The 129,243-nt window shown below is 35.8% G+C and overlaps 2 protein-coding genes across 2 annotated transcripts; one reads left to right on the top strand and one right to left on the bottom strand.

Moving 5' to 3' along the window:
* Positions 1 to 17,679: 17,679 nt before the first annotated feature.
* LOC145694730 (RING-type E3 ubiquitin-protein ligase PPIL2) lies at positions 17,680 to 88,268 on the bottom strand. The gene is made up of 12 exons (XM_081771299.1): positions 88,133 to 88,268; positions 66,614 to 66,699; positions 63,180 to 63,399; positions 62,900 to 63,043; positions 59,367 to 59,532; positions 54,810 to 54,955; positions 53,400 to 53,523; positions 48,456 to 48,604; positions 42,285 to 42,436; positions 31,098 to 31,287; positions 18,991 to 19,133; positions 17,680 to 17,878 (listed from the first exon to the last, which is right to left on the bottom strand). Exons 2-12 carry the CDS (start codon positions 66,643 to 66,645, stop codon positions 17,794 to 17,796), a joined length of 1,551 nt encoding a protein of 516 aa, XP_081627425.1. The 5' UTR covers positions 66,646 to 66,699; positions 88,133 to 88,268; the 3' UTR covers positions 17,680 to 17,793.
* A 223-nt stretch (positions 88,269 to 88,491) lies between these two features.
* Positions 88,492 to 99,016, top strand: LOC145694731 (alpha-ketoglutarate-dependent dioxygenase alkB homolog 4). Its single transcript, XM_081771300.1, has 4 exons — positions 88,492 to 88,740; positions 91,680 to 91,805; positions 94,045 to 94,137; positions 96,588 to 99,016. The coding sequence occupies exons 1-4, from the start codon at positions 88,639 to 88,641 to the stop codon at positions 97,281 to 97,283; spliced, it is 1,017 nt and encodes a 338-aa protein (XP_081627426.1). The 5' UTR covers positions 88,492 to 88,638; the 3' UTR covers positions 97,284 to 99,016.
* Positions 99,017 to 129,243: the final 30,227 nt, after the last annotated feature.

Below are 129,243 nucleotides of genomic sequence, written 5' to 3' on the forward strand. Positions count from 1 at the left end.
TTGTTAGGATGTTTCCGAAAAATCTTTTCCTTCAAATACCCCCACAGAAAGTAATCACATGGGTTAAGATCAGGACTATGAGGTGGCCAAGATTGTCCAGCAGGAAACCGGTCTGGAAACCGATCAGAAATAACGCGCATGTGAAAAATTACGTGTAAGAAATCCAAGACAACATTCGCAATCTGCGGTTTGTCTCCATCTTGCATGAACCACTGCGTGTTGATGGGCAAAGCAGTAGCAAGCAACTGCGGGACAAAGTTATTTCGAGCATAGTCAAGTACCGCTCACTGTTTACTGTTTCTTCGAAGACGAATGGCCCAATCAGTCCATGGCTGGAAATTGCAACCCACACAGTAATGCTGGGAGCGTGGTGTTGTTTTTCACGAATCAACCATGAATTTTCATTGGCCCAAAAACGCACATTTTGTTTGTTGACCACTCCGTCCAAATGGAAATGCGCCTCGTCAGAAAACCAAACATTGTGGAGGATTTGTTGCTTACCCTCTGCCCATTGCGTGAACACTAATCTCTGCTGCTTGTGATCATTTGTAAGTCGTTGCACAACGGCCATCTTGTATGGATAAAAATGGAGGTCACTCTTCAGAATTCGTTGAATCGAACGTCTTGATATGCCAAGTTGCACTACTGCCTTTCTTGTCGACATCCCGGCATTCCTCTGCATTGCAACTCTAACAGCTTCAATATTCTGAAGCGAACACACAGGCTTCTGTCGAGGACGCTTCGGCTCCAATATTGTTCCTTCCTTCTGAAAGTTTTCATACAGTCTGTGGATGGTTTTGTTGGAGGGAGCCCATCGGGTATTAAACCTTTATCGAAACCGTCTTTGAGCAACAATAACACTTTTTGATTCATGGAACAAAAGAACGATTGTTGAACGCTGCTCTGTTGTCAAGTGTGCTCTTGTCAGTCATTTTGAAAACTAACCCTCTAGCGGCGGCAGGGTGAGTTAGGTGTCAATTTCTTCTTCAACTGTTTCTCCAAACTGTACTGCTACTGCTGTAAAAGTGTACATTGAGATTTCTTGTTCCCCTGAAGCAATAAAAGAAAAACAAATGGTGGATCATTTCGTGACCCACCCTGTAATTTCTAGTAGGTGTGGCATATGCTTTTCAATATCAATAACACAAGAAATGTCGGCCTCCTGGAAAACAATGCACCCATTCACTGTTCGAACATTGGCCAGACAGATGCACGACCCTGTGTATGAAATCCGTCATAGTTCGCGTCAATGATTTATCCAGAATTTTGAATTTAGGGGGGTGTTCAAAAAATCTGGGGGGTGCAATCTTGTATATTATTATTACTATTATTATTTATTTATTTATTTACAAATTTTAAAATTTGTTGGTGAAACGAACGAATGCATTGGATTTCCTTCCTCACCCAGAGACAATTAGCATCGACTTTCTCATGTTTGGTGTGACTTCGAGATTAAATCGTTGGCAATCCATTTATCAAACGTTGTTGTGACGACAACAGTCATGTAAAGGTTGATTTCCATTCAATCTTGCGTTGCGTGCTTTACTTGAAAATTTATCTTGTCGAAAGTGTTATTTATTCTATTGGCACTTAAAAACAAGAATTCAAAATCTCCAAAATAGCAAGATTTTTAATGGGTCTTCCCGTTCTGCCTGAAGGCCCTCCAGCACTTTGTAGAAAATATTTTAAATTATTTTATTTTTAGACATAACGGGAATTCCCGTTCTGCCTAATCTTTCGAGACGAGGAATTCTGTCCAGGGAGGGATTTCTTCAAGAAAATTTTTCTTTAGTAATTGTAAGAGATTCTGTAAGAAGAATAACTATTTCTTAAAGTTTTATCACAAATTTTAGATGTTTTTCTACTTGTTCTTAGAAAATGACTAGATACAGTTCTGTTATTAAGTATTATTCACATCTATTTCAGTAAAAATGAATGTGATTTAAAAAAAAAATGTTACCTACATAGAAATGGAAAATTGATTGACTCGGTTGCAAGAAAGCATTTGACATTGTAGCTGAAACGAAGATAAAATAAACTTACTTCGCTCTAATATCAAGTCATTTCACAACAAAATTTTATTCAGTTTTCCAGTAGTTCACCTCCAACATGCTAAGGCTCGCAGTCAGGGGCGGCTTTAGGATTTTAATTTTGGGTAAGTCCGCTCCCGCGCGTATGGGTACATATGCACATTTGATTGATTAATGACAATAGGAAATTACTTTTACAATAGTGGTCGATGGAAAATATATTTACTCTTTATTGTATCTTTTAGTGTTTAAATATTTTCCAATTTTTTGGGTAGGCCCGTGCCTACCCGGCCTACTCGCTAAAACCGCCACTGCTCGTAGTACGTGAAAGGTGCCACAGTTCATATCCTTAAGACATGTTTGGCCATATATTAAGCACACAATGCAAAGAGACGCGTAAGACGGCCCTTATCGCCGATTATCTGACCTTTTGATTTGATTGAAACTACAAAAAATACTCAAGTATTTCGATATTGATATTGATATTTTGTATTGCTGCTATGCATGGAGTACCCATCTGGCTGCAATTTTCCGCATGCCAAGATCTTGTGTTAGCATGCGGAACACTGATCCGGAAGAAATGTTCAGTTCTTGTGCTAATTCACTACAAGTCCAGCGCCGATCACCGTCAAGCAGTGTCCGTAGTCTTGCAAGATGAATTTCGTCCGTAGCCGTTCGCATATTCTCTCCATCGTGTCTGTTGACTGTCGTCCCGCCTGAAATGCTGCAACCCATCTCGCCACTGTCCGATACGGTAAAGTAGCTTCACCACATGGCTCTACGAATTCTCTGGGAATCGTCCTAGCATTTCGCTCTCGTGCCACCTGGAATTTCATAAACACGCGCTGTTCTGCACGCGTGAACATTGCGTTAGGACGGTATTTCACACAACAATCACTTTAATAATGTCAACTCGCCACACACAACGTAATATGGGACCGCAGCAGCGTTGAATTGACTCGTACCGGTACACATCCGCGGACACAATACGTTCGTCATTTGTCTCCTGCCCACACGACACTTCAATTGTAGCAGTGTTGACAGTTTGAGTTAAATGACCAACGTAAATATTAGGGATACGCTCACGCACACAAATAATCACCGCGGACGTATTTTCGATGTTATCCAAAATAGAAAGTCGCAAAAATACTTTTTAATGAAAACAACAGATTTTTTTGATTGTATAAACTTTTTTCTAGTAAATACCGGACTCAGTTATGTAGTTGTTTATCACAACTAACTAACTATATATGGAAGTGGCGGATCCAGGGGGCGATTTGGGCGATCGTCCCCCTTCCCCAGAAGAGGAAACTTTCTTATGTTATATATAAATAAAACATATCCCAGAGTTTTGAGCTCTTAAAAGTAGCAGTATTACAAACCACCGCCCCCCTCAGAAGTCCGTCCTGGATCCGCCTCTGCTATATGGCCTATGGCACCCGGAGGTTTAATGTCGCGTCCACAAAAGCTCTCCGCTGACTTCTATCCTTAGCCAAACCGTATAACTTGGTAAACCGGTAAACCGTATAAATTGTATTGTTCCCAGTGGCGAAGCGTAATCCCACAAGTAGGGTAGGCCAGATAAACTAATATTCCCGTTTATCTCCACTACAAATAGTTTGAAGTACAGTTCATATTTTCTTCTGTCTGGGATTTGCAGGGAAGATGAAGGGGATTTCCTCCTCACTTGCTGTTTTCATTTCCTGCACATTTGAAAATGGAGGAAGAGGGAAAGAAAGTACACTCTTACTACTAGCTGTCAAATTTCTTAAATAAGCGTTTGTTACTTGCATCTCCCACTTTAAAGCAAGTTCAATATCATTTAATTAATTTATCATGTGATAATGACTTCACTAGAAACGTTAATGCTCAGAAGGAACTTCATTTGAATCAACGCATGATATTTAATACTGTATTCTATGCAGTGGCATATTTAAGGGGGTGGCTTTAGGGCTTAAGCACTCACCGAAATTTTATCGCATTTTTTATTGTTTTATATATATTGTAGAATTTTCACATTTCCAGGAATACATTTAGCAAAGCCCCTCGAAACAAAATCGTAAACACACCACTAATTCTATGAAATGGAAAACTCAAATTACACACAAATATTATTATTTTGTCCTGTACGGTAACGTTTGGTAAATTTATATATATCTTTAATGTATCAGACTTATATTCTACAAGCTATTAAGGACCAGGCTCCATGAAGGAAAAAGAAAACAGCTTCACTAATAGAGTTATCACTAATAGAAATGCATAATTATACAGAGAAACTTCTTACTCTATGTTAAAGAAAGCATTTAATAACGTATTAGCACTCAAAGATGCCGTCAACGTTAAAACTAATTCCCAGAGGCGAGCCTTCGCACCTTCCCAACAATGCGTGCAATCCCCAGCAATAATAGCTTCGCTCCTTGAGCAGCATAGCCCGTAAGCCTGTCTAGCGAGCTGGTGAGGCTCAGACGGAAGGGCCTCCAAGTGTTTCCAACCTACTATTGTTTTTACCGAGAAAAAGAAATGTTGAAGTATTGGCTTTATTTTATAAGAAATCAAAGATAAAGAAAATATACGGTAGAAAACAGGGTAGACCCGGCCTCAGAGCCTCATAGTACGCTTCGCTACTGGTTGTTCCTAATTATGAAGTTTCCGCCATTCTCCATTCCCGTTCCTCTTGGGTCCCAATATTCGTCTCAGGATCTTGTTCTCAAATACTTTCAATCTATGTTCTTCTCTCAAGCGACCATATTTTGTAACCATACAGAACAACAGGCATGATTATCGTTTTATATATTTTAAGCTTCAAATTTCTCGACAGAATTCGCGATGACAAGAAATTTTGAACTGAATAATAACACGAATTCCATGCTTTTAGTCGATATTTAATTTCTTTGTGAATGTGGTTTTTCATTTGTTAATATTGATCCTAGATATTTGAAAGTGTCTACTTTATCAAAAGTATTATTTGATATTTTAACGCATCCATAATTTGCCGTATTACGATCACCACGAACTTCCATGTATTTAGTTTTCTCTGCATGTTCAATTTATTTATCATTGTAGGGACAAAAGAAGTCCCGACGAACTCATAACAATACTTTACGATTTCAATTTAAACGAGTCGCTTCATTACACTACTTTTTGTTTGGATTGGGGCCATGATTCATTCCTTTGTGTCACGTGACCCTTATCTGCAACTAACACAAGTTCTTGAGTAGGAGCAAGTGATGAACTTCGTTGTAGACACCCTTAAAAAAAAAAAAAAAAGTAAGGAAAATAACAAAATTATCTGTATTGGCAATTTTTCTACATAAGAATAATCTTTGACGTGCAAATTATTCGTCAATTACTGTGTATAAAATGGATTTATTAAAGGTATATTAGCATCCTCTTTCCAGTGACAGTATGTCTTGATCACTAAAAAACCAGAAACGGTATGTCTTCATCACTGAAAAACCAGAGGTGGTATGGCATACCACCGCATACCGTCTCACTTCGACCACCGCTTCTATTTCTTGATTTTTTCCTTGTGTGATTGAATATCTAAAAGGAAGAGTGAAAAGTAGCTGGATTTACGTAGTATTATTGCGCTAAGTATGGTATGACTGCTGCTGAAACATTTTCCAAAGTGTCTCTTTGCCAGGTTGTTTCATCGGGCGAGAAACTCACAGCCATACGCGAGCGTCGCTTTCAAGTGAGAACTCCACCGATTTGTTTCAACCGTGTTGAAACATATTTGTTGATGTCTCTCAGTAGCCTGTTTGACAGCGACAGAACATTTTTCTTCAGTTTTAAAAAATAAAATTATTTACACATTTTATTTTACCACTATTGCTATAACCAAGCTATTGCCGACCCTATTATTTTCATATTTTTGTATATGAAATTTATATTGATTCTTATTAATAAGGAATTTTTAAAACCATGCTATTTTAATTTGAAAGGGTAGACAGAGTCTCAATGTCTCATAGCACTCTACGCTACTGAAAACGAAGCCTGTGACGCGACGTTACCGTGTAGTATAGGGAGGCCCGTATTTATATATTGTGCGCTCCTGTGCTCTAAATAATTTGCCGCCCGCTCCCAGCAAACGACCAATATTAGAGTTGAATTAATAGTTTATGGAAACACTGAGAAATAGACAGTTTTAATCCAATTCAACTTCAAGGTCACAGTACACTTCCCAGCGAGGGGTGAGATTTTAAAATTATCAAAAACGACAGACATTAGTGTTGAATTAATAGTTTAAGAGGTCGCTGAGTTGAACGGTATCAGTTTTCATGATGTTCAAGTTCATCCTCATCCCTTGGGATGGGGGGTGGGCGAAGATGAGTTTTTAAAAATAATCAGATAAACCAGCTAATTAGTAACTACTGTAATTAGAGCGAATTAAACACAATATTTTACCGCACTTGAGCGGGACTCTATGAGTGCTAGTTTTAAATATTACTTTATTGTGAAACTTTAAAAAAAAATCCAAAATTTTGCCTCTCCTTAAATTCTGTTGCCCTGTGCTCGAGCACAGAATAGCACTTACCTAAATACGGGCCTAAATATAGGGATGTAGCCAAGCAGATGCACATCAGCACGAGCAGGTGACAGAAGGTATGGCAACATCGCAGCTTTTTCTTTTGCCTGCTAACAGCGTTTACATGGAACTTGGAGCGCCGGCTTCAAACCCCATAAACGCTGTCCCTTAGAATAGAATAGAAACACTATTGTATCGACTTTAGTTGGTTGGTGATGTCTCCGTGAAACAATAATGCTCTCTACAAGCACTTGTTTTTTCCCAATCACTTCTGTATTAGATCGACCTCAAATCGAAGCATTGTGGATATTTACATGGACGTCCACAAGGGAGGTTGTGATTCCTCCTTGGATTTTAAGTAATTCGATAATTTAATTAAGTTTCTTGGCAGGAGTAACATTATCTAAACTTAATTCTACAATTATTTAAAATTTCTTTTCGTTTCCAACTTCTGTTCAGGCTCGGACTGGCCAGGCCAGGAGGGCAGGGATCCCTGCCGTGGCCCTCTCGAAATAATATATGTAATGAATATTGGAAGAATAGAAAGTGAAGAAGAAAGATAAAACATGTCTGCTATGTTGAAGCACAGTTACTCGTAGTTTGTTCCGTTCCCAGAGTTCAGTGGCCCCCAGCATTGAATGTAGTCTTGGAGTCCCATTATTGGAATGCAACTAACAAGTCCTGTTTGGGGCCCTTTGTTTGTGGCCTAATAAGAATATATTTCAACAATATGAAGAATGGGCCTCCAACATCATATTGTCTCAATGTTTATTGGGGCCTCATGAATGCCGAAATGAGACTGACTTCTTTTATAAATTCTTCTGAGGCTCCTGTTAGTCGTTTGAGAAGTTATTGTAACACCATAAGGAAACGGAAACTTCTAAACTGTACAAGATAGAAAAAAAAAAAAAAAACAAACAAATTACACCACTAAATTCCTGAGCTCAAGCTAGTGTTAGTTGATGTGTCATACATCCCCTTCCCATTTAAAAAAAAAATGACTTGAATCCAAAATGGCGGATTTCAAGATGGCGGCCATGAATGACATATACTCCAAAAGTTGCGGCCCCTCATCAAACCTCTGTTCCCATCATCACTTTATACTTTTCCCGTCGATTTTCAAACTTATGCAAATGTCCAAGGACTTTTTACTCACCCTATATATATATATATATATATATATATATATATATATATATATATATATATATATATATATATATATATATATATATATATATATATATATAGGATACCTGTTTTATGGCAGTACGAGGTGGTCAGCAAAACATAAAAGACTTTTGTCTTTTTGTTGAAAACTACCGTGAACACTGGGATGATATTGTGCAAATCCCTCGGCAACTTCCTTTCGCGCTTTTTCCCTTCCCCTATCCTGAGCTGAGCTTTATATGCCAAAAGAATACTGTTTTCAGCTGAAGGTCATCATCACTCAACTTATTCTTGACTACTTCAATCCAAAGCAACAGGAATAATTCTTAAGCCTAGAAGACAACTAACATATTATTATTACTATTGAAAGTTAAGGTGCAACTTCTTTTTCTTCTTTTTTTTTTAAAAAAAAAGTAAAAAGGAATGAATTAATTTCCTATCGTTCACTACAGAGATATAATACCAAGGAATAGGGACGGCTCTTATGGATGAAAGGAAATACATGCCACTAGGAATGTGCACGAGACAAGAGTTAAGGCTGTGTTGTCTCGTCTCGTGCACAAATCTACATGTAATACGAATCGGATATTTTCATTGGAGTTAAATCTTAGATGAGATGGGATAGAATAAATTTGACACCTTACTTGTGACTGATTTGAGCTCTATGATATGGATGATAGCTAAGTCTTCTTTTAACCTTTAATTATTATATTATTTGATGAAAGTTATCGTTAGAGATCGTTTTGTTATCACAAGGGTTAGGATTTTTAGTGCGTACATTTCTCTTTCAGAGCCAAAATATGCACCCCGAAATTACCCGAAATGTCAAATGTTGCTTCCAGTTGGGAATAGCAATAATTGTCCAGCACGTTTTCCCCTTTTTGAGCTCTTTATTCCTTTAATCTACTCCCAATCCATTTTTATTCCCTTTTTTGTTTTTAAAATTTTATTCCAAATTTCCCGCTCTTCGTGGATCAACTATGTAGTTTTTTTTTCGAGAATTTTTATAAGATAAACAGTTTATACTTTCTCCGAATCCCAAATTTTACAGGTGCAATTTCCAAGGTGCACCAACTTATCCAATTAGAGAAGATCCATGAGTATAGACAGCACTGTTTTCTATCTACTGTTAAAAACGTTTGACAGTTGTTATAATAATAATAATAATAATAATAATAATAATAATAATAATAATAATAATAATAATAATAATAATAATAATAATAATAATAATAATAATAATAAACTTGAAACAACGCATAAATGGACAATGAAAACAGTGGACTATCTACTCTAGTCAGGCAACAGTTATATGATTTTCCCAAAGAAAAGCCTAAGACTTACCTCCAGAAGAATCTGAATTCTGTCAATTTGGGAACATCTATAGAATTCAATTTCAAGTGAATGCTAAGTTTGCTCAATTGGTTTATATCAATGGTGAAAACAGCTTTAACATATATGAAGACATTTTTGGCCTCATGTAAAGTCGTTTTGACGTATGATTAGCATCATACTAAAGGCCTGACTACTGCAGAAAATGTATGTTAGTCAAACTCTTTAGTATGGCACTGATCACGCGAAAGAACGACCATGCATAAGGCCCTTTATCTTCAAATGTCAATAGGCTTACATTTAACAACTTACAGATGCTTAATACTGTTAAGCTTTATGTTTTTTTTTTTTTTTTCTTTATACAGGGTGGTGCACAATCCGTTTACAACGCTTGGGAGGAGTATTACACATGAAAACAAGCAAAAAGTTTATGTGACACTTTGTTAAATTCGGTTTAATTTCCGAGTTACAAGCTGTCACAAATAGCAGCAAAGCGACATGTGACACCTTATTGCGTACAAAGGAAAGGTGCAACAGCAAGCGGTTCCAAACAGTTTAGAGAAAGTAAATGCCTAAATGACACAATGGCGTCAAAAGCAGGGCTGTAGGAACGCGAAGCAAGGAATTTCTCAAAGGGGAATTACTGATCTGGACAAATTGACGTGCGGAAAATGGATACAAGACGAGAAACGATGAGCCACGCATGTACGATACATAACCGAAACCACTGGGAGTGATCAGTGGCGCTACCGCAGGGGCCAAGGGGCACTTGCCCCTAACAGGAAACTTGTTCTCCGAAAGAAAGAAAAACATGTACAGGAGTAGATTGGTAATGCGAACAAGGTGTTACCCAACCATAACGCAGTCTTTTCCACCCCTAGACAACCACTGCCAATATCAATGAACGCTCGTGATTTTGCCGAAATCGTTTGTGAGTGAGGGTCATGAGAAAGTCGTTTCCTTAGTAGCAAAAAGTAGAAGTAGGGCGAGAAGGAATGAACATATCATAGGTAGGTAACAGGGTAGGGCAACATGTAAGGTCCTAGCAAATGATCACCTACTATGCCACATCATATGTTCACGGCGAATCTACGTTTATGATGTTTAACAACGACAGCGTACGGATTTTCTACATACCAGACATAGCTGTTATGCGAATTGAACACACCATCTCTGGTGAACATTGCCTCATCGGTCCGCAAAACTAATGTTGGGAACTGCAGGTTGGCATGCGTTTGTTGCTTACATACCATTGGCAAAATGACACATGCAAGGGAAAGTCCGTCTGTAGGCTATACACCTTCACCTTCATGCTCTCATTCACCTTCTGAAATTTGAATGGGTCCATTCCCACCTCCTGCAGAACCCGATGTACATTTGTAAGGTGAGTGTGTCGTGGGAGAGCAATGGTACGTGTGCTAGTCCCTTATTGCATCCAATACTACGTTCTTAAATTGCACAGTGCGGACAATTCGGGTCTTCCACGGTCCCCACTACCGGGTAGTAGAGATCCTGTTTCACCAGGCGACATCAAGTCTTTGAAAGAAAATATGTTATGGTAATTGCCTATTTGGAAACCGTACGTGATAGAGACGACGTGCTGCACGGCTATTTTAATGGGCCTTGCCATATACGAGATGCATATCAGCAAGCTCTTGGGTGGGGTAGTACGCCATTGTTTTGTTACACATTTGCTAAGGACAGAGAAACCCCACTTCCTCCTGTAGGTTTACTACTCTATTACTACACCTGTATGTCACACTCGGAAATCCATACAGTTGTTTTAACACGAGCAACTACCTGGAACACTACAATATGGCACTTGCAGTCCTTGACACAGTTCAACAATATACTCCAGACTATTATTCCAAGCTGGAACACGAAACACTGGCAGACAAACACTGGCTACGCTCTCTCGTATCAACAAGCTCTCATACGTAACACCTGACCTTACGTCAAGCGCCCCCACAGCGAATATGACGCGCGGACACCAACACGAAGCTTTGTCGAAATAGCGTTTGGCAGTTCGGATCATAAACTTTCCGAAGAACACGCAACAGTTTAGTACAGTATTTCGCATAAATGTTTTACAACAATTGCTGCGAAGCACTAAGTACGAACCATAATATTCGTAACGGGATGCAAGGGAGCCGTGCATCTCGGTAGTAGAGTGTTCAGTTTCACGTTTCGAAACACGACGAGTGTGTATGTATTTATACCTTTGATGCAGGTCCGTAGATCTGTTGTTAGAGCATGGGGTTGCATTCGGGAGGTCTGAAATTCCCGGTCCGAACATCCTGACTGGTGTTACTCAAAGTTTGTCCCATCAGGTGAATGCCAGGATGGTACCTATATTAAAATAGCCTTGCCAGCTACCTTTCCCCATCCTTTCCCACGACGTAGGACATAGATGTCAGTTAGTCTTAAAATAAAATTCTCGACCTATTGCTACATCCTGCCGGTGGGAACCAATTTACTCACGCAAACGAGGTAATTTCGACAATTTTCACAAGAATTTTTAAGCACTGATAGCGGTACTCGGAGGAGTGGGAGGGAAAACTGCGTTATGGTTGGGTAACACCTTGCTCGCATTACCAATCTACTCCTGTACACGTTTTTCTCTCTTGTGGAGAACAAGTTTCCTGTTGGTGGCAGGTGCCCCTTGGCCTCTGCGGTAGCGCCACTAATCACTCCCAGTAGTTTCGGCTATGTATCGTACATGCGCGGCTCACCGTTTCTCGTCTTCTGTATCCATTTTCCGCATGTCAATCTGTCCACGCCAATATCCCCTTTGAGAAATTCCTTGCGCCGCGTTCCTACAGCCCTGCTTTTGATACCATTGTGTCATTAGGCATTACTTTCTCTATAACTGTTTGGGGCTGCTTGCTATTGCACCTTTACTTTGTCCTCAATGAGGTGTCACACGTCGTTTTGCAGCCCTTTGCGACAGCTTGTAATTCGGAAATTAAGCCGAATTTAACAAAATGTCACATAAACTTTTTGTTTGTTTTTCATGTGTAATAGTCTCCTAAGCGTTGTAAACAGAATTTTGCACCACCCTGTATATATCAGATAGCGGTTAGGGAGCACGAAAGTTTCTTGGTTGCAGTAAGTGATCAGCCAATAAAGGCAGAGTGTTTATGATGATCATGATTATATGATTTTAAAATCTTGAAAGATTATCACCACAAAAACAAAAACTCTTTAATGATTTTTTTTTTTTACATAAAGCTAATGTATTTGATAATGATTATAATCGGTCTTATCGTGATATATATCTATACGTGGCTCTGCATATTTCTTGGTAAACCAGTCCTTCCCCCCCTCGAAGATTTCTGAACTAAAACTTCATATCTTTTCCATACGAGTAGATATTAGATATCTCAATCCAAAAAGTCTATTAATGAAGTGAAGTGTGAAAGAATTTGGAATTAGCTTATTATAAATAACTACAGTATATCGAAAGAGATTTGTTAAATACAAATTACGAAATAATTTGTAACTGTAGTTTTCCGTAAAAAAAAAAAAAAAAAAAAAAAAAAACGGGAGAACACGAGACAAGACTTAAAGATTTGTTGTCTCATCTAGTTAAAATGAAGCCTTGGCTCGCAAATATATATGAGTCTCGTCTCGTCTCGAATTTGCGGGTGAGACGAAAATACTACGAATCAAAATATGCAATTGGTATACTCTAAAATATGTATTTACTTGACATTTCGTGTACATGGATATTCAAGCGTCGAGATCAATTTATTTGGGGCATAACGTCCATCTCAGTACTGACGCTATGAGGCGTGGGCCATCAGCTTTATATGGAATCCGAACCACATGAGCTATTAGCGGGAATCGAACTTGGGTAGTATGCTAAGCGTATAGTGATGAAGCAGCTAAGTGCCGATATCGAATAAATAACACACCAAGTGCATTAAGAGTATGCATTACGCAAAAGCTGGAGACACTATCTGCAACCTAACAAGTGTATATGAATCGAGCTTATTTGGATAAAACAATCTGACACCAGCGTCTTTGTAGCAACTTGTGACTCGTGTATTCAAGCCTCAGGTGCTTATCAGCCCCATGTTTATTTTTATTTTTCAAAACAGTTCAGAAATGAAAGAATAATATTACAATATGTTTGTGTAATTTTCTAGAGAATTCAAAATATTACTTAGTGAACCAACTAAAGTTTTTGAAGTGGTGGAGGGTCTGAGAGGTTACATGTTCAATGGTATAAGTACAAATTTTATACAGAATATGAGCAATACAATACAAATATGAAACTCTACAGATCATTTTCTTCAGACAATAAACAACAGCGAGGTTGTCAGAGTAAATCAAGGGTTGGAATTCTGCAAACATAAGAATAGTCAAGGCGGCGGCCAGAAATTTCATGACAAAAATTGAATACTCAAGATGCCACGGTTTCTGCATTTTTGCCCTCTGAGACAATAACATCACAATCGGCTTGAACACTTATTCTTTCAAAATGGAAAGCACACCAACTACATAAACTATTCCAGTAAGTGGTATTTTCTAACTACAGGGTTTTCATAAAGTATGGACCGATCTAATTCGCTTATAATTTACATAAAAATGCTCATATTGAAATCAAATAAAGTGCAAACGGTAGCGGAAGGATTAAATTTTTACCTGTAATCTGCACCAGCTCAGTTCATTCACCGCCACACCTCCAACTGGGCGCCATTTACGTCCACACATTCGCGTAGGACCGTCTAGGAATCGACTTCTGTGGGCTGTTGATGATGCTTTCCCTTACCTTGCTTACTGTTGCAGGCGATGTTGGCGGTCTCCCACTTCGAGGACGGTCCAGGACGCTTCCTGTCTCCAAGAACTTAGCATGCCACTTTCGGATTGCACTCTCAGTCGGTGCCGGCTTTTTGAACTCTTTGGTGAACTTTCGACACACCAGAATTGGCCTTGCCCTCCCTCTCCCTCTCTCAACGTGTTCAGAGTTGCCGCTTCCGCTTATCTAACAGTGTTGCCAACTAAAAATCCTTCCGCTACCGTTTGCACTTTATTTGATTTCATTATGAGCATTTTTATGAAAATTATAAGCAAATTAAATCCGTCCAGACTTTATGAAAACCCTGTACTAAATAATTATTTAGATAAGTTTTAGGTATAATGTTTGCCTTTACTACACTTTCAGAAATGTGGAAAAGTGAGGTTGTTATTGATGAGCAACAAAACATGAAAATTTTACTGAACAAAATAAAGTATTGATCTCAAAAGTTGGGCAGCTCAAAGAGACTAAAATATTGCTTCGTCAAATGATGGTTCACTGTCCATCTTATGCAATTGTCAGTTGCTTCCGCCATAACGTGTGAGATCTGTTGCATGTCGAACAGAATGTTCCAAATTGCAAGCATTTTAGATTTTTATTTATTTTAATTCATATTATTTTCGTCTCGCCCGAAAATTTGCGATGAGGCGTTATAGGAATATATTTTCTCGATAGAACATTTTCTCCTGATATGGAGCGTGGCGATTTACGGATCAAAGACATGGATATTTAGGAAAGCTGAAATATCCAAGCTGGAAGTATTTGAAATGTGTTGTTGGCGCAGAATGCTACGCGTATCATGGACCGAAAGGAAAAGGAATGAAGATGTATTAAAGGAAGCTAATGAAGGACGACAGATCATGAAAATAATAAGAAAAAGAAGAAACAGCATGATTGGCCAACTTATTCGGCACTTCGATTGGATCACCGTATTGATAGAGGGAAGGGCAGAAGGAAAACCAGGAAGAGAAAGACCAAGGATACAATATCTAGATGCAGCTACGAAGAAGAGACCTTATCAAAGTATAAAACAGGTCTCTCAATTTCCATGTTGCTCGCCAACCTATGGTTAAGAAGAGAAAGAAGTATTCTATATCAATGTAGCTTGTACTGAACCAAAAAAAATTCTTAACGGAAATATGTTACGACACAATGGAATTTTCTTAAATCAAGTTTCACTTGATTTAACAGTTTACGAAGTGTTTGCCTAGGTCAGGGTTTCTCAATCTGGGGGTAGTGATCCAAAATAATTGTGATTAGGATCTAATAGAGGAAAAAATATTTTTAAAGATTATTTTGAATTTCTTATTTTCATAGAATTTATATTTCCATACTTTTGTCGAACTGTTCTTCCTATCCAAAGGTTACACACACATACACATACAACTATAAGCGATAAGCAGCAATAATCGAAAGGCTTATTACAAACCGGAAATTACTTATGAAAGTCATGGTGATAAGATGTGATAAAACGGGAGTCATGATATGAAATGGGCTAAAAAGCTTGGCCTAGGTAATTGGCCTCTTTATATTGTTAAATCGCTAAGAATAATAATAAAATCCTGATATTTTAACTGGTATCACCAGAAAGAAATGATGGTATGAAGGGAACCTAGCAAGCAAAAATGTAATGTTTAAACAACTGTGGTTACCATTGATTGTGTTATTTGAATACCCTCTTACCTTTATCGGAAATATCTAGTAACTGACTTTTTTTTTTTTTTTTTTTTTAAATATACGAATAAAGTTTCACACGGTATGTTTGACATTTATACCAAGCAACGTACAACTTATTATTTGTGAGTGTGTAACTTTTCTGACAGCATTTACATGAATAACAGTGCTACTATCTCGTTTTTATTTGTACTAGGAACATATTACACATAGGACACGAATGTTGTAGAAAATCCGTATGCTCAGTTCACTAGTTTCGTTGAGGATTAAAGAAAATATAATATATTGTTTGTTACTTGGTATAAATGTATACTGCGTAAAGTTTTGCTCATTGCAAAAAATAAACTAATACAAATGCACACTGTTAGTTACTAGACATTTCTCATATGGCTAGAAGGGTATTCAAATAACAGTCAAGTGGTAACATTATGAAGTTGTTTTAACAGTACAATTTGTATTACTTTTTAATGTGCAGATACATATATTTGGTCTAGGAATTAATTCGTGCGGGTGGACAAGAGATGGCGCAACGAACGGAGCGTCCCACAGTTCCGTGTATCCACACATGTGTTGCAAACCCCTGTCATCGCGTATCGTTCGTAGTATAGGGCAGTGGATTAAAGCGTCAACAACACCAGTTTGTAGTTAAGTGAACATGGTGCAATTTGTGTCTGATAAAGTGTTTTTGCGGGGTGTCCTGCTGCATTACTTTAACATGCAGAAAAGTGCGACTGAAAGTCATCGTATTTTGGTGGAAGTGTATGGTGACCATGCTCTAGCTGAGCGAACGTGTCAGAAGTGGTTTGCACGGTTTAGAAGTGGTGATTTCGGCTTGGCAGACCAAGAGCGAGCTGGACAGCCAAAAAAATTTCAAGACGAAGAATTGACAGCATTGCTCGAGCAGGATTCGTGTCAAACGCAGGAACAACTTGCAGCAGCATTAGGCGTTGATCAAACAACAGTCTCCAAACGCTTAAAAGCCATGGGAATGATTCAAAAGAAGTCACATTGGGTTCCACATGAATTGAACGACAGAGACGTTGAAAGACGAAAAACCATTTGCGAATTGCTGCTTCAACGACAGAGCAGAAGGGGGTTTCTGCATCGAATTATTACGGGTGATAAGTGGATCCATTACGAGAACCCTAAACGAAAAAAGGCCTGGGTGAAACCAGGTGAACCAGGTCCATCACAACCAAAACGAGATATTCACTGTGCAAAGGTTATGCTGTGCATATGGTGGGATATGAAAGGTGTGGTGTACTATGAGCTGCTGCAACCGGATGAAACTATGAATGGAGAACGTTATCGACGACAATTAATGCGTTTGAAGCAAGCTCTGGCCAGAACACGACCAGAATGGGAGAATAGACATGATAAACTTATTGTTCAACATGATAACGCTCGCCCACATGTCGCAAAACCGGTCAAAACCTATTTAGAAAATGTCGGATGGGAAGTTTTACCCCACCCGCCGTATTCACCAGACGTTGCTCCTTCGGACTACTACTTGTTCGATTGCATGAACAACGATTTGATTGGACAGCGGTTTACTTCTTCAGAAGATATCGAAACATGGGTCTCTGACTGGATCGCTTCCAAGGATGAGGACTTCTTTCGCCACGGAATCCGTACATTGCCTGACAGATGGGCGAAAGTGGTGGCTAGGGATGGACAATATTTTTCTTAAGGTATTTATGTATTTTGTGTTTGTACTACAGCTTCAATGTGTGCGTACCAACCGCACGAATTAATTCCTAGACCAAATATCATTTTTCATACTGTTTTTTTTTTTTTTTTTTTTTAATCGACCATGTCAGCAGTATACCAGATAAAAGACCTTTTTGTTATTTTTATTTTTCAGACAAGATATCTTTTTCATTTTTATTTAATCTACAATTCTAAATAATTACATGGAGACCTTTTACCCAATTCCTTTTTTTCTTTCTTTCTGTATGTGTATTTTCCACTTAAATTCCTACACTGAAATTTAACAAATATCTGAATGCAAATAAATTTGACAGGTTGTGTATAGTATGCAAACAATTGTCAACTGTTCTAATATTTCATTACACATGAAATTCTATTACACGGCAGGAAGGAAAAATAAGTACTGAACTATGGAAATGAAAATTCGCAGCTTTTTATGTTTAAAAAATGTATTGATCATAATATATACAATTAGAATGTTCATACATACATTAAACATTATGTATAGTGAAATATGATCTTATATACACACAAATTTCATCACTTTACCAACTACTAAAGTTGCCAAATACGTATCCTACGTCTTTTTTCTTCTTTCTTACTGGCTCTGAGGTCGATTCTTTATCAGGCCTGGAATTAAATTAAAGAACAATTTGTCAGTACGTGAAGAAGCTTATTACTGCACATTTCAAAAAAGGCAAACATATATTCATTCTTTCATTTAATTGAAACCTTTTCCTTCACTTCTCTGCGGTAGCGTTTTTCAGAATGACCGATGGAACTACATAACTGACTGACATCTTTTTAAGTCTTTCCCCCTCCAGCACTAATGTCAACGACGATTGCGAAGTAACACGAAAAACAATGTATTATTTCGTTTTTCATTTATCTGTGCTTACTCTCTAACCTTACTCACTCTACATAAAATTAAAAGCCTACTGATCTCATTCGCACCATGACTGAATGAAACCTATTCACTAACATATAAACATAACACTTCGTCATAATTTTAAACGCTGTAAGTATCATATCAAACTTACAAAACTGAAGCGAAAACAATTTCCCTCCAAGCATTTGATACATATTGAATAAACCTCTACAAGTATTCACTTCTATTACAATATAAACGTTTATATAGACTTTTTGTTGGTTCCATGATTTAAGTAAAACACAAATTTCACCATACAAAGAGTGACAAAATGCACGACTGGACAAAGAAACGAACTGGGCTCTCCGGCTTACAATCCCAATGCATTAACACTTACGCTATCCATGACATGTGCATACACAACAGAGTGCGTATTTTTACTCTGTACATCACTGAATTCGTACCTACAGAACAGCTCGTGTGATAAGAAATTGGTTATTTCCTCCATTTCTCGTATATAATGTTACGAATTACGAATACTATTGACTTTGGAGATGAAGTGTTACACGATATAGACTCTCTGAACACTCACATTTTAGTTTATAGTAGTTTCTGTAAAGATCTAGAAAATTATGCTATAAAATGGTAATAATAACCGTTGATTTTAGGAATATTTAAAGAAAAACAATGTATACATTGATGTATTAATAGACACAGACGGTGTTAGTGTTAATACTAGAGTCTGATTCCGGGCCACCACTTTAAACAATAAACAATACAAGTAGATTCAAGGCCAGTTTCATGTAAGAATAAGTTTACATATGTTAACACATAAATGTGGTGAAAAAAAATCTTTCAATAGGTTTCCACTTACTTAGATGCTTCTTCCATATTGATGTACTTTCCAACGCCCGACCTGTAGACTTTCAACTTTCCATCAGGATTTCTCTTTGGTTGTCGACTTGCAGCCAACTCCTCTGCCTTCCTTTTCGCTTCTTCCGCACGCTCTTTTTCCAACTAAAACAGATGAATAAAACAAACTTTAATGAAACATATTGATGGCAAATCATGATCACTAACTATTACATATCAACGACTGTTTCGTTCGTTCGTTCATTTATTAGTTTCCCCTATATACGAAATAAGACTTACAGTGACGTGGGATTCGAATCACATGAACTCCAACCGGGAATACAACCTGAGTCAAAACATAAGAACGTAACAAGGGAACTCAACGACTTGTCCTCTTACGGCAATAATTTGAAAAACTTCCTTTTCCGCTTCCCTTATCCTCTAATTGCCGCAAGAATTTGAAAAGCATTCAAAAGTGGAACGATTTTTATCAATATTCTCTCAACAACAAACATCACTGATCTTACTTATCGCTTCCAAATTAGGGAACTGCACACCTGCAATCAAACTGTTACTCTTAGCGTTGGAATTCAAATACAGTAAATGCCTTTTAAGTCTGCAACACATATAACTTCCATCTTCTTAATATGGTCACATAGATGTGGAACCACGTAGATATACAGAATGAATTGTCGGACTTGAGGCGCACTTGTAATTCCCAAACTGATGATAAAAAAAAAAAAAAAAAACTTTGTACTAAGCAAATATCGAAATGAGAGAAACTATGTCATTTCAAGCAATTTAATATCTCAAACCGTTCAGGAGATACGATAAATATTGGTAGTCTGCAACAGTACTTAAAATTATATAATTGCAAGAACTTCAAATACGATACCGTAATTACAACTACCAAAAACTATTACTATAATGTTGTAGAAGAAAAGGGAAGTTACTATCATTTTAAAAATTTACTACAAATACGTTATTTTCAGCAGTACAGCAATTGGTACTCTATTTTTCATATTCCGGAATGATTTGAGATATAAAATTGCAATAAACGGCATTATGATTTTTTGGTCTACTGGAAACCATTACCAAACCAACTCAGCAGTTTTTCAAAATAAAGTCTTTTTAAAAGTCAAATTTTCAAAACCCTATAGCTCTGTTTCTATTTATTTCAAATGCGTCACATCATGTTCATAGTATCCGATCCTAACCTATTTTTCATGTTCACTGCCCAGTCTAACTCAAAAAGAGACTGCGTTATTACTGTGCAGAGGCCTACAAAATTTGGATGTTCGTAATACTGTGGAAGAGTTAACAGTGTAGTTTTTCAGTTTTGTGATTATATTTTCGCTACTTTCTGGTAAATATTCACCGTACGTATAGCCATATGAAAGAGACAATGGATTATGCTTACTGTAAATTTCGTAATGTGTTTTGTTATTTTCGTAATATCCACATTTTCTATGTTACTTTTAAGCTTACTTTTTTGTCCTTGAAACTGTTGGACTTGAAATATAAGGCACTGCATGAACCGTACCCGAAAATTGCGATTATAATATGGTACTTTGTAATGAGAAAATTATCGTAGCCTCTATCCCCTATATATAAGATAGTGTATCAATATTGTTTGGTTGAGTATGTAGCTGCTCATAACGTTTAACCAAACATGTGATCTGATAATGTAAAGAAACATATAATGTGAACACATATCGTATTAAAGTTCACGAACCCGGAAACTATTTTCCACCAATGTAAGATATTTTATCTTCTGGAAAGCTAAGAAATGGTCTAAAAGAATACCGAAGTAATAGTAGGGGTGTATCAAGATAAATAAACATTTACATTTTTCTATGAAAACAATGCACGAGGTCTTTTGCATATCGATATGCGAGAAAAAATGCTGTTTTTGTTGCAATCAGAAATCACTTTGCTATCTTAAGTCTCCTCTGATGAGATGTGCAGTGCTAAAAGTATAAACGTTACATTGAGATTTAAGCATATAATTTTTCAAATTATTACCGTATTTGTTCGAATGTAAGAGCCACCATTTTTGACGAAATTGGCTTTCTTAAATCAGAATGCGTTTTAGATTCACGTGCACCGCCTCTATTACAAACGCCGATCTTGCATCTCTATAACAAACACAGTTATTGCAACCTTGCAGTATAAGTCAGACTACTACATTGACATTGTCGAAACAAACATACCTTTGCAATCACGTACTACCATGAGCAAAATAAATGACGCGTCTCTTTATTTTGAAGTTTTTTGAAAATATCTCCGTTTTCTTTATATGTTCGAAATTTCGGAAGGTTTCCCCAGCAGGACAGGTTAATAACAAACCCGTTTTTAATATTTGTGTTAGATATTAGCTTAAAATACAGAAATTAGAAGCAAAAAACATTAAATCGACAGAAATCTATAGAATTACCAACTCTGCTAAAGTGGGAAATTTTCAAGAACACGAGGGAATTCTGCATTTCAACACGAAGCAGCGACATCTATGTCATTGAGAGAAATGTGGATTAAATCTACAAACTAAACTTTTAACGAATATTTCTAGTATGTCTTATTATATGCATTATCTGCAAACTCCAAATATATGAATATATGCTAAGTATTAACATAAAGATAGAGCAAATAGTGGAAATTATCTATGGAAAAGGACGAATTGGTAGAACGATCGTAATGAAATATCGTCTTTACCGGAACAGGCTCAGTTCACGTAAAAAAACAAATAGCTCAGTTAGTTAAAGCAATGAGTCTGTATGCTGAAAGTAGCGGGTTCGATCCCATGGAAGTGCCGTTGTCATTTTTATCTCTACACTACGGTTATTTTATTTATTTTTTTATGTGGGAAAGAATTAAATTGTAACGTATGTGTAAAACTCATGACGATACCAAAAAAAGAAAAAAATGCCGTTGTCGCACTTGCATTAGCGTCCCTAATTTTGTTTGCAAACAGTTTCGTAATTATTTCCCCTGTGCTCACTGCTCACCATATGCTCGCTGGCGCATAACGAATGTTTCCCAGTAAATGTTAATTCTAATTTGGAGAATTTTATAAAGTTTCACAATATTTCTCACTAGATACTCTTCTATCTACGTGTTTGGATATTTTGATAACAGATGTCCCTATTAAATGTTTAATTTTCCCTAGATGTTTAATTACGGAAAAGTTTTACAATGTATTTGTATTGAATTGAAATTGTTTTGAATTTACTACATAAGGTAAGTAGACCGAAGGAGGAGAACTCAAGTAATTGATATTCTACGTAAAAGCAAACTATTGTAGCCTTCAGCACATAATCTTTACGTTAGAGAGTCAGACAGAGAAAAATCCTGGTTTTTCCTCCTCTATGACCACCCATCTTAAACCTCTACATATCATTGTTCGTCTCACAAAATTTCGGTGCTCCAAAAACATTCAAATAATAATAATAATAATAATAATAATAATAATAATAATAATAATAATAATAATAATAATAATAATAATAATAATCCTGAATATGCCATCCTTACATAATGTAAGGATATCTTAGTTTCCTAGTTTAAATCTTAAATATCTTAGTTTGAAATGCTTTCTTTACTACTTATTTGAGCAACCATGTAGGAGGGGGTACGACTTTTTATTTTGCCCCTCTCATTTCAGTACCCTTACAACAGAAAGTAATTTTTGATAAGCAGGACAGACAAAATGAATAAGAAATATATTTACAGCATCCTCTCCCCTTTCATGATTGGAATATCATGTAATATTTTTTATTCTACGAAAGATGGCCCTGTGCGGTTAGGGGTAGGTAACTAAAAAAATACCTAATATATAGCGCCCCTTGATTGTAATATTACCGCTTCTTTATTTGTACGAGGGAGCCCCTACACAATCAAGGGTGACAAAAAGAATAGGAAGAGTGTCTATTGATTCCAGTGGTGGATCCAGCACGAACTCCTGGGGGAGGGGAGGGGAAGTGAAACCTTCTTTTGATGATGTGAAGCTGTCACAAATTACCACTTAACTAAACTAAACAATAGTGGGGGGGAACCGGAACCCAGTCAGTTTAAATTGAGGTAAAAGTTTAATTTTTGGCTTCATATTAAAAGTTGTGGTTTCAAATGAGAATTTCAGTCCAAGTGGTCAATCATCAAATCTCGTGGGGCTCTTCAGTGTAGGCTAATACGGCCCCCTTATGAGAAAAGGCAAAATTATTAACATGTTTATAACTTTCGAATTTTTCGTCTATTTTAAAGAAATATTTTGCTTCGTATTAAAGTGTTGGTTCCAAATGACAAATTCAGTCCGAGTGGACAATGATCAAATCTCCGGGGGGGGGGGGGGGCTCTTCAGTATAGGGGGCTACGGCTCCCTTATAAGAAAAGGCAAAAATATGAAAATGCTTATAACTTCCGAATTTTCCGTCTATTTTAAAGAAATTATTGGCTTCATATTAAAGCCTTGGCTTCAAATGACAATTTCAGTCCGTGTGGACAATGATCAAATCTCGGAGGGCTCTTCGGTGTAGGGGTTTTGGCTTCTTTATGGGACAAGATTCACGTAGTTGATATTGCAAAATTGTTTTGTATATATAAGTGGAAACTTGCACCATTTGGTTAATTTTACCTCTTATGTTTTGCAGATTCATATTCCAAGCAATAGTTACTTCGCAGAGCTAAAAGAAGGCACTTACTAGTTTCATTAAAATGAAATGTCTTTTATGAGGAGTTCTCATGGAGCCGACGAACGAATAGGCACCCAAACGTTGGTTAAGTCGAACGGTTGAAACCCGTTGAGCTCGCTACAATTTATTATTATTATTATTATTATTATTATTATTATTATTATTATTATTATTATTATTAATAATAATAATAATAATAATAATAATAATAATAATAATAATAATAGAGCATTCACCTTTGGTGCATGGGGTCCGTGGCTCGATTCCACTTCGCGCCAAGTGAAATTTGAGGTGGACAAATACCGTGTGCATGGGTATGTGTTTTCTTGAGATTTTCCATTTTCCTCCCACTTTCTTCATTTCACCATTTCATTCATCATCATTCTCCCTTAGCGTAGGTGCACAATCGACCAACGTTAAACTAGATATTGCAATTTCAATAATAATAATAATAAAAATTAATTCAACTGAAAAGACTGTAATTTATGTGGACAGCAATTATCATAAATATGCAACCATTATAAAAACAATGCTTTGAGTAGAAAGATAATCCTTTCCAAGTGTTAACGAATGCGCACGAGATAAGACATGTCTCGAGAAAGAGACAAGACGCGCTTTGTGACATCCAAGATAATACGAGGCAAATGTTTTGGACACGAGATAGCTTGTAAAATGTCTCGTCTTGTCTGGAATGTCTCGAAAACAAAAGTCTAAGTTTTAATATTATCTTTCAAGATCTATTCTCTCAGAAGTAGTTCTCTGCCTTAAAATTAATAACGACATTTGTGATTTAAAAAAAGATAAACAATGCCTAAAGTTAATAGTTAACTTTTCGAAAAGAAGCTTCATTAAGGGTGAACCTGAAAGATGTCCACAAACTTCGGGAGGTGATTCGTGACATCAAAAGGAGACAAATGGTCCTCTTGCAGTTTTCGAATTCAGCTTCGTTTTCGAGATACAGGGTTGCCAACTGGTCGTGTTTGAGAAACTCACTGAGAATAAATTCAAGTCCAAGAATAAACTACTACTCATATATTTTTCAGGTCAATTGACTTATACCATGTTGTAAGGTCAAATATTTATTTATGAAGTGTGTACAAAATTCGCCAGGGTCTTTTCTGAGAAAATCGTCGAGAAAAAGTCACCTCCAAGAATAAACTACCCCTTGTAAATTTTTCTAAGAGAAATATCTGATACTGCAATATAGGGTTGTTAATTAAATATTGATTAATGAAAAATAAACAAAATTGTTAAAACCATTTTTGAGAAAATAGCGTTTTTCGATTTTCGGCTGTTTGTAAACCACACTTATTTTAGGTGGTAGGAAAAAATGGAAAAGCTCCTGTAAGAATACTAAGTAAACCCTAAGTTTAAAATTTGGTGTAGATAAGTTGAACGGTATGGCCTCTAGGCGAGTGCATAGAAAAGTGTGCCGAACGGACGGACCGGAAGGACGGGTGTCGAAAAGTCACATTTTCGGTATGTAGACGCCATGAAACATGTAAATCCGTTGAAATCTGAATTTGATATTATTTTCACAATCACTATATTTTCTTCTCTCTTTTGTCGCTCGAAAAAGAAAAGCCTAAGTTTACCACAAAAAGCTAGGGAGTTTCTCAAAAAATATTCAATTACAGGGCCACCGCACTAAACTTTTTCAATTCAATTTCTTAACTGTGTTAGGCCGCAGTTGTTACTGAAGTGTGCATTTGGATAATACGAATAAAATTATCGTATTATTCAAATACATCGAATGTCAGATTATCGAATAAAAAACTTCGATTGAAGAAAATCCACACTACAAAACTAACTCACACTTTGAGCACATTTTCATTAGACATATAATAGACCAATTAATGCAATCATTGTTTATGAAATATGAAAAAAATCAAATGAGTCACTTTGGGAAAGTCGTTCAAAAAGAACACGTCAAGAGTAACCTACCTCTTGTGAATTGTTTCGAACAATGAGTTAAGATATACTTTTGGTTATTAATGAAATATTTATTTGCGAAATTTGAACAAATCGCCTGTCGTTCGAGAAAATTGTCGGGGAAATAACCTTGACCCCAAAAAGAAACTATCCGTTGTAATTGTTTTTCATAGAAATGACTTATACTAAAATATAGGGTTATTAATGAAATACTTATTTATGAATTATCAATAAAATTGTCCGAGTAATTTTTGAGAAAATCGTGAGGGAAAAATAACTCCCCGAATAAACTATCTCTTGAGGATTCTTTCAGGGTAAGCGAGTTATTCCATATTACTAGGTTTTTAATGAAATATTTATTTCTGAGTACGAACAAAATTGCTTGACTCATTTTTGAGAAAACCGTGGAGGAAAAACACCCCCAAGAGTAAACTACCCCTCGCATATTTTTTCAGGACAAACGAGTTTTGCCATATTGTTCGGTTATTAACGAAATATTTATTTTTGAAATATGAATAAACTCTTTTGAGTCGTTTTTGAGAAAATCGCCCAGACAACACTCCACCAAGAATAAACTACCCCTCGCATTTTTTTAGGACAAACGAGTTATGCCATATTGATAAGTTATTAATGAAATCTTTATTTATGAAATATGAACGAAAACATTTGAGTCCATTTTGAGAAAATCACTGAGAAAAAACTCACCCCCTTAGTATAAACTATCCCTTGTAGATTTTTCTCAGATAAATGCCTTATACCACAAAATAGGGTTGCTAAATAAATATTGATTTATAAAAAAAGAAAGAAAACAAGATCGTTAGAGCCAGTTACGAGAAAATATCTTTTTTCTATTTTCATCGTACAGGAAACTACCCTTGTTTTGGGAGTAGGAGGGAAATAAAAAAACTATAGGAAATACTATGAAAATCTTAAACTAAAATTTGGTGCAGATAAGTTGAACGGTATGGCCTCTAGGCGAGTGCACAGAAAAGTGTAGCGAACGGACGGACGAACAGATAGACATGTATCGAAAAATAACTTTTTCGGTGTTAGGGGCTATAATACGTGTAAATTCGTTGAAATCTCAAATTTGATTTTTTTTTCGAACACCATACTTTCTTCTCTCATTTGTTACTTCAAAGTAAAAGGAACTCAGAACTACAGATAAAAGACACCTACTTTTATACATAGATATTATTTATTGATTTAAAACTGTTTTAGTTTGTGTCATTTCACTTCCAATTGAAAGGTTTTACAATGATTAACGGCATACCAATGACGAGACGGAAGTTTTCAGGAAGTAAATGCATTCAGAAGTCTAGATTGCATTACAGCTATCAGCCTGTTTTTATTTCTGCAATTGTTAACAGCTGTAATTTCGTCCAAACGCTACATGAAATAATTTTTGGTTGACGTCATTGTGTTACTATTTTAGTATTGTTCTCTTCAGACTTGGTTGAAGTTTTGTCTTAACGGTTATACATTTTTTTCTTATTTCATCGTTACACATAAGAATAAAATGTTGTGGTGACTGGATAGATTCGAACCTACGAACATTGAGTTTTTATTCTTCAAACAATTTACCAATGGACCAAGCTTTGTCCTCACGTTAACGTACGGTTACAGGGTTTATTGCGATTTAAATAAAATGGCTGGCTGTTAGAATTCCCTGCTCACATATTTCGATAAATAATTTTCATTGCTTCGTAGATACGTAGAGCAATGTTTAGATACACATTTTAGGAGAGTGAATTTTGGTGTATATAATAATTTCATGCCAGGTAAAAGCTAGATAAGTTTTGATAAAATGTTTCATATGTAGTTCTCAATAATAAGCTTGCTGTTCGGAGTGAAGTTCCAAGGTTCAGCATTGCCTAGCAGTTTTTGCTATTAATAACCCTTCTAACAATATTGGCAGTGGACAAAAGTTAGCCCGTGTTGAAGCTTTTTGCTCCTAATTTAGTTATTTTACTTATTTCAGGAATATATTGAAAATTGTCAGCAGGCACGTATGCAGTAATTTATTTCGGGAGAAGTCCGACTTCAATATTAGGATAAATTATAATAAAATTTTAAAAGATAATCCCCAAAATTAGGCTAAATTTACAGAAAAGTTGGGGTTTCAGAGGGGGTCCGGACCCCCTAGACCCACCCCTAAATGCGTTCTTGTTTGTCAGTAACATTTCCTCATTTTGAAACCCTCAAAAACTTCGGATAGACTATATAAAGGAAAACGAGTTATTTTCGATGAAATATCACTTCAAGGAGACGTGTCAGTTTTATTGCACAGTGTGGTATCCCACGTTCACAATGGCAAGAGTTTCTTTCCTCTGATTCTCTGTCATTGTGCTCTATCGAAAGGTTAGGTTTGTAACATATTACTCCTACGAACAAGCATGACTGGCAGATAGGAATACCGAACACAACTCCAGAGAAATGCATGCTGGAACTTACGTTTATAGCTACGCTTTGGTGATTTGCCCTCAAGGTCAATCGAGTGGTAATTCAGTTCCGTCTCTGTTCTTAAGCTATGTTCGTATTACTTCGAACAGTTTTGATAATGAAAAGCATGCCTCTTAATATAACAGACTTCTTTCGCGTAAGAAATCGAAACTCAGTTGGTCAGAGCAACTAGTCTGTAAGAATTAGGTTGTTAGTTAGTTAGGAGCCCAGTACGAGTAAGGGTTTTTATTACTATTGTTTTTATCTTTTTTATGTGAGGAAAAATCAAATTGTGACATCGCGATATCAAATGTATTTGATTAGGTAGCTTTGTCTTACCTAAACTTTAAACATCAGTAACCGTCGAAATTATTTCACTAACCGATCACTTACTGAACATTTCAAACACGTCAAACCAGTGGCATAACATGAAGGTTAACCTCTCCTCCGCAGTCCTTAGTTATGCGTCCGTACTTTCAAGGGCGGACTAAGGGCCGGGCGACTGCCCGGGGTGCCAGAGAAAGAGGGGCACCAAAACGAGCCTCAAAAAGTAAATTTTACAATGTGCTTTCTACTGACGTTTTTGGTTTATATTCTTGTAAAGTAGTGGCAATTATATGATCTTTTTACATTTCACTATGGAAGAAGAGAGTTTCATAGTACTAAGGGGGCTGTATTGAAAAATTGAGAGATGGCATGTAGAATAAAGAGTGCCGGGAATTAAGTATTGTTTGTTTGTTTGCTTGAGTTTAGCGTTCCACGGTTATGCCTTAATGGGCAAGGGAGATGTGGATACTAATTATAGTGGAATCCGAACCACTTTTATCGTTCAACAGTAATCCACCGGGAATTGGACACAGTACCACAGAGGGCAGGCGTGCTAGCTACTAGACCAGAGGGGGTGGAGTTGGTATTGTTTATAGCGGGCCATATTCTTTGTGAAGTTTTCCTAGGTAATGGATTTCTTTTTGAAAATGGGTTTAAAACAGGGGCGTCATTTAGGGAGTGCAGGGAGGGGCATTTGCCCCCCCTGAGTTTGAGATGTATAAAGATTTTATCATTAGAATAGTAGTAAATCAGTGAAAAACGCGAAATTTTACTTATATCAAGAGGTCTTGCCCCCCCCCCCAAAGCAAAATCTGAAATGACGCTCCTGGTTTAAACTATTAAAAACACTATGATAAAATGTAAAATATAGGCTACTACTAGGGGAAGAGCGCCAAAAAGTCACTTTGCCCGTGTGAAAATTTGGCCTGCTCCGCCCCGGCGTACTTTCTGTATATTTTTTGGCCTTGCAGCTTGTGCGGTCCCCACGCCACATTGTTGCGGGGGCGCTATTTACGCCTACCTTTCGAACGTAATTCAATAACTGTTTAAGAAATTCTACCATCAGCGTGGAAACGGGAATATATTTTTCTAATAGTCCCATAGAACTTTCACTCAGAACGCCAGATGCAATTTTTCAGAGTGGGCTCTGGCTCATATTCAGGAATAATAATAATAATAATAATAATAATAATAATAATAATAATAATAATAATAATAATAATAATAATAATAATAATAAATATGAATGTCTTTGGAGAGCCGAAATTATGTGACACGAATCATTATAGATAGAGCTTTAAGATGAGTGGTCATAGGGGAGGAAAAACAGAATTTTTCTCTCTCTGACTCTCTAACGTTAAGATTATGTGCTGAAGGTAAGAAGCATCATCATTCTACAATAGGTTGCTTTTACGTAGAATATCTATTACTTGAGCTCTCCTCCTTCGGGCAACTTTGCTTATGTAGTAAATTCAAAACAATTTCAATTTAAGACAAATATTTATAGAGAAAATTAAACATTTAATAGGGAAATCTGTTATCAAAATATCCAAACTTTTTTTTTTTTTTGGTATCGTCATGAGTTTTACACATATGTTACATTTTGATTCTTTCCCAAATAAAAAATAAATAAAATAACCTTAGTGATAAAAATGACAACAGTACTTTCACGGGATTCGAACCGTCTACCTTCGGTATACAAACTCGTTGCTTTATCTAACTGAGCTACTTGCTTTCTTACGTAAGCTGAACCTGTTCTACAGTAAAGACGATTTTTCATTACGATTGGGCTAACAATTCGTCTTTTTCCATAGGTAATTTCCACTATTTGCACAATCTATACGTTAATACTTAGCATAGATTCATATATTTGGAGTTCGCTGATAATGCATATAATAAGACATACTAGAAATATTTCGTTAAAATTTTCGTTTGTAGATCTAATCCACGCTTCTCTCAATGACATAGATGTCGCTGCTTCGTGTTGAACTGCAGAATTCCCTCGCGTTCTTGAAAATTTCCCACTTTAGCAGAGTTGGTAATTCTCGAGATTTCTGTCGATTTAATGTTTTTTGCTTCTAATTTCTTTATTTTAAGCTAATATCTAACACAAATATTAAAAACGGATTTGTTATTAACCTGTCCTGCTGGGGAAACCTTCCGAAATTTCGAACATATAAAGAAAACGGAGATATTTTCAAAAAACTTCAAAATAAAGAGACGCGTCATTTATTTTGCTCATAGTAGTACATCAGCAACTGCAATTGAACTGTGCGATGGATGGACACAACAATAAAGCTTTTATGATGCAGATTTAAAGTGAAAGTGGTTTCGTATACGAAGAAACACGGGAATAGACAGGCAAAACGTGAGTTCAACGTGTCTGAAGCAAATATATGATGTAGCGGACGCATGGAACATATATATTTGTCTGTCTATTCTTTGGCCCAAGAAACATAAGCCACTCGCTAACTGATGAGGTAGTTTCGAATTCGTGGGGAAAAGAGAAAAGGCTGATTTCCAATAATAAGTGACATAATCAGACTGAAAGATACTAAAATTGCGAAATCTCAGAAAGTACTGAGGAACGTGTTCAAAGCGTATCACGGTTAGTCACATTAAAAAGCTCCGATTCACAAGAAAAACAAATAAAGTAAGTCTTCGAATCGATGGCGTCTTACATTCAAGTACATGTGGTAATTAAAACTAATATATATATATAGCTTAGGTACCCAATACTCACTTGTTCATCTGCTTCCTGGTACGGATCAACAAATATTTGAGTTTTTTCAATGACAATATCTTCAATTGGCCGGTCCTTGTTATCAGTCTCCACTCTTTCAATAGCTGTAAGTGTATCTAAGCCTCCAACGACATGACCGAATACTGTATGCTTGCCATCCAAATGTCGACAAGAGCGGAATGTAATAAAACTGTCAAATAAAACAGAGCAACTGGTTATAGCATGTTAGAAAACATTATTCAAGACAAACTATCTATGAGAGCAAACAAACTAAAAAAAAAAGAAACTAAGATATTTTATATAAAACTTACCAGATGTCATGCACAATATTTGAGGGAAAATGATTGAAGAAAAAATATGGTTTGAACAACAATGAAGAACAAAATTGACCAGTAAAAAAAAAAAAAAAAAAAAAAAAAATCACTATGTAACACACAATACTTTTGTTGCTCACTTGTTTTATTAAAAGATTGAGGGTGCTCGGTTACCATCCAAGTCGATCTATGTACGCTTCGTGGTACGCAAACACTGAGTTAGCTTTGTGTTTCCTTGCCCTTTTCTTAAACTAATATTTATCTTTACAGAGAGCGCAAAATTTCGAAGTTAGACGCACTCGCCAATGCAAAAATGACGATCGCCGGTATCTCTCACGTACAAAGAGGCCTCCCCTTACCCGACGGCTATTAGTTTGACAAAGAAAGAAACTGCACCAGCACATACAACTTCAAAACCAGACAATTAGATTCAGGGTAACCAATTTTGAACTGGACAATTCATATACATGTTAAAAAATATTTTATCTTCAGTGAATTCCTGGAGACGGTCTTAACTCTGTTGAAACTGCTGAAGCCTCTCGCACATGAAGTAGTACTCACAAGTAAGACTGCACAAAATGTGATAATTGGAAGTAAATTCGTGAATCTCGTAATGAAGTTTTTACTGTAAATCTTTTACAGTGTGTGATTCAACGTCAAATAAGAAAACAAAAGTTTTGAAGACTTCACATTCCGTGTTTTTTTCTCACTCAGTGGTAATTATTTTCTTGTGAAACAGAAACTGGGCAGCCCTGTGAGTTCAAGCAGAAACCATTCCTACTGAACACTGGTCGCCAGCTCTAAATTTCGAGTCACCAATGGCGATCACTTGCAAACAAACTGAACTTCAGAAAAATCGAATCATTCACCGCCCATGACACGTTTCAGGGATGCAAAGAAAATCAGAAGGAACCACGTTTGGATTTGGTAATGGGTGTTAAGCACCTTGTCAAAGTGAGGCATTTAGGCACAAAGGTTGTGAAGAACTGAAAGGAACAACGTTGTCATAAAACAGTCTGATATTTCATGCGTATCCATTAGGAAGATTTTTACGAGGCAACTTATTAATGGACTAAAGTAGGTGGCTCCAGTCACCCCAGTTTCAGATGAATGGAACTCCACTAGAAGAACGCTCTTCTGTACATGTTCGAGAACAATGTCAATAGAATATTTTTAGCAGATTGAGTTATTTGTTTCTTGAAATTTAACGTCCCTTTTCTACCGAAGCTATATGAGACGTTGACCTACAGTTTATGATAGAAAACAAACAACTATTTTTGGATAGTATTATTATTACTATTGGAAATTTCTTGTTTAACCGTAAGTATTCTTTCATTTGTATCTGCATTCTCAGATAACATTTGGATTTTACTCTGATTTTCTTGTATTAATTTCTTGTTTAACCGTAAGTATTCTTTCATTTGTATCTGCATTCTCAGATAACATTTGGATTTTACTCTGATTTTCTTGTATTATTTATTTACTCTCTGTAGTTCACTGTGGTCGAATGTAATAAATTCATTAGAATTGGTGTTCGTCAAGTTAAACTGATTCAATATTAGGAGAAAAAAAAAAAAAACTTACTTTCATGGAATTCTGATAGGAGTTGCAACTTAATATATATTTTAAAAAAATCCATTACTAATTAAATCTATAGTGAGTTAGAAGCAAGAAAGTATTCTAAGCTGAAAACTTCTAGTATTATAGCCGAAAATACCAAAGCACCTGATTTTCTTACTATTGCCATTCTAGTGACAGAAATCACACTCCTTTCCTTACCCGTAAATATGATGGTTTTTCTATACAATGCTAATCTACTGGAATGGATTTGTGAGACTAAATGAATGACTCCACTATATCTCAGTTACACCACACGACTCAACTTTTCCTTCAGAACAGTACCTTTTGTAATATTAAGTGGTACATCAGTATGGTAAGTTAAGGTAACAAAGTAGTAACACTGTAAAAAATTCCAAGTAAAAGTGAAAGATTTCAAAACTATTAGAATCTTGAGATCACATTCCTCAAATTGAATACGCTTAATATACAGGGTGGGCCATTTTAATTAATCCACGGAAATATCTAAAAAATGATAAAACATAGAAGAAATGTTTGAAGTACACGTTATATATTGCTAAGGGGGAAAACCATTTCCGCCAAAAGTACCCCTCCCCACCCCCCGGTAAGGGGGGTAACGGGGGGTAACTTTGAAATGTCAAATGGGAACATGGGTCGAGTAATACCTCGTTCGAAAGGTCTTGGAAAACTAAGTAACGCTGTACCAAAATTTGTTTCATATGGAGCACCAGTTTCAAAATGGCCGCCATGATATAGTTTGGAAACTCCATTAGCCGTAGTATGAAAACCATGGGAGGTAGATGAATGGAACAAAATTGAAATACGTAAATATCATAGGTCATATCGAATGATGTGATCCCTGTGATCCCAGCGTCTTTCCTGAAGGGATCTTGTGAGCTAACTTCAAAATTTTAATGTCCGACCGGACAACGGTTCAGGCGTACGCTTGACCTACCCAATGCTGTTTGGAAGGCAGACTTCAGGGATAGAGAATTAGTGCACTCAGTTAATGCGGATTGTCACAGTCAAGGGCGCCCATAAGGGGGGCAAAGGGGGCTCTCGCCCCCCTAGAGGAAATTGTGCTTCGGAATATCGAAAACTCAATAGAATTTTTAGAATAGCTACAGCAAAATTTGAAACTATATTTGAAATGTCGCTTTTTCTTGCCTCCCTTGGAAACCACAACATGGGCGCCCTTGGCCACAGTTACATTTTGATTAACTATTACCACTCATGTCATATTGTGAGCTTGAGGGACGAAACAGTGTGTACGTATATCCCCGAAATGCTTTCCGAATAACCAGCACGCATTGCATAAAAGTTTCTGTGGCGACGGAGATTAGCAAATTCACACGTTTGTAAGTTCCAGCAACAGCATTATTCGACAACTTCTTTCGTATAACGTTCCTTCTGTTTTCGCATCAAATCATACTTAGCCATACAGATATGCGTTACCATTCAAATAAAATTTCACCTTTTTATAGTCACTACAGCGTCATCCTTAAAAACAAATGTTTCAACCATACCATACCTATTTGTAAGGTAGCCTTAATTTGCGAATTAAAGTAGAGTTCTCATTTGAACTTTCACTGTTACTTTCCACCCCGCTCACATACAGAGCACAGGAAAAGATTATTTTGCAGGACTTGGATATCTCTCTATACATTATGGCAATTTTACTCTAATATTTTATCTCTGTTTTATTATTCTCGAGCCTTGGAACGCCTCCGTGGTTTTCCTATTTAATTTTCGTTATTTTCATTTATCTCTACCCGTATTCATACCATGGGCACTAGACGTTTTCTTAGACACATTCACCATGTCTTGGCGATCATTTTGAAAACGGTGTCTCATGTCGAAAATATTCTTACAGAAGCTGTTTGATATTCATTTGTCTATGTAACATGATGTTACTCGCTTCAAGTTGCTATTTGAAATTTTCAAGTTGGCCCCGGATACCTTTCAGTGGAGTCACCCCGACAACACCTCTCGATGTGCCTTACGTCAGTTACCTACTCCAGTTTTTCTTCTGTTGATTTATCTCCAATCGCTTTCATACTACGGATACTAAACCTTTTCTCTGACACTGATACAATGTTTCGGCGGCCTTTTGAGAACACTGCCATTTCACCTCAATCGTTTCCTCCTGTAAGATTTTTGATTTTGCAAGATTTATCGAACGAGGTACCACTCGACTCATGTTACTATTTGAAATATTGAAGTTAGCCCCCAAGATCCCTTCAGGGAAGCCACTGGGATCACAGGGACCACACTATTCGATATGCCCTATGATATTTACGTATTTCAATTTTGTTCCATTCATTTACCTCCCATGGTTTTCATACTACGGCTACTGGAGTTTCCGAACTATATCATGGCGGCCATTTTGAAACTGGTGCTCCATATGAAACAAATTTTGGTACAGCGTTATTTAGTTTTCCAAGACCTTTCGAACGAGGTATTACTCGATCCATGTTCCCATTTGACATTTCAAAGTTACCCCCCGTTACCCCCATTTCCGGGGGGTGGGGAGGGGTACTTTTGGCGGAAATGGTTTTCCCCCTTAGCAATATATAACGTGTACTTCAAACATTTATTCTAGGTTTTATAATTTTTTAGATATTTCCGTGGATTGATTAAAATGGCCCACCCTGTATATATATATATATATATTAGGGATGGCCAAAATTTTCCGGAATCCGGATTCCGGAAATTTTGTTTTCCGGAATCGGAAAATTTACTTTCCGGAATACGGAAAAATTCCGGATTTCGGAAAAATTCCGGAATTCAGAAAAATTCCGGAATTCGGAAAAATTCCGGAATTCGGAAAAATTCCGGAATTCGGAAAAATTCCGGAATTCAGAAAAATTCCGGATTTCGGAAAAATTCCGGAATTCGGAAAAAATCCGGATTTCGGAAAAATTCCGACATTCGGAAAAAATCCGGAATTTAGAAAAATTCCGGAATTCGGAAAAATTCCGGAATTCAGAAAAATTCCGGATTTCGGAAAAATTCCGGATTTCGGAAAAATTCCGGATTTCGGAAAAATTCCGGAATTCGGAAAAATTCCGGATTTCGGAAAAATTCCGACATTCGGAAAAAATCCGGAATTCGGAAAAATTCCGGATTTCGGAAAAATTCCGGAATTCAGAAAAAATCCGGAATTTTTCCGAGATCCGGAATTTTTCCGATTTTACTTTCCGGAATCCGGAAAGTAAAAATTCTGGAATTATCCATCCTTAGCTAATAGCTGTTAAAAGAGAAACACAATAATGAATAGGCTATATATACTGTATTAATTTCTTGTAGTTGGATATGTCTTTATCATTTACGTAGACAATTGCTACTGCAGTTATTTACTACTTTATGAGAAAGGTCTTATTTTCACACACAAAAAAGTCGCCGGTATGTCTCAAACATTATCGCGTTCCCACCTGCAGCTGCTCCAAAGCACTGCAAACTACTTTTTAATCAGGCGAAAGGCAGTGAAGGAAAATAAATCTCAACAAATATTCTAATAACATTCGCTTATTGTCAACATACCTACAGTGAGCGCAGAAAGTGTTCGTACACCGTGCATAGTTTATATTGAAAACAGCTAGCATGAGAACGGGAGGTGGAAAAATATATATATAACCAGAATTAAGACTACACATTCATACATTTTATTTCTATATACAAGAGAAAGGCCAAACAAACACAATCACTGTTTTGTTCAGAAGAAAAGAGAGAATTCCTTTTTTGTAAACGCAAAAAGTCACCGTACACTTATGCTTGAATTAATGCTTATAAAGTATATTACGTTATTTAATATTTTGTGGGATTACCCTGTGCGTTAATGATTGTCTGTAATCTTCGTGGCATTGATTTCACCTGTAGTAGTTCGTAGTTCTGTAGCTTCGGGACTGATTAGGTCCCATTCTTCTTGAATAGCTTTTCTTAGGCCTTCTTTAGTAGACAAGCTGTGCCTTCTGATTCTTGTCTCCAGAACAGATCATAGATGTTCTATGGGGTTCATGTCTGGGGATTGGGGAGGTGTGCGAAGCTGTTTCAAGGTATTATAGAGTCAGGGGCGGGTCCAGAGGGGGCAATCGCCCCCCCCCCCCACAAGAGGAAACTCTTATTTTATACATAAATAAACCCATCCATAACAAGTTTGGAGCTCTTAAAAGTAGCAGTATTACCGCCGACCGCCCCCCCCAGAAGTCCGTCCTGGATCCGCCCCTGGCAAACCTTGCAGACAGGCCTTGTTCAACAGTACAAACAATAATTGCGATGTATAATGTTTCTATCACTGTGCGAAACCATAAAAAAAATAATAAAAAAAGAACTCGAAGACCAAGAGTGTTGAGTGAACAAGTTAAACGTTACATTATTAGGGAAAGAAAAAAGGTTCCAAAAAGTAGTGCTGTGCAATTGGCAACGGATCTGGAAACACGCGGTGTTAAAGTATCAGCCAGTACAGTGCGGAATATTTGCAGGGTATCATGGTCGGATAGCCAGGAAAATGTTCTGGGTGAACAAGACAAATCGTATAAAGAGACTAAAGTTTGAAAAAGAGTATAAAGATAAGGGATCAGGCTTCTTTCTGGAATAGGGTCATATTTTCGGACGAAAATAAATTTAATTTTATCGAGTCCAATGGGAGGCGTATGGTATGGCGCAAGGTGAATACAGAGATGAATCCTCAAAATCTCGTCTCTAAAGTAAGACACGGAGGAGGGTCCGTGCTCGTCTGGGGTTGTATGAGTGCCTCAGGAGTGGGTCGTCTCCACCTTATCGATGGAGTGATGATCCACAAAGTGTATATTAACATATTAAAAGAATATCTCCATACTAGTGCGCAGAAGATGGTTCTTGAAAACAATTTATTGTTCAGCAAGACAACGACTCCAAACATACAGCGGAAAATACTCGATTGTGGCTACTCTATACAGGGGCGGATCCAGGACGGACTTCTGGGGAAGGGGCGGTCGGCAGTAATACTGCTACTTTTAAGAGCTCCAAACTTGTTATGGATGGGTTTATTTATATATAAAATAAGAAAGTTTCCTCATGTGGGGGGGGGGGCGATGGCCCCGATCGCCCCCCTCTGGATCTGCCCCTGAGGTTTGCTATCTTTCTCAAAGACTTACCCTTCTTATGCACTTTAATAATTACTTTTCTCGTCTCCTCATTTGTTTCTGTTCGGTTGCTTCCCATTTCGACAGCCCACCGTGCAGTTTTTTCACTCCTATTCACAACTAAACTCATTCTGTTACTCGTCATGCTATACAGAGGTGTATACTCAGGTGAATACTAGTGAACCCCAGTTGTGGTATCTTTGTTTCGTATTCGTACGTCAGGTGTACGATCATTTTTTGCGTCTACTCTATATATTTTCTACGGAATTTATTTACTTTCTGACCATTAAACTTGTCTTTGTGGTTCTTTATTGATATATTCATAAAGCTTAGTTTTCATTATTCATATTGTGTGTGTTATTACACTTCTTAAATTTTCTGTTTCTTTTTCGCAGGCATTCTCGTTTCAATAGCATAGGTGTACGAACACTTTCTGCGCTCACTGTATGTACAGTAAATACAAATTTATAATTTTTGACTTTACGAAGTATACAATGTAATTGTTCAATAATTAACATAAGCAGGCATTCATTAATTTATATTAATATAATAGTTAACAAAACTAATATGCGGGTGATTGATGACTCAGTGGTAGAGTTTTCATCTATGGTATTCTAACCCAGGACATGTGGGTTTTCGATGGCTAATTTTGTGTTCGAAAATTTTCCCGGTGGTACTCTTGGTTCCCTTTCTTATATTTGTTCCATCATCACTCATTAACGAATTTAGTTTATCAAAACTCTATAGCCATATATTCATTCTGTCCGTCAGTGAAACAAACAGTCTCAAGAACTATCTGATGGATTACCAATCAATTTTGGCCATGATGTACAGAGTCAATAGTTAAGAATCGAGTTCCCTGATGAATGTAATATTCAAACCGGAAGCGGTACAAATCAACCATTTCCGGTTTTAACGTTAATCATTATATAGTAAATATGGTAATAGATAGCGAGAAGCGGTTTCCAGTAATCGACATATATAACATTCATGTAGATAGCATGTTACCCAGTTTGTGCATCTGCTGAAAATAATGAGCTTAGGTATTTAGAGAGCATTTTCCGCTTTAGAAAATGTGTGCTTGGTAAAGAATGTAGAGATTTAGCTGAGTCAGGCACGTAGCTAGAATATGGTAATAGGAAGGGGGGGGGGTCTGTCACGAAATACTATGGTTATTTACCAGGGGCTCAATCATTCTAAACTATTTTATTGGCAACATATATTGATTCGTTTAGCCAAGATTTCTAATGGGGGCATGATATGAAATACTGTGGTTACACACCAGAGGCTCGATCAATCTAAATATTTTACTGACAACATACCCATATTGATTGGTTAGGACAATAAAATGAGGATATATTAGTAAGTATTTTAATAAGAAGCTATGAAGAAATCTCGAGTAAAAGAATATAAAAAAAGTATTGAAAAAGATATCGTCTTCCGAGGTCATTCGAACGGTGTCGAGAATTTTGCGTCTGGGAAATTTGCGCCCTACCTCAAGAACAGGGAAAATTGCGCCTGCGATGTACCTCCACCGGGAAGTTTGAGACCTGCGAAATAAAAGAACCTATTGGAGCTTACGCATTTCCTCGGAGGGGCTGACATTACAGCATAAACAATCCTCCCCCCACAACCATGCCATTTGTGATTTATTTTCATTGTGGCTATATAAGGGGAGAATAAACTTCAATATAAGCCAAAAGAACACAACGGATCAACGCAATCACTGCTTCTTCCAGAGATGATTTTGGGGGAACACTGGCCTCCCCAGAGCTCTCAGAGTGCCCCCTCGGAGGAGACCAAAATAATACGTCTATAATATAATAATAAATAGAATAGTACCAGCAGTGACCCCCCTCCGGAATACTAAATGTGCCCCCCGGAACATTTTTCCTGAAAGAACGACTGAACGCAATTGTGTGTTTGAAGTGTAATTCCAGCAAGTAAACACACTGTACATAGTTTTCTTGATAATATTACTGAACTGATTTTACATTCACTTTACATTTTCTTTTCTATATTTTGTGTCCTGAAAAGCCAAACAACTCTCAAGGATTGTGAACAGAGATATCTGGGTAGAGCCAAACAGCCTTTTGTAGATTAAATTATACTCTTTGATTATATTAATAAATAATTATATATCAGTCATTTATACGTTTATTGTAAATTTTGTAGTATAATGAAAAATTGTATTTGTATGGATTGCCCTTTAGTGAACTAAAATTGTATTTTTTTTTTCATTTGTTCGGAATATTATAACGGATGGAGTAACTCACTGAGACGATGAGAGGCAAGCCTAGTTCAAGTGCGAGTGGAAGTTACTTTACACAATACAATAATAAGTTGAATTGTAGGGCGCTAACATCCCAGTGCAAATATATAGCCGGCGCATTTTCCCCTCTTTTTGGGGTAGGGCGCAAACATTCCAGTGCAAATATATTGCGAGTGCATTTTTTCCTATTTTTGTGGTAGGGCGCAAAATTCTCGCATTCAAGGAAAATATAATGTCCGTGAAGTTGACAAGCCACTTATGTCAGACTCCAATTTCGACTTTAAACGTCGCTAGTGCTACGTTAGTGTTCGATAGTGACGCAAATCGTTAGTACTCCAACTGCATGCCAACACGCCCACTTCTAAGAATCATCTCAAAAGTGAGGTTAACCATTAGAGCAAGTAAGTGCTCATTGGTGCCATTAACATTAACGTTAAAGCCTCCATCGTACGGCCCTTTGAGTAATAATAACACCACGTTTTTTGCTAGTCTCAATGCGTCCCTATATTCTCGCGAATATTCTGACGTGCCCAAGTTAGTTACTTTTTTTTGGGACTATTGTTTATGTTATTGTTTATTGTTTATTGCTAGTCTGCAGAGTAGTCCTTACATTAATATGCCATTGTCCTTGATAATCATTGCGTATTTACAAGCAATTTGTTATTACTGTTAGAAGATATCAAAAAACAACAGATAAAATCTACTACTTAACGGTTCATATTTTTCTTTTACAGTACATAAACGATTAATAATAATAATAATAATAATAATAATAATAATAATAATAATAATAATAATAATAATAATAATAATAATAATAATAATAATAATAATAATAACAACAATAATAATAATAATAATAATAAGAAGAAGAAGAAGAAGAAGAAGACTATTCCAGCATAAAAGTTATCAATTGCATCACACTGGCAACAAGCGACGCATATTTTAACTTCATAAAAAATCGTTTCTCACGATTTTCTGGAAAACTACGTATGATAACATCTTCATTATGTCAAGTTGTTTATCTCAGTGTGATATGTCTTACATCTGGACAATATCACAGTAAAACGAAAATTAAATATTAGGAGTACATCGTACTTTTGGACTACATCTCATTAACCATGGGAAGATTGAGTAGTGTATACTTTAGGATGTAAGTTTCAGCTTAACTTGCATCATACATTCTTAGGATTACAAAAAGGAAATTTGTTCGTTTGCATTTGAACAAAATTCTTAGGATTACAAAAAGAAAAAATAATTTTTCCGAATTCCGGAATTTTTCCGAAATCCGGATTTTTTCCGAAATCCGGAATTTTTCCGAATTCCGGAATTTTTCCGAAATCCGGAATTTTTCCGAAATCCGGAATTTTTCCGAAATCCGGATTTTTTCCGAATTCCGGAATTTTTCCGAAATCCGGATTTTTTCCGAATTCCGGAATTTTTCCGAATTCCGGATTTTTTCTGAATTCCGGAATTTTTCCGAAATACGGATTTTTTCCGAATTCCGGAATTTTTCCGAAATCCGGAATTTTTCCGAATTCCGGAATTTTTCCGAATTCCGGATTTTTTCTGAATCCCGGAATTTTTCCGAATTCCGGAATTTTTCCGAATTCCGGAATTTTTCTGAATTCCGGATTTTTTCCGAATTCCGGATTTTTTTCCGAAATCCGGAATTTTTCCGAATTCCGGAATTTTTCCGAAATCCGGAATTTTCCGATTTTACTTTCCGGATTCCGGAAAGTAAAAATTCCGGAATTGGCCATCCCTAATATATATATAAATTAAAAAATCATTAACTTCTCGCCACAGAATACAAATGAGAGAACAGATCTATTCACTTAAATTTTCATAACCTTATGGATCTCGAATTAAACATTAATAATAAAAAGATAATACTTACAATTGTGATCCATTTGTATTAGGCCCTGAATTCGCCATAGACAATATTCCTCTGCCACTGTGTGTTAGATTAGGTTTGAACTCATCTTCAAAGGGTTTTCCCCATAGAGACTCGCCTCCATTACCTGTACCAGTTGGATCTCCACCTTGTATCTACAAAATTGAACAAGCATTACTTAGACATATTTACACGTAAAATTATACCATATTATATAGGGTACAAACATAATTATCCAAGTACCTTATTACTTACGTACACTAACGGATTTGACTTAAATGGCTGTCTGTTTTAGAACAGAGGTTATTATCTACCAGCATGTGTGTACCTTTTGTGCGTAAGTGGTTACCGTGCGTTTTTTTCTGTAGGTGTAATGATAATGGGAATATTAAACCTCGGATAAAAATTCGAGTAGTGGTTCGAATCCTATGTTAACCACTAAATCTCGCCTCATATAGCCCCAATTAGTGTTGTAAAGAAACGTTTATTTTTTCTGTGAAATTTTTTCAATAAAAACATCCTTTTTTTTATAATTCCTGTTTTTTTTCTGGCAACTATTATTTATTAATTTATGTTGCAAATAAGCGAAATAATCAGTAGAACTTGAGCCGAAATCCTCGTAATTTACAAATGCTTTGTTTCTTTGTACCTATACAAGCAAAACTGTGTGATTGTTGTACATTTGATTATATTTTCTTCACTAGTAACCCGTGTTGTTGTAGTCTCGACTAGTAATAGTCTCGTTGTTGTAAACAATAATTTCATAATAAAAATTTTCTTTTCTGTTTATATCTTAGTTCCAATACTGTTGATGGGAAATATAAGTAATTCAATATGAATATTGGGGTTTAAGGGTTTGGTAGTACTTATTACATTTACGTACAATTATAAACAATACATCAAATAACACAGCAACTCAAACAGTTTTTACTACAAGTGTTCAGTGTGAGCACCACTCGTCACACGGCACACATCGAGTCGATAGGCGATAAAGACCCATAAACTTTCCGCCATATGCCACAAAACACATTCAATTTAGTGGAGTCTCGTTTCAACTGTACCATCTGAGGATTTGCTGACTCCTAGATGCGAATATTATGAGTGTTCATATTAGCACTTAGGTGAAATGTCGATTTATCACTGAAGACGACACGATTCAGAAAATCTTCATCGTCATGCAGCAGTATTTCATTTGCAAATTTGGCACGTACACCGTAGTCTGTAGGCTTTAGACCTGTAGCAACTGCAAACGATAAGGAGTAGTTGTAAGCGTGTCCTTAATATTTTTCACACAGACAGTTGCACTGTAACTACAGATTCAGTCTTTGCAAAATTATAAAACACAAAAAGGTTTCTGCTCTCTAGTCGCCATCTTTGATACTAGCTCTTCCTAACGGCAGACAGAGGAAACACTGTATGCACATGCGTGTGTACAAAACTGTTTGAGTTCGTCTTTCATTTGATATTATTTATAATTGTAAGTTAATTGTAACTAATACTACAAAGTTTCAAAACCTTAATATTAATTCTGAAACACTCTGTATTGGTTCGAATTATGTCATTCTATATTAAGGTCTTGTATGTACAGTCATTCCAAAATTATTGTCGCATGTCTATAAATATGTTGTTGTAGGAATATAATTTGATAATGAATTCGCCCGGTATTTCTTATAATGTTAGTACAGTGAAACCTCTACTAACGGACACCTCTATAAAGCGGACACCTCCCGTAACGGACATATTTTGTAATCCCCAAACACTGTAATAGGAAAAATCATTTTGGTAAACCTCTCTAAAACGGACACTCTCTAGTACGGACACGGACAGTATTTTCTGTCTTTTATAGGTATTATTTACCTCTGTATTACGGACACTTTCTCTAGAAACAAGTTGAAAAATACAGTAAAAATACATTTTTATTAAATTCATACATGTGTCATCAAGGAAGCATTGTGACATTTTGCCGCCTCAACTGTCTACTCAGCAATCCAGACGAAGCATTATCTGTTTAACAACACCCTCATGTCCTTTGCTTGCATTTCACTCCTATTCAACCTGTTTTAGACACAAAAGTGATTGACAGTTGCCTGCCGTCTGAGATGACACTTTATTCTACTGTGCCTCTGGAATCTGACCAAGCAGAAGACAAATTTAGTATCTTCTGCCCTCGAGTACGCATATTGCCTAAAAACAGACACTACTGGACTGCAATTAACCCACAAATTAAAGGAACATACTGTAAACGTAGTAAGTAGTGATAAGTGTAAAGTGCAGAAAACTATACATCTTATTTCCATGTTGTGTCTAGAACCTAGAGTATTGAATGGCAGAGGATAATGCAGGTTCAGTATCATTTGGTAATATTCGTAAATACATGATTCATGCAATTATTTTTTCTAATTGGATATTACATTGTTTACTAATTTACGAAAGGAAATATTGACACCTCTCTAAGGCGGACACCTCTCTATAGCGGACAATTTTTGATTCCCCACAGCTGTCCGCTTTAGAGAGGTTTCACTGTATGTGTATAATCGGCAAAGACATGTATGTGGCAAATTTCATGTCAAAAGAGCAGTAAATAAGAACAATAAAACGAAAATAAAACCTTCTTCTCCATTAAACAATATTTTGTTTTACTCATTCTAATTTTCGTATTTATAATTCTTTTCCCATGAAATTTACCACAAATACATATTTGCCGATTATACACATAGTATCAGTATTAAAAGTACCCTGCAAAATCAATATCAAATTATATTCTTACAAAAAGACAGTTACAGATATGAGACAATTATTTTGGACATAAGTGTACATATCAGGGCCGGCAACAGCAATTTATTGTCCCTTGCAATGACATCTTTTAACGCCTCTCCCTTTCTCCACAAAGAACAAATCTTACGTCACGATTTCAAGTAGGACTATGCTATTCCAGCATGAACAACGAAGGGGAGGGAAAGTGCGCTTGCACTCAGAAAGGCTTCAATATCACAAATACAATATCGTTGTGTCTGTCTTTTCTTTAAATAATAATGTATTATGAGTGAAAGATAACGCAAACACATTTGAAAGATGGTAACCTTTTTTTTTATATATATATATAGAATTCAATATCGAGCTTCAATCTCAATATATCAGTTTGCAATTCCAGTGCAACTAGCTTTTTATCTTTGTTGATTTTCCTTTTACACCTTTTTTTTTTTTTTTTTTAAATCTTGTTCCCACCTTCAAAAAAGACTAGCTTTCATATCAGAACTGTGATAACTAACTAAATGGAAGAAATGTTCGAGAATTGAGTTCTTGTATTTGACAAGAATCAAGCAATTTATGCTGGGATTTATTTGATCATTTGCTTTAGCACTGTCCATGTAACTAAACTACTGCGATCTAAACATGATTTAACGAAGATAGTATTCAAATAGAAGGATAGCTTGGTAAATTTAACTACCATCATCATGAAGTCTGTTTCCAGCAAGAAATATTTGATTTAAATAATATACGTACTTATGACAGATTTTGCCGTCCCTCCGAACTTGTCGTTCCGTGCAAATCCACGTGTTGCACGTATGTTAGAGCTGGCCCTATATATTACATATATCTAGTCGACAAATTATGTGTTATATATAGAAAAATACTAGTAGGAAAATTAGTATTAGTTTTTACCTTTAGACAAGCTTTTTGCATTTTATACTGCACGTGATATTATTTTCTTATTAAAGGCCTGCTTTCACGAAAAAACAAATGTTCATTTATATTTTTATTTCTTGGTTGACATTCGTGAAACACTGCTGAAACCTGGATTATTAGTAGATATGCTACTCATATATATATTATATCCGTCTCCTTTAGCCTAACCGGCATGACGGTGGGACGTAAAATTCAAAGATTTCATTTTTATTTTTATTTTCATTTTCATATATATTGTAAAATATTTGTACCATATCAGTATCTAGCGTTTAATTTATGTTGTATTTTATGGTAATTGCCTACATAAAAATATTTCTTATTTATATAGACGTTAGATACATTGCAAATGACTACCGTATTCTACAGACTATAAGTCGCACCTTAATTTTTTAGCATTTTTTTAAAATACTGTAACATTTTTATCACTTGTGTTATTAGACTGCAAAATTAGACAGTGTTAGTAACCTTGTAATTCCCCGCAACTGATGTTCGTCGCATCAGTACACTGCTGCTGCCACTTGAATCCAATGTTGCCAGATAGAGATAGGTTTTCCGCGGTATCGAATATATGGCCATTTTTAAGACTGGGGGAATTTTACTCAAACACTGGACATTTTTATATTAATTTTGAGTATAAGACGCACTCGAATTTTGGAAGCAATTTTTCGAAGAAAAAAGTGGGTCTTCTAGTTCGTAAAATATGGTATTTGAAAAAAAAAAGAATAAAAAAAAGAAATTTTGAATAAAACGAGAGGCAATGTTTTTGTTCTTAAAAAAAACGTACATTTCTGAAAAAATACGAACTTTTTTATTTTTCTTATTTATTTATTTATTTATTTTTATTTACAACACTAGCCCCAATGCTGAAAAGGGACGTCAAACCCCAACGATCAACCAGCACCTGTAGTTTTCTTTGCTGCATCTTTCAAGATAATTTAGTGTTTCAAATGTAATGAAATACACGTGAAATTACGAAATACTAGAAGAACGTTGCTCGAGAATGGAATGTTTAGTTGTTGCTTTTTTATTTACTTAAAATGTTAGACTAGTTGTTTACAGAATTTTGTGAATACATATACAATAATAATCCCGCACATTTTCATGAACATAATTCAATTCTTACACGGAAAGGACATGAACCTGTGAACGGGACTTCCTAATCAAATCTAGTCCATTCGGTACACATAAAGATATGTTCATGCACAAAAAATTAGGTGTCATGGACAACGGAGTAAGTCCCTGGGGCCCATTGACCCTGTTAGTATAAAGAAAGTCGTAGACGCGTAGTGAAATAGCTATAGCATCAACACTATTCATTGGAAAGTCATGGTTTATAGTTAATTCTCTTCAGCAGGAATCAACTATTTATTGATTTTAGAAAGGCTTACGACTCGGTTAGGAGAGAAACATTATACAACGTTCTTACAGAGCTTGGAATACCGAGAAAGCTAATTAGATTAATTAAGATATGTTTAAGTGAATCCCAAAGTAAAGTCCGGGTAGGAAAATTTTTGTCCACGAGCTTCCACGTCGAAAATGGCCTGAAACAAGGAGATGCGTTGTCGCCATTATTATTTAACTTTGTGCTGGAATACGCCATAAGGAAAATCAAAGATAGCAACCGAGGCCTAGAGTTGAACGGCATTCACCAGGTTATGGCATATGCTGATGATGTAAATTTAATAGGGGATGATAGGAGAACAGTAGAAATAAATGCAGAAATATTATTAAACGCTTGCAGGGACATGGGTTTAGAAGTAAATGCAGAGAAAACTAAATACATGGAAGTGCGTCGGGAGGGAATAGATTTGAGGGAAAAGCTTGTATACCAATACACGATTTCCCTTCATACCTATTCTGTTTATCAATACAAAACTTGGTACACACATTTCTTATACCCTATAGTATTTTTCGAGATACATTTGGATTGTGTGGTTTTACCCGGGACCACTCCAGAGCAGTCTAAAGTTGATGGAAGGGATGTCTGGAGGGAATTTTCCCGACATTCTTCCAGTTTGCCCTGTTCAAGTACGTTGTAGGCCCCAGTACATAGCACCTCTGGAAAGCATGTTTAATGCTGAAGAGAATGAACTATAAAACATGACTTTCCAATTAACACTGTTGATGCTATAGCTATTTCACTGCGAGTCTACGATTTTCTAATTACTAACAGGGTTAATGGGCCCCAGGGACTTACTCCGTTATCCATGGCACCTAATTTTTTGCGCATGAACATATCTTTGTTATGTTTATCGAATGGACTAGGTTTGATTAGGAAGTCCCGTTGACAGGTTCATGTCCGTTTCTTGTTAGATCTGACTGTAATTACATTTCAAATATGAATTTTCTCTGATAATCTACTCTTTGTCATTGTCTTTTCCATTGAATTTTTGACTGAGCTAACCAATAAAAACTAATTATTTTTGTCTTAACAAGTAATTTACTTTCTTTCTAACTTATATGAGACTTGTAAAAGACGTAACTTACCATAAAATTCCTAATAGACCTGTGGAATATTAAGCCATCATAATATCCTTTCTCACATAATTTCAAGAAGTTTTCACATGTTTTAGGGACTATATCACAATGCAATTCTAGATTCAGAGGACCAAAATTTGTAACCATGCGAACATAGCCTATAACAGATCAATCGATTTTCATTAATACACATATACAAGAAACGGAAAGTTAACATAAATTAAACATGAAGAAAATAATACAATCTGATTAGATTATAATATAATGTAATTGGCGTGCAAGAAATGTATTTTAAGGGAATGAGTTTTGAAGCATTTCATATTCTTTTCATTCTTCTTCCCCTTCTTGCAAGTTTTTGTATTGAAACTGTTTCATATTTTGAAGTTCCGTTCCTTATACCGTAAAGAACCTAATAAATTGTACTTAATTTCATATAAATCCCATTTGTCAAAAAAAAAAAAAAAAAAAAAAAAAAAAAAAAAAAAAAAAAAAAGGCCCGATTTGTGGGCCTGAGTCGCTCCACGCCATCTGTTAGCGATTGGTGGAACTACGTCCAGTCTAGCGACGATCGCGTGGTAAGCGTGCCGTGTCGCCCTTATCGCTAACCGGCGTATCGGAAGCCTTCTTGACCTAGTGGCGGTCACGTCTTTCATTTACATGACTTCCCAGTTTGCCTCACGACACTAAGTGGACGCCGAAAATTGTGGAAGCCCCGGTCGAGAATAGAACCCGGGACCACGCGGACATGAAGTCAACGCTCTAACCACTAGACTACGGTGTCCCCTCTTGAAAATTGAAACTGAAATTTGGAAAATTCTTAATTTGAAAACCAAAATATCTGACAGAACAAACGTCTTGATTTATTCTGTTTCAAAGTTAACACTGTCATGCAACTTTTACGAGCGCTACCAAAATAAAGTTTTCTCGTTATCTGGATAAGGTGCTTCCTCGGGTCTAAATACTTAGCATTCCCGTTACAGCAAGATTCAATTTCCGGTCGGAACTTAAGCTGTAAGTTTATGTCTCACGTAGTATCGTTGCTGAAAAGAAACATTGAGGTAACACATCATAATAACTATAAACATGAAAACAACTTTATCTGGATGGATCATTCTATATTTCTTTTCACTGGTTTTGTCATTAGATATACCGGGTGCTTCTAAACAACACCGACAACGTTTAGGAAATGATTGCTAATACCATGATAAGGCAAATTGTGTAGATCAACTTGGGTGTAGAAGAAATGCTTCCTTTCTGCGTTGTAACCAACCAAAAAATTGTCGGAAAAATGCAAAAGCAGCCATAACTCGAGAATAAAATGTCGAATCGAAGCTGGGTAAACGGATTTGCGCAGATTCTATTAATTCACAATAGGAGGTAGCGTAGTGGCGGCACAGGAGTAATCTCTAAGAAATCACGAGTATTTTATCAAAAGTTAACGAGAGAAATAAATAATAATCAAGTACAATACGTATTTCAATAAGAAAAATCATTGTATATTGTTCAATTTACAACACTGTTAGAATTCGAAAGAAGAGACAGACATATCTGATTAGTCTACTTTGTCTTAGTACAGAAAGTCTCGGAGTATGAACTGTACTCAAATGAAATCTTTGACGTCTCATACCATTGGTCTAATGGCTAGCACGCGTGCCTTTCGTGCACGTGATCCCGGGTTTAGGTTCCCGTGGGAGAGCATTGAAATGTGAATATTATGATGGTTCGGGATCCACCGTAAACTGCAGATCCACGTCTCATATAGCCTCAGTGCTGAAAAGAGCCGCTAAACTTCAATAACAAATTTAAAGGTCTCACTAATATGCTCTTTAGGCTAATGGAGACGGGTTAACCCTTTCGGCCCTGAAGGTAACATATGTTTATATTGTATTTCAAGGTTAGCATAATTACTCTGGATGATTCAAAATGGCTGACTTCTAGGTCTTCTTTGAATTTCTCTAAATCATTTTCCGCTAATTGTCTAGTGCTTTCGTCTGTTGTCAGGAAACTATACACAGAACTTACAGAAGTTCCACGATGGACCAAGCTCAGCCAGTAGCCTGTTTTATTTTAGTGGGAAAAAATGTTTGAAATACGTAATCCTTCTGCTGTAGTGATGTATTTCGAGTCTCTAGATTACGAAGATTATAATAATATTTTCGAGTTTACTTTGATTTTAAAGTCCCGTCCAGCAGCAAGCCTATATGAGCCTATATTTAACGAGGAATCTAAACCACATGAGCTCCCACCGGGAATCGAACCCGGGTCTCCCACGCCAATATTATTTTCGATTAATGCCATTTTGTATTTTTCATACATGTTTCAACCCTAGTGTACACAAATATGCACGTCCCATAATTATGTAAATATGATGCTTGCAAGTAAATTGGCAACTGTATTTCATTTAAGTCAAAAACCACAACAGTGCAAAATAAAAATAAAAATCCGGGAGTAAATAAAAAGTCAGGGTCAAAAGGGTTAATAAAAGTGAATTATTACTAAAGAATTAATGGTATGATATGGGAGAAACTAACGGACATGATGTTGTCTACCACAAACTCATATGGCCTGGGATCAAGCCAGGGACCACTCGCACCAGACGTAAGATATCTATCACTGAGCCACTATAAGCCCACTTCGGAGGAAGAACTATATCTACAAATATACTGCTTCATTAAATCCCATGTGCGTTAAACCACTGAAAAAAAAAAAAAAGAAAAAAACTGATGCGCAAAATAGAGTTTTCTTTGTCTAGTTTAAGAAAACGCACGCTATATTAGCTGTGTATAAATACATCACGTAACTGTTGTTTATGGGTATTAAAAAAGATTAAAAGGCAAAGATTCATGTAGTTTTCTAACGAGGGAGGAATAGGCAGCAAATAGAACGGCCGAAGTAAAGAGGATCATAGTTAAATGGGTAAAACGCGTTATAGTGGCAAGGAACTACGTTGAGAAATAGTACAAATAAAGTCGATTCACATCTGACAAGTTCTAGACATTAATCTGTGAGAATATTTACTACATGCCCCTCCTAATGACGTATTTCACATTACCATGTATAGCATTTTGTAAACTTTCATGTCTGGGATCAAATCTACAAGAACTACGTGGTCAACAATAGTGAAATAGGTAAGCTGATGTTTTCCTGAGTCAAATACTTATTTTCTGACTTATACAACATACGACGAAAACTATTTTAAATTCGAAAGATATCAATACATAAATCCACTCAGAGATTCTTAACAGTTGCTTCTATGTAACTAACATTTTCGTTAAAATATATTTCTTACAACTATTGCACAGAATTTTTCGAAACAACTCCGACAAAGTTTGGTAGGTGCTTTCTGATATGTTTCCTTTCGACGTTACGACGAGCCGAAAATTCGTCGAAAAATCGAGAAAACCGCCATAACTCGAGAACAAAACGTCGGATCAAAGTCGAGTAAAAAAGGAAATGTTCATTATTTTTAACAGTAGATTTCATTAGTGCGCAAGTGCATGTGGTGCAGACGCAGTATATGGTAATCTCAAAACAAATTAGAGAATCCTAGGGGTATTTTATCGGAAGTTCAAGTGAAAAAGAAATAAGTAAAAAATTTCAACGAGTAAAAGTCGTAGTATCATACATTGTTCAAGTTACAAAAACAATGCTAGAATTCGAAAGAAGAAGAGCTAGACACGTTTGATTAATCTGCTTTGTCTCGGTATACAATTCACTCTCAGAAGTGCAATTCCGATATACATATCTCTTGAGTGTATGAGTCACCAGTTTACAAAAAATATTGAAATATGTATATTGTGTGGGAGTTCGTAACTTTTGTAAGTGTAATTATTATGAATGTTCTGTACATTCTACCACTTCACAATTCACGAACATTTTATTAATTTTCCTGTTCTTATTTCTTTCATTTTTCTTTTTAATTATAGAATCTATCTTTTGTGTGTTTACATTCCTAAACTTACATATTATTGAATTTTATAGTATACATTTTTGCCTTCTCCACTGCATTTATTTCCTAACTTCTTCGGAATTTCACCTAACTTATGTCTCGTAGCCGCTTTTCCTGTTTTGTTATGTCCATACTGTTTAGGAATCACGTGATTCCATGATAGCATCAATTCAGGACAAGGTACAGCACACATTATAGCTTGCTGCCGACGGTTTTTTTTTTTTTTTTTTTTTTTTTTTTTTTTTTTTTTTTCGGAGCAGATTCCAAACAATATTTAAGAAAAACATCTCCAACGGAAACAAGGATCCACAATGATAACATTAATTTCAAGGCAACGAGAACTGTAGCAAAAATTTCCACGTAGTGGGAAATCACACCACAAGCAATAAAGGTGGTAAGTGCAGTGCAGCAGTGTGGTCAGACCCGACCACAACAAACATAAAATTTCAAGTTTCCTCTGTGTAACCAACTCATTCGTTAAAATAATCCTCTTAGTTCACAGTTACAGGATTTTAGAGCTCTGTAGGAGTTTGAAGTTATGCTACAGGCACCAACACTAGTAAGGAGTTTTTATATCTTAATATTTTGATATAAAATATACATACAAGATCACCAACATCTATACTTGCAGATTTCAATATTTATCATCACTGACATTACTATTCATCATACAGCCACAATAATAGCTATCATGCGATAGGAACTGCTACTAGAACAGTATCTTATGACTGACATTTTTGTCGGTCAGCTTCTTAAATCAAACTTATATTGAGGGTACCGCTTAAATATATATATTAAAAAAAAAAAAAAAAGTGTTCAATTAAAATTTCCATCTTTTGGACTTGATCAAGACAAACATGCCCACAAAATGGAATTTACATTAAATCGAAGAAAGAAAGAAAAAAAAAACGAATATTGTAAATATAAAATCAAATATCTATTTATGTTTTCTACAACTAAAATTATTTCAAAAAGGGTGTGTTGAACTAACAATTACAATTTACCTTTCTTTTTTACTCTTTCGTACCGTACGAGATCTTCTTCAACAATTGCAGCTTCATGCCTAGTTTCTGGTTCCATAACAGTCGATGTAAATCCAGCTGCCACAGCTCCTGTAGAATAATGGGCCTAAAAAACATATTAAAGCAAAATGATATAATAAAGTGACATAATAATAATAATAATAATAGAAGAAGAAGAAGAAGAAGATTGATGTAAATGATATAGTAAACAAGGCTGTTATGTTAATGTTAATTCACATGTTTAATCCTGACTTTTTTCTTGGATACTACGATAAAACCGAAACAAATATGTCCGTGAAGATTGCTTATTCAACCTTCCAACCAATCTATCAAGTAGCGTCTCAGTAACTTTGTTGTACTGTACAACAAAAAGTACTTAGAATACATTTAGTAAAGTCGATGCCTCTATCACCTCTGGCGGCGTCAAAGTAAGCAATACACCACTGATGAGCAATATTCCGCTGACACATGAGCGGAATATTGTAACGAATAATGATGGCAATAATGTGTCACGAAACTACTACACATGTGAAATTTATGACTTGTTAGAGATATGTTGTCATCCGTGAAGACGTCTTTGCTGCTCGAGTACAAAAGCTGGCGTCGACTACATATATTGCATATTTTAAACATTTCATTTTTCATTATTTTAAATTTTCCTTCCTTCATATGATTTGAGACGATCTTTTGATAAGGTAATTATTGTCACTGGAAGACTAAAATAAGTAGAAAATTATTTCACAAATACTGGGTTGCGAAAAGGAATAATGTAACAGATATTGTTCTGATAACCCCATTACCTTTTTCATTGATTAATAATAATAACAGTTGTTCTTCTCTTTTCTTTTGCATTTAAATATAAAAGATTTTACCTTGTATTTGCAGAATTAAAAATTCTATCAAACGGTTTTGGTGTTTGCTGATCTTTATCAGTGACTTCTACTCATTGGAACACAAGAAACATATGAGTCGATTCCTATCTTCGTGTGAAATCCTTCGCCCAGAGGAAAATGTGGGCGAAATCTTTAGTTCTCAAACTGTAACGAACTTGGTTTCGTGAAAAAATACGTTACGAATTGACAGGTTTTTCACTATTTAAACGTTCCTAATATATTCTTCCTGTTTGTAAAAAAAGATAATGCATTTTTTTTATACCATTAATTCACTTCTCTGCCTGTTGAAGACGAAATTACAAATTTAAAGTCATAAAATCTGTGAAAATGACATGGATGTGCATATTTTAGGTACTATTCCTGCCACATCGAAACCGTTTGGTAGAATTTTTAGTTCTCCGGATACAATGTAAGATATTTCGATATCTGAGTTATTCATTACGTACTCTATAGCAGCTATCAGCAATTAGTTTCACACTTAACTTTGAAATGTACTTACAGCATTAAACTTATCAGCCACTTTCTTTTCCACCTCCTTCGCTTCAGGAGGCTTGTACTCCTTGTTAAGTTCACTAAGCGTCTCCTTTGCTTCCAGACTAATTGTCTTAAGATTTGCGCTTGGATCTTTCTTGGATTGCTCATATTCTAAGGTGAAGAGACATGTAATTAGTAACATTGTATTAGATAAATGTTGAACATCTTTGAGCCATATTAACCTTAAAAAACATTCCTATGTTACACGAAGAGCAAAAAATTGCATAACTGAACTAGGACTTCAACCCCGAATCTTCGGCATACCGTTCTGATGCGTTAATCATTACGCTCCCAGTTTGCTTCCTGAACACACACACTTTCTCACTCTTGAAGTCAGCGTTTTTTTCACTCAGACCACATGGCTTGGACTACAACTACGTTCCTATTCAATCATGCACTTTTTCGCTCTTTCTGTAGCTTTGAATTCGCAAATATAGAGGAATTGGTATGTTAAAAACCGGTCGTTTCTCCAATTCGTTAACATTCTTATGTTATCAATTTTTATGGTAATACTAAAAGACAGAACACGAAATTTCAGATCTGAATTCAATATCCATATCAAAGAGTTTGATCGTCATTTTTTGCTCGCATTTCGAAGGCAAAGAAAACAGAGGAAATTAAAATATTTGGTCCCCAATGGCGACTTGGAGACCGGAAATTTAGCACCGTGTTAAGTAATTAACCGATATTCTTAAAGGTTCTTTTACTTGTGTCCTCTCTTTACAAAATATCTAACTTACGACAAGATGTTAGTATTTGTGTAATACTACTTTTTTTTAAAATTTTATTTTATTTATTTATTTTTTTTTTTTTTTTTAATTTTACTCGCATATATCATATTTTTGGAGCAAATTCATATAATCACATGCGAGCCTACATCCAAACAATATTTTTATTAGTGCCTCTTTTACGTTGGGAAGACTATTTAGAAGCCTATCAGTAATTAACTCGTATTTATCCTCTGTGTAATATCACAGTAAGGGAATGTCCTTTATTTCCTTTCTTGTTTGTAAGTATACGTGTTTGTGAGATGAACAAGCTTCAGAAAGATGAGTTAAAGACAATATCCGGATTTTCGTTTTTATTTTAGACTGAATTGACATTTTGACTTCAAGTGGATAAAAAAACATATTAAATAGAATGTTCCAAATGGACTTGATACAAAAACACGTTTCTTACCATATGTAAAGCCCATGACCTGACAGTACCATGTACTCATTCCAGCGAAAATATTTTCGAAAGCCGTTGTAGCTTTCATCCAAGTATGAAAAACGATAAACACACTAAACTCACATATTTATGGATATAATAAGAAAGCTTCTTTAATTATGATATCTCTATAAGGTATCTTTAATTATAAGTCTGCTGACATACTCTAAAATATCACAATAACTAACCGAAATACAGTTTGCAGTTTTCCAGTATCAAACTATCAACTCACAGAATATAATCCATGATCATTTTACAACTTTATAATCCTATGATCCCGATCACCAACTGCTCGACTACCATGCCCTTGGACTTATATCTAATGTGAATTAAAAAATCAGTTCAAACTTGATGAATTTTAAATTTTTGAATAAAACCATTGATAATAAATTTCCAATGTTTGTCAGGATTAATCGTCCTTATATAATACGATTCAAACATATTCTTTTCAATGTGTGGTGAAATTTCTCTAATAGTTTTAAACTCTTAATACTATGGTTGGAGATCTCTAGATAGTATTTGGAAAGAGCTGAGATCGGAGAAACCTGATCTTTAGCGTCTCCTACAAGTTCTTTGATCTTGTGGTTGATATTTCTCTTGGGCTTATCAATATAAGAGCTTTTACACTGGCATATAACTTCATATATTCCCGCAAGTGCACTATTCTTAACAAAATATATTTCTGTAGTCCGCAAAATGTTTCTTTATTAATTGGAGATTTATAATTGGCATGTACATTATATTTCTTAGCAATAATAATAAATATAAATGATTTTCTAAAGTAGCGTTTATTTTTTTTATTTTTTTTCTATTTTTCTTCAAAAAGTTAAAGCTGTATTCATAGTACAATGAATTCCGTTGTATGGTATCATGTATTTTCGACAAATACCCAAAGTATAAAGCATAAAAAGGTAAGTTGCATTGACACGACAGAATATAAATGCTAACTAGAAATACTATGCAAGTTACATTTATGAATACACAATAACATTTCACGCTAAAAGAAACTACATTTCGTACTACAAAAAGTCAAAATGCCCTTATATGGACAGAACATTAATTAATATATCCAACTGATTATGAGTTTAATGAAGACATAATTAATCAGTTCTATGGTAAGCCTAGTCCTTGAGACATATCCAGCTCATACACAACAGAAAGTTCTTGATGATGCCACGCTACTGACGAATACTCTGATAGGTACCACTTTGGCCCGAAAGAGATCGCTACCAGACTAGCGTCCTGAAAGAACATGTAACGCATCCAAAATTTCGTAGAAAGATGTTACCTAACCCAGCGAATTAACTTATAACAAAATTCTATGCTACCTCGTATATTAAGGTAATAAAAAATTTATAATCAAGGTCATTAAATTATGAAAAAGAAATAATTTCAAAACAAAAAATATCACATGCATTGTCCTTAGAGAAAACAAATAATAGTGCACATAGAAGAAAATCATATAATGCATTATCATAACAATTCTATTAAATACTGTCTTTAATTATTCTTTTAGATATACGTTTCAACAGAGTTTAGTCAGATTGAAGTCAACCATGAAGAATGGATATTGAAGTTCCTGAAGAATAAAGATTGAAGTAGGCTGAAGAGAATACAGATGCTGAAGGTAAGTACTTTAGATTAGGTTATTTTAATAGATGGCCTTAAAATGAAGTTCATGCTTGTTAGTGAATTCGTTGTAAACTGCTTTTTAGTAATGTAACGTACGAATAACTTAATAGTAGTTCGTGCTGTATATTCGCTCCGTAGTTAGTTGATTGAATATAACAGTAGATGTCTATATTAGCTAGTGAGTAATTTGTAGAACTGTGGAGAACATTAATAGTTAGAATCAGGTTAATTGATTGTAGTATGCATGTCTAGTACAGGATTAGTTTCTTACGATGTATTTTCATTTTATGTTGTTCTTAGTACTTGTAGCGGCAGTACATGCTTTAAAAAAATACCCAGAGTAGTGTCACTTAGCTCAAAAATGCAATTTCATTTTATCCGTTGGTCATATTAGTCTTTTTCCTCTGCCTGCATATATTTTATATTGTTTCTCTCCTAGTTGCTTTTATTTAACTATTTATTCACTTCATCTATCATTTCTTTATATATCTATTTATTTATTTTAGTATTTCTTACTTATTCATATTATTTTTATTTTACTTAAGTCAATGTCAATACTTCAACATTAGAATCTTTAAGTAACATATCACCACTAAGCAATATATGCATTCATTTATCGCGTCACCGGAATGTTCTTTCAAAATTTTTATAGACACGATTTATTAAAAACGACAAGAAATAAGTACTACTACTTTAAGATTCTGTCCTCGTGATTTCCAGAGCCAACAAAAATAAAACTTATTCGCACGTAATATATGTTGATCTCCCAACATCAAGCCGTTCACTGATATATTTCAACATAGCATGAAACAGTAGAAAAAAAAAGAAATAATTTATTACACAGAATATCGTTTCGTAATATAGGGCAACTAGAATTTAAAGTTCTGAAGCAAATTTATTGTTATCGCGTAATTTTAGAATATTGGGGTTCTTCATCTGAGGCAAGATTTCGACAATTAGGCTTCCATTGTATTGTATTCCATCAGCAAATAAAATAACATATAATTATATATAATGTTAACTTTGAGATTTTAGATTATATAACTTTGTATTTCTAGAACCCTGTAATTAGTTCTGGCTTTCACAAGTAATTAAATATCGTAGAAATTATATTTTGGTTTTAAATTTTGCAACACCAGTCCTATATATATATAATTATGGCTCAAAGTTATTATGTTCGCGCTGACAGTGATTTCAATAATTATGGCAATCAATAAAATATCAACAAACAGAAATAGATAAGCAAAAATCAATAGAAGTATAATAGAAAAACTAAACACAACATAAAACTGAAATGAAAGAATATAATGCTCAACGCAGGTGGCGTAATTTTCAATCCATCCATCTCTCACGTTGATATCCGATCTTCCATGTTCTCCTTGAATCTCAAGGGAAAAGAAACTGTCCACTCTAACCCATGGTCTGCATTTTTTTAATGAATCGAGATTAGTTAAAGTACATGAGGTAGAAATTGTCTTTGAGCAGAACATCCAAACAAGAAAAATCACTTCCAATAGTGATAGTGCACATAAAACATATAAACGCTCATAGACACGACCTGATTAATACCTAAGGATAATGACCGTCAAAATTATAAGTACCACGTCATTAAAAATCTAACACTTAAGTAAATATTTATACACATTGAATACAAAAATTATTGAAAAGAAAACGAAGTTACCTGGATCTTCAACTTTCAGATTATTTTTCAGGTGATGAAATGTCGATAAATTAAATTTGTTAACGTTTGCAGGATTTTGCAATTCTATTAAATCCTTCCTTGTGAACGGCTCATCTGTAAGGAGATCCTTCCAATTTTTTGATTTAATGTTTAACTGCTCCACAGCCTGGAGGAAAAAAATGGATGCCACTTGATAAATTTACTTTCTAATACCCTTTGAATAAATTTTCAATTAAAATTTAAGATGATTACCCTCAAAAGAAAGTTACTTATTCATCAAATTACATAAGTTATATGTAACTATATCATTATCTAATATGATAGAAAATACTTCGCTCTAGATTTGGATTTGATTGAAATATACGAAAGTTGTTATCTTCTAAATTGCATAAATGAGTTAATTTAATTGCATACATAAATGGATTTCGAAACTATTTTTTTCAACTGATGAATCAAGTACTAAAATGTTTATGTCTAATGCACTGATTGATAGTTTATGTCTAAGCATTGGTCTCAAAAACCTGCGGGTGTAAAGTCCAATCTCCATTTATTTAAATTACTACGAAACAAACAAATCAACTAAAGATTAATTAATTAAAAAAAAATAAAATAAAAAAAAAATAATAATAATAAAAAAAAACTCTTCTCCCACAACGAACGGAACCAGGTCAAGCGTTTCCTACGTTTGGCAGTGACAGGAAATAGCACAAATTGCTTTGGAAGCTATAAGTCGTCTTGGATATATGTTTGATTATTAGAACGATCTGGCATTAAAACGGAGCTGAGATCTGGTACTGTGAATACTCTATAGGTAAAGCAGAAGAACTGATAGACGTCACGAAAGAAGAAACACATTTGGTCTTTTTGAATCAAAACAGACATAGCAAAAATAATCCAACAGGAGAAGGTAAGTAATATTAGAGTAGAAACAATCATAACAGAGTAAATGGAACAGAAATAAAAGATCCTGTGAAAATCATACAAATACAGTGTGTTCAATTTAAAAGCAGTATGGACTAATTCCTCTCTCCTCGTCCCTTCTCCTTCCTCCCTTCCGATGCAATAAACTTTTACTGTAACAATGGGTATAACGGAACAACAGAAACAAGAATATACCTTACGTACCGCTTTTAAACTGAACATACTGCTCCACAAGTAAGTTGCAGTCAAGAAATATAAAGACCTTCTCGAAAAAGAGTTCCAGAGAGAAATATACAAACCTTAGGAATCTAGAATACGTTAATGATAGACGAGATATGGAGAAATATTGGGACACATCGGTTTTCGACTATGAAGCGAAGAAATTAATATAAAAAGTGATTAAATGAAACCCGTTCGGCACCTCTGGTAGAAAGTCTATCACGTAGGATTGTATTGTTGTAGTGGTATACAGTGGCATTAGTGTACTAATCATCGTAAAACGTTTTCTATCTTTGCACGAATAAGGTTTAAACCATGGCATTTACCATCCCAAACTTCATTCCTGCAAAGACAGGAAACGTTTCACAATAATTACTACATTAATGACACAAGTATACATACCATTACAATAATATAATGCTATATCATCAACTATTCACACCAGGGGTACTGAACGGCTTCAGTTGATCACCCCTTATAAATTATCAGATTACAAATAGACCAGGAGCCGGGAACGGGTAATTTGAGAAAAGAGAAAGCCACATAATAATAAGGTATAACTAGAATAAAGATAAAACCAATGGCAACATACTTTTTAAAAAGTTTAACGTCCCACGAATATGCTCCGACGTTCAAGAAGACGATGATGATAATAATGAACGAAATAGTGGAATGAAGAACGTGGAAGAAAACAGGTAAACCCAACAAAACTCACGCATACTGTGTTTGTCCACCACAAAACCCACTTGGTGGAGTTTGGATCGACCTAGGGATCCCATGCACCAGACGTGAGCACTCTGCCATTCAGCCAGCGCAGCTTTCAACATATATTTCATACGCATACTAACCTATGCTACGGAAAAACGGTTGAAGTAGAGTCGAAGCAAAGGAGATGAAGTCTTTTACGACGTATTCCCGAACAAACAAGAAAAGATCGTATAAGGAATGAAATTATCAAAAGATATATACTCAACAAGGAACGTCCAAGAAAGAACAGAAGAATTTATGCTACGTTGGTAAGGACATGTAGAAAGAATAAAAGAACATGCCAATAGCCAATAAGAAGTTACTACACTTTGAATGATAACAAAATGGTCACAAGGAAGACAAAGAATAGACTGCAGGATGAAAGACAAAATGATGGAAGATCCAGGATGAAGAATGGTGAAATAACGAAGTCATTGAAGAGGTATATACACATCCAACGGGATTTAAAAATACATACATCTAAAAAGTGTAATAAAAAACTAAATTTTACGTCGTATGATTATTCTGTTTAGGTGATTAAAAGAAGTGCAAGATTCTAAAAGAATTGATGGAATGCGAATGTAGAACGAAACGGGAGAACCCCGAGGAAATACATGGCCATGTTATTATCCATTACAAACTTACATGACCAGAGATCGAGCCAGAAACCTCTCATACCAGAGGTGACCCAGTAGCTTAGCATAATCAAGAACTTATGAGATGATAACGATTAAATTAGTAATCGTATACGTTACATTGGCATAATTCTGTTTCTCTCTTCTAAAATTATGTTGCTAGCACGACATAATAAATAGTATCTGAATTACAAGCAAACTAAAGACTTATCGGATAGGACTCAAGGTGGCTCAGTGGTAGAGCGCTCACTTCTGGTATGAGGGTACATGATTCCATCTCCAGCCATGAGTTTGTGATGGCCAACATCGTGTCCATGGATTTCCTTTGAGCTCTGTTGTTTCCTCCCACATTCTCATTACCAATTCTTTCATAATCAACCGTCTCCTTTAACCCTGGGACGTATTACTATAAATTTAACTTCATTATTACTTACTGGATAAATACTAATGTGTTGTGTGAACTGTAACAATATGTCGAAATACCAAGCTGTGTTCTTCTACAAGCCAAAAGAAAAGGAGGTGTCTCGTAATTCCTCCAATTTATTGTTTGAGTTTATATAACACATGAATACTTTCTCTGTTGAATCTTTAGGTTGTTTTTAATTATGTGGTCACTGTTCATAATTTCAAATTATACTATTGTAGAGATTGTTGGAGGAATCTACGAATAACTTAAAACAAGAAAGAACAGTGCTGTAAAGAGTACGTAAAAGGGCAAAATTGTGTTCAGTTTTTTTTTTTTTAATTAATTAATTAATTAATAATGATTAAGATAGATGACTACATGTTTCTAATGTTAAGGCTTTCATATAGCTGGTAAGCACTTACATAGTAATGTATAACAAAACTGAAATTTCCTTTACTTCTTTATGCATAATATTGTATTTCAATATCACCAACTTCTTATACTATCCTCGAGTCCAACCAAAATAGTCAATTTTATCATACTTTACTCGATTACTAGATGTTTCTAATATTCAGTAAATTTACAAAGGATTCGGAATCACCCACCTCATACGAAAAAACGTTTCCAGTGGTTTTAACTGCTACAATATGAGAGTTATTTGTAAATGTCTTGTACAATACTGGACAATGAAAGCTTCCTTCATTATTCTTGAAAAAATTCAATTTAGTCAATGACTTTGGGTCCAAGGGCTGAAAAAAAAGGTAAAGCTTACACTTTAATAAATTCAACATCACACATTAACAAATAAACGCGTAAGAGATATCAAAACATTTCATACATACTCTAATTCAAATAAAACAACATAGTGGAAAACAAACTACGAACCTTTCCTGTAACAGGATTTATCTTGAATTTCTTCAAGAAGGCAACAATTGGTTCCAGCTCAAATATGTTTCCATCTTCATCACAATAGGGATGTTCAAAAGGTTGAAGTGACAGGGCACAACAATAAAAAGGCAATCTTCGGAACGGGGCATTTTCTCCCGTTGGTGGACCTGCCTTTTTACCTCCGTACAGAGTGGTCCACTCTGTACATGTGAGGTACCTGCAAATCACAAAGAAAATATTGAATGAGTATAAAATAAACATTATATATATATATATATATATATATATATATATATATATATATATATATATAGCCTTTTTTTTTTTTTTTTTTTTAATGAACACTACATTTTACTTGGCTTCTTTTGGTGACTGGATATGAATGCAGCTAGATAAAAAAGAATTTTACAAATCTATAGGTTATAGCTTTTTAACTGAATTACTGTTAATTCAAATTTTTAGAGTAGAAACTGGAAACATATCTTAGTTTTATTGTGTTCAAACCAGAGAAAGACAAATATCTTAACTGCTCCAATCTTCTCTACGGCCATTCTCAAATTTCTGAAAAAGGATAGTCTCGAAGTTTATCTACTCACCTCTTTGTCATATTTTATCACACATATTCGACGAATGTGTATGCTTACCACATATCGTACACTCGGATATTTAATTTTCTGTTTGCTTGATCGAGTTCACTTAGCATAGACATACGTATATCTGAACTTTCAAAATATTATCTGTCCCAATATAATAACCACTATATTAATTCTAGTTTTCTTTATAAGGATACCGGGAACCTGAAGTGTCTCCTTTTTTACACTCAACATTTAGAATAAATTAAAACAACTGGTCACAATTATTGTAACTATAACACTATCCTCAGTAACGGCTCCAGAGTTCTACACGAGGGAAGTCACATCGACATTTGCAGAGAAACCAGCTTTGTACCTCTTGTCTGCAAAAATCAATCCTCGCCTTCGGAGCCTCTAGTGATTTTTCGCTTTGAAGGCATTCTTTAAATTCTGATGTGAGGTACAAATATTGCGGGGGGAAAATAACATATTTAACATTGCATAACCATATATACAGTACTGGTATATGTCCTATATACAGAATTGCTTAACCTAGTTTTACATACTTTACTCAGCAGAAAGAATTCTAGCTATTCAAGAAGTGAGAAATAACTGATGTTGCTAACACTGCTCAAACTATTTCTTCAACATGAATTTTAAAACTGCTTCTGTAAAAATAATTTGGTTACATATCCATTAACAGTGCAATTCGAAACGAAATAAAAAATAAATAAATAAATAAATAAATAAATAAAAACTAAGTAACTAGAGACTTGTTACTAGAGTAATTAACAAGAGCCTTTCTATTTCAAGCGTGCCCTCGGGAAATATGTAAAACATGCTTCGGTCCCACTCCTGCCGTCTTCTTATGGAGGAAACCTTCCCTTTGCTTTGGAGAAAGAAGTAAATGACCTCGGCTGCGTTGCCAATTTGTCATTCAGTCCTTCGGTCTTGACGAGTGAAGATCATAGGCTACTTAGAATGGCTAAGAAGACAGAGCACAGTGAAGCCGGGAAATAATTCGGAATGGCAACCCTGTCTGCATCCAAATATTGAAAGATCTAGCCACAGCAACTTGTCCCTCCTCTTTTGAAGGAAGTACGGGAAAATACACATCGACAGCAGCGTCAAGAGGGGCACACTTGAAATAGGACGGCTCTAGCCTCATTTCTTGTATATTTATATTTATTAACTTGTACACTAGGGATACGATAATATTTTCATGATGCATTGAAATTCAAGTATTTATTCAATTTCGGTCGTTTGTAAAACAAAATGAGAATTCATTCGACTATTCATTTTCAACACAAAGACGTTGACCTACAGTTTAACGATAAACCTGAATCATACACGCTTCTACGGTAAATCACACCCTGGTATCCCAAGCGGAAAACGTGTTTGTAACCGTATATCTACGGAAAAGCTCCGAAATATGCGTGAAATTTCTCTAGTCTGGCGAGGACCGAAGTTACTGAACTTCCGTGAGAGTTCTTCGCCTTAAACCTACCCTACATGACTTCAGAATTGACTTTTCTCTACTTAACAGTATTTTATAATTATTTGAATTACCAGAATGGCACTTTCATATTTTTCTGTGGCTTCACATGCTTGCTTTCACAACAGCATTTCAGAGGAAAATCAATTTAAAATGTAGTTAAGAATATTCATTCATTCTCAAAATGCTTGCAAAGAAAGAAAGAAAACAAAGGACTTACATCCCCTCTTATTAAATTCCGAAATCCTAAAGTACATTAAGTAAGTATATGTTTTTTATAATATTTTATATATGAACGTCGTAAAGAAAACAACCACTCTTCCATAACCTACTGTTAATCTATGTTGCCCTTGAAACGATATGGGCCATTCTTTCTCCCCCGATTACCACGTCTTTCCTCCTCCGCTCACCTTCATTATGTGGAGCGCGCCGAACCTCCGCAGATTCATCCTCCCGCCCACCTCCTTTTCTCTTCTCTCTTTGTCCGCCGGCCGCAAGGAAGTACACTTTTTCCGTCACATTTGAAGTGTGATTACTTTGTACGTAAGGGCAAGTGTTTTAAAACGCTGTTCTCTGAAGCACAGGCTGATACGAGAAACAGCCAAATAAACATAAACAGACGGTAACATCAAACATCCTGACGGGCCATATCTCTCATAGACATCAATCATGGTTGCAAACTCCGTATTAAAATAATTAGAATTTTTGTTCGGTCGCTCCTAATTTTTATACAGGAATAAATGTCCATATTTTTTCCTTAATGTTCTTCGTATTGATTGGGAAGGCATGTAACTTTCTGCCTACATTACAGAGCTGCTCTTATCACGATTCTAAAACTTGTAATATTTCTATACAAGAAGATGCTAACGGACGATATATTTAAGAGAAAACAGCAATTATACTTAACTCCGTTGAATATAGGAGGAAATTATTAATTTAGTGATTGATTTTAGGACCACAAATCGCTTTAAAATTTAAAGAAACCTCTTAGAAAGACAGCGGCCTCACCCAATGAAGCTTTCAATTAAAGTCTAAGTATCTCAAAGAATTGCTCCTTCTTCCTGCAACACGGTTGAGTACTAATTCTACTTAACTATTAAAATGTGCTCTACGCCCAAAAAACACTGTATTAAGGAACCACTTGTCTTAATCACTTAGACGGCAATATGATTAAGAGATACATTTCTCTACCCATTTGAACTGCAAGTACTATTTAACTATCTTACTCCTAAATCTAAATATCTCAAAGTGGAATAAGTCTTATATTTAATGAAGACTTTGTTAAAAAAAAATAACAGTTATCAGGATATTCAAATTAATTTACGATTAATGTAGTGTTTTAGTATTAATTCTTCGTCACTTACATTTTGTCCTTTTGATGCTGTCGTTTCCCCATTGTTGCAGTTTCACAATTTTCCTTATCGTCAAATTACGTGTTCTCTACTTAATTCTGAAATACAAAAATAAGTGATACAACTATGACTATCAAAGCAAATATACAATACTATCAATAGTAATATAAGTTGCCTGTAATTCGTAAACCTATTCTTTAACATATTATTTAATATTTTTACTGTTTCGATAATCTTTGACACACACCTGGGCAACTCTCACGTGACTCATTTAATTTCTCAGAATTTCATCTTACACTATTCCATCTTTACGGTGAACAATTGTGAGGTCAGAAACTTGATGAAATGATCATGTAAATTTCTTGCATTTCAATTTTCTTTTGACAGTCTTTCTACTAACGTGGAAGGTTATTATTATTATTCTTATTCTTCTTATTATCATCATCATCTAAGAAAGAGTTATACAACTTTTTCTAGTCTGTAGAAATTTTGTTCAATTCTAACAGACACTTCGTGAAGGTGCAGTTATAATTTTGAATTTACGTTAAACGTTACTTGTACATTAAATTTTTATTATTGCACCCTTCATAAATTGAATTACTTACCTAATAGTGTGATTTTCAATTTCTGTTCTACTAGATGATTACTCCCATTTATTAGGATGCGTTCCATACGCCCGATAAGAAATTATTTTACACCTTCTTTAACAAGCCATGCAATTACTAACGACATAGATATTTACATTATATAATAAATAACTAATTAACTTACTATTAAGCAGCACATTGACACTGTGATTTTTTTTTTAAAATGGAGTTTTGCCTCTTTGTTTCTTGTTTATTTTAATTCTTTGTTTGCTGGATTGAGATTATTTTTAAATTTTTTATTGTTTGTACTGTCAGGTCTTCTCGTGGTTTGTTGAAGTTTCGGGTAGTAACTAAATGATGACAATTTTGATTTTTGTTCCTATATCTTTTCAGGATTCTGACGGGTGTGTTTAGCTTACAAAATGAATAACAGATATAATTTTGGCTTTTGTTTTAAACTTTAGTAATTTTATGTGACACATTGAGTTCATAATGATTTTTATTTGAATATTAAAATGTTGATGATGAAATTCAATTACATATTCAAACTCCCAGTTTTCAGACTCGAATTTGAGTTCCTTGTTCGGATTAACAATAACTCATATGTATTTCTTCTAGTATAAAACATTGGTCATGTAAATCTACATAGGAACGTAAAAGTTCCGTAAAACATTTATATTGAGAAGACGACAAGTCGCCGTTGAAAATTTTTCGGACAAGATTCAAAAATAAATAAATAAAAATAAAATAAAGTGCTTAGGTGAGTTCAATACCCTCCTTGCTGGTTTAGTAGCTTGCGCGCATACTTTTATGGCACATGGCATAGAGTTGCATTTTCTGGTGGAAGAGCACTGAACGTACTACGCTGTTTCGGATACCACCTTAAACTGTAGATCCACGTCTTATATAGCCTCGCTGCTTTAAAACACTAATCTTGAATTTTAAAAAATCTTAGTTCCTTAGAGGAGATAACGTCTTAAGGTTTTTGACGTGTTTGTATTATTCCCTTACAGTCACTATCGAAGAAGAGAAATGGAACGCAAGAAGGAGAAGATTAGGATTTGGATTTAAAAAATGAAATGAAATTTTTGAGTTTTACGTCCCACGGTTATGCCGGTTAGGCTAAAGGAGACGGTGATGATGAGTAATGAATGAAATGTTTGAATAAAGAAATTGGGAGGAAACGGGAGAACCCCGAGAAAACCCACGCACACGGTGTTTGTCCACCACAAAGTTCACTTGGCGGGGGCTGGGATCGAACCCGCGACCCCAAGCACCAGAGGTGAACGCTCTGCCACTGAGCCACCGCGGCCCAGGATTTAGATTTAGATTTCTAGGCTTTCGGCATCTATGGCCACATTAACCCATCACGTATGTAGGACAACATCCCTCGGCGATCACACTATCCGAGGAAAGGGAAGGAAGAAACGACTGGGGAAGGAAGGAAGCAACCTGGGACCTGTATGTTAGGCATCATCCCGGCATCTGCCTGGTATGAACGAGGAAAACCTAGGAAAACCTCAGTCAGGATGACTGGCCTGAAAGAACTTCTACATTTTTTTGACCGAGTGTCCCAACCGGGAACTGAATCCAGAACCTGCAAGGAGGGGAAGAGATGAAGAATATTATCTATAACAACATGTGAAGAAAGACGCTAGTTAATATCTGTACCTGCAAATATATTTTTTTTTTCGTAATCGAAAAGCGAAACAACAGCTGAACCGTTTGATATATATATATATATATATATATATATATATATATATATATATTTTTAAATCACGTTACTTTTGTTATAATGCATATTCTAAGGTTAGAGATGCAAGGGCTCGGAAAGAAACCGGCTTTTTTTTTTTTAAAAAAAATCTTTTTTTCTGCTTCGACTTTTTGCTTGGGAAATTTTGGGCTTTTTTTTTTTTTTTTTTTTTCAAAATATTGCTTTAAATTGAAAAAGCAGACTTTGTTTCGCTTCTCTACAACACAAAAACTCATTTAATTAGTGTTTGATGCAGATAATAATATAAAACCTCTAATTTTGTCGCTATAGCTATCGAATCAGGTGGTTCATGGGGTCCCGAAGGTCTTAACTTTATAAAAGAAATCGGTCACCGCATTTATTTATCGTCAGAAGACACTAGAGCAACCTCTTTTCTACTACAACGCATCAGTATGGCAGTACCAAGAGGGAACGTTGCATCAGTTTTGGGAACGCTACCCTCTGGTAAGGAACTGGAGGAGATCTTTTTTCTGTAATCTCGGCGAAAGTTTGAAAATGCTGTTGCAAAGCTTATCACAATCTATATATATAAAAGAGAATGTACAAATCCTTTGTTAGCTCATCACGCTAATACGGCTGAACCAATTTCTTTCATTTTTGGGGGGTTATTAAGATTTGGACCCTAGATGGTTTTTATCATATCACTTTAATTTTCAATTACCAGTGTCTTGAGATAATTGACCATTCAAGTGTCCATAACGTAGAAATCCTTTGTTAGCTCATCATAGCTAAATCTAACCGTATTTATATGCAACCCACATGACCGTGTCACTCGGCGGGTTAACATAAATGACAGGCGATATAATGTTAACATTTACTGCAATCTTCTATGGTTTTTATCATATCACTTGAAAGCGAAAAAGTAAAAATTATCTAAGTAACAAAGTTTATTGCGTTCCGGGGTGACCCCAGCGAAGCGGGGTGAACGCTGCTAGTAATGTATATTAGTAAACAATTATATTTTAATATTCTGTAAAATATAAATTTTAAACCTCTAAAATAAACTATGAATTTCGAAATGATTTCTTTTTTAATTCTAAACATATTTACATTATGAATTCCGAAGGATTAACCAATATATTTAATAATTTTTTAACCTCTTATATACAAAACTAAGTACTTTTTAAAAATATACACACAAATAACTAGCAAAATTATATGTAGTATTTTTACTTTAAAATATCACACACCCTCTTTTTGAAACATAATAAAGTAAAACATGAGAGAAATACATTTATATAATACTCTTAAAGGCTCCACATCAAGAGCTCCGTTTCGGGTGGTTCTGTACAATCTTGAAATCTTTCAATTAAGTTTTAACTTTCATATACATTGTATGAATATTTCGAACAAATTTTTCATTCACTGATCACATACGTAATAATCTGTTACTACCTATCAGGTGCTTCGGACCTGCAAAATCGGTAATGTTCCGAATTCTGTAATGCACTGACTGTTCCTTAAGCTTGTTCAGAATCGGGAAAGTACCGAATTTTCTGTTCATGTATCATATGCGTAATAGACTGTTCATCTGAGCGTGTGGTTTCCTAGGCTCTAGAATATATAACCACCATCACGGTGTACCCAGTCCTGAAGGTTTCTGAATTTTAACAAGAGGAATTCAACATATAGCTACGTTTATATATATATATATTTAGAGATGCAAAAAAGCCGGCTTTTTTGGGAAAAAAACGAGAATTTTGGAAATTTTGGCTTTTTTCATTTTCATGATTTTTCTATCTAAATAGCTTTCTTATAGTATATTCTATAGTTAGATAAGAATTCCATGACCTAAATGCCATATTTAGCTCTGTAATTCACCATCAAAATGGATGGAGCACATGTTTTACGAATTAAAGCTAACATGAAGAATGTAGTATTTGAGGGCAATTTTACAGGCTATTTAACTTTATTTTAACTTCTGAGTTATCGACATTTTTTTAGTTCTCTAGATCATTTTAGTTTGTCATCCGTGTTTCATTTCTAAGAGTTTAGTACTCTAGCTTCTAGCACAAAAGTTAAACTTACGTTTTTCTATATATCCGTCAAAGCATACGTTTTTCAATATGTCCGTCAAACCGTACTTCCACATTTCTGTTATACTGTAGTTGTGCAATGATTTAGCAATAATTTCTCGGATAGAACCTTGAATACCAATTTATACAAATAATCAGTAGCGGATTTAGAAAAGTACTTTGGGAGGGCTTTCTCTGATTGTTTCGTTTTCTAAAAAGTTCTAATTTTATTTGGGAGGTGCTTGAAGTTTATGAGTACAGGCATAATTAATATTTCGTTTCGTTTATATGTTTAGCAATTCTTCCGGATACAATCTTGAAGATCATTTTATACTGAGAATCAGTGGCGAATTTAGAAAAGTATTTTGGGAGGGGTTTTTCTTACTAATGTTTAGTTTTTCTAAACATTCGTAATTTTTATTTGACGGGAGCTTAAAGTTTATGAGTAAAGGCATAACTAATAGATATTTCGTTCGTTTCAGACATTCCGCAACTTTGGGGAACAGGCTTCAGTCCGAAAGACCGACTTCCTAACCTTTGCAAAACCGTCACTGCTGGTAATCTTATATATAAAAGAGAACGCACAAATCCTTTGTTCCCTCATCACGCTAATACGGCTGAACCAATTTCTTTCATTTTTGGGGGGTTATTAGGATTTGGACCCTAGATGGTTTTTATCATATCACTTTAATTTTTAATTACCAGTGTCTTGAGATAATTGACCATTCAAGTGTCCATAACGTACAAATCCTTTGTTAGTTCATCATAGGTAAAAATAAACGTATTTATATGCCACCCGCATGACCGTGTCACTCGGCGGGTTAACATAAATGACAGGCGACATAATGTTAACATTTACTGCAATCTTCTATGGTTTTTATCATATCACTTGAAAGCGAAAAAGTAAAAATTATCTAAGTAACAAAGTTTATTGCGTTCCGGGGTGACCGCAGCGAAGCGGGGTGAACGCTGCTAGTTAGTAATAATAACAATTTAAAAACAATAAGAAAGGAAATCGGCCAACTCCTACACTCCTAGTCGGCCAGTACACGTACTATTTCTACATTCACAGGTGGAATGAAGAAAAGCTTTGTCAGAATGGTCGAATGCTGGGTTGAATCCCGGACTTCCCGACAGAAGCGCAAAAGCTAACCACTCAGTCATGTTTGTTGTGCAGTTGTATTTAGTTTAAATATATTTCGTAGTCCTTTTTTTTTTTTTTTTTTTGGTAGAGGGGGTCCGTAATGATATGTTGAATCCCTCTTGTTAAAAATTCCGAAAATTTGAGGATTGGGTAAACCGTGATGGTGGTTGTATAAAACTTAACTAGAATTTCAAGAATTTCAAGAATATATAGAACCAAAAGCTCTAGATGTCCAGCCTGTAAGTGTATCATATAAATCTACGTATTTCTTTTATTTTAATTTTATTTTGTTTTAAAAAGAGGGTATGGAATATTTTGGAGTAAAAATACTACATACAATTTTGGTAGTTATTTGTATATTTTTATTTTAAAAAAAGAAGTTTTTACTTTTAGGGTTGGCTCGTTTACACCAGCTGTTTTTTTTTTTTTTTTTAATAACTGGTTTAAACCAAAAAAATAAAAAGAACAAAAATGCAAACTTCGTGGTGACGTTTCCACATGTCAAACCATCTGCATTAGTCTTATTTCTTTTTCACCTTTTAATCAAGGTGTCCCATGTTCAATTCTCGGTCGAACCACAACCCTTCTTTCATGTGTAAACCAAGTAGCGGTTCGGATGTCACTTTAAGCGAAAGTCTTCTCCTTGATAACTTCGGTATTACGTAAGGATGTTACGCCTAAACGTACGAAACGAAACCAAATTATATATTTCTGCATGCCTGTCGTTTTATAAAGAAGCCAAGGTTGCTTAAATATACTGATAGAAATTGGGAAAATTTATCGATTGCCTACGTAGCTTCCAACATTAGCTTGGATTGGACTTTCAATGGTATCTACATACTAAATTTGTAATTTAATACCTCAGTTTTAGCGTACTGATTATCATACGTTGACCTGTAAATTTTACATGGAAAGCAATAACAGGATTTTTCCCGTTATTGTTTTACATTTAAAATAATGACGGGATTTTCCCGATAGTTAGGGCGGCAGTTTCTCAATTTCAGAAATTTACTGACCGGACTTCTTTAAGCTTATGGGACCTCTTCCAGCATAATCCCATTGTTGCATAATAACACCAAGGCGAAACAAACTTATTTCTATCAATATGTAATATAAATAAATAAAGCAAAATATCTAAATAAAAAAACCTGGTTTAAACCCAAAAAAACCTGGTTTAAACTCCGCCCAAAAAAACGGGTTTTTGGCATTTTCAGAAACAACCATGGTTCTTGCCAACTCTGCTTGCTATTGTATATAGGAGGTTAAAAATTTTTTTATTATATACATTGGATAATCCTTTGGAATTCATAATGTAAAAATGTTGAAGTAAAATTGTTTGAAATATCTTTTCGAAATTCATGGTTTATTTTCGAAGTTTTATATTATTATCGGCATCAACCACTAATTAAATGACTTTTTGTGTTATAGAGAAGCGAAACAAAGTCTGCTTTATCAATTTAAAGCAGAATTTTGAAAAAAGCCCAAAATTTCCCAAGCAAAAAAGCGAAGCAGAAAAAACAGAGTTTTTTTTCCAAAAAAGCCGGTTTTTTTCCGAGCCCTTGCATCTCTCTCTCTCTCTCTCTCTCTCTCTCTATATATATATATATATATATATATATATATATATATATATATATATATACCTGTATATACAGCGTGTATCAAAAAAGAATCATCCGGTTTTAAACAATAACATCTATTCTGTCTTTTCAGAGATGTGAGTGAACAACGTACTGTTGGAAAGAGGAACATCTCGAGTTGTATATGGTTTCCGCTAGGTAGAAGCAGTGTGCTTGAGTGAACGCCCACTACGGTTCTGGTTAAAATGGCATCTGGACAACAGAACGCGTTTTGTGTACTACGTTTTGCGGAGTGCAAGTCAGTGATAACTGTTCAGCGTGACTTTCGTACTAAGTATGGTGTGGATCCTCCTACTGCACAGAGCATTAGACGATGGCATGAACAATTCCGAACAACAGGTTGTTTGTGTAAGAAAAAATCATCGGGACGTCCTCGAGTGCCCGACGCAGACGTGGAGCGCGTCCGTCAATATTTTACACGCAGTCCGCAGAAATCCGTTCGTCGTGCAGCTCGACAACTCAACATGCCCTCGATGTCCGTCTGGCGTGTGTAGCGTCGTCGTTTACACATGAAACCATACAGAATTCAGCTACTGGAAGCTCTTTGTGAAGGTGACAAAGAACGACGTATGGAGTTTTGTAATTTCATTCTTGGCAAAATTGCAGAGGACGACAGTTTTGTTCAACGCTTAGTGTTTAGTAACGAGGCAACACGCCATTTGAATGGAAATGTGAACCGCCATAATGTGCGAATATAGGGAACGGAACACCCACATGAAGTTGTACAACATGAGAGGGACTCGCCAAAAGTTAATGTGTTTTGTGCAGTTTCCCGAAAAAAGATGTACGGTCCATTCTTCTTTGCCGAGAACACTGTGACGGGGATAACCTACCTTGATATGCTTGAGTACTATCTTTTCCCACAGTTGGAGACTGATTCGAATGATTTCATCTACCAACAGGATGGGGCACCGCCACACGCATGAGAAAGTGCGGGGATTTTTAAATCAAACGATTCCAAACGATGGATCGGTCGCACTGGACCAAATGATGCAGCGTTACATTACTGGCCTCCAAGGTCACCTGACCTTACTGTATGTGATTATTTCTTGTGGGGGTTTATAAAATACTCCGTTTATGTGCCTCCGTTACCAAGCACATTGAATGAACTGCGACATCGCATAACGGCAGCTGTGGAAGCTGTAACTGAAGACATGCTAGCTGCAGTTTGGGACGAATTTGAATACCGCATGGACATATGCCGTGCATCTCACGGAGGGCACATTGAACACCTATTAACAGGTGCAATAAAAACTTTTTGAGTTTCACTGTCATGCAAAACAAAAACTATTTGTATATGTTTATTAGTTTCAGAAATACAGACTTGCCAAAGTAGATGAATCTTTTTGATACACCCTGTATATATATATATATACACAAGAAAGAAAAACTATGGAGTACATTTAAGAAGAGTGGAAAAGTGGAAAGAATCAATCACTGTTCCAATTCACAAGAAAGGTGACAAAACTGACTGTAATAATTATTGAGGCATTTCTCTTAACATTCTATTAACAAGATTGATCCCATACGCAGATGAAATTACTGGAGATTATCAGTGTGGATCGACCAGATACTTACCATTTGACAAATACTCGAAAAGAAATGGAATATATTAATCAGTACATCAACTATTTATTGATTTTAGAAAGGCTTACGACTCGGCTAGGAGGGAAACATTGTACAACATTTTACAAAATTTGGAATATCGAAAAAGCTAGTTAGATTAATTAAAATGTATTTAAATGACTCTCAGAGTCCGAGTAGAAAAATGCGAGATTCCACGTCGAGAATGGCCTGAAACAAGGAGATGCGTTATCGCCATTATTATTCAGATTTGTTCCGGAGTACGCTATAAGGAAAATCAAAGATAGCAACCACGGCCTAGAGCTGAATGGTATTCACCAGGTTATGGCGTATGCTGATGAAGTAAATCTGATAGAACAATCGAAAGAAATGCTGAGGCCTTATTAAACGCTTGCAGCGACATTGATTTAGAAGTAAACACAGAGAAAACTAAATACTGGAAGTTAGTGGGGATCATAATACGGCAAATTATGAATGCGTTAAACTATCAAATAATACTTTCGACAAAGTAGATATTTTCAAATATCTAGGATCAATATTACCAAATAAAAATCATACCCACGAAGAAATTACGTGTTGACTGAAATCAGAAAATTCGTGTTATTATTCAGTTCAAAATATTTTGTCGTCGCGAATTCTGTCGAGAAATTTAAAGCTTAAAATATACAAAATGACAATCATGCCTGTTGACTTTATGGTTGTGAAAGATGGTCGCTTACGCTGAGGGAAGAACGCAGACTGAAAATATTTGAGAATAAAATCCTGAGACGAATATTTGAACCCAAGAGGAAAGGGAATGGCAGAAACTTCATAATGAAGAACTGAATAATTTATATGATTTACCAAACATCGTTAGGGTCATCAGGTCTAGTGGGCTCAGGTAGGCAGGTCATGTAGCCAAAATGGAAGAAGGTAGGAACGCTTTCAAAGTTTTAACTGGAAATCCGCTTATAAATTAATTGGAAAACGTCCATTAGGAAGACCTAGGCGCAGATGGGAGGACAATATTAAGATGGATCTCGCAGAAATAGGAATACAGAGTAGAAACTGGATCGAATTGGGTAAGGATAAAAGTCAATGGAGAGCTTTTGTGAACGTGGGCTTGAACATTCGGATTCCATATGCCATAGAAGAAAGAATACATTTAAGTTAAGCACAACTGCACAACAGACAAGAGTGAGTGGCTAGCTTTTGCGCTTCTATCGGGAAGTCCGGGATTCAACCCCACATTCCACCATTTTGACAAAAGTTTTTCTTAATTCCATCTGTGAATGTAGAGATAGTGCGTGTACTGAGAGTCCTGGACGATTTCCTTTCTTACCGTTTTTGAATTGTTTTTATTACTAATTACCCGCAGTGACGAATTTGCGGAGGGAGTTAGGGTGGGGATATCTTTCGGACTGAAGTTTGTACTCCAAAATTACGGAATTTTTAAAACAAACTAAATATTAGCTATGCTTTTACTCATAAACTTTAAGTTGTCCTCAAATAAAAATTTAGGAATTTTTAGAAAAACTAAACATTAATAAGAAAAACCTCTCCCCCAATACTTTTCTACATCCGCCACTGATAAAAATGGTCTTGTATCAGGAAAAGTTTTATCGGGAAGGTTGTTATCCGGAAGATTGTTGCTGAATCATTGCACAGCTACAGTATAACAGAAATGTAAAAGTACACTCTGGCAGATATATTGAAAAACGTACGCCCTGATGGATATATTTAAAAACGTAAGTTTAATTATGTGCTAGAAGCTGGAGTACTAAGCTCTAAGAAATGAAGCACGGATGAGAAAAATGAAACGATCTAGAGAAGAAAAAAATGTCGATAACTCAGAAGATACAATAAAGTTAAATAACCTCTAAAATTACCCTCAAATACTACGTATACTTTATATTTACTTTAATTCATAAAACACGTGCTCCATCCATCATGATGGTGAATTCCAGAGCGAAATGTGACATTTAGGTCATGAAATTTTATTTAACTTTAGAGTACTGTAAAACGGGGCTACTTTGACAGGTTTTGGACTAGTTTAGATGGGTACACGGGACACTTTCTGCAACCAATGAATGACACTATTCTCATCATAACAATAGGTATCTAGGCTATCACATCCACTACTAAACCTAAGTCTCTACAAGTAAGTTTTGGCGGGAATAAATTAAGAAATACCGGTCAAAGTAGCCCCGGGGGTGGGGCTACTCTGACATCTTATGTATTTGCTGCATAAGGTCAAAGTTATTCAACGTATGGTGTTATTTTGACATGGGAATTTATGTAAAGTGTATAAAACATGGTTTTGGTCATGTGTAAGGTACGGTATGTTGTATACTTGATAAGCACGAAATCTTTATTTTGTTGTGGTACATCATTATACACCACTATACAAGTTTTTCTAAAGCTTCACTTTTAACATCTTTTACTTGGAACATACACGGTGCTTTACCTTACATTCTTACTTTATTTTTTACTCTACTTTATTTATTTATTTTTTTTTTTTTTTACTTTTAACATAATTACTTATGTACCGGTATGTTAGCTTTACATGTATCAATGGAAAGAAAAACCTTAGTCGTCAACATCACAGTCGTAACAAGCATACTGAGGATTTTTTGATCCACCATTACAAAACCCACACACCCATTTTCTTTGCACAGGACACATTGAATCCACTCTCTTTCACCCTTCCATGACACGTTGATATATATCGTCAGAGTGCGAATTAGATTATTCATTTTGGAGGGGAATAAACAGTGGTGGATCTAGAAGTCCTTATATTATGTATTGGGAGACAGGAAGGATATTGAGAGGGGGTAGAAATACAATGGAAGAAATTCTCATCCCCTCCGGTAATTCGCACCGTGGACACCATATCAGCCTTTATCTACAGGAAGCACGCATTGCTCATCTGTCAAAGTAGCCCCGCTCTATGTCAAAGTAACCCTAAATGTCAAAGTAGCCCCGTTTTACGGTATACTATAAGAAAGCTATTTAAGTAGAAAAATCATCAAAATGAAAAAAGCCAAAATTTACAAAATTCTCGCTTTTTTGCGTCTCTACTTAAGGGACTATATGGGTCAAACTTTATGACAAATTGAGTATTTCACAAGTCCGTCAAGTCAGGGAAACTCGGCACACAAACTGTTCCTTACAAATAAGCGAATATATTACTATATTTTAAGACACATTCAAAGCGAGTTGCAACATGGAGAAACGACTGAGCAGTTTAAAATTAATTTTGAAATATTATTAATACCTCGCTTAGGTTAGGTTTCTATCACGTCACTTTCATTAACTGATTGAACGATAATGATAATAACACATGTCGAATAAATAGAATTAAACTGCTTAAACTGCAAATACGCTTTACTTGTGTACTACATCTTCTGCTTATGATTAGAACATCGCCTTCAGCAACTGATAGCATTATTTTCGTTCTTCTATTAGCACCGTTTAGTTATACGTCACTTCTGTATGTTAATTATCACAGAAATTCATCAATATATGAAATTAAACTTAGCAGACTGGTGCTACTACTATCTTTCACCCAGGAGCGTACCTGGAATTTTTTTAGGGGGAGGGAGCAATGAAGGGCCCGAGAAAATTTTGAGGGAGCTATCTCCAATGAATGAAAAATTTTATTCACATTATATATATATATATATATATATATATATATATATATATATAGGCCTATATATATGTGTGTGTGTGTGTTTTCAAGGTGAATGTTTTCATCTTTGTGGAAGCAGAGAAATACACTTTTACAGGTAAAGGAAATAACTTATAGATTCATGCCTCTACTTAAGAGGATCTTTCTATTCTTGTAGACAGCAGCAAACTTATCAACAACTTTTTCAAGATCTAACGATTTAGCAATTTTCTTCTCAATGTAAAGTAATCCTAAGTTCTTTAACCTATCATCAGTCATTGAATTGCGTATATGTCTTTCATCTTTTTAAACATGAGAATAACCTTTCACATGTAGCACTAGAAACTGGTATAGTCACAGAGATGATACCTAGCTTGTAGATTTCTAGGAATGCGTTTTTGTAGACACACAAAATAAATAAATAAATAAATAAATGAAATTCATCAAGAAATCAACTTTGATTTTCTCTCGTCTTCATACAACTTAATTGTGTTTGGGAGGATTTTGAGTTCACATTTGAATATTTCCAAATCACTTCCATAATGCTGGGCCATAGGCTCCACGATGTTGTAATTTAGAAAGTTTTCACTTTTTGTATGCAGAGTGGTAATTGATCTAATGATTTTGCTACATGATCCAAAGCAGTTTTCCATCTCAGTGACTGCCTTATCAATAGTAGGCAGAAAAATGTCTCTTTTATATTATCTTTAGAAAATTCGTTTTCTGCCTCCAATGAAGGAAGAGATTCATCCAAAATGAATTTGTGATATTTCGATGGCGAATATCCAGTTCGTTTTCACGAGAAACCCCTATTGTCTATCTGTTTCCGGCTCTGGAATTTTAAGACAATTTTCTTTGCATATCTCCAAACATTCTTGATAAATTTGTTCGAATGTTATTCCTCGAGAGTCATATTCTCCAGAACTCATCTTCGACAGCGTTTGAACTAGTGAATCTAGAAGAATCAAACCTTCCGACATATCTGCATCTACTTAAGGTAAAGCGAAGCTCAAAGTTATAGCATGGCAGCAGTCATTTCAAATTTTACCAGCCCGAAAACATTCCCTTTTGTATAGATTACACTAAATTACCAGATGGAATGATGGAAGTAAATAAATATCACAAGTTCCAGATTTGGTTTAATACCACATAATAAAAATAGTTGTTTAGTATATAAACTGTATTAATAATAATAATAAAGTAAAAAGTGATGGACAAGGACAAATATTCTTAAGAGACAAATGTCTCACAGAAACAGTAACTGAGCTCTAACAGGACATTGATTTGCCGTCCCAGTCCACTTTAAATTTTAAGCCTTGCTGTTGAAGCTTAAGTTTCACTTTAAACTAAATTGCCAATAATTATCATGTATTCTTAACATTTCAGAAAAATGTCCCGATTTCACACTCTGAAAATATGGTAGTATAATCAGTGACGAAACCAGACATTTGACGCCTAGGGCAAATTTTGCGATTAGCACCCCTTTTATCTACATCAATAAATACACAGATTAGCAGGGTTGGCAAAAACCATGGTTTTTATTAAAAAAACCAATAAAACCGGTTTTTTTTTTTGTTTAAACCAGGTTTTTTTGGTTTAAATGATTTGCTCTATATATTCATATCATATATGGACAGAAATAAGTTTGTTTCGCCTTGATGTTATTATGCAACAACCGGGTTATGCTGGAAGGGGTCACATAAGCTTAAAGCGGAATAAAAACCGCTTCTCCAGTTACATCCGAGAGAAATTGTCTTCCATTTGAACCCAGAACCAGGACTAATTGGCCACAAATGCGATACGTCTGCCGACTTACTCACGAAGGAATCCTGATTAAAAAAAAAAAAAAAAAAAAATACGTTGTACTGATCTTTACATGCTTCTTAATATAACTGTCAAGAGTCATTTCAGAAAGACAAAAAGATAAACAGTTGCACAAGTGAAACCATTACACAGAATTACATATGAACAATTTCAAAGTACTACGGAGTACAGAAGAACTAATTTAGTTCAAGTTAGTTAACAACGACTTTTATTGGTCCAAATTAAAGAAATACACCGACTTAATCTGCATATCAATAAGAAAAGTGAATAAAGATACGAATTACTTGAGTCCACTTTGGCTCAAACTCATTTATACATAAATAGATACCAAAGATACTTATTTCACTAAATGCCTCTCGTGGGGTCTGTATGACCCCTCCCCCCCACACACACAAAAAGTACGGCATTTTCGATGTATTTTATCAATAGTAAACATTGAAACGAAACAATATTTAGAATTTTTCTTCGATTGCAATTACATAACAATAATAACAACTACAAAAAATCACAAAATAAACATTTATAAACTTGTAAAAAAAGAAGTTGCTTTTGTAGTATAATCTTTTTGAGTAATGAATGGGGAATTTAGGTCTGAATATAATACGAATAATATACGGGAGTGAAACGTGATAACCCACAAATGTGTGTTCATCAAGATTTTACAAACACTTACACTTTTACGAACATTTTTTTTTTTTTTTTTTTGGTTTAAACCAGTTGGTTTTTTTGAAAAAACCAGCTGGTTTAAGCCTTGGTTTAAACCATGGTTTAAACCAGCCAACCCTGCAGATTAGTTTGCTGGCGCACGGGGCAACTGCCCCGGTTGCAGCCTCTTGGTTTGATCTGGCCGTAGTTCAATTAGTTTTGGTTACTTTTACCCTTGAGCTCTAAAACTGAGTAATGAATTTGCCTTTTCTTTCAATGAGAACTCCTCACAGCAAAAGAAGTATATGTGGCCTTTTTCTTTCTTTCGTTTGTTTACCTTCACGTTTTTTTTATTATTATTATTATTTTATTTTATTTTTTAATTTGACGTGAATTCAAATACACAAACACTTCATATCCACACCGAATGACCAAAGCTCAGCGGTAGAACATCAGCTTAAGATTAGGAAGATGGCGTGATCGATCCCTCGTGGGTAAATATTTCGACTGAGGAGTTTGTCAAGATTCTTCCTCGGTGTCACTAGGGAAATTTTTATGGCCCTATTGACTCATTTCCCTAATTTCTATCCCCTGAGTCTCGGATGTTTCAAAGACTTAAAATAAATTCAAATCTACCTTAACGTTTCTATCCTGTAGTCGATACTAAATTAATATTGTTAGTTTTGAGATTAGATTTGAAGGAGAGGTATTAATTAGTATATCCTGTCGAAAATTCATGTCATAATTGATTTACTGTTCTTCATAATTACTACAATGTAATTTTCTCAGAAATGCTTAATTTTCTCAGAAATCTATATTTTGACAAAGAACAAATATAAATCTGTGATAAAAGTGGGTATTCACTGACTGAACTTACTGAATGGAATACCTGGAACTTATATATGGACCAGTCCCACAAACTCCTGATATCTCTCTGATTACTAAACATCAGAAAACGGGATGATGGCCTACAACCTGGTCACGGAAGTAACTACCACTTTTACACAAAATAGCACTACTGCTACAACCAAGTTGTATCATCTCGGTATCTTACCTTATGTTTAGTAATCATGAGATTATAGCACTGCTCTGTGATAAACTTCAGAATTTCTCTAGTAGTAGCAGTTTTGGGATTAAGCTACAGTTAAAATCGTTTAAAAGAAAATATTTCTGAACGATTTATTTATAAAGAATCACTGGTTTTTGTTAGCCTGGTCATTTCCCCAGGCTTTAGTTAATAGTAGAGGTTCACCAAGCGCTGACTCCGTTTACCTTGTATCGCTAATCACTAGTATCGCTTGTTAACATCGCAGTAGAAGGTTTAGTTGTCAACGGCCAAGAGGGTTAGGAAAGAGGAGAACCAGTATCAGTAGCAAAGAGTAGGTGTTGGTAGTATTCAATATCTTAATTTCCTCGAACGATTGGGATACGGATAACAGAGAGAATGACAAAAATAATAAAAACTTTTGCTCTCTTCTTTTACTAACTATTAAACAAGACGGCTCGAATATTAAGATTATTTAATAATAATAATAATACCAAATTATTCAATGGATGTTATGTATTTGTTCTATGTTGCCGTAATCAATGCAAATTAATTACTTAGTTTACGAAGACTTCTTTCGTTCAACACAAGTGTAATATTTTACAGCAGTGTATGCTATTTGTAAGTGAGAATCTCTTATTTCAGTATGACTTTAAACATCGAAGCGAATGAAAATACTAACTGATTGTTCTTTTTTTCTGGTTCTTTGTCAAAAACAAAGAAGATAACCAGGTAAGGGACAGAGGTTAAAAGGAACGTTCAGATGGTGAGGTCAATGTATGCAGCTTACAGACTTCGATGAATTAGATCTTGCTGTACTACAAACAAAAACGAGCCTGGACCTTTTACTCGGAACGCAGACTGTTGCAACATACGGTATTCTGCAGTTGCTAACTCTCTTTCCGAGAGATGTTTCGGTAGTATTTCCACTTGTGGCCACTATCAACTCATCGTTTTTCGATCTATAGCAGTACCAGTATGTGTGTGTGTGTTGGGGGGGGGGGACTAGGGGGGCCAAGAATTTGAGCAAGGGGGCCTGGCTCCCCCAGGTCCTCCCTTGGCTCCACCTCTGCTTTCACCTCTTGCTAACATTTCTATCTTATTGGGGTACGGTGGCTCAGTGGTAGAGCGTTCACCTCTGGTGCGTGGGATCTTTGGTTCGATCCCAGTTTGCGCCAAGTGGTCCTTGTGATGTTCAAACACTGTGTTGGTTGGTCTTCTTGGAGTTCTCCCGTTTCCTTCTACTTTTCCTCATTTTACTATGCATTCATTACTCATTATCACCGTGCCCTTTAGCCTACCCGGCATAATGGTGCGACGTAACACTGAAAGATTTCATTTTAATTTCATTTCTATTTTATTGAATGCTAATTCAAGCCAATGTTCTTGATGTTGTATTTGGTGCTTGCACGTTCGTTTATATTTGTGTATGTACCAGTCAAATTACCTTGTTGGAACAAAATTTGTTATTTGTTGTAGTATGCTGAAATTGACTAACAGTGTGAGTGTCTCATTACTATTAATACTCACACTTGGTAACACACATTTGTGTGTATTATTGTATTTGATAGGATGTTCTAATGTAGCATGTTAACTTGAATTCTCTTACAAATGATTTAAAGATGTTTGTCGAAATTCGCTATGTTTATTGATTCGCGTTATCAATGTTATTGCTAAGCCTCACATAATTAATGCAATTTATCGCGTCTTCTATTCCTTGCACCCCCCCCCCCCCCATCCACTCGGATATGATGGGTCTCCATACGGAGATTTTCGGTGGCGGCCTATAGTTAAATATAAGTTAATAGCGCGGGTCAAAACTTCCGTCCTCCAGATCAATTCGGAGTCACGCGCTTCGAACATGGACTCTGCGAGGACTGACGGAGCGTGACCGACTCACGAGGTGACAAAGCGTGACCAGCTGAAAGAATATTTAGTCCAGGAAATTCTTCATAATGAAATACAAAAATTATTATGAATTACACAATATATCACGATTGAAATGTAGTATTTTTGAGCATATGTGTTTTCTAAACAAATTAACAATTAACTCTCATGTATACCCTTGAACAGAAAACAATATAGAAATATTAACTGAAATACTTGTTCTTTGCATGATAATAATAGGTTCATAAAAAATATTTAAAAGATTTATTTGAACCCCTTTTCTCCTCCTCAGAATTTGTTTTTGTATTGAAATGAAATTGTAACATAGCTGGACCCAAGCGCTATTTTCCAAAATTCATCTCAAACGGTTCAACTGTTATTCCGTGATAGCAAGAAACACAATGTCGATATCATTTTCCATAATGATGGGGAAAAAAAAAGTTACAGAAATTTTACCCTTCTCCCCTTCCTCTTAAGAAGTGAAGTTTTTTTAAACGCTGAGCATGTTTACTTATCTTACCTTTTGTGATACTGTGGAGTGTTGCTAGAATCAATCAGCATTCTTGTCCGTCCCTACTGCATCATACATACCCTATGTTAGTTACTGAAACGGTGCGTTTGAAACACTGACTCCTTATGCTCTATTGTCAGTTTACCTAATATGGTCTCACTACGCGCCTTCATATAGGCCTAGTCCAATACTAAACTTTTTCTCCGTAATTGATCACCGTATAGTGATGATCTTCATTACCTCTTTTGTTTCTGATATTAAGATATCGTGAAATTCTCTCAATTTTTATGTAAATTACGTAATTTGGAGAGCTTAAATCATATGCGGAACTTAAAAAATCCAATCTCTACTAGCCTTTTAATTCGTTGGCAAAAGTACAACTTTAACATTGTATACAGTTGGCCCCTTTCTATAAGACATAGACCAAAAGCTTTCAAACCGGCACTGTCACAGAGCAAGTTTTCACTTTGGTCATCTCATTCATTTTAAATGCGATTCTTCGATTTGTTCTATGTTCATTACTGGTATCATGTCACGTAGGACGTGATATCGTACTATTGGTACTTTTTTTTTTTTTTTTTTTTTTTTTTTAAAGCGGGGAAGTATGTATATGATTTGACGTCATCTTCATTAGTGTTCTCTCCTGTTATTCACGGGTGCATTGCTCGCGTATTCGTTTGAACTGTGTTATGGTCGCACAAGTCTATTGGGGTGGAAGTTCTTTTTGACGAAGAACAAATGACAGATTTAAATTTATATCGCTTATCAACATTAGATAGTATGTGACAAGTGAGGTTAATAGTTATATGTTCTGGTTTAGAGTCGAATTATTACAGCTTAATAGAAATTGCAATGTATGTGAGAAAAGGTGTAAGCTATGAAAAGTACGAGTTGATCGGCTGAAGGTGAACTATGTATGTTATTATCGCATTTGTTATGGTTGTAGCGTTGGGGGAAAATATGTTTTATTCATGAAGCATGCTGTAGAACTATATTCACCAATTTAAAATCTCAGGTACTTATTTCTATTTTTTTTCTTTAATTGTAAGATATTTTGTAGTTTGGGTCGGGGACTTCCTTTTTCCTTTCAAATATATACTTTTGTGCAGTTTGCAGACATTAGTTTAGAATTTTTTATGTTGTAATAGGGTGTTATGGAGCCTGCCGTCCTCATGCATATAATTTGTTTGGTTCTCTTTGAAGCAGTCTGAAAATATAGTTGGTCTTGCTGTAGTTTCTTCTGTTACTATTTTATACATTGCATATTTCAAGTTTTGATAAATTTAGAAATATGCTACGATGAGAAGTTAGTATGTTTCTAAATCTGTCAGCATTTGAATCCTTCAATGTTCAAAATAATTGTAGGAACATAACAGTTTGAATTACCATGATTTCTAGCCGATTCGATTCGTCACCAACTGGTTCCTGGTGATATTGAACGAAATTTTCCGAGGAACCAGTGGTATTACTCAAGCAGACGTTTCTGTCAAATTTTGACATATTTCTTACAATTTCAGGTTAGTTTACAGCTTTGTATTTCTTTTAGCAGAGCATGCACTAAATGAGGAGATTCATTATTACTTCCTGATTGACTTCAGGAGGACTCAGTATAAAGACAGTGTGGACGTTATGCCATTGAAAACTACAGCAGATAAAACACGAATCAATTTGTGAAAAGTGGCCACTACAACCACGAATGCTACCTAACCGAGTCAAGACAGGAGCACAGCAGGGGGGAGCAGTAGTGAGCGGGTGTATCCACAGGGAGCAGGCGCGTCAGCGAGGGCGATATACCCATAAACGAGGCTAGTGGAAGACAACACTTTACATATAAAACTTTCACTATCACTCCAAATTTATTTCAATGTGCTGTGCATTAACAGTAAGGCATATATTCCGAAGTTGGGCGTCCGCTTTCGTCAAGTTTTTTCACTGTTATCTCCTTTCCACACTTTCTGCAATTTGTTATTAGGTTCATTAATCCGTGCTCTTCACAAACTTTTAAAAGATTTTGCTCGTTATCAATGTATTCCTTCACAAATGTTAAAACCGCTAATTCATTGCCCTTGTAATTCGCCATGTTGGTAACATAAATGCTCGTTTCTTTCCCACAATGCAACTGTTCGGTTACCTTGCGCCAAGTAGTTCCCTCCGCTCGCCATATAGTCCCATGTTTATAACCGCTTATATATAACAAATAAACAGATATTTCGAGACTCTTATATATTATCAAGCACACAAACGATCAAATTATCCATATATTTCCTGTAAATTTTAAAAATTTCGCTGGAAACGGACGCCCAACTTTGGAATTTAACCCACAGTAATTATTTAGGTAATTGCTTAGTAATGGGGGTCAACACTAACGAAGACAGAAAACGTGCCCTGCGGGGCTCTAACCCGCCTTCACTCGTTAACGCTCGCTCGGCAATATTGTCTGAATTAATTGTTAACTTAACCTAACCAAATGTGAATAGAATATCGCAAAAAAGTCGGTTAAAAACCTGGTTCCCCAAAGCTACACAATAGCCATTACTTACATTCACACTCTCATTACGTCACAAAAAATGTTTCACATCGTATTTTACCTATAAATTTTCTATTTGGTAGAACCGTCTGATCGAGTGAACCCGAACCAGTCCCTATGAATCGATTCATTGAATGAAATGACTAAAGTAAAAACTTGTCTTGTCTGTCGCAGTTAAAATGGGACATACGGTAACCCAACTTGGTGTTTGGTTTTTAACAAGAAATAGCACACATACAGGTACTACGTGCACCATAAACTAAATCCATACAGCAGTAGCATAAAAGCTATTTGCTGGTATACAAATCAATGTCATACATCTATATTTCATTTCAATGAACACTGAAATATATTATAAATTTGAAATGATAGTTCATCAATCTGCACCAAAAACTGTTCAGGTAAAAACGTCTTTCTGATTAAAAGTATTATAATTTTAGTGTAAACCTCAATTTTGTCGTTTAGATATTCTGTATTTGCACTATGTAATAGTGGAATAAATGAGAACGACTAATAAAGTTACTCAAAATCTAAACAAATACAGTAACAATTAGTAGGCCTATATGCTTCTGCCTTACCTTTGTGAAATCCAGACATGTCACCTGAAATTGTACTACTACGAATTTGTATAAAACCTTTTTACATGACATATTTTTACATTTCACATATTACATTTAAATAACAAAAGCCTACCTTCGTAAAATTAACTTCTGATTTCACCTATTTACTCCTCCTCCATTTTTGTTTTCTTACGACTTTAGTCTGTCAATTGTTTTGTTCGCATTTCTCATTCCTCAACTCATCAATCCTCTCAATGATATAAATGTTTTTATTAATTTATATTATAAATTTTACAACAATAAAAAACTCCTTTTTTCTAATGTTAATTAACTATAATAAAGGTATAGAAAGAAATATGTATACATACATAAAGATATTTCATTTCTTTGTTATGCCTAAAGCAACTACAGTAATATCTCGAAGAATCCGAATAATTTAATTTTTACTTTATGGTATCACTGTTCTATATTTTAACGTTCTGAAAACATGATAATCGCCTATCGCTTTCCGTAGTCCGGTCTAGGTGTTCACTGGTAGCAGTTAAATATGAAGTGGTTGGCATCGTTTTATAGATTAATATTTTTATTTGTTTTAGGGAAACAAAGACTGGAATATTCTGTAAATATTATCAAACAAGTATGGAAAAGCCTAGACCTTGTGGCTGTAAAGGTATACGGACTTGTCTTATTTGTGAAACGGATTTTGGAATTACCAGGAAAGATTTTGTCACTGAAAGATCGGTAAGTATAGGACCTAATTCAAATATTTTAATGAGTTATGTTGGGTAAAATAAGCTTTATATGCTGTAATATAAGCTTTAAACGAACAACATTGATTCTTACTGTATGTGCATATAGTTTAAATGTGTTTTTAATTTAATATAGTTTAAATGTGCTAGTAGATATTCATGTTCTCTGGTTCACTTTTCCTGGTAATAATTATGTAACCAATTGTCCTTCTATTGAATTGTATCGTGATACGCCTTAATGAAGTTACACAATAAGCTAGCTTGCAGCTCACGAGAATTCTTATGCTTTTTATCAGTTTTTCTTTCGTCGCTTGATTACCATAAGGATTATGGAAACGGTACTGCTTGAGAATAGTCCATCATATGAATGTTAATTTTACAGTTAAAATGAGTGAATAAATATGAAAGAAAATGGTGTAGATTATTAAATTCTACAAACTATTCTTAATCAATAATCATGAAATACATAGCAGAAGTTGGTTTGTATTCCTTGAAAAGTTGTTCGTATGGCATACGCTCGAAAGCGTATTTATACCCGTAAAGGAAGTTCTCACACTGTAAATCTAAACTCATGCATGTAACTCCTATTCTAAGAAACAACTATTAATACACTGCGTATGAATTTCATTATGAAATAATTGTATGTAATAGATAGGTCATTTCCAGGTGAAGTAAATAACACTTCAGCCCTCCTCGCTCGTTCCGCTATGTTTTGTTGTGAAGTAAATAACGGTGGTGATCTTATATTTGAAACATTGGTGGAGAAACTAAAAGATATCTAAAATCGTTTGCTCCGCTCAAAGTGCACTCTTACCCAGTGTACATCAGTTTTCACACACATTATCAACCAGGACATAATTATTTGGTACGGTAAGAATAGTCCAGAACGTCTTAGAGGATCGTTTAAAAGAAAATGACTGAAAATCTTTTTTTAAATTTGATTGGTTATTCATATTCTGCACTTTAAATTTACAATTAATCTTCAGACAGTATGGTAAATCAAGTTAGGATAAAGTTTACTATACAGGCTCCAGTTGAGCATGGTTAAGACCGATTTAAAAGGGAATATAAACAAATCATGTTCAGCGGTGTTCGGCGTGAAGTCAGTCTTTACCCAAACATCAACGGAATGTTCATGGAACTGTGTGTGTTAGTGTAGACTATAGGAGTCCAATGAAATAAGTCAGCGCGAGCCCAATTGAGGGAACAGAGCCCAAACGGGAGTGAGCGCGAACCCAGTTAAGAATAATAATGAGCGCGATCCCAGTTGAGAGAAGTGAGCGCAAGCCTAGTGCAAAATGGTCATCTATGGTGGCACACTTTCTACTCTGCCTTCACATAGCAGTTCACTTCATCACGTCTTTCTTACGGAGTACTACGTGGCAAAGAGCACACTGTCCATTTCGTATTTTTACCGTATTACGCACGCAGGAGATAATATCCCGATATATTTTGATTACGATACTTGTACAAGTCTATCATGAAGTCAAGTAACATTTTTTTCTGTAGATATTACAAATTTGTGTCTCTTAAAATAGGATAGCGCCCAAAATTTTCCCCTTTTCACTACATTAGGTTCAGATGCAACTCTCCTCTTATTAGTTTTCGCTCCGCTTTTCTGTATTTCCCCTCCATTATAGCAGCATACATGTGCTAGGTTAGCTAATAAACAATAAGTTTGAAACTGCATTTTACGCTCTATTGACTACCCAATATCGCATCACCAAAAGTTAACTTCGTTTTCCCGCCTAGATAATCGCCTTACGCAGATGACCTTGATTGCTCTTTTTTGTATGTTTTTTACTTTCATGCTGACATTTCATCTGATTCTGTTCATTTTTCCGTAAATTTTGTATTTCTGGCCGCCGTCTGCGGTAGGTAACCCGGAAAGTTTAGACCTATTCTTTTAAAATTAATCGAGTGTAATTTTTTTGTGTATGCATAAGGATACCAGCTGGAGCGGGCATTGTCAGGTTCATTAAATAATTGTTTGAATTAACATTCTTTCACTGATTATTTCTTAATTCCTTTGCACCGTTGATTTTCCTAAATAATAGCTAACATACTAATAATCAGTGTTGTTTGCTGCTTGTAACGTTGCGCAAGTAACCACTTGGAAATTTGGTTAGAGCTTCATATTTTGTACATTGAGTTGCAGCCATCCAAGTTATTTACATTCCCTGTGGAGCAGCTCATCTCTGGTACTAGGGGTGAACAACATCGTGTCCATAGGATTTCTCAGTGTTTTCTCCTTTCCTTCCACATTTTCTTTCCACTAATTATTTCGTAATCGTCCCCTTCAATTACTTGTTGGTCTCCTTTACCCTAAAGGACATAAACGTGCAACGTTACATTAAAAAAAAAAAAAAAAAAAAAAAAAAAAGATTCAAGCTCCCCTGTGGCTGTATGATTGGCGTACGCGTTTTCGGCGGTGCATACCTGGATTCGATTCCCGGTGGGTCTCATATGTTGCTCAAACCCCATGTGTATGTCGAAAGAGCCTCGCCGCTGGAAAGAATGCTAAAGCCCAATTCAATAATAAAAAGCGTTCATTCCTTGTGCTTCAGTATTAACCGAAACGCTCTAACCTTATGACAAGCGAGCAGTTGTGCATAGAAGCGGAAGAAATAACTAAAGAAATATGTTAAATCACAAAACTTAATAGCTATAAAATAATATTTTCGTTATCAGCATTCTTAAATATGACCGTTTGTATTCATTTTTGCATATGGCCAAATGCTGTGATCTATCGAACTCCCTTGAATGAGACATAATGTGATCCTGGTAGGAAAAGCTTTGTTTTGTGCGAGACATTTTGTATCCAGATGTAGTTGAAAGCCTTCTGAACAGTAATTTTGGTGTAATAAATTCATGAAGTAATCAGTTGTAGCTTAAATATAAAAATTTTCTGCTTTGGATTTTTTTTTCAAGGTACGGAATACGTATGTCTACTGTCCTTGGTGCAATAAAGCTTGGCCAGGCTGGGACGTTAACGACTACAAGCAGCACCCAGATCATACAGGAAGCCCAATAGCCTATCCAGGAATTTTTATTATGGTATGTTTTATCCTGTATAGTCGTGTCCCGAAATTTTAGGATTTAAAAATCTTGAAGCATTTACTAATTATTTAAAGTCAATTTAGAGAGACTGTAGGCCTATCATTAAATAATAAACAATCGCTGTGCAAAGCCAACTAGTTTTATTATAAAACTAATGGCAGTTTCACCACCTAAACACTTCTTCATCAGACTCTATGGCTATCTGTTAATTCTCATGTATGTCACAGTATGTGATGAAGCCAAATGTTTAGTTGGGAAAACTGTCATTAGTTTTAGAATAAAATTAGTTGGCTTTACTCAGCGATTAGTGTATTATCTAATTATGTACAGGGTGTTTCAAAACAACACCGCCAATGTTTGGGAGGTGATTCCTTACACCAAGATAAGACAAAAAGTGTAGACCAACCTGGGTGCACAAATGCTTCCTTTCGGAGTTATAGGCTGTCGAAAACATGAAAAAAATGAACTTTAAAGGTCCGTAGCTCCAAAACCGTGGGACCTATCGTAGTCGGGTCAGGACTTCACTTAGGAACTAATACGTACGCTATCCAAAAATCCGTGTTTCAGAATCCTGCAGTACTCACACAACAATTTTTGTAGAGGGAGTTCGGCTGGGAGCATATAATTTGAAGTACTCGTCAACTACCTCTATAAAAATCGTTGCCGAAGTACCGCAGGATTCTGAAATTGGATATTTGGATAGCGCACATATTAGTTCCGAAATGAAGTCTTGACCAGATCTCATAGTATTGGAGCTAGGAACCTTTAAAGCTAATTTTTCATGTTTTCGGTAGCTTGTAAGTCCGAAATGATGGATTCTGTACCCGGTTGATCTATACTTTTTGTCTTATCTTGGTGTGAGGGATCACCTCCCAAACATTGTTGGTGTTGTTTTCAAACACCCTGTATAATAGGTAAAGCTGGTATAATAAAGAATATTACAGACTGTATCAGTCAATGCCTCCAGCGACAGCATCAATACTCAGTTCAGAAACACATGGTCATTATTTTATAGAAAGATATAACCCTATATTATTATAAATAAAAACTCAAACAAGTGTGTCGCGATGTCGTGGATGTTCAGTGAAGTGAGTCGTGAGTCATAGAAAGGGTTGGGAACCACCGCTCCATATTATACGTAGATATTAATTACTTCTATTATACTTGTTTTTCCTAACTTAAATCGTAATTCGTAATTTGACTTCAGCAGACTTTACTCTAATATAATTCATTATTGACCTTGATTCGATGAGTGACTCGAAGTGAGTCTCATACGTCTCAAAGAAAATGTTTTCAAATACAATTAGCATTCATAACACTACTTTGTGTTTTTGTAATTGTATTAGGAATCCATAGCATTTACTTGCGTGATGAAAAATGTTTTCTTTTTATTTACTTTTTGAACATTGTATTGTATTAGTGAATCTGTAATATTTTTATGCATTTCAAGAACTTAGTATCTTTGATGAAATCATAATATTTAATCTACTTAGGAGTTTCTCAAGCTATAATCTAGAAATCATTGTGGTTTGCCTAATTTACAATGAAAAATTCCGGTTTAATTAAATACTAATGGTAGGTATAATAACCAGCCAATAATCTTGACTAAATGTTTTAGTTTAACGTCCCATTGCTGTACCCTTTAGGCTAAAGGAGACGAATGATTAATGAAGTGAATGATTGTGAAATTACGTACTTTATGCTCTTGTCACCAGGGTATGAACCCAGGGCCACGTACACCAAAGGCATCCGCGTTAGCCGCTAGACCAATGGGGAAGGGCTTGATTATTTATCAGGAAGACGTTAACCGAGTTTCGAAATTACATAAAAATCAACTTCGAAACTCACACTTACATGGTTAACATTAAAGTGAATTTAGAAATGTGTTCCTTGCGTTCTCATTCTAATCAACTTCCGATCTTTCTTCTTAATAATAATATTTAACAATAGTATTAAATAAATAATAATGTATACTTAATAATAATAGTATTTACAGAAATGCATATATAATAATTCCATTTACAGATAAAAGCCCTGGTATTAATATTTAAAAACATTCCTTTCAAGTTAAGGGAGTTCCATTATAGTACGAGATCCCGTGTACATCTTACAAGGGTGAAGATTTGTTATTTAACTGATTTATCGTCGTTTTACTTTGAGATTTTGTATGTTTCTTTTAATCTGCACTTCTTCGCCTCAATTTTGTGTACAACTTACTAAACACTTATTTTTACAGCTGGATTTCATTTCGCCAGAAGAACTGGAGGAACTAATGAGAGGAATCGATGAAATGCCATGGGACTTGTCACAGAGTGGAAGGAGAAAACAGGTATTGAAAGAACCATAGGTATTAAATTTAATCGATGACCACAGAAAATGTAAAAGGCCCGTTTATTAACGTTTTATGTATACACACTGTATTTGCTGTTTTTGGTACAACTGGCTCAGTACTGGCCGTATCGTTGTGGGCTTTGTGATGGACAAACACCATATGTATGGGTTTTTTCAGGGGTTTCAACCAGTAGAAAGTAAATATCAGTATTCTACAATGAACACTGTAACTACCAGTAGAAGTACAGTTTATTGTAACTGATGAGATTCCAATTTCTGACAAGAAGTAAGACTTACATTAATAATGACTGCGCATTAAAACAAGTTACAAATCATACAAAAATAAGTTTAAAAAAAAAAAAAAAACTTGATAATTACTGGAAGGTTCCAAAGAAGTAAAGGTCTTAATTCTTCACTGTGTAAAATTATAATTTTTGCTGCTTTGGAACATTTCATGAAGTATCAAGACAATTTTTACCAGTTAGTTCCGTGCACTCGATTTCAGTTTAACGTAATGATGTTCAAGGGCGCCCATCAGGGGGGCAAGGTGGGGCGCTCGTCCCACCTAAGAGGAAATCGTACTTGGGAATATCGAAAGCCCAATAGAATTTTTACATTAGTTATAGCAAAATTTGAAACTATATTTGATACCTCGCCTATATCCCCTCCCCCCTTTTGGAAACCACAACATGGGCGCCCTTGATGATGTTTAGTGAACAGTAAAATAATCCTAAAATTAGTAGTAATTTCGTAAGCTTTGGTTTCAGGCTAACCGCTAACACACACACTTTTAAGTAGACACTGAAAAACACCCTTAGAATCTTACTAACGGCACTGAAATTGGTAATGTAATTAATACGAATAATTGTACGGTCAATATGCGTTAGGTTATATCTCATGTTCTAACAAATATCTTGATGTCCACTTGTGTTTTATTCTATATACTAAAATCCATCACTAACGTATTATATGGTATTCATTGTATTTTCGTTCAATGCACATAGAGCTATATTATTTAAAACTGGGCAACAGACGCGACACGAATAGTTTGATTTATCAGATTTGCAAACTATGATGTGCGTAAGTATGGAAACTTCTGTCTTCAGCGGGTATCAAAGCAAAAACTATTTAATGTTCCAAGAAAAGATTACGTCTCGTTTTTCTTTTATTCAAACAAGAAGTGGTAGAAATAAATCATTGAACGGTTTCAATGTTGATCTATATAGAGTAAAACTGTAAGAGGTAGCGAGAAAGGATTTTTGATACGAATTCAGCATCCCAAAACTAAAATTTCCTTTCCATCCCTCTCGGTGTAGACAAACCGGAAGTTGTAGAAATTTACTATTTTCGATTTAAGCCTAATCGTCGTAGAGAGAAAACTGTAATACGAGGGTAAGTCAAAAATTATCCGCAATGTAGCTGTAACTTTTCTTACATTGTTCATATTGACCTCTGTCCTCGTTTATTTTATTGTTTGCTGTTGTGATCAGGCTATGAAAGTTCGATCCTAATTCCTCTATTTGTCTTTTTTTGTTGCAGATAATTTTTTTGTCTTTTTTTGTCTTTTTTTGGCTGCTCTATTAGAAGTTTGCACCAAAGAGAAACAACGAACAGTTATCCTGTTTTTGTGGTTGGAAGATGTATCAGGAGCTAAAATCCATCAAAATCTGCGAATAGATCGAAAAATTCAAAAATGGTCCGGCTCCTTCCTCGTGCGGAATACTTGTGTTACCATTTTTTAATTTTTCAGTCCATTCGTTGACACTCCGTTGTGGCAAGACACTGTTCCCGTATTTTACCGAAAATCTTTGATGGATTGTGGCCCCTGATACGAGTACACCTTCCGACCACAAAAACCGGATCACTGCTCGTTGTTCCTCTTTGGTGCAAACTTCTAATGGAGCGACCATGATTTATCTGCAACTAAAAGAAGAAAATGGAGGAATTAGAGTCAAACTTGCATAGCATAACAATACAATAAACGAGGACAGAAGTCAGTATGAACAATGTAAGAAAAGTTACAGTTACATTGCGGATAATTTTTGACTTGCCCTCGTAGATATCGAGGAAGTATTCTTAACGCCTAGTGCCTCCAAAATAGGTTCTATTTCCACCCTTAGTTTTTAGAAAAGTCGGAAGGTGTAGAAGTTTGCCACAACATCTAATTCGGATCCCTGTAGAGTCAGAACGAAAATGGTAGCGAGAGATCGTATATTCGTGTGAATTCAGCGTCTTAGAAACAGTTTCCATCCTCCGATCTTATTCTTGTAAATCACAGTTGGTAGATTGCTATTTATGGCTTCAATATTGATTTTCCATAGTTTAGAAGTATACAGTAAATTCACAGCGGAAATGAACTCATTTATTTTAGAACTGAATATATGTTTCAAAATGCATGACATAACATTCAGAGTTATACATACACAATTTCTTTTTAATTTCTTTTAGAACTTCGGACCGAAGTGCAACTTCAAAAAGAGAAAGGTGAGACCAGGAGAATTTAATGGATTTCCTGCTTTCTCCAAGTTCGTCCAGGACAAATTTTCATCCATTCCTATTCTGGAAGGTTACAAAACTGTAGAACAGTGCACTTTAGAATATACTCCAGAGAGGGGAGCATCCATTGATCCCCATATAGATGATTGTTGGATCTGGGGAGAAAGAATTGTTACAGTAAATCTAATAGCAGATTGTGTTTTGACTATGACTAAATATTCTGGGGACAAAAGTCGGTACAATTTAGCTGATGTTAGCACATATAAACCTGTACTTGATGCGCAAGGCTGTGTTATTAAGAGAGCACCAGACTGTGTAGACAGTAATTGTCATGTAGTGTGTGAAAATAAAGATGAAACTGTTAATAATATTAGTAATGAGTGCAGGCAAAACGAATCAAATGATTGGCCCATCGTAAGAATACCAATGCCGAGTAGATCTCTGTTAGTTTTGTATGGACCAGCTCGCTACGATTGGGAGCATTGTGTATTACGTGAAGATGTGACTGAACGGCGAGTATGTTTAGCATATCGAGAACTAACGCCGCCATATTTGGAAGGCGGTAAACAGTGGGATGTTGGGAAAGTAGTTTTAGAAAAATCTGCAAATTTTTGGGATCATAAAAGTTCAACCGTTGCAGTAAAATAATCTCTTCATATATACACATACAAAAAAGTAAATAATATCTTACTATAATACTGTTATGCTTGTGCGTAAATGTTTTATCCTGTTATTTTTGAAACTGTATTTTATGTGAATAATAATGTGAAAACTGAGCCAAACGTTGAACTTATATTGCGATGCGGAATGTACAAAAATATCTTGAATTCATGATACTCTTAGAAATTTTACTTAGTATTAATTCTAATTTTTGTAGAGACCATAAAAAACAGGGCTTTTAATCTAATTTGAATTAAAGTAAAGGCTCATATATTCTCCATGAACCATTGTTCACATTAATAACACAAAAAAAAAAAAAAAAAAAAGCATTTAAGGAAGGAAAAATGAACAAATCATAGAGGAGAAGCCTTTTGCAGTTGACTGTCTTGGAAACTAGTTTACAGATGTCTGTATAGTAATGGGACAACTCACTAGAATTCAAAATGGCCAGATTGAGAGAACAAGTAGAAGTTGTCACCTCTTAGTTATTTTTGATAAGTCTGGAGTCTGTGTGTTCATCACTGAAGCTTGGACCACAGTATGACAGTAGTGCGTCTCTACGATTAGTTTGTTCGTTTTTACCACATTAATGCTTGTTTATCTAACCATGAATCAGAGACGGTTCATGAGGCACATTGGTAAAAATTAGTTTCATCACTTTAAACTAAAGTTAGAAAGTTATCTAAGGTACTGTTTGTTTTATACAAGTTGTATAAAATAATTAGTACATTAGGAAGCAAGGAACTTTAATTTTTATAGGTGGGACTTCCCCTCACGAGCCGCCTCTGCGAGAGTCGGCTTTCAGGTTTCATGAGAGAGTCGATAACCGTGTACTCAGGCTTGTACTGGAATTAGAACCAATTGTAAGGAAATTGTAGAGGAATTCAATGTACAGGCAAAAGAGATACACATTTCTATTTATTCAAGGAAGGAAAAGGAAGTAACATTAATAAAACTTGTAAATAATACAGGATAGTGAAAAGATGGGTGTTCCCTTGTCCCTGTTTGTGAGACTGTGTTCTGTTTTTAATTTTTTAAATTTATCTGAAGCGCTTACAGTATTCGTCTACCCCAATGATCGCTTGTCTGTAAATGGCATGTACTTGTATAAAATTTACATCTTAAAGAAATAAGTCTCGTCTTTTTAAAAGATCTAAGCAGTCATTCCTCGCTGTAGTGTTATGTTCGTTCTGATTATCAATTAAACAATGTCGGAATAAATGAACTGTATGTATTAATTCTAAGCAAATATAATAATTTTAAACTATTCTACAGCACTTATTTTTCATAACTGTGATCTACTTTACGTCTTACATGTTGTATCTGAGAAATAATGTTAATTGTAAGCATATATTGGATTTTAATGCCCGACCACAATTCTGTGATAAATTACATATTGTTCTTTGGTTCCTTTAAAATGAAAATCATAGATCTTTATTAAATACACGTTACTTCCTTATCGATGTGATTGTGAAAGTACTTTAATATCAAATATTTATTATGATTAAAAAAAATAGATTTTTGAAAGTCTGTTACATATTATCTCCTTACATTGTACTTCCAAATATCTCTCCGTTTTACATCTATTTTCTTATCATACAGGCTCACTGCATGTTGATAAGTGAAATCTTTTACATTTTTGTATTTAGTATTCTTTTAAGATATGAAATTTTGATGTAACTGACCTCAAGAAAATAAAAGCACAAGATAATCACTTGGTACTTCCAGTTCTTTTCATTGACCTTGCAGTTTGATGGGTATTGAAAATAAATGAAAGGTATTCATAGAATATCGATGTGTAATTTTAATGAGATAGATTTAATTAACTAAAACTGTTGTGTGTTTAATTATATTCTGCAAGAAACAAATTTCAATCGATTGAAGTTTACGTGTTCAAACCACAGATGGAGTGTCTCATGAAGTCCTCCGTCTAATCTTCATTTTGCTGTGATGAGGGTGATAGACCTGGAGTGTTAAGAGGTTGAGTATGGCGTGAGTTTTATAGGTTTATAAATGTTTGTAATGACTCGAACCCTTTGTGTAGAGATTACGTGTCTATGTAGTTAGCATATGCGCGGAGTCCTGCCTTCATGTGCCTGCCAGTTCAGATCACATGCTAAACTGTTTGTTGACTTGATTGATTTTGAGTTTAACGTCCCTTTCAGCAGCGAGGCTGTATGAGACGGGATATACTGATTAACGTGGAGTCCGAATCACATGAACCCCCGCCGGGGATCGAACCCGGGTCTCCCACGCAAAAGGCGCGTACGCTAACCGCTTAGCCACAGAAGAGCTCGCTGCATTGTTTGTTCACGTTTTGTATAGCCTTGGTGCTGAAAATCAACCAACAGAACACTTTGTGAAATAATTATATTTTTAAGGCTATAGGTGTTCGGTAAATTGATCAGGCGGATATTCACCGAGAATTTACTTCTTGATCAGGCCTGACTTGGCTTCACCTACTGTACCAACCTGGAATTCCATGCTCCATGCAAGATTTCATCGTTAAAAAAAAAATCACAATTTATTGGACTAATCGAATCACTTTAAATCTAATTTAATTCGTTAAGTCAGCTTCATAAAACATTTGACCAAAGATGTACATTGTCAGACAAATATTTGTAGAATTATATATTCACTTCATCATTGTGTAAATTAGCCAATAAACGAAAGACTAGTATACCTTTTCCATCACACCACATTCCTTAAGATTGCATTAGCGTTCTAGTTGAATGATCTCTCCTAACGTCAATGTCCTTTCTTAACAAAACTATTAGAGATACTTCTCCAGAGAGGAAAAACGGTGATGGATAGCGAGAAGCAGTTTTTAATTTGGATTCACTACCGCAAGAATATGTTCCTTCTGTGATGTCTATCCGGAAGTGGTAGAAATATAGTATCACTTCCGGTTTGAATATGGATTCCCATAGACCGAAAACGGTAATAGGACGTGACTAACGGTTTTTGGCATGGATTCAGGAATCCAAAAACGAACTTCATCTCAATCAATTCTTAAGTCTTTTATTGCAAGCGGAAGTATTAAAAAACATACAACTTCCGGTTTCAGTGTTAGTTTCTGGTAATAATTATGAGACATAGCAAGAAACGGGCCTTGAAATAGATTCAACGTCCGAAGAAAAGGTACGATATCTGACTTAACTCCTAAGGTAACCGAAATTTGTAGATCTACTACTCCATGTTTAAGTATTAAATTTAGATAGTTTGAAGTATAGGTAGATTCGCAATGTGTGAAACAAAACACTAACTCTATGGCCTATGGAATCCGGTGGCTCAATGCTTAATTCACAATAGCTCTCCATTGACTTTCCTTAGCCAACAGCCAACTAGATCCAGTTTCTACTTTATATTCTTATTTCTGCAAGATTCATCTTAATATAAGTCCTCAAACCTGTGCCTAGATCTTCCTAATGGTCTTTTTTTTTTAGTCGAGTTGCCGGTTATTTTTGAAAGCGTTCTCACTATCTACCATTTATTTGTTAAATGTTTTAATACCATGTTTATATACCGATCAATCTTCTGGATAAATATAGCCTATACAAATGTTGATTCTTGAACGAGTCACACCAGCAAAAATTTAAATTTTATTGCTTCAAGCTAAGAAAAGGAAGTTTATCTAATGTATTAGTTCTTGTAGACATCTTTCTAAAGCTGTATGAAGCTTATTTTCTTTACTGACCTGGGGGGGGCGGTGGCTCAGTGGTAGAGCGTTCATCTCCGGTGCTTGGGGTCCCTGGTTCGATCCCAGCTCGCGCTGTGTGGACTTTGTGGTGGACAAACACCGTGCTCGTGGGTTTTCTCGGGGTTCTCCCGTTTCCTCCCACTTTCTTCATTCCACCATTTCACTCATCTCTCATCACCGTCTCCTTTAGCCTAACCGGCATAACCGTGGGACGTAAAACTTAAAGATTTCATTTTTCTTTACTGACCTGCCCTTTGTCCAACGATGGCACGTTAAGATCTCATACTTGTTTGAGTTGCATAATTAGGGATTATAGTGTTTCGACATTAGATTTTAGGAGATTGCAACACCCTTCGAACATTACCCTTAGTACATTAACTCCAGTCTTCATTTTTCCTTCAAGAATTCATTCAGTTTTTAATATCCATTCTTTTCTGTTTGGATTATGTTGTTTTCTGTTGGAAAGTCAATTTCTATTAATATAAATCATAAAGATGTCATTGAAGAACTGTAAAACATGTAGTCTTAGATTTGCTTAGATATTACTTTGAATACTTTCGTAGTTTACAGATACATGCATCCATGTATGCATTTTCTTTAAATATGTGCAGAAACGCATTTATTATGTAAGACTTTATGTTCAGCATTGTCAATCAAAGGTTTCAGAGCTGTATACACCAGATTCTGAGTACATAACAGTTAGAAACTTACTCTTGACTCTTTAAAACTTTGTATCAACAGGGTCATCAAATGTTTCAGAGCTGTGTACACCTGATTCTGATTGCATAAGGTTAGAAACATAGATACTCTTCACTCTTTGTTGGTTGCTTATACTTTTAAAGGCCTAAAAGGTTTGGTGTTGGATTGATACAATATTCGTGTAAATCATAATGTACTGGGAAAAAAAGTGTCCTCTCCGTGTATAATAATTAAATGAGTATATCTATAAAAATTAATCGTTGGATTTATCTTTCATACACAATGAAATAAGTTCAGCATTGCGTATCAGAACTTTGTACTCAATAATAACGAGGATAGGTGAAAATGATGTGCTGCATCGTTCTACTTGGGAAAAATAGTTGCTAGTGGAAAGTTTATACGTGTATTTAAAAACAGCGGAATCTAGTTTGAATGAAAATGTGTTGGAATATGACTTACGAATATCGAATCGAAAAAATGTTTCGATTCTGGAAAATCTCAAAAAGGAACGTCTTTTCTGAAACAAATTCACTGAAGGAGGACTGAACGTCTTTCCTGAAGGAGGAAAACTTTTTCAGATGTATTAAACGAATACATCAAAACATTGAAAAGATTTTAAAGGAAAACAAATCATTCGCACAGAAAAAGAATGGGTGATGTATGAGGTAAACGTGCGAGAAACAGAATCATAATTAAAAGCATCGAAAAATTCCAAGAATTATTGTGTTTCTTGCAATCAGCCGTGTAACATCATTTCAAATATAGGAGGGAGCAAGTCTTTTTGTTGTGCCTCCCTCCCCCAATACAGCGCGTAATTTTCACTAATCTTTACAGTATTACTGTTATGTATTTCTTTTCATGTGTGTGTGGGAAAATATTTGCAATTTACGAAAACAGCTATACATTTGAAAAATTAAAATATTAGATTGACTTGAAGTAAAGACAGCTTCTTCAGACGCCCAATGTATTCATTCAACACAAGAGTCGCACATTAGTAAAACTAGTAGACCTCATTTGATTTGCGTCGGGAGGTATGAAGTACAGTTTACTATAAAGTAATCACTAAATAGTACGACATGATTGTTCCGTATACGTTCGACACTAAAGCCACATTCTCACTCTCCAGAGCTCATAGGCTGAAGACATATCACAACCACAAAACTTTTTTCTAAAGCGATCAACAGATTCTCACAATACACATACACGCACGCTTTTCTTATTGTACACAATAGGGGACTTTGAGTGGTACAGATTGAAACATTTCTTTATTACAAATACAACTAGGTATGGACCATGATCCTAGGATTAATAGCGGTGTGAGGATTTTTTTTTTTTAAAAAAAAGAGCTCTAAAATTTATCATTTTCTTTCTTCCTTCGTCCATGTTTGTGACGTTACTGGCCCCAGGCATCGCAATCGTGACTGCAAAATGCCCATGAAACACATTCTTTGATGCTTCCCCGCTTGAATGAATGCAAATAAATAAATAAATAAAACACGGTGTGAAAAGCTTTACTAGAGATTTATAAAGCAAATTCCGAAGGTCGAGGACATAGTTCAGATCTGTATCAAAAGTCCCCAAAGGGTTAATATATTTGCCCTTCTTTTTCTTATGAGTGATCGATTATTCTTGATTGTTGAACTTCTCATATTTATTTTTCTTCAGAATGCAGTAATTAAATCTCTTTTTCTTCTTATAATGGGGAACAAAGGTGGAAAGTACTTTCTTCATTAAAGTTGAAATATTAAAAAAAAAAAAAAAAGTTCAAAATTTGACAGGCATAAAAGCGGTGGAAAAAACTTTTTTAAAAGCCGTTTTTTGAGCCCTTGCGTATGTAACATCTAACTTTTAATACATTTAACAAGAACGGAATAATATAGTTTCAATTTGATTAAATGTTCAATGTAAAAAAAAAAAAAAAAAATAACGAGCCACTGTAGTCCTATAGCTCATTTCGACACAAAAACTGCACATTTCAAAGAGCAGAATTCACATTTTTCCGAAGTCAGTTGCACGTTAGGAACTATTTGTGAATTCTCCACACACTTCCTTAACGTCCAGTGAGTCAAGCCTGTCTGGGTATGCACTAAGAACTGCAAAATGGCTCAATCTTGCCTAGGTCATTGTGGACCTCAGAGAAGTTTTGAGCCGCCGCAACATTGAGAAACTTCACTCGGCAGTTGCAGATGTGGCCGGGATGACAAGGACTTTCAACACTTCAGGAAACAGCTCTCTTGTTGCTTCACAGAGTTTCTTGAAGTTCTGAAGTAGGTCTCTCAGATTTTTTGAAGTGGGAATAGTAGTGAGTAACTGTTGCATCTGTAGTTGTAGTCGATACGGATTGACATGGTATTCTTTTAAAATGTCACTAATGTCTTGAGAAAAGTTACCTTCCAGAATTGCATCCTCTATTGCACGATACTTCTTCAGTCTTCAGTGATGGAATTGACTCTATTTTGCAAATGATATTGTCCAAACATGTCTGCGACTGTTCTAGTCTTTTCGGGCTCTTTCCTGCGCAGTAGCTGAGGAGATCCTTGTTTGTTCTATCGAAGGCGCTTCTATACAATCAGGGGCAACAAAAGGAATAATTAATATATCTACAGCGCCGTTGATGCAATATTACATCCTCTTTTGTTCTATTGAAGGCGCCCCTATACAATCACGGGCGACAAAAGGAATAATTAATATATCTACAGCGCCCTTGGTGCAACATTATACCCCTTTTTGTTCTATCGAAGGCGCTCCTATACAATCACGAGTGACAAAAGGAATAATTAATATATCTATAGCGCCCTTGGTGCAACATTATACCCCTTTTTGTTCTATCGAAGAACCCCCATACAATCATTGGCGACAAAAGGAATAATTAATATATCTACAGCGCTCCTTGGTGCAATATTACATTCTTTTTGGTTCTATCGAAGGCGCCCCTAGGCAGTCAGGGGTGACGAAAGGAGTAATTAATATATTTACAATGCTCCGTCAGGGGCGCCTTCGATAGAACATGTAACATTATTTCCTTTTTTGTTCTATCGAACATTATGTCGCTCGTAGGTACATAATGAGGGGCGACAAAGGATTAAGAAAATGTTTATATCACTGCTTGACTGTCATATAGGTAATTTTCATTTCTTTATTTTATTGTATCAAAGGTGGCCTAGACAATCAACATCAAAAGGAACAGAAAAAGTGTCCATTAGTTATAATAATACAAAGCACTCTATACTTTGTCGAAGATTTGGCAGTGCATACAAAACACTGCTTTTGTACATAAACTTTTCATTCTTCAATCGGCTTTTTAAAAAAAGTAAAGTAATCATTAGGCCCCCCACCCCCAATAACTTCTACCAGAACTTAGGGGGGAAATGCCCCCTTGCCCCGTCTTGTTACGCCACTGCTTGCAATGGTATGTTTTCAACAATAGATGGGAGTTTTGGATGCAGGGGCGTCATTTGTGGAGTGCAGGGGAACTACCGCCTGAGTTTAAGAAAAACATGTTTTTAAATAAATCGTTTACTAATACGTATTGTAATGGACAACGTGCAACTTATATTTGGTGGGCATTCTCCTCCTCCCCTTCCGTGGCAAAATCACAGGATGTTTCTCTTTGGATGCAGGGCGCGCAATATGAGAAGTGGTTCCATGTGTCATGTGTTGGGTATACCCTACAGGTGTTCTGTACATAATTATTGCATTTAAAAGTAATTTTTGTTTAATATAATTATCTTACAATATGTTTTTATATAAAAAAAATATTGTGTCGGTTTTCCAAGCGAAATTTGTCGGAGAATGAAATACCGGTAATTGAATCGGTCATTGTTAAAAGGAGATATGTCCCGTTTAATATATATTGCACATATCCAGTAGCGTAACACAAAACTGTTTGGTCCCCCGTAGAATTACCTTTGGGCCCCCTTCCCATGCCAATTAACTTCCCAGTATATTATATCCGTGTAGAAGACAATGGTTCATAAATCATAATTAACATAGTGACCATGGAATATAATTAAATTACAATTAAAATTAATCATGCTGAATGTCGAAGTTCATTTGAAGCGGTGTAATCTTCTACCATATTTTTCTGCAACTATTTCTGTTATATTACTTACGTCTATTGCTCTTGTTCTCTTACATTCAACACTTAAAATACTGAGACTGGTCAACCGTTCTTGAGATATGGAACGATAAATAGTTCATCATCAGTTTTAATTTTGAAAAAGATGTCTCCGCTGCAGAAATACTCATTGGTAAGTTCAGAAATAACAAAAAAGCTGTGCATACACCGTGAATGCTAGAAGCCACAATATAGTAATCTATTAATAGGAGATATGCTATTAATAGAAGATATATAATTGTTGTTTTCAACTTTATTTTACTGTGTAATTCTAATTTGAAATCGCAACAATGTAAGTTATAAAGGTTCTGAACTGAATGTAGTAATAGGGACACGTATTCCTTTTGCTTAAATTTTTGCGCCAAAAAAGAGATTTTCAGCACATTGTACAGTCGACAGCAAAATTATTTTTCCTTAATCCTCGAGTGCTAAGATGATTTTTTAAACTGATATTACTAGAATGGATAAATTTTCATCCAGAGCATATTTTTCGTTTTCTAAAGTAAATAATTTTATTAAGGGAAATGGATATTTCGTATTCAGCTCACTTTTTAGTTGCTTATAGTTTTTGACATTTTCTTCGTGGTGGGCCCCCAAACTATGCTGGCCCTCCGCACTGTAGGCCCTGCGGAACCCTCAGTTATGCCACTGCACAGATCCCCTTTTAATAATAACAATAACCAATTCATTTCAAATTAATGTGAGGTTTGTTCATAAATATATTCAAATTACAACAACTCAGCGAAGTAAAGTATTTTTGACAGATAGTAAAAGAACTTTGCATACGATTTTAAATAAATAACAAATAAAAAGTCTCCCTCTAATTTTGCGAAGCTTATAGTTTTTCCTCAAATTATTTCTCTAAATTACACTATTTTCATTTCAAATAAAATATTTTAAATATAGAATATTTAACAAATATAAATCTGAGAACTCTATCTGTCGCTACGGCATGTGCATAGAACAACGACCTAGTAATGTTGAGGAAACCACTTATTTTTCCATTACTGATTGTATTAGATATGATAGGTGCTAAATTATCTTGGCTTTAGTGGAAAAAAAGCCGTTTTCGATCCCGATGGGGTTTTATATGTCACGTAGCATCGGGTTTGAAAATCACTTGAACAAACAAAATGGTATTGATAAAATTTTAATTCCTCAGGCGAAATCTGACTTTAAAATAGTAAGAAACACAAGAAATTCTGTTCGTTACTCAATGTTGGATATCAGTAGCGAACTACGTCATATCTTTTGTAAACAATAGACACTTTCCTCTTCCTTATGCCTACACGTGTAAATCTCTCCCTTTTTTCCTGGTTTATTAACCTACTTTTGAAAGCCTGGTTTCCTGGTTCCATTGACATGTGTATACGTGTAGAAAACAGAGGAATCACAGAGAGAAAACAACCTAAGTCCGAAAATGTAAAAGAAAAGTAAAATAAATAAAATAGGAAGGCAAAAGGCCACCTCTGGGGCTCGGTCCCAAAAGTCTCCTCGTGTTAAAGTCAGTCGCAGGTCCAGTTACAAAAGTTTAAAGATCAAAAGAAAAAAATATGGGTACTACTTGTTCCATTCGATAGTCTCTTTGGGCCGTCTTGTGAACCTATACTATATGTCCAACAAAGACAACAACGATCAGTTGCGTAATATTATATAGTTCGCAAGAGCACGTGAACCACCAAATATTGTGCTCTTTTTGTTGTTCCTTAAGATATTTGATAATATGTAGAGTATTATATTTTCCCTTCGTTGCTTTCTTTTTTGTCTTTTCTGTAACGTTACAGTCACCAGAAGTTTTCTGTAAATTTTAAATAGACTCTCTGCTTGCTTTCCCCTTGCTTATGTGCATTTCATCTTCACATCCCATTCACAAACAGGATGGACCACTCTATGTGTAGTACAGAATTACAGCGGACTAGAGAAACTGCGGTTTCCCGATGTTTCAAACATGATTTGAACATGCAGTTGTTGACTAATTTCCAGTAATATGACGCTTTAGACAGAATCAAAGAATAAAAACTTTCGCAATTGAAAATAGAAGAATAAAGTAGTATATAACCCATTTTTTCAATCAGTTATTCATTTGTTTTTGTCTCAGTTTTTAATAAATATATTCAAAACAGCTCTGGTAAAGCCGTGGCAGTTTTGTTAATTTATTTATTTATTTCAGTTTGAAGATTGTACTTGATGCGCTGAGTCATGATTCTCTCAATGTATTTCATAGTGCAGAAGCAGGGTGCGAAATCCCGGGGGTGACGGGAGGGATTTCCCCCCCACCAAAATTTTTACACTTGCTTTTCCCCTCACCAAAATCTGTAAGGGGGGACACCTTAATAGGAAAATATAAGTAGGTCTATAAAGAAAATTTTCAGACAAACAATAATTTTAAATGCATGCTGTTTTAAAAAACGTAGTTTATTTGTAAAAGGATCAGGTGTTTAACTTTTTCAGTTGTTGACGAGATGAAGACCTTTATTCTCTAGCGTACCAGTTGCATGCAAAATTGGTAAAATTTTTCAAACAGATTGTTTTTCAATTTCAGTGAACGAACCTACAAACAGGTTTGCGGATAAGCACTTGCTGTTATATGAACATATGTGGACGAAGAAAATAAACCTTGTTGTCGTTTTTATAAATTAGTGCCTGTAGAAAATGCCGATGCAAAATCCCTTAAAGAGAAAATTATTCAAGCATTTTCCGAAGATGGCATAGATATTTTTAATCTTAAAGAAAAACTGGTTGGATTTAGTTCGGACGGGGGTGCAGTGTTTACTGGGAGAAACGAAGGTGTTGCTGCTCAAATTAGAAGAAATGTCAACCCGTGCCTAATTAGCGTATACTGCATGGCACATCGAATTGATCTTGTTTCTGAAAGAGTTTTTGGTGTTGTGAATGCTGTTCATAACTTTGCATGTTTGTTAGGCGAACTTTACCAGGTGTTCAGTAAGTCATCTACAGCTGCAACACTTAAAAGTATCGCGACAGTCACAGATGCTGCAGGACAAAAATTTGAACGATTACAGTGGTTCGGATTTCACCTTAAACTGTAAGTCTACATTTCATAGCCTCGCTGCTGAAAAGGGTCATTAAACTTAAATCAGCAAATCAATCGTATTATAGTGTTTGTGCTTTTATTTTCTAAAGTTTAACGTCCTATGAATATTCACCACGGCTAAAGAAGACGGTCATGATGAGATGAATTATAATGGTTGATTAGGATAGTGGAAGGAAGCGAGAGGACCCCGAGAAACCCCCCACACAATTGTTTGTATACCACAAGCAGAATTTGGCGCGAGCTAGGATCCAGTCGATGATTCCACGCACCTGAGGTGAGCGCTCTACCACTGAGGCAACATGGCTTTTTGTTGTCTATCAAGTATTTGTATTGAAATCATTATTTATAATACTATATTCTTGCTAATAATATAATATAGATACATAGTATTATTTAGACTTACAAAGGTGACCGTATTTCTGAACGACCAAACTGAAACACTACGTACAGGGACGGACTGGCCCACCCTGCTACCCTGCAAATGCAGGGTGGGCCCCCCAAACAGGTGGGCCCCCTCCACCAATTTTAAAAAGATGTGCTCAATTAAACCTACCAGCATAAAAAATATGACAGGGTAACTCCCGCAAACTTTGTTTTGCATAAAAAAGACGTAAACTTTCATGAACAGACCTTATTCTTCTTCACTTTTATCGACTTGAAAAGGTTCCGTCCATGAGACAATCAGGCCCTAAAACATTGCGGGGTTTGTGATACTGCAGCTGTTAAAAACGAGCACGTTAACTACTACTTTTTTAAATATGAGAAACACAATAGATTTCAGGCTGTTATTGGATTTGGATACCATTGCCTACTCCGGTCCTTTTACAAGCCGGCGAGTGGCGATGTTTTAAAGAAACAATAGTTTCGTAGATATTGTCATTGTGGAAAGTGGAGGTGGAGCCGCAACGCTTTTGAACTACATTGTCCTCAGACCAAGCTTCGAAGAAAGAAATCTGATCAGGCTTCGTTGTTTTTTTTTTTTTTTTTTTTTTTTTCAGTGCGGTAAAGCGAAAAGAAATTAGTCGCCACTATTGACGATTGTTTTATACAAACCTCAAACAATTACTATGAAGTTGCTGCACTCGGCTCGTGTTTTATTTGTATATTACATCGAAGAGCAAATCCGATAACAGCAATTCAATTATTGGAACACCAGTTACGTGTCGTTTGTCGTGGAAGACAGATGTGGTTGTGTTAGTATGGATGGTAGGAGTGATTGTAAGGTTACGGTAAAGAAAAAATATAAAAGTGGTGCTAAAAAGCGAGAACACAAACGAAGATGTGATTTACAAAAAGCTGCATCTGACCCACAACAACGTAGGCTATTTGAATCTGTGAAGCCACAAAAAACAAGCGAGCGTGATGTGACTCATTCGAGTACTGCAGGACAGTTGCCGTGTTTTTTTTTTTTTTTAAGGTGTTTATAAATTATAATGTATACACCCAGGGTTGGGTAATTACGCGTAAAAAAAGGTTTTCTACGTGACGTGTAAAATACGCGTAAAAAACGCGTAATTTACGTAAAATACGTAAAGTACGTAAAAAAATTAGAAACAAGTCTACAAATTAAAAGAAAACGTTCTATGCGCTGAACTTTAAAAAAATTCTTCCTAAAATTGTATGGAATCTAGCTGGATTTTGCAAATCCGTAGGCATAAACTGGGAATTTTGTATTGGCTTTGTAAAGTAGCATTGTATAATACGGTTTGCATGCGTGACTGTTCAAAACCCATTTCACCATGTTTCATATTTTAAACCCTCTGTAATCGAGAAAATTTTTATGCCAGAGAAGCCATGGAACAAACTTGTGCAATATAAAAACAATGGTAAGCCTTCGTGGTCTCCATTTGTGACGACTTTCTGCAATGTCTGAGAAAAGCATCACGAACAAGTAGAGGAGTTTCTGTTAGAAAACCTCGGCTCTTCAGGAATAACTAGCTACCAGCAATATCGGGGAAAATGTGGAAATTTTGAAGAACTTATGAAGAAGGGAATTACAACACCACGCACATTCTGGTATTTCGCTACTCGGTAACATAAGAAGTTGTCGGAATTTGCTATGAAGTTACTGAACATCCTAGCATCTTCAGCGCAAATTGAAAGACTTTTTCTCAAATTGGTCCTTTGTCCATATGTCACAAGAAACCGGCTCAGCTTCGAACGTTCGAAGAAACTACTTCAAATATACTACACCCTCAAATTACAAGACCACTGAAGTTATGAATATTAGTGTGATTAAGAGTATTGTGTTGGAATTGTACTAAACTATAATGGAAATGGCATGTAACATTTTTTTTTTTTTTTTAGAATTAAAATAATGGCTAAGTTTTAAATGAAATGATATACGCAGTTTTATTGGAACCAAGTGAAATATATTCAGTATTCGAACTAGGAAGAAAGACAAATTGTTTCTTTAAAAAAAAAACAAAAAAAAAAAAAAACGAAGAAACAAGTACTTCAATATTCTGTTGAGTATTTTCTTCAGTTTTGTCTATTTATTATGAGCATGAAAAATGTTTTCATTATATGTTCAAATGATTGTCAAGTGCTAAGAGAAGTAATATGTTTAGTGTTGTTGTTGGACTTGGAAGAAAAGAGCAAAATAAATGAGTTCATTCCGAAAAATTTAGTATAATCTGTTTGGTGCTTTTATATTTTTTCAGTTGTGTGTGTTTAAAATGAGAATCTAATAACTTTTACATCGAAAATTCAATATGTCCCAATGCTAAGTGAAGTGGTATATATATAGTATCGTTGAGACGTGAAAGAAAAACAGATCAGTTTATTCTAAAATTTCATTATTTCAATATTCTGATCAGCATTTTTCGTATCAGTTATGTGTAGGGTGACCAGATTTTTTTAAATCCAAAAGAGTATATAAAAAAAATGACAGTAGGTATGAAGACAATATTAATTACAGTATTTTATCCAATGCGCATGCAAATGAGTTAAATACTTAAAACAGTTTTACTGGCCATCATTCATACTTTTGCGACGATCTTGCTTTCTTGAGTGAGTTAATGTCATCCTTTATTGCCAGTCTGAACTCTTCACAGGTCATGCTTACATTGAACTTCACCTTCATCACTTGTTCCAGTGTCGACACTGTGAGTTGACTTTTTTCCTCGCTCCAGTAAGTGTTAATAGCACTGAAGAGCCTCTCACAATCACATTAGTGCCCGGTAAAGTAAACAAGAATTGCACGAGTGGCACAATCACATTTAAATTTGACCCAGCCCGCACTAAATCTTTCTACACTATTTTCCATTTGCCCATCATTGTCTCTCTTTTCTCTCCCCATTGTTCAAGGTATTCTTTAACATATCTGGATATTGTACAGTAAGTGTCAAAAATATCATTATCACTGAATTCCAACGAACTGTCTACATGTTTTATCTGCTCATAGAAATATGCAAACGACTCCTGAAATTCTTCATAGGTAACTGATGTGTCAAGTAGTAAATGTTTCATCTTGTTTACTTCTCCGAAAAAACGTTGTGACCACATCTCTAAAGTAAAACCTTCTTGACACTGAGTAGGCATATTCCTCTTTTATATTCCCTTCTTTTACAAGTTTCGTAAGTAAATTTCTAGCAGAAAACAGAAAAAAGTTTTGTTCAATTCTATCTTTAGATTTCCTCAGAAGTTCAAAATATTCAACAGAAACTTCAGTCGTTGTTATATCCTCCCTCTCAATTTTAGTAATTGTTTCAGTGAACAAGATTAGCTGAGCATGCAGGAAATACAGCCACAACTCACTTGTTTCGTCTCGAAAGAAATTGACTATAGCTATTGGAGTATTTTCATCAATCAAAAAGTACCCCTTAAGTGGTTCATACTGACGTACATTTTTTTTCTACACACGGAAGCAGAGACAAGAATCTCGTCTTTGAGTGATACAAAAGAAACTCTTAATGACAGCCAATGAACTCACAAAAGTTTTTCAAACTTTCTGTCCTTACAGTAAAAATAGTAAAATACTGAAATGGTTGTATATTTTAAAAACCAAATTCTCGACATCGATCGGTATTACTCTCGAACACGCCACAGAAATTCCATTGTGAAGGATATGAGCCCCACACCCGTTAGGCAAAACACTTTTCTTCAACCTGCACTCTAGCTCGCTCTGCACGTTTCCTGTTGTTTTATTTTTTATGTTTCCAAAATTTACTGGTGCATTATCAGCTACAAAAACGATGACCTTATTTTCCAAACAAAACTGACGTAATGTACCCATTAATACGTTCGACACAGTTTCCGAGGTTTCATTTGATATGCTATGAATTTTTAGAAGATATGTTTTTATATTAATATCAGTATCTACTTCACAGTACCGCACTAAGACAGGAGTTTGGTTGCTTTACTATTGGAAGCATCACAAGCAACAACAACGAAAGGAGCCTTTTTAACACTATTACTTAAAATATTTTCTGACCACACTCCCACCACATTTGTTAACAAAGCCTCTGTTTCCGTTCTCGCACATGCAAATTTTTTATTCACTGTTGATTTCAAAAGTTTGCTAGTGCAGTCCATGCTTCTAAAAGAGTGGTTATGTTTAACATTATGGTATGAGCACACAAGTTTTACTCGAATTAAATCTAGCTCTTCTGAAGATTCTGTGGTGTAAAAACTATCCAACTTACCTGCTTCGGAAGTTGATGAGCACTCAGTGTGAGACTTAGATGTTATATGTTGCTCTATATCATATTTCCCTTTATTTTATTTTATTTTATTTATTTATTTTTTATTTTTATTTTTTATAGAGAACTCCTTCTTACATACCGTGCACCATGCTTTGTAAACATCGTTACTGCGGGCCCTTTTAATGCAAGTATAGCTTAATTCAAACGCTTGATTATACTGACATTTTCTTCGCGACTTTGTTAACAAAATAAATCCTTCCAATCCTCAAATAATATAATTGATTGAGTGTACGTACGCACGTTAATTGGAATAATAATCACTGCGCGATCCCACTACCAAGAACTGACTCACTTTGAAGGGAAAACAAAACCCCGTGCAATGAACTGTAGGAATACCAGATATAAATTCAGAAAATATAAATCATTCCAGGTACTCAATCAATTTAATTAACAATTTAATAATTAAAACGTTGAAAGTTTGAATAAATCTATCACTTCAATTTTGCCGTCTTTACTATAGTTTTAGTACTAACTAATGAAACAGTTTAGTTATATTAATATTTTTTTCTTTTGCAAAAAGAAAATCTGACAACCCTACAATGCAACGAGGGCGAGAAACGCAGCATTGAAAACGTAGAAGTTTTTACAGGAAAAAATGCGTTTTTTAATGGGAAAATGCATTAAACGTTAAATGAAATTGAAAATACCACAAAAGAGTATAATTCGATATTTTTGGGAAGAAAAAAGAGTATAGAGTATATGAACCTCGAAAAGAGTATAATACTCTTAAAAAGAGTATGTCTGGTCACCCTAGTTATGTGTGTGTGTTAATGTGTAATATGAAGGTGAAATGAGCCTAACAGTCAATCTCTTTTTCTTTTCTAATAGAAGTTTCAAAGTATACTGAAATGTTTCCAGTTTTATATTAAAAGCTGCAAAGGTACAACAATAAATTGTTATAATCAAAAGGTTACTTGATACTTTCAATCATATCCGAACCAACACATATTTTTAATGTGTGTGCTTATATGTTGGGTGGTTGTGCTTGGGTGTGCGCTAATAGGTGGAAAGTAGTAGTGGGCCGGCGAAGGGCTATCCAAAATTATCTTTTATTACTATAATTTGGCATGAAATCATTACATTTAAATATAATGTTTAGAAGATAATAATGTTTTAATGCTTAAATAAGAAAACTAAGCTTACATTATGACCTACTATTCAAAATGATCTTAGTTTTAATGAAAGAAATATAGTTTTCTACGTCTGCGTAAAAAACTGGTTTTCTACATGACGTATATTACTAGTAAATTACGCGTAATTTACGTAAAATACGTAACAAGTAAATTACCTTGCCAACCCTGTATACACCACGTCTTTGGATGATTTCAGTCAATTGTAGCTTATCTTTTATGGCTATTTTTACTTGAAATTATACAGCTTTAACAGGCGAACACGAAATTAACTGAACTATTTGTTGCCGCGTAGTGTTTTCAAACGGGTCAGATTAGGCTTTCATGGGTCAGGGGTCGAGTCAAGCCTGCTTGAGACACGGGTCGGGTCAGGTCACCTACTCTAAGGTCAGGGCTGCTCTAGCCATGGGTCGGTTCGGGTCAACTTTCTTATGCGCCGTTTCGGCTAAATCCTTCTCGGTCGAGTTGAACGTTGACCCGACCCGACTTATGACCCGAGTAGGTTTTAGCCGAAACGACGCATAAGAAAGTTGACCCGAGCCGACCCGTGGCTAGAGCAGCCCTGACCCGACCTATGACCCAAGGAGGCTCGACTCGAGGCCTGACCGGATGAAGCCTGACCTGGCCCGTTTGAGAGCACTAACTGCCGGCACTGGGCTCAGTAAGCGTTGGTGTAACTTCTAAAAGTGCTGAACACTTATGCTGTCAGTCAAATCAGTGTGTATATCGTGTAAATGTTAACTTCCCTTTAGTTCTTTAAAGTTAATTTAAAATAAAAGTGTAGTAAAATGTAAAAATTATTTGTGATGTGTAAAGTAGGTATTCATATGAAAAGAGAAGTTGGGGCCAGCCGAGGAATGGGCGGACTACACTAGACGATAGACTATATCTAATCTTTCTGCGACATGAAGATGTGATATTATGACTTACTTATGTCAAGGAAAAGCTTGCGTTTCGAAATCTATGGCAAATTTACCTCCAATCGCATTCTTTGTGTTGCATTTTTATACAGTGGGCCCTCATTTCAGTTTAGCAGGGTGGGCCCTATGGTTGCCAGTCCGCCCCTGACTACGTACGTAGCGAAGAAACGAGAATTTCATAAATAATAATAAAAACTATACTCTGACTCTACAGCTCATGAGGATCTATGGCTTGCCAGGTGGAGAGCTTCAAGTTAGTAGTTCTAATGCTTGGTTAGGACATCGGTTCTCAGGGACTATTATTTCTGACTTATATATCTCTACTGCTATTTTCGCGAATGTAATCTTCAATATAATGGTAAACACAAGGGTACTGTGCTCCCACTAGAGTCTAAACCTGGACCATACGCACCGAAGTGTATATTAACCCTTTCACTGTGGAAGGCGACGGAAAAAAAATTTCCCTAACCTGCGAATGTCGATTATAGTCGACGTGTTAAAATTTGTCTGTATCTTGGGTTTGTCGATTGTAGTCGCCAAAGGTTTTCTGTGTGATTTCTATTGTTTATCGAAAACAATAGAACACAAACAAAAATGAACGGTACAACTTTGGCGACTACTTTCGACAAAGCCAAGATATGGACAAACAAAGTTTAACACGTCGACTATCGTCGACATTCGCATGTTAAGGAAATTTGGTTCTGTCGACAAAAGTCGACTTCCTCTGTGAAAGGGTTAAATGCAGTAGATAAGTTACCAATTTTGGTTAAATGAATAAATAACATTAAAGTATTTTTAAATAACAATTACGACTAGTTTGAACATTTATTATTATTATTATTATTATTATTATTATTATTATTATTATTATTATTATTAATAATAATAATAATAATAATAATCCATTAATATTTCAATTTTTTGGAGGCTCCACGAAACATTATTGTGGATCGCTGAACTTCTTCCCCCCCCACCATTTTCAAATGATTTCGCACCCTGTGCAGAAGTAAAAATGTATTGGGTGGTGGTATACTGGTTGATTTATAAATGTGTTTTCTAGTATTTATTATTTACTTTCCATTGGTTCCAGTTGTGTATTGCTAGAATGTTTGGTAGATATACACTCGACCGTTTTAAAAAATAATAGGTTATACTCATCCTTATACCTCCATTTCATCCCTTAATTAAAGTACATGATGCTGAACTATAAAAATATAAGGTGGGTATACGTCCCATACTCCTGTATACCCTCTATTACGCCCTTGATGGGTTTGTGGTGTTAGGTTTTACTCTTTCAATCTAGTGAGTCAAAGGTCTGTTTGACATCGAAACATTTTTCGGAAAAATTTGTTTTAGCAAAAATCTTATTATTACTTTGTTGTGTAGAGAATTTTGTTGAGCGATTGCAAACTACTTTATATCATTGACGGGTTGTAAAAAGATTAGAAAGAAGTTAGAACATAATCGACCAAAGTTAACTATCATCTGGAGATGAAAATTGTAATACGTCGAAGCAGCGGCGCAAATCTGTCTTCAACATTGGGGGGGGGGGAGGCCGAGTAAGACCCATTCTTTTTTTTTTTTAAGTGATGTTCAAAATATTTATGAAGTTAAAAAACAATGCTGTGGAGGATCAGGAGAGCAGAGTTGTCTGCAACATTGTCAGGCGGTCAGATTTGGGGTTTATTCTGGGGGGGACATCAATTTCATCTCACTTTCCTTTGTGGCAATCGGACACAAATCATCACATTTCTCTCCAAAAAACACATTTCAAATCGGATTATTGGGGGGACAGTCCCCCCAGTTCCAAGATTGGAAGGGACATGTCCCCCTCATCCCCCTCGGGATTTGCGCCATTGCGTCGAAGTTTCAAAGTTGGTTTAGGGCAATAAAAGGCTGACAGATTATGAATTAAAAACATCATTGTTTTGTTTTTCTTTCCCGTTCTTTGAAGAGAATTAGCAGTGGACCTGAAAGATGTAATATACTTGAGAGTGGACATTTGATTGAAGAATAAAAGTAATGTATTAACACTATGCTGAATTTAATTAGTGCATCCATATGGGTCCACGGGTCCAGATCTCCCCCTCAAAACTTCATTACTCAACATACATGTGTATACTTACACAATAAATCTACAATTGTTTGGTAGAGAAATGATTAATGTAGCCTAAAAATTTGATCTTACATTTTATCTGTACTCTTTCTTTTCATATGAAAACTAGCAGTTTTTTGTGGTAAAATAGGAGGCAGAACTTAGCATTTATTTATCGTTTTTCGGATGCAGAATTACACTGTGTCAATGGCACATAATTGTAGTGCCTTGTAATATTGGACCATCCCTCTCCAAACTTCGAACCCATCCAATCAAAAATTTCTGGATGCGCGTCTGGTAAGCATGCCAAAAATTCTTTTAGAATATGTTCGTATTATCATTTCGATTAAGGCTCATAATCTTGTTTAAAAAAATACATTCGCTCACTTTTGATTGATTCCTTCAAATTTTGGGTGTGTTTGAACATACTGTATGTCTTCATTACGTATGTTTTTATTACGAGTCCGAACATTCAGATAACTCTGGTGATTCCCATGGTTTGATTGACTTCATGAAATGTCGTGTCCCCTTCGTTAAGTCGAGGGTTCAATTCGCAGTGGGAGAATATTGAGCACACTGCAGTAATGTCACTGTTACTGTAAATCTCGTCCTATATTAGGGTGACCAGATTGTGACAAGCGAAAACTAGTATACAAGTATAATAGTATATGATAGTTTACTGCGTATGTAATACGTATGTTTTTATATCATTTAACGTTAACCGTAAGTAAATCATTCATTTTTGTTAAAAAGAAAAGTACTGAAGAAAAATATTGAAGGAATTCAACACAACTCCAAATGCTTTGATGACTCACAAAGTGGTTTATTTGTATGAACGTGCAGTGAAACTTTGTATTGGGACAGACATTTTTTAATCGATTTTCGGTGCGTGGTATTATTTTAAGAAATGAGAGAAAATTTAGACCGGCACGAGGGAGCTTCTTTTTACCTTGGGTAGCATCACTGTCATAAGTTCAAAAAGAAACCTTTCCTACCTTACCGATATCTCAACAAGCCCTTCTCAGTAAAAACAATGTATTTCAAAACAATTGTTTGTTGATTGTTCTCCTTCCCTAATCTTTTGATGATTGTACAGCGGTTCATCATTCGGGAAAAGAGTGTCTGTAATTCAAAATGTTGTGAATAAAGAATGAAACATTAAAATATCGTAAATAAGTTAACTCAGGCCATCTCGCAGAACATTTTTTAAAAAAGGACATTTCTCGATTTTCAAGGCGTTTTAGCAACACGAAGGGGAGCTCTTTAAAAAACGTACTGTACTGCAAAAATCAGCACGTGTGGTCAACTTCTGACGGAGAACATAAATATAAAATAAGCAACATGAAATGTCTTGCGACAACAATGCATGAACACATGGGCAGGGCAAGGCATTTGTAATTAAAGGCGCATCTCTACAACTGTCATGCCACGACTTAATGTCTCTACATCAAATATATATATATAGATGGTGATCAGAAAAATGGAAACACCTGTAGTTAGCAACACGTCAGATGTATGGGTTGGCAGTGGTGTCATGGAGCCCGCAGCGCCAGACCGCTGGTGGTGGTGTGTTAGGTCGGTCTCCATACTACGTCAGGCGCAGTGGAACAGCAGTGTCCAGTGGCTGCAGCAGACGGAGGTAGTGTAAAATGGGAGACCTCTCAGATTTTCAAAGAGGGCAAATTGTTGGTGCACTGTTATGTGGAGTGAGTGTGACGACAGTGGCTACTGTGTTAGGTGTGTCGCGTGGGACAGTGTCGAAAGTGATGACGGCCTACACAACACACGGGAAAACCACATCGGGGAAGCGGAACAGTGGGCGAAAGAAAATCATGAGTGACAGGTCACGCCGGGAATTAAAGCGCATTGTCACGCAGAGCCATCGTGCCACTGCGAAGTAAGTGACGGAGGAACTCAATCAGCACCTCCCCCATCCTGTTTCGACAATCACAGTCCGCCGCGCATTACATGACATGAACTTACGGGGTCGTGTTGCTCGGGCCAAAACGCTCATCAGGGACCAGAACGCTTTCGCACGCCGCAAATGGTGCCGCGACCATGCAACTTGGACCGTTGAGAACTGGAAACGTGTAATATGGTCGGATGAGTCATCCTTCACCCTATTCCCAACCACGGGCCGTGTTTATTTGTGGAGAACACCCAAAGAAGCTTATGATCTGCAGTGTCTCCGCCCAACTGTGAAACAAGGCAGCGGCTCGGTGATGCTGTGGGCCGCCATATCATGGTTTTCATTGGGTCATGTGGTCACACTTAGCGGACGAATCACTGCCAACGATTATGTCGCAATTTTAGGAGACCACTTGCATCCTATGGTCCGGATGTTGTTCCCGGACAATGACGCCATCTTCCAGGATGATAATACACCCATTCACACAGCTGGCGTTGTTGCAGCGTGGTTTGAGGAACATCGGGATGAAGTTCAACACCTCCCCTGGCCCGCCCAATCCCCAGATCTCAACATAATTTAACATCTGTGGTCCGTCTTGGAAACACGACTCCGGCGACGATTTCCACTTCCATCCTCTCTCACAGAACTGGCCGATGCCCTGCACGAGGAATGGTGTAAAATTCCACTTGCTACCATTCACGACCTCTATGCCTCCATCCCACGTCGCATCAAGGCTGTTCTGAAGGCGAAAGGTGGCCCGACACCATATTAATCTGGTAAGTTGCAATTTCGTTCAGCTGTTTCCATTTTTCTGATCACCATCTCTCTCTCTCTCTCTCTCTCTCTTTCTCTCTCTCTCTCTCTCTCTCTCTCTCTCTCTCTCTCTATATATATATATATATATATATATATATATATATATATATATATATATATATATATATATATATATATATATATATATATATATATATATATAGTAAACCCCGGTTAACACGAATTCCAAGGGACTGAAAAATCAGGAATTCGTGTTACAAAAATTCGTGTTAACTGGGGATCCAAATTTTATTATTCGAATACATTTTCTCCATACATACGCACTACAGTATACAGACTATACATACCACTACAGTATATTATGTATGTCATAGAAAACAGTAGAGATGGTATCGAGACGAGACTGAGTAGTCTCGGTCTCGTCTTGATTTCGAAAAGCACGTCTCGGTTCCAAATTTAAGACGAGACCAAGACTATTCTGCGTCTTGATACCATCCACAGAATGGTATCGAGACGAGACAGACAGTTTCGATCTCGTCTCGATTTCGAAAAGCACGGCTCGGTCTCAGATTCGGGACGAGATCGAGACTAGTTTCGGTCTCGGTACCATCCTCTGAAAAGTGAAAACACTACAATAAGTTTATTATCCTATCTTCGAAGTAGTTTACATTGCTACTACGTCCATCAATCCTCTTTATAACATCAGTTTGCAACAACACAGAAAATTCACTTGAGGATAAGAGGTTTTAATTTCAGTAATACTGTAATACTGATTATAACTATATTGCTGCTTGAAAAAATGTACTCATTGATCATTTTGTGGTGAAAAATTTCTGGATATTCCGCTGTCGCAGACGGGAATGAAAATGTCTGGTAACCTCACGGCCAACTGTACTCATCGCTTCCGTAAAATTCGCGGTCACTTCGGATGTTGCAGCAAAACGTTCTAAAGTTTCCAAGGCGTGTAACACATCCTGGCGAGTAGGAGGAATGATATTGTCGTCCTCACTTTCTTCTGATGACATTTCTTGTACCTCAGACACAACTGCTTATACACCAGACTCCAATGGAGCACACGCGACAACATTATCGTCTGCACTAACAAACTCTTCAAAACTAACTCCAGGGTTCGCAACATCTTGTAGAGTATTCCATTCGTCATTTAAAGTACTGTCGTTGTCACCTTCTAAATCGTCAACAGGATTGGCGTCTGTATGTCTCCAGGCTCTTGTAGAACAGTTCTGTATGTTTTACGATGACACGGGTTCCCAAAATGCGGCGATAGCTTTCACTGCATTAAGCACACTCAAATTTGGCGTTTCCATATCCTTCTCAGCAGCGCGAATTGCAGCTCTCACAAGTCGCTTTTGATAGGACCTCTTCATAAGGGCAATGGTGCCTTGATCCAAAGGCTGAAAGCAACTCGTTGCATTTGGGAGAAGAAGTAAACCTTGACATTGGTTAAGTTAAGATCATGTATGTTATGAACTGTACACCTATCTAATGTCAGAAGAACATACCTATTCTGAGCCACCATTCGATTGTTGAAACGAAGAAGCTACTACGAAATGATGAGCTGTCAATCCAAGCTTTCTTATGGTGAGAATAGATGCAAGGTAAAGAATCAACGTTTATGTTCTTAAAACAACGTGGTTTCTCGGACTTACCGATCATCCAAGGACGGTGTTTGTCACTGCCGTCTGCATTACATACAAGGACAACAGTCAAACGTTGTTTACTGCGACCACCATGGCACTTGTCACCTTTTATTCCAAGGGTACGACTTGGAAAAAGATTGTAGAAAAGTCCGGTTTAGTCCATATTGTACACATTACACGAGGCATACTTTTCTCTCACTTGATCAAATTCACGCAACCAGTTATTTGCTTCTTCTTCATCAACTTTATTTGCTTCACCGCAAATCACTAATGATGAAATTGAGTGTCTCTTTTGGAACCAGTAAAGCCAACCAGCGGAACAACTGAAATCGAGAATGTCTAAGCTTTTTGCAATTTCGTTTGCTTTTGACTGAATTATAGGTCCACTTAAAGGCACATTGGAAGCGCGCATATGATTGAACCATTCTTGAAGTAAAGTTTCGACATCTTCATACTTAGCACTGCGAAATCTCGTAGATTTGTTCCCGGAACCCGATGCAGCAGCATTAAGAATTTTCTCACGATCCTTAAGTATTGTGGATAGGGTAGATTTGGGAAGTCCATACTTTTCAGCAATTGCAATTTTCTTCAACACATCACGGTCTACTTCCTCTAGGATTTTTAGTTTTGTTTGCAGATCTATACTTGTCTTTCTTCCTAATGGCCATAACTTCTCTCGCACTTTTAAAGAATAGAAAAGCACATCTAAACACAGAACTGCACTTGTTACCGCATTCGCTGAAAAAATGTCCGCACCCACAGGAAAAAATATCGCCAATACTGCCAACTCTCGAAAGGCCAAGTGGTGGAAACAGCGAACATAAACGCCCTCCGCAAATGGAATTTCCACGCAGAAAATCAAGGTCAAGTTATAAAATTGACCACTCCGCTAGCAGGGTGAGTACCGCTAATAACGGAAAGGTATTTATGACTGCTGTCATCAGTTTGGAGTTACAGGGGAGAGAAGATGATTTGTTTCGTGCTGTCGCTAGCTTGTCTGCCAATCATTTGCAAGTTCAACGCTTGACGGAGGACAGAATCAACACCTCATAAGAAAGGAAAGATACCCGTTTCTGGTTTTTCTCTTATTTACAAGACAATTTTCCTCTGGATAAATACTGTATGACAAAAACTGATCTGGAGTAAAATCTAAAATAAGAAAAATGATCTTAAAAACAAAGAATTGAAAGTTCGTGTTAAGTGAAAACATTTACTGACTCAAGGGACTAAAAATTAGTTCGTAATTCGTGGTAACCGAAATTCGTGTTAACCGATAAAACTTCCTATAAGATAACGTACAGCGATGCCGGGACCGAAATTTGTATTAACCAATAAAACTTCCTATAAGATAACGTACAGCGATGCCGGGACCGAAATTTTGTTCGTCCTAACCGAGTGTTCGGCTTAAGCGAGTTCGTGTTAACGAGGTTATACTGTATATATATATATATATATATATATATATATATATATATATATATATATATATGCAAATTCAAGTATACGACAGTACAGTCTTTCCTGTCTTTCATGATCGGTAGCTGTGTCTTCCAATCTATAAGCTGCTTCATTTCCTTTTCTTCTGTAAATGAGCCATTCCTCTTTTACCAGTGAATTTCAGCACTTCGACGACTCGATGCATTTACCTCTCTTCTTCTTAACCTGATACTGCCGTTATTTTATCTGACCATGAGAAAGTAGTTTCTTAATACTATGTTTTCTTTTGTTAGATACTTTAGCATCCATGCTGGTCTGATGTATTCTGGGAGGCTCGTATTCTCTTACTTGTTGATAAGCGTGTTCAGTGTTACGTTCGTCACGTACCGAACCTTTAAGAAACGTGCTTGTTCAATCTACAGAATAAGCTGTGCACACGCTGCAGTAAACGTATTTTGAGCAGGACAATATGACAGCCAAGCCCTGTTGGTCCCATTTGCTCGTTTATAAGCAAACTCAGGATTAAAGGGTATGCTTCCGTTTGGTTGATGGGGATGGAACTTAAACACTTGAGGACATCATCCTCTTGTGGACATATGAAAGAGTTTGTTGCCCTGTTCTCTGCTGTATCACGCTTTTCAATGTTTTCACTGACTTCGCTAGAACTAGAGCTTTTCTGTTCACTTTCTTCTTTGACAGCTACAATCGTAGCTGATGTTGGAAGCAAACTATTTTCAAAACTCATGGAAGGAGAACCTTCTTGTTCATTTTCCACTCTCACAGTGATATTCATAGCTGATTTGGTGGGAGCACTAATTTCAGCATTTAAGAAACTAGAGTGTTCCTGTTCATTTTACACTCTAATGGTAGCATTTGTAACAAATGAGGTGGGATCGCTAATTTCAATAATATATTCAGTCTGTTGGTAGTCAGTAGTTGATAGTCTTGCAGGTTTGGAGGCACTAAATAGGTATGTGATCTTATTGTAGGCATCAGGATCTGCTTCTAATAACTTTGCCTTCTTTCCATGACGCCGCATCGATTTTCACGAGTTAAAGCTTGGTCCATTATTGGGGGCGATTTGTTAGGGGGCGCAACGGACGCCGCCCGGTAGCCCGGTTGCCCTATCCGCCCCTGATGATAGGCCGTCTCTCAGCATGTTCAAAAGGGCCCATGAATTATATAGGAGAGACTCGTGTCATTTTTTAAAAAAATTTATAGTGAAAATGTTTTCAGTAATTTTTCAAATTTTTGGGGCCCTCTTGGTCACGGAGTTCTGGATCAAAAAATGAAAACTCAACTCATTTTTTCTTTTTCTAAAAGAGGAAAATATTTATATCTTTAGAGGAAAATCACAGAAGCAGTCACTATGTTGCAGGTAAGTAGCTTTTTAAATGATGTTTTAAAACGTGTGTTAAGGGGCCTTATGCAGAATGCAGATGTCTATTTAAGCCAGTTTTCTTTCCGTCCCGCCAAAAATGCTTAAAGGAAATAAATAAAATTCATTCATTCGTATCTTACTTTAGAAGGGTTTACCTACGTAGGGTTTTCCTAAGGACTGTGTGGTTTACTGTGAAATGAGTCCTTTGTGGGTCCATGGTCTTGGTTTGTGCGAAATATGTACAATATATTATACATTTGATTTGAGTTGTGCGTACTGCCAGTACACAGTACCTACATGGTTGGGGAGGGGACAGTGCATACAAGTGCATGAGGCCCCTAGAAAATACATTCCGGTAGGCCCCTGGGTTGCAGTACGACCCTGTGGTAATCCTTTTTATAGAATTCAATATCGAGCCTCAATCTCAATATACCAGTTTGCAATTCCAGTGCAACTAACTCTTTTATCTTTATTTCTTGATTTTCCTTGTACATCTCTTAAATATATATAACTTGTTTCCACCTTCAGTAATAACGAACTTGTTTGTGACAAAGACAAGATTAGTCTTCATATCAAAAGTGTCATAACTAACTAAATGGAACAGGTGTTCGCTACTGTTCGAGAATTGAGTTTCTGTATTTGACAACAATCAAGCATTTCGTGCTGGGATTTGTTTGACCATTTACTTTAGCATTGTCCATGTGACCTTAAACTATAATACAACCTAGACATGATTTATGAATGTAGTATTGAAATAGAAAGTCAGCGTAGTAAATTTAACTACTATCATCATGAAGTATGTATTCCAACAAGAAATATTTATCTTAAAAACTCGTAATATACCTAGGTAAAGACAGATTTTGCAGCCCCGTGCAAATGCACGTGTTGCACATATGGTAGAGCTGGCCTTGATTGTAATAGACGACGACCAAGGGCGCCGATTTCTCTGTAAATTTGGGGAGGGGGCATTCAAATGCAGAAGGTATATATATATATATATATATATGAGGATTTAAAGAGAAATTACATTCAAATTATGCCAAATATTGTATATTCATAAATACAATAGGGGCCCACATGAACTTTGGGGGGCCCGGGCACCCGCCCTTGGAGACGACAAACGGTTTTTGGCATGAATTCCGAATTCAAAGAATATAGTTCATTATCTCAGCGTATCTCCTAAAGCCCGAAATCGTAAGAACTAGTACAACTTTCGGTTTCAGTATTGACCGAATACATAATAATAATTGTAAGAGACGGCAAGAAACTGTTTTTAATCTGGATTCAGTGTCCGATGAATATGTTCCATCTTTCACACTATCTGCTGCATCTGAAAGTTACAGATCTACTTCATCCGGTTACAGGGGCGGTCCATGACGGACTTCTGGGGGGGAGGTTGTAATACTGCTACTTAGAGCTACTTTTAAGAGTTCCAAACTCTGGAATAGGTTTTATTTATATATAAAATAAGAAAATTTCCTCTTCAAGAGGGGGCAGTAGCCCCCCCCCTGGTTCTGCCCCTGTCCGGTTACAATATTGGTTACAATATTGAATTCGGGTACTGTGGAAGTCTACTGTATTTTTACACTGTGAAACAGAACTTAACTTGTTTTAAAATTTTAAATAATCAATAGCCAACACAATGTTTACAGCAATGATCCTTACTCCGATGTTTGTATAATAGTGGAAATTCTTTGCAGATTTTATGTAACAGATCCACAACGTACAACAGGGTGAAAAATCAAATGCGTTTCTTCGCAGTAAACTTTCCAGTAGGAAACACATGTAGTTACCTACCAAATGAAAATGAAAATGATAGTACACTGTCATTCTATTGCTGAACTGTCAAGTTGTTTTTATGATCCACCATGTATTTCATAATACCTATAATAATTTATGAATTTCGAATCAAAAGTTCGGTTTTTAAGCAAAAAAGAAAAGAATCAACTACTAATAAAATTGTGTATTTTAACCTATATTTTGCTTCCTTGCTGCGGAAAATAATATATGAATAAAAGGATTGTTATACATATATTCATTATAAGAACTTTAGGGGAATATATTGTTGTGTGGAACTACAGTATATTACGGGAGTTTTCCCTGATAGTCGATGTCTAGTCAAGGGAAGAGAGGTAGTCTGTTTCTCAAGGGTTATATTCTCCTGTTCCAAAATGTTCCACTTTAGCATACTGAGCACGTCAACTGGGTCGCCGCTGTTGCTGTATCGATCGACCGAACCCCTCAGCGCTAGAAGAGGAGCAGAGAAGAGAGCACACAGGCGACTACTAAACACATCCATCTCTCTTTCTATTCCGTAGATTTAGCTGGGAAATTCGTGGATGAGCATCGCCAAGGAGAAAATACCGATACTATATTCTTATAAATCGTGTCCCTATTGTTTCATGGCACATTTTTTTTTTAAATTTCTGTTGCGCATTTGGTGTAAGGAAAGAGATGACCATCGGAGTTCGAGCCTTGTTTTTAGACTACAAAAACTGATGCGTAACATTTTAATCACAAGAAGGTGCCTTCCATTTCAACTCAGGCAAAAAAATATAAAATTGTACCATCACCATCTCAGATATTGTTGAAACTTTTTTATATAGCAACTAGACATGTTTTTAAGAGACCCATATTTTTTTGTTTTGTCGAAAAAAATTTTCCCGCCAAGTAATGGGCCATCAAAGACGGGGAGTACAATTTATGAATTGTAGAAGACATGGAAAATGGTCAATTTCGGAGCCTCACCATTTGGCTATGGAGACAGGTAGAGTTATAATTCTTGTTGTGGTATGTACATAGGGATATAAATAAACTATATTTTATTATAGTTTGGTTTGCGCATGCGTATCTTTTTGTACATAAATTAACAAATGAACGTCAATTTATCTGAAAAGTCGAAGTTTGCGAATTTTTTTCGAGCACTTCCGGTTCGAATTTTAAAATTCTGTTTTCACGATTGGTAAGACCTAGTTACCCGCTTTCCGAAAAAAATTTTGTATCGCTTCTGTGATCAACCGTTTTGTCGCAAAAAATTCGAGAATTTGTAAAATTTTCAAAAATCGCCATTTTTGGGCGCCATTTTCTCGAAAACACCATTTTTTAAAATTCTGAAATTTTGTCAGATGGTTCAACTTTACCTGAATAATAAACACACCAAATATCATTCTCGACCAATGCTTCATGGATTAACTGCAGCCTTTTAAAGTTAGCGAAGTTTCGCTAATTTTGATGTCACAGTTAGCAACACTGGGAACAATGAAAGTGCAATGATTTGATGATGTTTGTGGTTCACATTCATTAAATGAAGAATAAATGGTTTTCTTGGCTGTTTTTTTTTATTATTATTTTGATTAAAAAGGCTCTCTGAAATAGTAAAATGAGCCTCCCTCTACTCCTCCGTTTTCTTAAACTGAAGTAATCTGAGGTGGAAATTACGATTACGAAACACACAAATTTCAAGTTCACTTACTTAAAATGGTCTTCAGAAACAAAATTTCACTTTTTTTTTTTTTTACATGGACCAATCATTTGCTTGGTTGTTGTCTTCTTTGCTAATAGCATGTAACCGTGCAGATGCTCCAATAGATGTTGGTTCACTCATAACTCATCCAGGTGTGGATCTGGGGGGACAATTGCCGCCCCCCCCCCCAAGAAGAAGAAACTTTCTAATTTATATATAAATAAAACCCATCCCAGAGTTTGGAGCTCTTAAAAGTAGCTCTAAGTAGCAGTATTACAATCCCCCCCCCCCAGAAGTCCGTCCTGGATCCGCCCCTGCGTAGCACATTGTCGATAGTCACAAAACACTTATTTTCACTTCTCTTATGCTCTTCTGGAAACCTGTACCCTGCTGAAGGTTCATGTGGAAGCATAAACAGCACTTAAACTTCAGGTAATTCATGATTTATTCATAATATTTCTGCTACGCACCACTGGTTATCATACATATATGTATATAACAAAAGTTCCTTTTTGCAGATTTCTTAAACCTACACTTTGAATTGCAAAAGTTCGATTTTGGGGGAGGTATGAAATTAGTTCATGGTGACCCGTTACTGCCATAAAAACTTCGCAATTTTCCGAAAGCCAAAGATAACTTCTTGAATACCAGTTACCGGTCGCATACTTTCCCTTTTTTCTTCCGGAAGTCGTCGAATTCAGTTCCAGGTAACAAAACGAGAGTAATACCCGGAGTTTGTACTTGCACTATACTCACGAATTCTTCTGCGGTTTTAGTGGGGACGCGGTGGCTCAGTGGCAGAGCGTTCACTTCCGGTGCTTGGGGTCCCTGGTTCAATCCCAGCTCGTGCCGTTCTGCATTCCACCATTTCATTCATTATCGTATTTAATGCTGTGTATCT

This window comes from Thermobia domestica, chromosome 9 (genome assembly GCF_964235325.1).
Source record: "Thermobia domestica chromosome 9, izTheDome1.hap1.1, whole genome shotgun sequence".
Lineage (NCBI taxonomy): Eukaryota > Metazoa > Arthropoda > Insecta > Zygentoma > Lepismatidae > Thermobia > Thermobia domestica.

Coding starts and splice junctions, on each gene's coding strand:
- LOC145694730 (XM_081771299.1), bottom strand. CDS start 66,645: ATGGGGAAACGACAGCATCAAAAGGACAAAAT. Junction 59,533..62,899: donor GAAACGTTTTTTCGTATGAG/GTGGGTGATTCC, acceptor TTTTTCCTCCAG/GCTGTGGAGCAGTTAAACAT. Junction 54,956..59,366: donor TCTGAAAGTTGAAGATCCAG/GTAACTTCGTTT, acceptor TCTTCACCTTAG/AATATGAGCAATCCAAGAAA.
- LOC145694731 (XM_081771300.1), top strand. CDS start 88,639: ATGGAAAAGCCTAGACCTTGTGGCTGTAAAGGTATACGGACTTGTCTT. Junction 88,741..91,679: donor ATTTTGTCACTGAAAGATCG/GTAAGTATAGGA, acceptor TTTTTTTTCAAG/GTACGGAATACGTATGTCTA. Junction 94,138..96,587: donor AGAGTGGAAGGAGAAAACAG/GTATTGAAAGAA, acceptor AATTTCTTTTAG/AACTTCGGACCGAAGTGCAA.